The following is a 144,179-nucleotide window of genomic DNA, read 5'->3' as shown; positions in this document are numbered from 1 at the left end:
ACTAATAAACAGTCTCTTCATTTTTATAACATTTTGAAGCTTACAAAGTGCTATCACATCCAAGATAATCTTTAAAACAATGTTGTGAGTTAGAGCATCACATGTCTACCTTTAAGGCTCAAGAGATAAAATGATATACACAAAGATATCGTAAATCTGCCAAAAGGCAATCTCAAATATTAAGTGCTTATGTTTAATTCAGGTGCTCATTTCACTTAATCAGTTATTAGAGAAACCCAAGTAACAGATACATCCAACATCCTGATTCCCAGACAACAACAATATCAGTAACAACTTATTTGGTTTAAAATGTATATGCTATTCAGAAGGTTTCACATCCTTTCATTTGCTTTATACAACAGCCCTTCATGTAGATTGGACAAATACCCTTCTGCCTGTTTAGTTGCTAACAAGTCTTTGCTCCACTGGGACTAGGTGACTTTCCCCGGGTGTCTTCAAAGTTAGTCAGTAACAGACCTAATTCTTTATTCTTTGCTCTATCTATTGCCCTTGTTAACCAATACGTAGATATAATTGAAAGATTCCACAGCTATTAGAGAGTTCATCTTCTCTTGAGAAATCAAGAAAGATAACTAGAAATAATTAGTTCATGTCTAGACAGCTCTAGACTTGTCTCAAGAGCAGTAAAGCCCTATGACGCTGTCCCTTTTGTACTAATTGCACAGGGGAGTGTCCAAAAACAGATCTGTCTTATCCCTGGTCATGGTTTATTCACAGTAGCTTCATGTCCAGTATGAGGTGCATTTCTCCAAGAATGCAAAGTCCTGCATCATTCATCTGGGTAAATTTAAATGGTATGTGTTTTAGGGGATGTATTTAGAGCTAAGTGAATTTATTAAAGTTTGAGCCTGGAATTTGGATATTTCTTTCCTTACTCCTGAGCATATACAGTTCCCCCAGTTTCCATGCTCACTTCAGTGCTTGCATATATAGAACACAAACAAATATACATATGACTTAGCATAACCATCCCTTGTGTACGAAGATTGTATTTGGACATACATACATTTCAGCTGAATTCCTCATTGCAACATTTAAAAAATTAAGAGGGAAAAATCAAAATTTGGAGTTTTGATACAAATTAGTCAAGGATTTAGGCATTCTTTGCATGAGGCTTATATATATAAAGATAGTAACATTCAAATGGCAAACTTGAGAGTGGGAATAGATTGTAAATGTGACTATAACATCAGAATGCATGTCCTCAATAGTTTCAATTGATAACTTGAATGACATGCACATCAAATCACCAGGCAATGAGGTCTCTGTGAGTGAGAAATAGATTGGACTTGGAGTCAAATGCTTAGGAAATGTATGTAAGCCTTAGTTTTCCCATCTCTAAAATGGGCTTCATATTAGTACTCATCTAGTATCTTATAAGGATTAAATGAAATATTACTTATATATAAAACCCCTAGTAATGCTAGCTGCTATTATTTATTACCCACTTCATAGGTTTATTATAAATGTAAAATAAATACACTATAAAATATTTTTAGTTTTACAAAGCATACTTAATACCAACTAGATGTATTTTGAGTGAGGGAGGGATTCTAACTCAAATGTTCACTTTTATCCAAAGCAGACCTCCATAACATTTTTAATTTCAATTTATTTTTGCATAAGAAATTAGAATATTGGGCATACTCCTTCTTCTGCTATTTACTCCCTTCCCTTCATAATCACTGGGCTCTACTGGGCTTCATTAGGGAGAACCATGTTCACCCCGCCTCCACAAAATGTTCAAATCAAACATGATTTTAAGCAGAAACTGTTCACCAGAGATATTTACAAAATATTTGTGCTCATCTGCCAGGCTTCTTGGCCAAATATGGCTATCCAACAAAGCTCTAATAAAACATGAAATAAACCTTTTCATAAAATGTTAAAGAAAGCTGTAAAAGTTCAATAGCTCATAATAGCAACCTTATAAAACCATGCAGCCCAGCTCTCCATCATTAACTTTCATTAGGGCTTGGAGGGAAACCTTGGCCATTCTTTTAAACTGCCCAACCTACAGTATGGAAATGAATCAAGGGTATTGTTTTCAGGATTCTCTCCACCTTGAAACAAAAGGATCCATCAATATTTCAATGAAATTGAATTAAGATGGTCAGAGGTAAAATGAATTTGCAAAGAGACATTAAATCTCTTGGAATTCCTACATTAAGTTCTAGAAGAAAATGGAATTGTTTTGCTTATTTCTCTAGGTGTGATGTTAATTGAGAAATGGATATTGTTTTTAGCTCCCCACTGGCCAGTTCTCATTCCCAATAATGCCCTGTCTTCTTTCATGGAGATTCCACTACATGGATTGTTGGAGTCATGAGGGGTCTCTAAAACCAGGCCTCACCTTTCCCCAGCTAAGGATGGATCATGTGACCAAGCTATGCTTATCAGATCTTGCCTCCCAGGACTACTATGAGTCTCATCAGAGTGATAGCAACAGGAGGGGACAGGAAGTAAATAGTGGTGCCCACAGGTCATCTCATTCCACAGTGGCATCCTGATGGGCCTGTTCAGTAGTTCCAAACCCCAAAGATGTGCTCAGATCCCTCTACTCACTAGACTAACTATTAAGCCCTCTCTTTGATTTTGTAAGTGACCTATATTATCCTAATAAATTCCTTTTCTACTCAAGAGTTTTAGAGTTGTTTACTATTGTTTACACCAAAGGGTCCTAATTGCTAAGATGATCAAGTAATAATTGTCATTGATTCCTATTTATTTTCAAGAAAAGCAACATATATGGTACAGGAAAATACCACCAACAATAAGAATGACACAATTATAATTTGTCAAACTCTCTATTTTCCCCATCAAAAAATAAAATAAAATCTAAGATCTACCTATTATAAACTCCACCCAAAAGAAATGAAATTAAGTAGCAGTCAAAATTACAGAAAGTATTCAACAAAACGAAAAGCAGAAAACTTACATCAAAAATTTTAGCTGAGAAGGTGTAGACAAGAAGTTTCTGTTCCACACAAATAATTTTAAATCCACTAGTAGCTGAGAACTTCATATAAATATTTGCCTAATGGCCTGAAAGGCACTGAGAAGAAATGGAATCCCAGTGAGTTGTAACCTTATAGATTACAGTTAGTGGCTCCAAACTGTTTGAGGTTAAGAGGATTTATGATTTATAAAAGACTATTATTGTTAGCCCTTGCATAAAACAGTTACATCTCACAGGCTCATTTTTACCCAGAGCAGCTCCCTGGAGCCAAAATTATATACACAATGGAATGCCAGCTTCTATACTTTGTTCAAATCCCTTCGCCTTTCAGGCCAAGTTATCTTAAGTGAAAAAAGAATCAGAAACTTGGGGAGTAAATTGGTATTGAATACAATTCCATCAGATTCTTTTCTGTCCCCTGAAGTCTTAATCACTGAACAGGTCTTAATTAAGAAGGCAAGGAATTGGTCTAAATGCATATGCGATATATTAAATATCTGATGGGCCATTTGCACACCGACCTCACCAATGAGCTAGGATGGAGCACAAGCCTGTAACTGGGCTCAGGGGCAGCTTGAAGCCATCACTGCTGAATAACAGCTGCTGTCTTTTTAAAACTCTCCAAGGTTCACATTGTAGGTTTCCTTCCAGTTTCCAGTGGGATGAGAGACACCGCCAGTATAAATCTTGTTGTCACAAAAGAGCAAGTTATAGTATATATTCAACCACACACACACACAAAACTTTCAAATAACGTTAACTTAAACCCACAAAACCAAGGAGAGTCAGAAGCAAAACTAAAACCCTGTCCTTAAGTCACCCCCATTGTGTTTAGATCTTGCAGAATACTAAACTCATCACAAGTATCGCCAGGGCTGTGTCTTCAGAGTATTGAGACAATAAGTCAAATAGGTTTATAAAAAGAAAGAAAAAATCTCATAGTTTATAAGAAAATACAAACCAGCTTCCTTTTGTGAATCTTCATATCCATGTGTGAACCTATACTCCCATTCCAACACCCAGAAAGTATCAAATGCTGAGAGAAAGGGAAGTGAAGCTTGGAGCAACTTGGAGATTTCTTCCCAAGCATTATGGGTTCTAAGCAAAGATTTTTATCAAACAAGTTTGGCTGTTATTTGGCTTAGCAATGTACATACTCCCTTGGCTGATTCATCAGTAAATTTTTGAATTATTGTATTTTTCCATGGTCACTTGATCTAAATCATTACAACGCCCAGCTATCCTTGGGAATCCAAAGAAATACAAGCACTATCAAATATGAGATGGAAATGCTCTTTGTAAGGCAGTAAACCTTAGTGGTAATGACCTGAGCTTATAGTCAGACAGACCTGAGTTTCAAACCCAACTCAGCAGTCAATTACCAACTATGTGGCCTGGGCAGGAAACTCACTGCCTTGAGTGATGGATAGTTTACCTATAAACACTCACTTTACAGGGTTGCCATAAAGCCGTGGTTGACAAACTGCAGCTCGTGAGCCACATGCAGCGCTTTGTCCCCTTGAGTGTGGTTATTCCACAAAATACCATGCCAGGGAGAGTCTATTTTGAAGAAGTAGCATTAGAAGAAGTTTAAGTTTAAAAAATTTGGCTCTCAAAAGAAATTTCAATCATTGTACTGTTGATATTTGGATCTGTTGACTAATGAGTTTGTAGACCACTGCCTAGAGGATTAAGTAAGATGTTTGTGAAGCAAACCATGTTCATGGAGCATGGTAAACCTTCCATAAATGGTATCTATATATGCAAGCATCAAACATTTCCAAAGAGGCAAAACAAGGGCTCTTTAAGTTCAAGATTGGAGGATGTTGAAGATTTCTAGAGGCAAAAAGAATTTGCTTTCATCACATGGAGAGTAAATTTCACAGAGGGAAAGGCTGTGAAACTGAATCATTCATTCCACAAAAATGTCAATTATGTGCCAGGCGCTGGGGAATTTGAAGATGTACAAGATAGAAATGGTCTCTGCCCTCCATAAAATAAGTCTAGAAGGCATGCAGACACAGAAATGGGCAATTACAACAAGGGTTCTCTTCCACATAGGGCCCTGGTACCGCCCCCCCCCCCAGCCTCACCAGAAACCACACCAGGTCCCTCCCTGTGCTGACATCCCAATCTCTGCCAACCCAGGAACAGCACTTGAAATCTGTAAAACAGGCCTTTCTGAGCTATAAGAACTTCATAGAATGAGCTAACCATTTCCAGCCAATGACTGAGACCTAGTACTTGAACTGTCCCTAGGCTACTGCTATGAACTGAATGTCATGGGCTGAACTGTGTCTTCTCAAAATTCAAATGTTGAAGACCTAACCTCAGAATCTGCCTGTATTTGATGGTAGAAGCTTCTATAGAGATGATTACATTAAAATAAAGTCATTCAGGCGAAACCAGTTTGGCTCAGTGGTAGAGCGTCGGTCTGCAGACTGAAAGGTCCCGGGTTCGATTCCTATCAAGGGCATGTACCTTGGTTGCGGGCACATCCCCGGTGGGGGGTGTGCAGGGGGCAACTGATCGATGTTTCTCTCTCATCGACATTTCTGGCTCTCTGTCCCTCTCCCTTCCTCTCTGTAAGAAATCAATAAAATAGATTTTAAAAATAAATAAATAGATAGATAGATAGATAGATAGATAGATAGATAGATAGATAAATAAATAAATAAGGTCATTCATGTGGGGCCCCTAATTCAATCTAGATGGTAGCCTTTTAAGAAGAGGAGTTGGGGACATACAAACAACAGGGATGCACATGCATAAAAGGCCATGTGAGGACACAGAGAGAAGGCAGCTGCCTCCAAGCCAAAAAGAGAGGTCTCCAAAGACACCAAACTTGCCAACACCTTGATCTTGTACTTCCAGCCTCCAGAACCGTGAGAAATAAATTTCTGCTTGGTAAGCCCCCAGTCTGTGCTATTTTGTTATGACAGTCTGAGTGGATCAGTATAGCTACTTTCCTTAGTGCAACAGGGAAGGCAGCAGAGAAATAGAGCCTCTGGGCCCATGAGAAGACAGCAGAGTATTGGTGAATGACAGAGGGAGTTGATGCTGATTTCAAAGGCACATGATGCCCAGTGAAGCGGACCATCTCTCTGAAAAAGTTTGCTTGATAAAAAGGTATTGTCCAACACTATTTTTATTCACCCAAGCACCTATTCACACATAACTATCAACAATTGGTTAGAATATTTCCCTACTCAAGTGATCCCAGCAGTAACTTCACAGAATAGTGCCAGGCATGTAAGAATACGGGCTTATGTTGAGCACATATTGCATGGCAATCACTGATCTAATCATGTTACCTCTATTAACAAATGCAATCATTGTACAAACTATGTCTTAGTTTCTCAGGGCTGCCATAACAAGTTGCTACAAAGGGGGTGGCTTAACGCAACAGAAATGCATTGTCACAGTTCTGAAGTCCACAGGGTAAAGGCTAGAAGTACAAGATCAAGGTGTCAGCAGAGCCATGTCCTTTCTGAAATCTGTAGGGGATCATCCTTCCTTACCTCATCCAGCCTCTGGTGGTTGCTGACAATCATCGGAGTACTTGATTCATAATTGCATTGCTCCTATTTCTGCTTCATTGCCACTTGATGATCCCCCACCCTCATGTTTCTGTTTTCTTTTAAGGACACCAATCATTGGGTTAAGATCCACCTTAGTCCAGTATGACCTAATTTTAATTTAACCAATACAATCTGCAAAGACATGATTTCCAAATAAGGGTATATTCTCAGGTTCTATGAATTTTGGGGGACACTATTCAGGCCAGTGGATAGATATTGTTATTATATTAGTTTTAGAGATGGAAAAACCTGGACACAGAGGTGAAATAACTTTCCAAGTTTGTCCAGATGATCAATGACAGAGCCAAGGTATATCTCCAAAGCCCATGCTTTAACTGCTACACTAAGCTGCCTTTCAAAACTTAATTCCTAAGTGAATGAATAAAATAGTCACAAATGGTTGAATGCCAGCATGCTTATGTTGCCCTATCTTCATTCCCCACAATAACTTCCCTGCTTTTTGCTTCTATGTTTTCCCTTTTCAAGTCCATCCTCCACATGACCATCAGATGTATCATTTCAAAACACAGATCTGATCATTTTACAACAGTTCTTAAAATTCAAATTCGTAACTTAGCAGGGCAGCCAATAATCTTCAGTCATTGGACTAAAGCTCCATGTAGGCAGGGTTTATAACCATTTTTGCTCACCACTGTACCCTTAACAACAAACACATGTCCCTAGTGCACAAAAAGGCCTTCAAAATTCATTAAGTTAGTGGAGGGATGAATCAATGAATGATCTGGGCCATCTCCAGTCTCAGCTTCTCCTGCTTCACTTAAAACTGTCCCACACCTATCATCTCTCACCTCTCACCATCCATTTGCATTTTCAATGTTGTACTCCTACGTGGCAACTCACATGTGAATTAAACTGATGCACCTCCATGCCTTTGCTTATGCTGTGCCCTATGCCAGGTATATCCTAATCACCCTTAAAGGACCACCTCAAACTTCCCCTCCACAATGGACACATTTAGATCACACACACACACACACACACACACACACACACACACATCTCACATTCATATATTGCTTCTACTCACAAGGGTACCACAGAACTTCATGCTGTCACCAATATTGCATTTACTTTGCTCTATGACATCTAGTTGTAAGAGATTTCTTCTTAGTGCCACTTTTGAGAGATCTTTGGGGACAGAGGCTCTATCTTTTCCATTTGACATCATCAGCATCTAGCACAGTGCTTATCAGAGGGTGGACACTCGATAAATGTTTGCTGGATAAATGACTGAATATGTAGTCCAGTGTCAATGTGCACATAAATACAGCTTTTATTTTTATTTTGACTAAGATTTGACTATGCATATACAGAGTCCAATTCCTAAATGATGAGGCAATTTCTTGGCTTTCAAAACTACCCAAGCACAGATGTCACACGGTTAAGAGAAGGTTGAAGCCAAGTCTTGGTTCAAAACAGACATCCTAGGGGCAAACTCTGAAATGCAGTGCGGGCCCCTGCCACTCCCCAAATTCCTATTTGTCTATGTGATGGGCAAGTGAGATGAAGAAATGAAGAAACTGATGACATGATCCCAGGATTAAGGATTGTTTTTACATAATTGACACAGTTTTATAGCTTTGTTGTTTTGAAATCACATCTGGAGTCCATTTTAAAAATCAATAAGTCTATTTACTCACTTCCCATTAATATTATTATGGGAGATAGTATGACATAGAGGTTAAGAGCATGGGCTTTGGAATCAGAAGAACAAAACACTCTAGTGTTCCCCATCTTTAAAATATAGGGATACATACACATGCCCATTATTTCTTTCTCCTATCATTTCCTCATTCATTCTTTGGTCTCCTGCTATGTGTTTAATGCTATTTTTAATGTAAATAAATCAATTAAAAGATAGTCCAAACTGTCAAGTTCTGTGCACCGACTAGTGGGAAAGACATATATTTACATTGGTTATTCAACAATTCAGTTGGTTACTCAGGAAACATATGTTGAGCAAAAAATATATTTGCTAGGTTCCAGAAGTGCTGTGGTGACATCTGGTGAGGCACGGCTATTTAACAGTGAGCCCCCAAATAATTCAGTGGTTTGAAGAAGAGTGAAGTGGATTTCCTACTCATGTAGCAATTGGAGGAAAGGCTCAGGTTGGTGGGTAGCTCTACTCCACTTGATCATGCGGAAACCCAGGTTCCTTCCCTCATCTTCTGCCATCCAATGAGAGGCTTTGCCATCCACTCTATGTATGGTGGACACTGGGTCACAATTAGTCCAACTGGCAAAAAGAGGAAGGAGAAATGAAAGTGCCATCCATCTAGCGGGGGTATTCATCTGGATCAATTGGGGATCTTTCCTCATACCTGGCACCTACTAGGTTCCAAGGTCCTGGGGAGCACCCTGAATCAGAGAGGCCCTTTAATTCACCAGTCACTATAAAGATGTATTAGGTCTGAATTGTTTTATTCTCTGCTCAATGGTCCTCTCAGGTTGTGGGATTGTGAAGTGACTCTGAGGAGTCTTGTGTTTATTCTTGGCTTCCTCTGCCACTGTCCCCTCTGGGATCCAGCAATCTCCTTGAAGCACTGCTCACAGAAACCACAAACCTCTGACTCCTTCCTACTGTCTGAGAACTATTTTTTTTAGTCTGGGAAGAATCTCACTCTTTACAGTTTCCTCAAGGTCATTTCCTCTCTCCTCATACCCTCCAGACTATAGCCCTAGAAGAAGTCCTAAATTCCAGGGAATTTTGAACCCAAAAGCCAGGAAAGGTCATTGGTTGTGTCTTGTGTTCTCTGCCACATACCTGATGGACAGGGAGGCAAGATCCCATGGACTGCTTAACTGGGGGACAGGAAGAAAGAAGGTGAAAAAAATGATCTTACTACAATTAGCACTGTGTTTCTATGCCACCAAGGAGTCAAAATTGTTTCACTCAGAGATAAGTCTTTTCCTTTCTACCCCAAGACACCAGGCCAAAGTACCGGACTCCTCTAGCAGCAAATGATAACCAAACAAACGAGTAGCTGAAGTGCATAGGCCCCTATTTAGAGAGGGTGTGTATGTGCGTGTTAGTTTACATTCATTTGTGTCCATTAGATGAATTAGTTATAAGTTATTGAAATTCTGCAGTTTTCACATTAAGTCAGGATAGCTGGTACTTCTTTTTAAAACAAAAATGGACTCTGAAAATACTGAACTTATATTCCCAAATGGTAACCCTGGAGCTGAGTGGTGGCGCCCCCTTCAGTTGTCCTCTGGTTTCCCACAGAACCCAAAGCCTCTAACTCCCTAAAATCCAGTTATGGCTCTGATGTCAGGTATCACTGAAATTCTGATGTCATTTCCTTACTATAGAGTTAGAGGAAAATAATACTTTATAGACTCATGTTTCCTGTAGGGAAATGAAATATAGACAAAAGGGCATTTTTTGCTTTAAGAAAAGTGGAAGTGAGGACATTTCCTTATGGGAATAAAAAATATTCCTACATATCTAATATGCAAATGACATATGCCTGGGTCTAAGAGTACAACTTAAGAGTAGGGTTGTCAGATAAAATATAGGACATGAGTTAATTTTTAATCTCAGATAAATAATGAGTTTTATTTTAGTGTATGTCCCAAATATTGCATGGGACATCCCTATGCTAAATCAATTAATCAATCAATCATGGTTTTTTTAAAATTTAAATGTAATTGGGCATCCTGAGTTTGGAGAATTTTTGTTTGCTTATGTGTTTGTTAAATTTAGCCACCCTACTTTGGAAGCTATTAGAAAACAAATCTCTGTTCTCATTCATTTAAAAATATATAAATAAGTTCATATTTTCTAAGAACATAACAATAGAGGAGAGTCTCCTGGTTACAGGTAAAAATCTCTCCAATAAATCACAGGAGTAGAAAAAGAAATGGAGAAAAGAAAAAAGTGGAGAATCTGTAACTTAAAAAAAATTGAATCTCTCTTCTTAATCAATAACATATCAATCATTTGTAAACTTATGCAAACTTTGTTTGGTCCTATTTCTTGAATTCATTCATTCAACAAACATGAATAAACTTGGCATGGGGACTCAAGTTTCCTCTGAGGAGTGACAAATGATGAATACATACTATTCAATATATAACACGGTTCTGTCTTTTTTTTTCTCTCCCTCAAATGTTTCTTCCAACTTTGAAGAGTGCCTCAGTGCTCAAAGGGTCTAGAATTCTCTGCTGACCTTTTCCTAGACTTTTCCTCCCCACCACAAAACAAATACAAACATAGTTCTCTGCGAAGACTCGTGTTGGCTCTTGGACGGGAGTGGGTTTGGATGGGTTGTGTGGCGTGAGCTGCAAAAGATGAGAAATGAGCATACTGGCGTGATCCCCTATTAGTGAGGAAAATTCTAAGAAACTGTTTCCAAAGCAAGGCAGTAAGAGGATTTTTCCCCCTCTATTAGACTTATATAACTCATAAACTAACAGGCTGCCATTTTAGAATAGCTGGTATTGGCATGCTGTTATTGTGAAAATTACACGAAACTATTCTTTTTAGAAAAATATTACCTCAGGTTTTAGGTTAAAGCTTGATGCCAATGGGTTTACACAATTATCGCCTTTTTTCTTAGAAATAAGGGCAAAAACCTCAAAACATGCCACAGCAGAAAAGCTATTTCTGTCATTGGCTAACAATTGAAGGACATCCATAAACCTTTGGAAATTAATACCATGATTATCTATATTTTACAAGTAAAGAAACTAAGACTCAAAAAGGATAAGTAACTTGGCCAAAGCCAGACTTCTGTAGATGAGGATTGGGATAGAATTCCAAGGTCTTCACTCTTTCCTCTACTTAACCTTTCTGTGGACTGTGATATCCACCATGTCTTTTGTTGTCCCCAACTAATAACCTACTGAGTACTGGATAGAAAGTGGTGCCCTTTATTGAGGCATCTGGTGGCAAAGAGTGCAGAATTCTCTGGTTACCCACTTCAATGCTTTTCTTAAGGCATCCTCCCATTCTCTCACTCATTTCTCACCTCTTTCCGGCTTCATTTTCAGATGGCCATTCTTCATGTGGCAGCAAAATGGTTGCTGTCGGCCCTAAACCTACTGTGTCCTTACAGTGTCTGTCTCCAAGAGAAAGAGAAAACATCTTTATTGATAATGCCAATAAAAAAATCCAGTGGAGATTTCTGACTGGTTTGGCTTAGGTCAGCATCTCTGAATGGAATCAATTTCAGTCCCACATTGTCCAGTGGCAGTCACAAATAAGAAGCCTCAAACAACCATCATTTCGTAATAGATATTCTCAAAGATATTCTTATTTCTCAATTAACTAGAATCTAAGAACAAGAAATTGTTCAATGTCACCTTTGTAAATTAAAGGAGAGATAGTGTATTCTTAAAACAAGACTAGGTTTAAGGACCCATCCCATGAAGAATAGCCTCACTGACTCAGCTCCAATGTCACCTTCTCAATTTTTCAAGGTCTCCTCAGTTTATCTTGATATGTCTTCTTCATCTTTGCCACTCCTAAAGAGCACAGCATAGTAATTTGGGTACATCAGGTACTCCAAAAAGATTGGTTGGATTGCCCTTGTGAATGCAGGAGACAGTTGGGGGAAAGTGAAGAAGAGAGGACAGAATAATAGAATAGGAGAGGAGAGAGGCACTAGGAAGATATAGGGAAAGGAGAAAGAGAAAAGGAAGGAGAAAGGGAGTACAATACAGTGTTCAGAGACTGTACCCAATAGTCAAATATCCTGATGTTCAAATCCCACACTGCCATTATCTTGAGAAAATGGACAAGATTTTTAAAGATTCTGTGCCTCAGTTTCATCATAGAATATAACAATACTTTTCTTACTGAAGTCTTAAAAAAATTCTAAGCAATTATAGTTGTAAAAATCTTTAGTTCAGTCAGTTCCTGGTACACGATATTCATTTAATGATAACTTCTCATGTTATTCTTACTTTATGCCCAATGTTACTGTACGGAGGTTGGAATATAGGGAAGGACAAAATGGGGCCTCCCAGAGCCTCAGATGGCTCTCAGAGGCCATGAACAGTTCTCTGAAGAGGTTCAAAATACGTTCTGGAAAAAAAAGTCTGCAACCAAAAAACTCAGACCATTTCTAGAACCCAATCCAAACCAAACCTTCTTGAAGGTCAAAACGTGTTCTGAGGTTTCATTCCACTATTTTTCACTTATACAGTCTTCGGCCCTGCCAGAGCTGAGCTAGGATTTGAGCTCAATGTGGCCAAATACCACAAGGGGGGTGGGTACCAAAGTCCTTTGCCCTGAATATATTTCCAATTCAACAGAGAACTAAGAGTCCTGGAAAGCTCCAGTCCTGAGACCCCAGAAGTCACCTCTTCAAGTATTTTCAGAGCATCATGCTGTGGGCATTGGGTATGACCACAGCCCCCAACTTGCTCTGTTGCCTTCATGACCACAGATGCAGAAAGGGGTGCTGGCAGTTTTTGAGTTCTGGCGACCCATCCACAAGCTTTGATGAGAAAGGAAGGCTGCCAGAGACGGATAAACTGACTGATTTTTCCAGAAAGTATCTTCCCTCCAATAAGGCTAATGTGAATGCAGTCACAGAGCTAAATCATGCCTGCTTTCTTTGTGGAAAAGAATTCCCCAGTATTCAGTACACTGCATGTCTACTAAGTTGCTTCTTGCAAAAATATAGAAAGAAGTATGGAAGATAAGATGCGATGTGTTCATTTAAGAAACCAAGTAAGACAATTGATTATAGAGAGGGAGGGGACAGAAGAGGAATAGTAAGGGAGGGAGGGAAAGAAAAGAATGACAGAGAACAGAACACTAACATCTGTTGAGTTGAAATGAAATACAGTGTGTTGTCTTTTAACACTTTGTACTTTCTTTCTTTTTTTAAAATATATTTTATTGATTTTACACAGAAAGGAATTGAGAGGGATAGAGAGTTAGAAACGTCAATGAGAGAGAAACATCGACCAGCTGCCTCTTGCACACGCCCCACTGGGGATATGCCCGCAACCAAGGTACGTGCCCTTCACCGAAATCGAACCTGGGACCTTTCAGTCCGCAGGCTGACGCTCTATCCACTGAGCCAAACCGGTTTAGGCAATACTTTGTACTTTCCAATGACTACCCCACAGATTTTGCTGTAAATGTGGAGAGTTTTATAGAAAGAATGGGTTCTAGAAAACAGCCTTTCTACACTTAAGATTAAAGAAAGAAAAGATTACCTGAAATACAGGAATCTCTTACAAAGGTGTGTAATAGCCATTGATTCTGCCAAAACTTATATCACTGATAAAACTATGTGTATGAGTGTGAGAGTGTGTGTACGTGTGTGTGTGTGTGTGTGTGTGTGTGTGTGTGTGTGAGAGAGAGAGAGAGAGAGAGAGAGAGAGAGAGAGAGAGAGAGAGAGAGAGAACATTTTTTTGAATTCTACTATTTATTGACAGTGATTTTGGGAAAGCTATTTAACCTCACTTTGCTCATCTGAAAATGGACATAAACTAGAATCAACTAATAAAGATAAAAGGTGACCAGATACGTAATGAACATGGTGCCAGGGACATCATATCATTTAATAAATAACCGTAAGAGTAAAATTATTAACAATCTTGGTATATTAGGATAACACTCTACCATTTGAACTACCTGGCCAGGGCCCAATTCCAGCTCCAAACAATATGTGTACCTTCCTACTCCAACTTCTCTACTTGCTCTGAGCCAAATGTCTTTCCCACTAACAGAGAAGAAGGAGAAGACAAAAACTGCACACACACTCTTACCCTTTCCCATTTTCCTCTTTCTTCAACACCTATATACATATATGCACACCCCTGACCAAGTGCAGTGATTGCAAGAAACATTTATTCCATGTCTGTGCTAAGTACTAGAATCAAAAGCATGAGGTCTCTAGTGATGCAGGATTAGGACAAGAGCATGCCAGTCATGGTCCATAGATGTGATCTGCAGAGTCACCTGAAAGGCTTGGATAAACACACATCACAGGTATATGCTTCCCAAAATTAAAAGCAGGGTCTATAACAGAATAAGTTGTCCCCAAAGAAAGTATACACACACTTTGAATAAGTGTGTTGATTAAAACATATTTCATTTCCAAAATGAGCTATCAGCTATTAAAGTGTGTATTCATTTTAGGGGGGGGACACCCTATATTTGTACATTCATGTTTCTAGAAGCATTATGCACAATACCCAAGAGGGAGAAACGACTTAAGTGTACATTGATAGATGATGAATGAATAAACACAATGTAATACATACATGCACATATGTGTGTGTGTGTGTGTGTGTGTGTGTGTGTGTGTAATATTATTCAACCTTAAAAAGGAGGGAACTTCTGACAGATGCTACAACATGGTTGAACTTGAAGACATTATGCTAAGTGAAATAAGCCAGTCACAAAAAGAAAATATTGCATGATTCTAATTATATGAGGTACTTAGAGCCATCAAATGTATAGAGCTAGAGAATAGAATGGTTGGCTGTCAGGGGCTCAGAGTAGAAGGGATAGGTTTTTTAATGTGTACAGTGTCAATTTTCTAAGATGAAAATAGTTCTGGAGATTGGTTGTACAACAATATGAACATACTTATCATTCCTGGGCTGTACACCAAGAATGGTTGAGTGGTAATAATTTATGTTATGTGTACATTTTACCACTATTATGTTCCATAGAGACCTAGAGTAGTGCTTAGCAGATAATGAATTCTCCATGAATGTAATTTTCCTCCCATCATCCTATTTACCAAAGTGCTATTCCAATCTTCACTAATTCCAGATTCCTAGCCCTCTTCTCCTCTTTAGGCTAAATGACTTTTGCTAATACTTTTTAAGGATTTTTATAAAATTTCTCAATCTCCTATCCAACTCCCACAACTACAAATAGAGTCATTTCTCTAAATATTCTTGTCTTCTTCCCTTCTGTTTTAAAAGGAAAAATGTCTTTTAAGGCTAATCCTTCCACCTGTCCTTTGTTTTTCCTGCTTTTGTTCTAATGGGACACTTATAGCCATCAACCATGCCCCTCTTCTTCCTACCCCTTAAGCCTCTCTCCTCTGATTCCCTCACCTCAAAAAAGAAACACATTCGTTAAAAACAAAACAAAACAAAACACAAAAAACAATGGAGCCAACAAAATGCTTCCTCTCCACTCTCTATCTCTGTGAGGTTCCTGCTCTAACTCTCTCCTTCTCTTCCCAGGCAAGTTCTTGGAAATCTAGGCCACCCCTTGCTGATTTCCTCTTTTCCTCACCCACAGAAACCTGGCTTCCAGCCTCCTCTCTCCTCGCTCTGTTGTTGTCAAGGTCATGTTGACCTCTGCAGCTACAGATCCAATGGAATCTCCACATGCCTAGCCCTATTTGACAGTGGTAATGAATGCACTTGGCACTCCTCCTTGAAACTTCCTCTTCCATTGAATCCCTCCCTATTTCCAACCATCTCCCACATATATCTGCTCAGTTGTCCCATGATAATTTCAAAATCTCTGTCCAAACAGAACTCTTTGTCATTTCCTCCAAACTGAACTATCCTCTTTTATTTCTTATCCTTGATAAAGGCTCCTCCATTCATCTGCCTACCAATACCAAAAACTTAAAAGTCATCCTCAGTTTTTCTTTCTTTCTTCTCCATATTCAATTGATATATGAATTGATATATAGATATTCCTTTTAACAGTTTTGGGATTCATCTGTGTCACTTTTTTTTTTACTATTGCTGCTTTTTTTTTTTTTTCTTCAGGAAATTACAACACTCATCTAGCTTATTTCAATGGTCTCCTGAGTGGTGGAAACATCTTCAGTCACTCTTAATAATAATCTGCCTTGGAGTAGAAGGCAATATAGCACAGTGATTAATCAACAGACAGCCTCTGTTGAAATTTAGGCTGAGCCCTTTCCCACCTGTATAATACTGAGCAAGTTGTCTTCTCTGTGCCTCAGTTTCCTCAATTGTAAAGTTGGGATGCTAACAATGGTAAACTTCCTTTTAGAATTCTTGTGATAGAAAATGACTTTAAAGTATTTAGAATAGAGCCTGGCAAAGAGTAAATGTTCATTAGCTATTAGTCATTAGTTATTGTTTTATTATTATTTACTACTAAAGGCCTGGTATATGAATTTGTGCATGGATGGGGTCTGGCTGCCTGCCCGGATGAGGGCTGATCAGCATTGGGCTAGTGGGTGGGAGGGGCTGTGGGAGGTTGGGGGCCAATCAGTGGCCCAATCGGGCCAGTTGGCCATTACAGTATGTGTTATAGTGACAGGTTTTTCCGGTCATTTCAGTCATTCCAGTCATTCCATTGTTGTGGTTGCTTGGCTTTTATATATATAGATTATTACACTTTAAGTATTAATTAAGTCACTACCTCATTTTTAAGTGAATTGATTCTACAACATGGCAGACAAGGTGATTAGATTCCCTACATGCTCCTTCATTTCCATCTTTTATGGCTCACACTCCACACAAATTTTCACTCCAGTCTTATAGTCCAAACCATGTACTCTTAAATTCCTGGGACACTGTACATTATTTCCCCATGCCTGGCATGCTCTAATGCTTCTTAAGCACCATAAAACTCCTATTTACCCTTCAAATCCCCTATGCTGTCTGTGAAATCAGGTTATTTTATACTACCTCCAATTAAAAAATTCACAGATTCCTATATATTACTTTTATAACTTGCAGATACTTACATGTAAATATACATACATTATGCTATATTGAATTTGTATACCTGCATGTCTATCACTCCTTCTAGAATGTAAGTTCTCAAAGATAGAAACTATTTTAGTTACCTCCAAGTAGACAGACCTGGCATATAATATGCCCTTATAATATTGACATTTTAATTCCTGTGTGTTTTGTAATTTAAAAAATTACATTTGTAGCAGATTGTCTCCAGAGATGTTCATAATAAATTTCTTCCCTCACTGCATGTGTATGCTGCTTTGTCTGGAGAATTTTTCCTCTCCTCTTAAATTTAAGCTGTCTTTGTTTCTGCTTTAACCAAAGGATGTGGTTCAAGTCACATTTTGAAACTTTCAAGCCTAGATCTTAAGAAAGCTAGCAGCTTCTGCTTTCCCCTTTTAAAAACCAGCCCAACCACTCTGAGACCATAATGCTAAAGGGAACAAGGGACACCATCCAGGGAAAAACCCAACCATGCTTCAGAGCCAGTCTGCTCCCTCCTGTAGGTAAGTTAACCGACTGGCCTGGTTTCCCTGGACATTTCTTGATGTTAGCACTAAAAAGGCTCATATCCCAGGAATGCCCTCAGTCCTAGGAAAGCCAGGACAGTTCATGCCCCTGGCCCTGCATGCTACCACTCTAAATCTACTCTCTGTTGCCCCCAGAGTTCTCTAGGTTGGAAAAAGACATTTATTACCTCCAAGATCAGTTTCCTCGTAGTTCAAAGAATCATTCTCTCTTTTATTTCCCATCTCCAATAATCATGCCTAGCCACATGGTTCAGTAGAGCTTGCCAAAGGTTATACAATGAACCCAACTAATACAATGAAGACTATTCCAAAGTTATGTAACAGAAACTCCCTCTAATTATTCAATTCCCAGTGAAATGAAAGCCTGGAAGTTAAACCCCAAACGAAGTCCCTTTTTAAAGCTCAAAGTACAAAAAGTTAAATACATAAAATCAAAAATCCTCTCCTCTCCAGTTTTTGTCTCTGCTCAGTCTCAGCCAGATGGCATTTGGGTTCCTTCCACATCTCCTGCACCATCTTCCTCAAAATGAACAAAGCTGCCGAAACCGGTTTGGCTCAGTGGATAGAGCATCGGCCTGCGGACTGAAAGGTCCCTGGTTCAATTCCGGTCAAGGGCATGTACCTTGGTTGTGGGCACATCCCAAGTGGGGGGTGTGCAAGAGGCAGCTGATCGATGATTCTCTCTCATCGATGTTTCTAGCTCTCTATCCCTCTCTCTTCTTCTCTGTAAAAAAATCAATAAAATATATTAACAACAACAAAAAAGATGAACAAAACTCCTCTGCCTCCTAAGATGCACAACTTCAGCTCCACAAGCAAATCTCAGATTTGCAGCTCCTCTTGCCTAGCACATGGTCTTCTCAGCATAGGTAACTTGGACCTACAGTGTTGTTGCAAACCATGAACCATCACAGAAACATGGTGCAACATAGGGGTGGAGAGAAAAAAGAAATGGCTGAAGAAAGAACTTAAAAGGTAGTTTTTTCATCCAACTCAAGGAGAGATGGAAGGAATTCTAGCGGGGGACTTATCTTAGTTTGTGATTTCCAATTCCAATGTCCAGGTAAGAAGATTTCATTAATTTCCTGTTCTGGGGGTCCATCAAATACTTTCTTATATTAGAACTCATTTCTGTGAAATTCTGTTGTCTGTAGTAAGAGGATTTTGACTAACACACCATTGCTAAGAAATTACTTATTAGGGAAAGGACTTTTTCTCCACCAAAGAGCTCATCCATTGGTTCCCTGAATTATCATCTTACACAGGTCAAAGAAGCTATAAATACAGCACTCATTAAGTACAAAGTGAAAATGAGCTCTGAGAATGTAACTGACTAGATAAGAAGCATGAACAGAATTTTTTAAAATTTTAATGATTAAATTGCATTTTTAATCATTTGTCAACTTTTTAAAATATTAACACTGTGGGATCTATAACAGCATTTCTATTTTAGGGGGATGTTATATATATATATATATATATATATATATATATATATATATATATATAATGGCATGATTTAAGATTTATGGAATTCCAGAATGCTCAGAAATATTATCTGCTCAGAAATATAGCCCTTATTATGGTTCCCCAACTGTACACATGTGAATTAGATGAATACACAACAAATGGATCGAAGGACATTAGATGTCTTTTCAAAATAAAATAAAGCCCTGGATGCTTTGAGGTTGACACAGAAGAGAGATTCTCCATCTTTATGTGGGAGTAGGAGAGTTGGATCTTATAACCTGGATGCTTGTCCCCCAAATTTCCCATCCTCATGAACATCTCTCACTAAGAACAATTAGCACTAGTGTGCAAGCCTAAGGAAGTGGACAGGGGTGCTTCTCTCCTGTTTCCCCTTTCTGTTCCAAGTGTGGACACATGAGCCTTTTCTTAGTATGTACTACAGCTTGAGACCAAGCTGGAATGTTTAAACAAGACTTAGGAATGATGAAAGGAAAAAAATGCAGATGTAAGATGAAATCATCCCTATCCCTTTGTTTTAGGAGAAATTGTTTTAAACCATCTCCTATACCACCGCCATCACCAATTACCATGGCCTAGGAGAGCCAGGAAACTTGCCAGGACTCTACAGCCTCAGGTCATTTCTTCCTTGAGTGTCTTCCAGACAATACATAGAAATCAGCATCTATTTCATTCCTAAAAGAGCACTGTGCACACATGTACACTCACACATACACACAAAACAGCACCACACAATCTAGGTTACCAAAGATTCTACATAGAAGCCCAGAAGAAACAATGATTTATATCACCTACCAAGAAAGTGGAAAATCCCTTCTTGAACATTTGTTATCCCAAAGTCCCCTACCATATGGGGCCAGTAGGCATTTCTCTCTCTCTCTCTCTCTCTCTCTCTCTCTCTCTCTCTCTCTCTCTCTCTCTCTCTCTCTCTCTCTCTCTCTCTCTCATCATTCTGCATTGCTATGCCTAGTCTTCTCCACTAATCTCCCATCTTTCCTCTTGTGGTTTGTCAACCCTTTGTTCCTTCACTTGCCTTATGCATAACAGTTTGCCAACTATCCTCTGCTATTGAAACATACCCTTGGGATCTAAACCTCCATCCTTAGAAATGTGTCAAAGAAATTTTTCCGCATAGGTACAGTGCATTTCTAAGAAAAAATCTGCTTAATAATACTTTCTTTGTCTTTGTACAGAAATTAAACCCAGAGAATAATATAAAATTAGAGAATCCACTTTACTCATATTACTTGCCTTCAATGCCCCTAGATCTGATCCTGTCCAAACTTTAGACCTGCCTTAATGTGGTGGATGTCACTGCCATCCAGTTCTTTGAAATATAGACCCAAAAGACCACACCCAGGACAATTTTTTAGTATCTGGTTTTCTATCTGATGATTCATCTATTATTCACTTGATTGACTCGGGAAAATTCTCCTTTTTGAGCAATCCATGCCTTTTCAAGTGGGCATAATTTTATCAGTAGACTTCACATGGTCACTTGGTACTGACAGCATTAGGGCCAGCTTCACGGGCATGTGAACTGTGCAGTCACACAAGGCCTCATGCTTGATTTAATGGTCTGCAGTTACCATCTTAAAATTCTTGATTGTCATTGAACAGAGCCTCTTCCTCACATTTTCATTTTTCACTGGGTCCCACATATTGTTTAGAAGGTTTTCCCCCAATATTTTTATGAGGTACACACAGAAAGAACAGAGGTGGGTCTTTTCTTTCTAATGGCCTTAGTAACAAAGGCAGAAATGATGGAAGAAATCATTACATACAAAGCTTCTTGATCAAAGGAGAAAATGGAATCCCAGAGATTCTACTTGGGAAGTTAGTTATCCCAAGATTCACAGCTCATTGGTGGGATCCCTATTTCTATACACAACTCCATGGGGCATCAACTCTATATCTTAGAGCTGCAGAAGTCACAATCTACCCTAGTTGCTATGGAAATAGTGGGCCCTACAGATGTGTTACACAGCGACTCAGAACTCCATCTCCAAACCAGCACTATCTCCCTCTCCTATCATCCTAGCTCCAGGGCACATCCCACCTTTCAAAGTTTTTGTTCTCTTTTCTGTGTCCACTTAGCAACATGCACTTGAGCAAGGAAAAGGCAGCATTATTAGAGGGCAGATAGAGGAACAGGTGCCCAGAGAACCGAGAATGATTCTAAAGGAAGGAAGAAACCAGAAGTTCATCAAGAAAAGGAGGCCCAGAGAACAACTTTTGTTATAAATTAAATTTCATAATGCTGGCAGGGAGATGAAAACATTAGAAAGGCAAAGCTGGAGTGGGTGGCTGACAGCTGTAGGCAGCTGGAGTGGAGAGAAAGAAAAGGGAGACCATGAATGCACAGCAGTGGGAAAAGGACTTGGAAATAATGAATATGAAACCCGACTGAGGAGCGAGGTGACACAATTAGGGACACACAATGGACCAATAACACAGTTACTTAGTGCTTTTATTCTCTGATAAAGGAGTTTTAATTTGCTACTAATAATCTTGATGTACTAACGTGTGCTGCCTGAGGAATGGAACACACTGTTCAAAACTCAAGGGCATTTGAGCCAAGTTTTGAGGATTCTCCAAATAGGGCATAACTGAGTCTACCTCTGGCAGGAGGTCTGATTGCCCCACCTCAGAGAATAATCCTCCTGTATCCATGTGTAGTCATTATTTGGCTCCTGTAGATGCCTCTGGTGTTTGGGAATTCTCTTTCTGTTGGGAGATTAAAAGAAAATTGTTTAGATTTACAAACTACAACCCAGATTAAAGCTCAGCCCCAGGGGGTAGTAGCAGATGGGAAATATGAATTTAGTGAAAAAGCATCTGAACATTTGGAGTAAATTTGAAAACAGAACCATCTGTTAAATAATCGGATCCAGTAGATTCCACACTTTGTACCACCAGCTGCTGTCAAGTAGGAGATTATGAAACCCTGTAATAAATGCTCCACTAAGCCTGTTTTCTTGTTTCAGGGTTAAATTGGGGCAGAGCCCAAGGCTGTGGGGATGAAATGCTCGAGTCCTTTTATATAAGCATGTTTTCCAGGTGTATGTCTTTATTTCAATCTGGTCATCCACTGTGGATGTAGAGGTTCCCTCAAGCTCGATGTGTGAGGCTGGAATAGAGGAATAAGAAGCAAGCTCTGCAGCAGCTCTGTCCCTTATTTAGTGTAAATTCTGACTTCCGCTCTCATCTCCCCTGGTGTTTCTCCAGTCATCTTCCCTTCTCTGCTCTTCCATGGCCCAACATGGTGGGTTAATCTCTGAAATGACCTGGCAAGAGAAATAAGGGCCAGGATTGAAATGGATGTTAAGGGTCAACATTTGGGGGCTCTTTTCTTCACTTCTGGCTTTTCCCACAGAAATGAAGGGGGATTGTCAGGCAGAAGGGTAGTCAATAATAATGCCTATGAAAAGACAAGAGGGAACATCCTTCCCATTTCTACCACAACTTTTCTTTCTTTGGTCCATGTCCAGCTCCCAAAACTCTTGTTCTGAGCAGGTATTGCTCACTGTGATGACTGAACTATTCTGGGTGTGGCAAAATAAAAGGTTTCTGTTTACTGCCACCTCACAAGAGAACTCAGACCTGTGAGAATCTGGAGCCAAGAGTTTGAGTCAAGACTGTCCTTATATCTGGCCAGCACCTGAGAGTCTTTTTCACCTGCTCTCTTTCTTCCATTACCTACATCTAACCTAGCAATAAGTTCTTTTGCTTCTGTCCTCCAAACTTTTCCCAAACTTCTTTCCATCCCTCTCCTTACCTCTGTCCTGGAAGCCTGCCTCCTACTGGTCTTAGCCTGCCAACTCTTGCCCTACCTCAATCCTACCTCCAGCCAGCAAGCTTAACTCAAATGATGTTGTCCTCCTGCTTCCAATTCTCCAGTGGCTTCTATTGTACCTAAAATAAAGTTAAACTCCACGATGCCCTATATGATCCTGTGTACATGATATGATCACTTCAGCTTTACTTAACATCATTCTTCCCCCCCACTCACAACACTGCAGCAATTCCAGTCTTCTCGTTTCTTAGACAGGGTAAATTGGGTCCCAACTAAGGGTCTTTGCACTGATCATCTCTATGCTCAGAATCTTTTCCTTCTGGGTGTTCCCATAGCTTTCTCCCTCTTGCTCCCCTATGTAAAGTAACTGCCACTTCCTAGTCCCCAAGTTAACTCTCTCCTCAGCACTTGGATTGCTTCCTTCACAATACTTAATACAATCTAAAAATAGGTAGCTTGTTTTATTGTTTGTTTACTTATTTATCACCTGTCTTTTCTCACCAGAATACAACCTCATTAAAGCCTGGGAATGTTTCTGAACTGTTCACTCCTGTGCCCTGGCCAGTGCTTGAACATGCTTGTGAAATGAATGAATAAAAACACTTAATACATTCTCTCTTTTAAAGGCTCTCATATTCAGTGATTTCAGAGTGTCATTTGAAAATTCAAGCCTATAATTGCATTTGTTTATCAATGGTAATGATATGCATGGGTGATATACTTATTATGTAGAATGATACACATACTATGCAGAGCCCATTTCTCCCATAGCATGTAAGTTTAATCACAGCAAACCCCTATGTTTGTGAAATGCCAAACGATTCCAAAGTACATCCTCACAACAACTTCCTTCACCTTTTTCACAGCAGCACTCTGAAGTCATACCATTTCACCAGTGGGGAAATTGAAGCCTAGTGACACTAGATGACCTCCCACAATGGTTCAGAGATAGGTAGGGAGCTTCTGCACATGTGTTCTGATTTCCCACTCAGGCAGGCTGCCTTTCATGATCTCATCTGATGCTCAAAAACTTCCTGAGAGGACCGAAGGACAAGACAGTAATCCCTGTGACATTCCAGTGAAGCATTCACATGACACATGTGATGTCAACCCTGGCTGAAGAACCCGTTATGCACGGATCAAAATTGGAATCAGGATTACACAAGTAGCAGGGCAAGCTCTTCCAAGTTATTATGTGTGTGAAGCCCAGGCAGAATATGAATCCATGCTTTCTCCAGCACCACCTACCCCATGCCGAAGTCACAACCTTCAGATCTATCTCATTCCTCTCTGCGTTACCACCACCCACCCACCTATCCACTAAGTCACCACGCAGGATGGATTCTCCAACCAACCCATCCTCGTCTCCTCTTGCACCACTATTCATTCCTTAGTTGTGAGTCAGTCTGACCATATTAAAATCCTGCTCTACACTTATTAAGTGGTATGTGGCCTTGGTAAGTTATCTCAGTTGTCTATGCTTCAGTTTCCTAATCTGTAAATAGAGGTAATAAGAACTGATATCACAGGAATATTATGAGAATAAAATTTTCTGGTATCTCTAAAGCAATACTTGAAGTAACCAGCTTTGAGAAGTTAATTATTCCTTGATGCTAAACACACACACACACACACACACACACACACACACACATTTAAAAAAATAAATTTTATTGATTCTTTACAGAGGAAAGGAGAGGGATAGAGAGTTAGAAACACTGATGAGAGAGAAACATCAATTTAGCTGCCTCTTGCACACTCCCTACTGGGATGTGCCGGCAACCAAGGTACATGCCCTTGACTGGAATCGAACCTGGGATCCTTCAGTCCATAGGCCAATGCTCTATCCACTTAGCCAAATTTATTAGGGCCACACACACACTTTTTAATGAATAAAAAGTAAAGCTTCTCAGGGAAAGAAACAAAAATAGAGGAGAGTTATAGACATATAAAGGGACCATAACAATTAAAAGGTCACTCATTAATTTCAAAAAAGAGAACTTAAAGGGGATTTCATTACATTTTGAAGGGAAGGGAAATGAGGAAAATTGATTGGTCTGTGACATTGTGTGTGTGTTTGTGTGTGTCTTGAGAGGAAGGAAGGTGGATAAACTGTCAAGCCCAGCAAAACCTCATCCGACAATGGTGTAGCCCTGCTGACTAGCACTTTGAAGATTTCCTGTAAGTTTATAACTACAGGAAAGTGGCAATAAGTTGAAGTCCTTCCTTCTTTTCTTCCTTCCTTCCACAAATATTGATTGAGTTTCGCTATACAGCTAGTACTATACTAGACACTGTTAAAACAAAGATGATAAAATCTAGTCTTTGCACGCAGGAGATCCACATATCTGCTGAGAAGACAGATGTGTTAATAAGCAACCAGTCCCAAACATCGCAGCTACAAAAGGAAGTACAAACTACAGTGCATGGTGATGAATTTTATTTAGGGATAGCTAGAGCACAGGATTTCAGTAAGGAAGGCTTCTCAGTGGGAGTGACAACTACCTTGGGCTTTGAAGGTTCCATGGGAGCATGCCATCAAATGAGGACAGGCATGAAGAACAAAGTAGGTGGGATCACAATACCAGATATCAAGCTATATTACAAAGCCACTGTTCTCAAAACTGCCTGGTACAAGCACAAAAACAGACATATAGACCAATGGAACAGAACAGGGAACCCAGAAATCCACCAAAGCTATTATGCTTAATTAATATTTGACAAAAGAGGTAAGAGCATACAATGGAGTTAAGCCAGTCTCCTCAATAAATGGTGCTGGGAAATTAGACAAATACATGCAAAAAAATGAAACTAGACCATCAACTTATGTCATCTTTTAAACAATAAAGAATTTAAATTAAAAAAATATGTGGACAGGCATGTCCAACAGCTCTACCATGTTTGTTTACAGACTCATGAGGTCAGCCCTGACCAGATCTGGTGCTGGGAGGGAGACAAATGCCCTTTGACAGTTAAAACATGCAAAGAAAGCACACAAACGAAATGGCAGTGCATTGGATATTAAGCAAGCAAAAAAATAAAAAAAATCAATTAATCAATCAATTAGAGTAGCAGAAAGTTAAGAGGATTCTCCAAACCCTTTGTTTTCCAAATGAGAAGGGGATTGATTAAGAGAAGGCATTAGAACCAATTCAGGGATTCTCCCTAAATCACGCTGCCCCTTTCGGACCACCTTATCTCTCCAGGCTCTGCAGACAGCCCACATCTCTGCAGTAGAAGACAACTGTACAGTCTCCAACAGCAGGGAGTTCAAGTTCAAGGCTTCCCTGCTTCCTTGCTGGGTGACTCTAGCCAAACTGCCTTTATTCTATGAATCCCAGTTTCCTCCTTGATAAAATGCGAGTGAGGACGTTACTGACCCACCTTGCAAGATTTCTGTGAGCAAAGCAGGTAGCAGTGTGACTGAGGCCGCGCTTGCACTTCATAGGTGTTGTTAAAAAAAAAAAAAGAGAGAGAGAGAGAGAGAGAGAAATAAAATCTGTATTCACACTGCAAAGCAGCAAGCAGGAGTGAAGGCCCCTGCTGCCACAGGAAGCTAACAAGCCCAGGCTATTCCACTGAAAGATTTATCACCCAGAATGCCCCGCGGGAGGCGCTTGCCCAGTCCCTCAGCTCACGCATGCGCCTCACGCCCACGTGGACTGCCGTGGCCAGGTGGTCAAGCTGCCCTGCCCTGAACGCATCTGCCCAGGATCACAGAGATGTCAGGGGAAGCCGCTCTGACTAGGTCGCAGGCGCAACCTGACACTGGAGTTTTCTCTCCCAGGCCAGGGAGGACACATGTGGAATGAATTAACATGGTCACCTCAGGAAAGCAACTGCAGATGAACTACAGTGGGCTGGCTCCCAGAAGGAGTGGGGAGAGCCTCGGCACTTCCAGGCTGCTCACGCCCCCAAAGAGTGGCCCCTCAGCCAGCCCTCAGGCCTAGAGAGGTGGGGTTTGAACCCAGGCAGTCTGGCTCATGACTGAGGAACTAATGGTGCCACGAGAGATGGATAATAGTGAGCAAGACAGACACAGGACCTCATGGGGAGAGCAGCTTCATGCTTGCAGGTGAGGAATAGTGGGGAGCCAGGCCAGAGGGGAAATCAAAGCCCTACAGTTAGTTCATCCTTATAGTCCTGACAAAGTTAAGCTGGGAGACTGTGTACCTGTGTTCTGTGGCTTTAAGTGCTCCGCTACACCTGGGAAGGATTCTTTTCCTCCCACCCTTGACTTCAGTTAAGTCTTTGTCCCCACAAGTGAAGCAGTTTGCTTCCTTGCAGCCACACATTCCCCAGGGGTAATAGAACTGAGTCCTGGATTTGCTGTTGCTTCTTCCCTGTCCCATCAGCCAAAGTGTCCCTTCTTCCATTGGCTGTCCTGACCTGGGGTCATTCTCCATGATGGCATCTCATGCCTGGACAGGTGACGCCCAGTTTGAAAAGTTCGGTCTACACGGACAGGTGTCACTGGGTGCTCACACCTGCCTGATGCAGGGTATCCTCTCCTCTCAAGGGACATGGCAAAGGAGCTGGTTAAGGATAGAGGAGCATGCAAAGCAGGATGCCATGTACCTAAGAAGGTCCTTGAAATGGAAACAAGGAGGATTGCTGGTGAAGATTTCTCCTAACTGGAGACTGCTGTTTTAAATCAGATTGGCTGACAGCCATGGCTAAGGCTTTGGTGACATCCTGCTGCTCTGGGCCAAGTGAAAGGAACTTATCTCCTCCTTGGGAGAAATGTTTGTCTAAGACAGGCTTCAGGGGGGAGGCGGGGAAGTTAAAAGGAAGGTTAAATACAACCAGCACTGAAGTGGAGTCTTGGATAACCATTGTACATTCCAGTGTGGTTATTACCTCTACTCCCATCTGAGTTCCACAACCCTCTTCCCTGCCATAGCATGTTATAGCATCTTCCTGGCTCCAGCCAGAGCCCTCTGAAGGTGATGCTTTGAAGCGAGGCTGTCTTCGTGAGCTTGTCTCTGTGATGGATAGCTGCCATCATTCATCCTCCCCCAGGAGCCTGCACATCTGGGCACACCGAATCTGGTTGTGAGATCAGAATGGGAAAAGAAGCTGCCAACTAAGAGACATTGTGATAACTGGAACACGAAAGCACCCGTTCTAAGGGACAGCCATAGGACAGCCATTGTTCTCCCAGATACAATCTTCATAGGACCCCAGCGACTGTCAATGGTGTATTTTCAGTCACATGGGGCTGTCTTTCTTCCTTTTTTCCCCCTTTTAATTGTTGAAAATACACATAACATGGCGTTTACTACTTGAACCTTTTTAAGTGTATAGTTCATTGGCATTAAGTACATTCACATTATTGTGAATCCCCCACCACCATCCATCTCCAGAACTTCATCTTCTCAAACTGAAATTTCATACCCATTAAATACTAACTCTCTATTGCCCCTCCCCTCAGCCCCTGGAAATCACCATTCTAACTTCTGTCTCTATGAATTTGACTACTCTAGAATCATACAATATTTGTTCTGTTGTGAGTGTGGCTTATTTAATTTAACATGATGTCTTTAAGGTTTATCTATGATGTAATGTGTATCAGAATTTCCTTCCTTTGCAAGACTGGGTAACGTTTCATTTTGTTTATCCACATTTTGTTTATCCATTCATCTGATGACAGACACGTAGGTTGCTTCCACCTTTTGATTATGAATATGAGTGTACAAATATCTCTTCAAGACCTTGATTTTAATTATTTTGGTTATATACCTAGAAGTGGGGTTATTGGATTATATGGTGTTTCCCTTCCTCTCTCCCCAACCTTTACCCTCTACATATGTAGTCCCTGAGAACTATCCAGTATGTAGCTTTCCACAATATTCTCCATGCTTATGTGATCATATCAATAAATACACGTTCATATTGCATATGGAAAAGTAAAAGCCTTTATAAAAATGGGAAGTTATAGATGCTTTTCTGAATTTTGGCTTTGTCACTCAACTTTCCTCGTGGAATTGCCTCCAAATCAATTGGCAAACTCTAAGTCAATCTCTGTAATGGCTTACTCCATGGTTTGCCTGTGCTGTAATTTATTCAACTGCCCCCACTTGGTGAGCATTTGGTTTTTCTGTGCTCATGTGGACTGAGTACCGATCATGTACTGTGACTCAGCTACTCAACACCTCCAGAGGTGCCCTTCTCACTCAAAATGAGATCGAGGGGCCTTACCATGGCCTGAGCCACGAGGCCCTTTGATGATCCCTTCCCCCTTCCTTCCCCACCATCCTGTGCCTCACTCTGCTCCAGCCACACTGACCTTCTTGTTGCTCCTCAAACCTGCCCCTTCCCAGGCCTGACACACTTCACACAGGCAGTTCTATGCTTTCCCCAGCAAACTTGTACCTGATATGTACCCTAAACCACTACCCCTCCTTTTGCTCTTCATCAATCACGTTAGTCAGTTCTGTGTTCCCTGGGCACCTTGCCTTTGTCCTTAATTCGCCTTTCCTGCAGGTGTCCCCACCTCTGAGGTTCCCAAAATTGTAACCATCTCTCACCAGAAGCAATAAGGAGACTGAGACCAGTCTAAGTGGAAATCAAAATGTGTCCCACACAAGGACCAGAAGTAGAGGAAAGAGCCAGAAACTGAAAAGCTAGTTGTTAGCCTCTCCACCTCTTTCTCTGTAAAATGGAGCTCTGGTCCTGGTTAGTCTAATGGCACCCATAAGGACCCTATCACCAATGTTTGAAACATTCTCTTAGCCACTCTGGTTCTTATGAGTAAAATAAAGATTATTGGACCAGATGCTCTGGAAGGTGTTTTTCAGCTGTAACACTTCGGATTTTACATTTCAATTCAGCCAAACTAACTGCTCCCACCCCCAAAGTCCTTTTCTCCATTTTTTTTGCACATATAAAATGCTATCTTATGTTATCTAATGTAAACCCCTCCACCTCCTCCCTCTTCCTCACCTTCCCCCGTCGATGGCAGAATTTGCCACCTTTGATGCATTCATATTTCCCATGATCAGGAGAACCTCTCTTTTCCAAGTCTCATACTGCCATGTGGAGAGACCTCCTAAATGATCACTCCTGGTCTCTCTAGGTGCCTCCAGTCATTTCTCCTTGGGGATAGATGACTAGCCTGATTGGTGTTTGGGAGAAGAAATACCGTATTGGTGCTCGGCCCTTTCTGAGTGGTTCTTTCTTGTGACCCTTCTGCAAAGGACACATTTGACCTTTCCTCTGCCATGATCTGCCCCTGTGGGAGAGGCTTGCCACTGCCAGTATCACTTAAGATTCAGTTTGGCTGAAAATGGCAGAAAACCCAAAATAACTAAAGTTTAAGTCAAATAGAAGTTTATCCTTTAAAAAATATATTTTATTGATTTTTAACAGAGAGAAAGGTAGAGAGATAGAGAGCTAGAAATGTCAATGAGAGAGAAACATCGAGCAGCTGCCTCTTGCACACCCCCTACCGGGGATGTGCCCGCAACCAAGGTACATGCCCTTGACGGGAATCGAACCTGGGACCTTTCAGTCCGCAGACCGACGCTCTACCACTGAGCCAAACCGGCTTCGGTGAAGTTTATCCTTTATAATATATAAATGTAATCAGCATTAAGCAGTTCAGACCAAGTTACTACTGAATTACCATGTTTGTTTGTTTTTTTTACAAAAATTGCAACTATTTTACATGTGTTATTTTACACATTAGATATATATGCATTAGACACCTATTTTATGTGAGATATTAGCAAAGCTGCCTCTCACTTTTGTTTAAGGGCACATGTTTGGGAGAGACAAAAAGCATTTAAATAAGTAAAAGTTCTTCTCTTATTCACAGAATGATTAATTTCATGTCACACACAGACACTTCCTTTTTGACTCATACAGGCTTTGTAAGACATAATTATTGATGCTATTTTGGCACCGCTATTCACTGCCTTTTCCTTACCTCTCCGCATTACTAACCAGTTTTTCCTCTTTATTATTTAGTATCCAACCAAAGATAACTGCTCATGTATATTCCAAAGCTTAAAAATATTGGATTCTTATCAACAGAAATTAAGCCTGCTGCTACACACTAGGCACTGAGCTAGATCAGGGGAGAGAATGGAATATAAGAGTGGGTCCTGCTGAAACCGGTTTGGCTCAGTCATAGAGCATCGGTCTGCGGACTGAAAGGTCCCGGGTTCGATTCCGGTCAAGGGCATGTACCTTGGTTGCGGGCACATCATCCCCGGTAGGGGGGTGCAAGAGGCAACTGGTTGATGTTTCTCTCTCATCGACGTTTCTAGCTCTCTATCTCTCTCCCTTCCTCTCTATAAAAAATCAATAAAATATATATATATATTTTTTAAAAGGGTGGGTCCTGCCCCAGTTCTCTCCTGCTGAAAATGTAAACATTTTATTCCATTGCTAGTGAGATCCCTTCCGGGAGAAGTTTGTATTTTAACACAAAATAATTACTATCACTGACTTTACAGATAACAAACTGCCTTGGGCTACACTGAGCTCACTGAAGTTGCAGCCTCAACAGAGGTCTCCATCTTTAACCACACTTAACAGACCAGGAAACTGAGGCTTGAGTCAAAAAGCTAGCTCCCACATTACTTTAAATGTCAACATCAAAATTGTCTTTAAAAGTCCCACTCCATACATTTCTTAATTCTCGAAATCTTCCCTGAAGGTGAGAATAAAAATGTAAGGGGTGTTTTCAAAGAGAGGTGCCTGAATTTCCAGCCTCAGAATCATCTTGGGTGCCTGTCTAACAGGCACACTCCTGGGTCCCATCTCAGGCCCACTGAGTCAGAATGCCAGGAGGGTCCAGTCAAGTGGCAGGTGAACAACTCCTCCCCATTCCCCAGTTCTTCCTTAGCCCACTGTAGTTTTTGGTCTTACTGGCAGAGAAGATCCTCCACCAGGCATTAAAGGAAGGGTAGAACATTCCAGGCTGGGAGAAGTATACAGACCAAATATTGGAGTTGTGGACATTCATGACAAACTCAGAATCCACAGCAGACCAAAGTGACCCATTGCATCAGTGTCTGGATGATGTCATAGACTAAGCACTGAGTCGAAATTCTTGAAGGGAGCGGCTGAAATGCTTTCAGAGTCCTCCGTGCCACCTGAGACTCTGCACCACCTTTAGCCTCTTTAATCAGCAACAGCTGGAGGATCAAAAGTCTGCCTCTTGAAACCAGGAACACTTCATTTAAATCCAGACACATTCTGCTGCTGGCTGCAAAGATCCGCTTTCTTCTGGGAGTCCCCTCCCCTCCCCCCCCCCCCCCCCCCCCGCCCACTGCTAAATTACAGTGAGGTCCTAGACAAACTGTGTATAACATTAAACAGAATACTGAACTAGAAGCCAGGGGACTTGGGTTCAAATCCTGTCTCAGCCATTGTACCCATCATATCTCTTTGCAGGTTACTGAGCTATCATAAGCTAACAGAGGGTTTTATTGTAAAGACACAGAGTTTCTCATAGATTCCTAAAGACATATATTCTTCTTCTTTAACTCTCTTGACACATCTGTTTTCTTTCCTTTGCCAGAGTAGTTTTTTCTGCTGCCCTGTTTATGGGATAGAACATAGTTCCTGCTCTTCTCCCAATAATAGCTATAACACCAACTGTTCACTTACTGAGGTCAGGCATTATTTTAAGCTACCTGTAAATATTACTTTATTTAATCATCACAAAAATTCCTTTGAATAGGTATGTCATGATTACCCCTGTATACAGATAAAATAACTAAGACATCCAGAAGTTAAGTAACTTGCAAGGACACACAGCTTCTTTTGTCCTTAACTCCAGCCAAGCTGAACTCAGAGCCAGTAGATTTATGTCCTGCCTTGCATTCTTTCATGCCACATACAAAGGGTTATTGGCTGTCTCTCCATCTGTTTTCATATTTCCAAGTAGAACCAGATTGCCTCAGCATGACTGAGGCCTGTGCTCACAGCAGTGGTGGCCTTGAGAAGCCCCCGTGCTTCCTACACAGGTTCCCTCCACGCCTGTTAACCCAACCAAGTTATTTTCCCCAAGTCCCTTATAATCGTTGGGTCTTAGGTTCTTCTACCATACAATGAAGGCAGTGATCCTGCTCAGAACATGTGCTATGAAACATGGGTTCCATGAGATGTTATGCACATAAAGAGTTGTGTGGGCCAATGGGAAATGCTCTTTACTTGATCCCCCTTCTCAGACACTCACAATGAATGCTCGTGTACTAAAGACTCTGAAAAGCCCGTTGGTGGAGATAACGGCTAACCATTAACATAGCATTTCCCAATTATATTTGACAATAGAAACTCTTTCCCATCTTCATTGTAAACATGGATCCTCCTGCTCTACAGTATCCATGGAAAAGTTCAAATTAAATCCAAAGTACACCATACTGGTCCTCACCTTCTGTCTCCTCTCAATAGCATATGACACTGCTGAGTAAGCCCTCCCTCTCAGCATGGCCCACCTCCCCCGCCATGGTTTAAAGAACACACCCCTCCCCCTGAGTCCTTCCTACTCCTCTGCTCCTCCCAAGACCTGTGGGTTTCTATCCTGTGTCAGCGTCCCTCCCTCACAGTGAGCGCTCTGATTATTACTACCCACAGGTCCAATTACTATCTCCTTTGAACATCCTACGTGTAGCTCTTTCTGCTCGCTTGACATTTCTACTTGTATAACTCATACTTTACTCTAAGAGGAGGGAAGGAAGACTACATTTTCACCAAATTAAAGAATAATTTGTGGGCCACTCCACATTTTCTGTTCCTCTTAGATATACCTCAGATATATTCAGAACATGACAAATGGCAGACAATTTATCTTACTAAGATGATGACAGATGCATTTGTGACCCCATCAACCTGGCCTTCTGTTTGTCTTTATTGCTTCAGTCTTGAACAGCTGCTCCTTTCCCTGCTCTTGACATGCTGGCCTTTCAGAACCATCTACCCACCACCACCACCATCATCATCACCCATCACAGCCCCAGCCGCTAGAGTAATGTGCCATGACCATTAAGCACCATCTTTAGGACAAACTAGCCTAAATTGCTAGGTTTTGTCTTAAGGCAGCATTTGAATGATGTCAGCAATAGCTAGGATGACTGAGTGCTTGTGACAACCAACTCTTAGCACTTGACATTCCTCTCATTGAATCTTCACAGCCACTCCTAGATGCTGGCACTGTTATTAACCCTATTTTCCATATGAGGTAACAAGCCACAGAAAGGTTAACTAATTTGCCAAGTCCACATAGCTGGTAGATGAAGCCAGCCCTTTTTTCTGGATCATAGAAAATGGCAGATGAAGTCCTCATGAGTTCGTTTGTTTTCATTAAATTGGTCTTTTCTAAAACTTCCCATTAAAAATAAGAGATACACAAGAAAATTTAACCAAACAGTGTGGAGAGTACCAAATAAAAACAGAAGTCTCCTTTGCCTGCCTGTCCCTTTCTGCAGCTCTCTGCCAGGGTAAAAGCTGCTGAAAGTTTCTGGAAGGTTTTTCTGCAGACATTTGCAGACATATGCAATAAAGCAGTTCTTCCTTTTAAATAATCATTTCCTACCCATTTCAGAACAGCACTCTAGACACACACCATCCTTTGCCTTTTCCCTGTCTTGTTTGCCTCCCCTTGCCCCATGCCCACAGGTCTTTTTGCCCCTTGGGGGTGGGAGGCAGAGGCAGAAACTACCCTCTGCCAAGATCAGCACAGTGAAGTCATCTGAGCACAATGACCATCAGGATCACGGGATAAGAGGATGACAGCTCAGTCACCAGCATCTCGTGATGAAAGAAAAAAAAATTTTTAAAAAATCCTAAAAAGCAGAAGTTTCCTAAACAGTCTTCCTCAGCCCTGTTGGGCTTCTCTCCCTCACATCTGAGTTGTCACCCTAAGTCTGCAGACTCTGCCTAGTTGCTGAAATGTCAGGGTGAGCCCTAGCAGGACAGTTAAACTAACACCTGAGGTCACTGGGATGGAAAGATATTCCCAAGGGTCTGTGCTCAACTGGAGATCCCAAAGTGACAAGTGGCAGCAGTCCCAAATGTGAGCTTGAGGTTCCACCCTTTGTTCTGCTTTCACTACCGTCTGCTTGTGTTGTTATTGTTGTTGAAGTTGAAGAGCTGCTCTCACAGAAAGGCTCTATGAAATAACCCTTCAAACAGGGCTTTCCTATGCATTCTCTTCTGAATGCTTGCTCTGTCTGAAAGGGGCACAGATTTCCCAGCCTCCAACCCAGGCTCACTCTCCGTCTCCTTGCATTTCTCAATAGCTTTGGCCTAAGTATTATTGAGTAACAAACATGTACTCCTTAGAAAATTAAATGGAAATTGGGCAATAGAAAGTGGACCTCTGTAAGGCCCAATCAATGCTGTTCACGTCTGAGAAAGATATGCGGCTGAAGCTCAGGTCCATGGGGCAAGAGCTCCAAGCCCACACCTGGAGGATTCCATGACGTTGGTGACTTGTGGTGACTTGACAGTGACTTTGAGAGGTGCCCTATTTCCTCAGGAAGTCTTGACCAGCTGATGCAAAACAAAAATAAATCAAGCTGCTTCATTATTTTTACATGCCACGAACCTGTAACCCACCCTTTAGACTCTGTGACTCAGGACACTCCTTCCAGATAAGGTGTAAAATATAATGATTGAATTGTGTTTTAAACAAGCACTCTTTCTCTTTCGATGTTCATCACCTCCACCTTGAGGCAATTTGCCTCTATGGCCATAGTTCACCATCATACTGGGATGCCCAGTTTCATTTGCATTTCAAACAAAAACAGAATATTTTTAGTATAAGTCTATTCTAAGCAACATTTGTCCATATTTACCTGAAATTCAAACTGAACTGGGCACCTTGCATTTTTATTTGCTCAATCTGGCATCCCTGCTCCTCTCTGCCACTTACTCTGCTTGGCTTTCAAAAAAGAAAAAGACGGGCACTCTCAGCAGATGAGTGGATTAAAAAACTTTGGAATACTGCGCTGCTGTAAAAAGGAAGGAATTCCTACCATTTGCAACAGCATGTATGGAGCCGGAGAACATTTTGCTAAGTGAAATAAGTCAGTCAGAGAAAGATAAATATCACATGCTCTCACTCATTTGTGGATTATAATGAACAACATAAACCAATGGACAAAAATAGAGACAGAAGTATCAATCAGATGCTCAAACCTCAGATGGAAGGCAAGGGAGGACAGGGCTAAGGGGGAGAGATCAACCAAAGGATTTGTATGCATGCATATAAGCTTAACCAGTGGATACAGACACCAGGGGGTGAGGGAATGAGTCAGGGGAATAGGGGGATAATGACACATTTGTAATACCTTAATCAATAAAGGGGGGGAAATAAATGTTGACCTTACTCTCAAAATAAAAAATAAAAAATAAAAAAGATGGGCACTCCCACCACCTCCACTTAAAGCTTAGGATCGTGTACGTATTCTATTTCTCCATAGAAGAGTTACCTGCAATGAAAGCTTAGAGCATTTGTTTTTGTCAGTCTATTTGAAGTGACTGCCTGGTGAATATTCTCTCCAAATTCCAGGGGACAGGGGTAAGGGAAGAAAAATATGTGGAGTTGTTTACCCTCCACAGTTAACTAATTCAGAATAAGGACCCCATTTCTTTCTTGAATTGCTATGCAAGTCTCAACATATCAGAGTGAAACAGATGGTTAAAAAATACCAACAGCCACATACGGAGATTGCAATTGGCTGCTTATTATTTCTTGTTCATAGAAGAACCATATCTTATATTGTCAATTTGATTGAAAGCTTCAGCTTCAAAATAAGAATTGTGTCCAAGGGGCTTTCATTTTCCCTTTGATAAATAGGCATAATCCACTTTTCTTTAATGTTATTCCAATGAGTGCTGTGTTACAATGGAGTTTTTGTCATGCCCCCAACACATTTTTGAAACTGTTCTTATCTTTCTAGGCTCTTGCTAACAGCCACCATGATATTCTCTTGGGCATAACTGTGCCCACTCTAGCACAGGCTCAAGAATCAAATTTATAGCCTTTGAAAGTTTCATCTGGAGGGAGAAAAGATAGCATATAAATTATTTCCAATAAAAGGCTTTATCAAATAATTGAAACCCAACATACTAGGCAACTAGTTCCAGAGTCATTTTCAGTCCATATTTTGTGAGCACCAGCTAGGTACTGGGTGGCTTACAGACCAGTGGTTCTTAACCTTGACTTAACCTTGACTGTGTAACCAAGGTTCTTAACCTTGATTAGAATCACATAGGGAGCTTTATAAAAGCACTGCTCTCTGGGGCCCACCTTCAGATTCAGGCTCAATTGGTTTGGGGAAGGGGCTGAGCATTCATGTCTTTGAAAGCTCCCCAATGGTTCTAAGCTGGAGGCAGCAGTGAGGAACAGTGATAGATACAATTTTATTTATTCTTCCAGCAGGAGGATGGTATATAACTAATGAGGAACTCTGCTCTATGTAAAGCAGCCTTCATGACCTCCTCCTAAATGTGAGGCCTGTTTCATGCTCAGTTTCATACCCTGACAGCTCAAGATACCAGAGGGCTGCTGGGATGTCTTTCTTTTTAAATTGAGTCCTTTAAAAAAGAGTATAAATGCTCAGAGCATCTCAAAAAATGAAATTCTACATATAAAAAATGATAGATGTATTCAACTTAATATTATCAAGTATTCAATGTATCCCGAAGTGAAGGAACAGTATAATAAACCCCCAAAGCCTATCATTCAACTTCAACAATTATATGCATTTTCCAAGCCCTGTTTCCTCTCTATCCTCCTGGGGTTTGGTTTAGTTTTACTTGGTCATTTTCTAGCAAACCTGGTCATCATATTATTCATGCTCCAACATGTATTTCTAGCACCTAAGGATCTCTTTTTATTTTATAAAATAAAAATAACAGAAAATCTACTATTTTAACCTTTTATAAGTGTGCAATTTAGTGGCATTAAGTACTTTTACATCGTTGTGTGACCATCATCATCATTGGTCTCTAGTCCTTTTTTCATCTTCCCAAGTGGAAATTCTGTCCTCATTAAATAATAACCCCTCAGTCCCCTCCTCCCAACCCCTGACCACCACCATTCTACTTAATGTCTCTAGCTGTATATGTGGGATCCTACAGTTCTTGTTTTTGTGTGCTGCCTTAATTCATGTAGCATCTCTTCTCCCACACAGGCTTCCTTTTCATCCATGTTGTAGCATGAAATATTTGAAGGTGTTTTTCTATAAAATCCAATGGAATTTTATTGATATCACAGGATATTATTGTCTTTCCTTTTAGATGAGTGTCTCATCATCTAAACCCTTGCATTGATTTTGTTAAAGAAAGCAGGTTATTGTCCTAGAGTATTGCCCACATTGTATCTGGCTGGTTGAATTCTCGCTCCCTGGAAAGCTTTCCATCCCATTATTTCCTGAAAGCTGATGTGTAGATCTAGAGGCTCAGCCAGACCATTATCCAATTTTTCTGGAAAGATGACTTTATGGGACTGTTACATAGAGCACATTGTGCCATTCAGGAAGCCAGTCCTGTCTGATTATCCCGATGTTGAGATTGCTCGGGTGATGTCACCCTGTCCTTCTATCCAACTTCTGCATCATGAAATTTCAACATTGAAAAAAGGCACTCTGAGTGTGTGACCCCCCTGCTCAGCTTCTGTAATCTGTTCAAAGGAATAAATAGGACCAAAGAAGTTTAATGGTTTGTTCAACATCAATTGTTTGTCAATATTTGTTCCTGCACAGAGCAGGTGGCTGATAAGTACTTGAGGAGGAGGAGGAGGAGGAGGAGGAGGAGGAGGAGGAGGAGGAGGAGGAGAAGAAGAAGAAGAAGAAGAAGAAGAAGAAGAAGAAGAAGAAGAAGAAGAAGAAGAAGAAGAAAAGGAAGGAGAGAGGAAGGGAGGGAGGGAGGAAGAAAAGGAAAGAAAAGAAAAAGAAAAAAAGGAAAGAAGGAAGGAAGGAAGGAAGGAAGGAAGGAAGGAAGGAAGGAAGGAAGGAAGGAAGGAAGGAAGGAAGGAAGGGAGAAAAGATGCGTAAATATGTGGAGCACTTTTTCCAAACATATGTTTCTCCATCTTCTTTACAGGCATATATCTTCATAAAAGAATGCCCAATAGTTATTGTTAGAGTATGACTATGATTCCATCTCAATATGAGTTTTATTTGTAAAGAGCAGTGTGATCCTTTGCCAAATGTCTTTTCTGGGAGATCTCACAAGGAGTCAAGGACTGTCTTTGATTTCTCCCAAAGGGCTTTGAAGTCTCTTACCTGGATACTCTGTTGTCCCTCTACAAATTCCAAAGAGTGAAATTTTTCAAGTTCAATTCTGATCATGTCATTCACCACTGAAAACCCTCCAATGTACTTCCACTGTGTTTAGAATAAAACCCAGACTTCCAGCTGGAACCCCAAGTTCCTGTCCATTCTACATCATGTCTATCTCTCCAGCCTCATCTCATAGCATTTCTTCTCCAATATTGGCTTCCTTTTATTTCCATGATTCCAGATCTTGCATCCATTCCCACTAAAGGCCTTTGTACCTGCTTTTTCTTTTGCCTGGCCTGTTCTTCTTCCATCAGGCCTTCCTGATCAACTGCCCTGGGACAACCTTGTTTACAATGGGCCTCCTCTGGATATTCTCTAATCCATCACCCTGGGATTTACTTAACACTACCACAGAATGTAACTATCTTATTTGTTTTTTTTTGTTTGTTTGTTTCTTTGCTTATCACTCCTCTTCTCCACTAACATATAAGCCCCATGAAGATAGGTAATTTATTTATCTTATCCACTGCTCTATTTTCAACAACTAGCAGTGTCTAGTACAGAAAATGAGATCAATAACTGTTTACTAGAGAAATGAACCAAGGCAAACTTTTAAAAGCCTGTGAATGCAGATTGTCTGAATCCTTACACCAGTCCTCCTGCCTCCACCCCATCCCATCTTAGTCCTTACACAGGTTAGCTCAGCATGGGCCAGACTTTGGGCAAGGTTGAAAGAGCAATGATTTGCTTAGCTCTCATATCTAAGTCCCTTTATGTTAGACCTTAAGCTTCCATGGGCCTAAGATCTAACTCAAGGTTGTGGGTTATTCCTGGGTCTGAATTTCCACATTATTTTTCAGGTCATACATAGACTCTCTGCTTCTCTTTCTGCCACATTTTTATCCACTCTCCTCCCAGCCTAGGAATTAGTGTCCTGGTCCTATCTCAGTCCTCATGTCAGGGCTGTGCTGCTGCTGCTGACCTGGTGGGACATCAACCCTCACATCTTCCCATCAAAGTTTTCCCCATTCCTCCTCTCCATACCATTGCTCAAACCAGTCAACACCTGGATGGCGAGCCACATTACTAAGTGCTGTTATAGCAAGAGCAAGCAAAATTTGACTTGTCCCTCCTCAATGGAAGGAGGAAAGGCTGTCCCCAAGATCTTGAAAGAAAGAGGAAGTAGGCATCTTTCTGTCAGGAATTCTTAGAATAAAAATAAACACCAGTATTTTATATTTAAACAATTACAGTGAACCACATGAAATAGCTGGTATGCTGCCTATTCAAACAGAAAGTTCTTATCAACCTGCCTCTCCCACACACACATGGTACCCAAAACTATTGTCAGACATTTAGACAAACTAGGTGGGAAGGAAATATGGATCTTATTTAAGGATGAAACCTGGGACTCAACAACTCTATGGAGAAGAAAGCTTACCAATCCCTTTGCCATTGCTTAGTTCACCTGAAGCCAAAGATAGGAAGGAAATATCGGTTCTCTATTTATTCCCTCAGCACAGATACATTCAAGTCCTACTGTGTGCTAGGCATCATGCTGTTAGCTTGACATCATTTTTACACTTTATGTTTAATTCCAGCATTACTCTTCCTTTCTAGGAAGACCTTTGTGTTATAACAGAAATAGCAATAGGTTAGCATCAGAAAAACCATGGTTCAGTTCCCAGGTCTGTTCTTTATTAGCTGCATAATCATGGGGGCAGTTTTAGGCTCTCTTTTTGTGTTGTCAGTTTCCTCATTGGGTACAACAAATCCCTACACTATACTCTCAGGATGAATAAGTTGATCCATATGTCAAGTACACTTTCTATTGGCAAATTCCCTTCACTCCTTTTATCATAAACATTTTACTTATTTTCAAGTTTCCTCATGGCAGTTATGGCCTCTGGTTTGATCAGATTGGAGCAAGTGCTTCTATTGAGTGGAATAGATGTCTGGGGCAAGGTACACAGACAAAACACCAGATGAAGAATCCCTGATGTATGTCTAGTTGCTTCAGTACTTAATGGGTGACTCTGACTCTAAATGGTCAATGTCTGTTTGTTTTCTGTTCTATTTTTGGATATTTTGTAAACACACCAATGTCAAAGAGCAACATCAGAATTCAGCTTTCACATTGGACTTTGTCACTACCCAAGGCCCCTTGGCCAATGTGAGTTCTGGACATGACTTCATTGTTGGCAAAGCTGCAAGGAAGAACCACACTCATGTCCTGTTAGAGGAAGTATAAATTGAGGACACCTTTTGGAAGGCAATTTGACAGTCCATATTAAAAAACCAAAAATGTATACAATTTGTCCTCTAGAAATTCACCACTAAGACTATCTCGTGAGAAAGAAATTCATTATATGTTTGTTTATAAAGACTTTAGGGGGGAAACCCTTGTGTATCCATCATGAGAGACTTGATTAAATCAAATATGGTTACCCACAAAATGGAATACAATTGAGAATGGAATACAATATATCATATATCATGATGAAATGAGAAAGTATAATCTATTGTTAAGAGAAAAAAAGCTGATTATAAAATAACACAGTACAATGTTTTGTGTTTTGTCTTATTTTTCACAAAAGATGCCAATGCTTATATATAAACCTCATACATATGGAGGGATTATTGGTTTTGTCATTCTCTATATTACATTTTCCAAATTTGCTAAAATATGCATAAAGTATTTAGTAATACTTTCAAAATTAGTATATGTGTTGTGGGTGGAGAAAAGGATTCATCTTTTTGTTTCTTTTCTTTTTTTTAATATATTTTATTGATTTTTTACAGAGAGGAAGGGAGAGAGATAGAGAGCTAGAAACGTCAATGAGAGAGAAACATCGACCAGCTGCCTCTTGCACACCCCCTACTGGGGATGTGCCCACAACCAAGGTAAATGCCCTTGACCGGAATCGAACCCGGGACCTTTCAGTCTGCAGACCGACACTCTACCACTGAGCCAAACCGGTTTCGGCCATCTTTTTGTTTCTAAGTAGTTAACTCACTAACAACTCTTTAAATAGTATTCCACTACAGGAATACTATTTAAACAGAGGAGAGACTTCTGAAAATGGGTCTCATGGTGAGGACACAAATGGCCACTGTTACCCCATAGTTAGGAAAGATTTAAGATTTAATCTTTTTGCTATTTCCCTTAACTGTATTTGAAGAGTGTTATTGTGAGTTTTCCAGGCTACATGTAAAAAATTGCCTTGATTCTTAGCCGGTTTTGCTTAGTGGATAGAATGTTGGCCTGCAGACTAAAGGGTCCTGGGTTGGATTCTGGTCAAGAGCATGTATTTGGTTGCAGGCTCCTCCCTGGACTGGGCCCTGGCCGGGGATCATGCAGGAGGCAACCAATCAATGTGTTTCTCTCACATCAATTTTTCTCTCTGTCTTTCCTCTCTCTAAAAATCAATGGGAAAATATTCTTGGGTGAGGATTTTTTTTTAAATTGCTTTGATCAGCTACATTCTGCTCAGTCAATGAAACAATGAATTATGAATGCATAATAATCTGGTCACTCGGTATGTGTGTGTGTGCATGAGTGTATGTGAGTGTGTGTGTGTGTGTGTATATATATATATATATATATATATATATATATATATATATATATATATATATATTAGAGGCCCGGTGCATGAATTAGTGCATGGGTGGGATCCGGTCAGCCTGGCCAGGGGGAGGGGACATGGGCAGTTGGCCAGCCTGCCTGCTGGTCAAACTCCTGGTTGAGTGGACAATTTGCATATTAGTCTTTTGTTATATAGGATATATTTATGCATTCAGAGATCATAATAATCTGGCCACTCAGTGTATATGGCACTGTATAGCAAGCACATTGGGGTTCACAAGATGAATGGGAAAAGATTAGCACAGGTTAGGAGGGCCCTTCACAAAACTGTCCATTTGGAACAAGGTGCAGTTTAATAAACAGTAATGAGACAAGACAGAAGCTGCCAGCATTCCTCTTGAGGAGAGCACAGTATTTATTCCAGGAATGTTGTTGTGATAAGCTTACGTGGACTGGAAACCAAGGCCACTGGGCCATGAAAGGGCTGATTCCCAGGCTTCAGGAAGGGGCGCAGAACCCCTCTGCACAAGAGCAGATAGTTGTATCTGTTCCTAAAAACCTGAGAGATGTGGAACGAGGAGAGACATGAGAAATGTCCATCATGAAATGTTGGTGAGTACAACATTTTTGGGGGAGGACTGTGAAATAATTGTTTTCTGTATCTACGTTGGGGCAACCAATAGTCTGATTTGTCCCAGCTCATCCTAATTTGTCTGATTCTTTCCCAGTACTAGCAGTGACAATCCCTGTCCCATGAACCCCTCAGTTTTAGGCAAACCAGGGCATTTGATCACTTGAGGGAAGTGTGCAGTTATGGGTGGTAGAGACTTCATCTGACATGAGTTAAAAAATATCAATAAATATTTTAGAATCCAAAAGACTGTCAAATTTTTCAAAACATTCTCAAGTTTTGCAACAGATTAAATGAGCAAAATAATAAAGAAAATGACTTTTCCTTCATTCAAAGAATCCATAGTTCTTCAAAAACCATATCCTAAACCATAAAAATGTTTTAAAATATTTATTAATATGAGAACCTTACTTAGAAAGTTCCTTTTTTGTCATTCTTGTTCCTGAAGACCAGGTATTACATTCCTGCCCTGACAATTGTGCAACTCACCAGACTTCTGTGATATATGTAGAAATCACATTTCCTATAAATAAAACCCAACTTCCATATGTAAAGTGAAATATAATTGTTGCACTGCTTCAAAGTACTGAGGTTTAAATAAGCTCAAGTGTACAATAATGACCTTAAAATTGTTAGTTCTCTTGCTTGGACTGGTAAGATCTGCTATTTGAATTTCTATTTCATTTTAGGTTCCATGCAAATATGATAATATTCAAGGCAGAAGAAAGGTGACTATAAAAATTCCACAATCATAGTGCTGGGCCAGAAGATACTCTCTAGTCCATAGAAGCTGCCACATTTTCCTCACCTAGGTTTTCTCACTTTTTCCTTCCTGGTCTCTCATTCACTACAGCTCCAGAATGAAGATTTTGGTTGCCACTACCTGTGCCCCTCCTGCTTCAGAAAAGAGCCTGTACTTGGGAGGAAGAATCAGGCCAGGTGGGAATAAATGTGCCTTCCTCCTGTGCTTTCGTCAGAGCTCCTAGCAGCCTTTTTTATGGTATTAATATCTTCATGGCCACAATGGTAAGATGGAGTAAGAGGGAGGTGATGGAAAGATATGAGTCAAACTATAATACCACCCATTGAACTTCTAAGTAGAAGTTAGGAGTACCTGAACATGCATTAGCATCATCAAGGACATTTGTTTAAAAATAAACAAACAGAAAAACAGAGATGCCTGGGGATCTATTACAGACTTCCTCAATCTGTAGGTCAGCTATGATCTGAATGCTTGTGTCCCCTCCAAAATTCACACATTGAAATCCTAACCTATTAGGTGATGGGATAAGGAAGTGGGGCATGGGAGGTGATCTTGTCATAAAGGAGGCACCTCATGAGTGGGATTAGTACCTTTGTAAAAGATGCCCCTGAGCCAGGATGGAATGAGAAGTCTGATCCCTTGCCCCTCAGCCAGGATGGAATGAGAAGTCTGCAACCCAGAAGAGGTTCTTCACCCAACTGTGTTGGCACCCTGATCATGCACTTCTAACTTCCAGAACAATGAGTAATGAATTTCTATCACTTATAAGATACCAAATTTGTGGCATTTTCTTTTAGCAGCCCAAACAGACTAAGGTAAGATTTATATTTTTAGCAGACACCTGTATATTTAATTACTTACTCAGATAATTCCAGTGTATAGCCAAGGTCAAGAACCTTGAATATAGCATACTAGAGGCCCAATGCATGAAGATTCATGCAAGAACGACCTTCCTTCCCTTGCCTGACAGCACTGCTTTCGACCAACTGGAGCCATCTTTTTGCTCCAGCCTAGAGCCACCTTTCTGCCTTCCCACACTGCCCAGAAGTCCGGAGCAGCTGGGGCAGTGTGGAACATCTGTGCCATTGCCTTGACGATCATACAAGCATCCCACCCTGCCCCCAGTCTGTGTATGCAAATTAACCCGCTATTTGTTGGTTAATTTGCATAGTCACTCCTGATTGGCTGGTGGGTGTCATGAAGGTATGGTCAATTTGCATCTTAGTCTTTTATTAGTGTAGATGTTTGGTGCAGTGGGTCTGAGTCAGGTGGCATGCAGACTGCACTTTGAGAAAGGCTCTTATCCACTGAAACTGGGTCAGAAATGGTAATACAGCTTCTGTTTAGTTATTTAAGGATGCTCATCCTTAGAATCCAGCCACTTCTGTGTGGAAAGGCCCACGTGGAAATTGCCAGCCATGTATATGGGTCCTCTTAGAAGTGGATCTTCTAACCTCAAATTAGCTGCTACAGGTTACCCTAGGTAGAGCAAATATGAGCTTTCCCTGCTGAATCTTACCCAAATTACAGATTTGAGTTATAAATAAACTAGAGACCTGGTGCATGGATTTGTGCAACGGTGGGGTCCCTCAGCCTGGCCTGCGGAGATCACGTGGAAACCAACTCTGACATCTCCTGAGGAGTCCCAGATTGTGAAAGGGTGTTTCTCGGGTGATGCACCCTAAAACTGGGCTTCCTCTGGCTCTGGGTGCATCACCTGAGAACTGCTGCTGCCAAGTGACCACAGCTCAGCAACTCCTGCATTGAGGGTCTGTCCCCTGGTGGTCAGTGTGTGTCATAGCTAGCTACTGGTTGGTTGGCCAGTTTCATATATATATAATTGTTGTTTTTAAGTTTGGGGGTGTATTGTCATATAGCAATAGATTACTGGAACACTTAGCAAATATGATGCTCACATTTGAACACAAGCTTTCAATCTCCAGGGGCTATATATGGAGTTGCTATGGAACACTGCACTGCCCAGATTTTCCCCTTAGGGACTAGAAGACATACTCATTCAAATGCTGAAAATATTGCCCACCAACAGCTCTAAGCTCTCAGGCCTCTACAGCAACTGCCTGTGGCTGAAAAGAACCACTTTGCCAAAGGTCATAACTCCCTTCAGGGCAACCTGCATCCAATATCTGGTTGATGCAAGGATATAAAAGCTCAGCCTTCTTACCCCAACTGGGGCCAATTCTGAAGGGCTATCCTAGCTTCAGAAGGCTTATAGGGTCAGCTAAGGTCTTGTTGCTACTATATTAACTTCTCTTTTTCCCCAATCCATTCTTTCACTTCCTCCATGGGTGCTGATCCTGAGAGACTATCCCCAAAGCCTTCTACATGGGAATCTCCATTTCAGAATAATTTGTTGGGGGGAACCCAACCTATAATAACCCAACTTAAGTTAAAATGAGATGACTACACAGGTGGTAAGCCAGAGGCATGCAAGCAGAGGCACTTGGTGGGAATAGGATAGAGGGAAGTTGATCTATATAAACAACTTCTATTGAATGCCTACTGCATGGGTTATAAAGATAAGAGACTATCTTTACCTAAGGAAGTTTACCATCTAATAAAGGACATAGGTAAGGAAACATGAATTTCAATACAATGTAATAAGTACTACAATAGAGAGGGATTCTAACAGGGCCATGAGAACCCACAGAATCAGAAAAGGTATCCCTGAGCTTGGAAATATTGGAGAACATGAGCAGCATTTAGGGATTCACAGGCACGCCTCAAAAATACAAAGAATGAGAAATGGTAAGTGATGTAGCTAGAAAAGATGGCATGGGCTGGACCATGAAAGGCTCTGAGTACTCTGATTAGTGATTGTATTTTACTTTATAGGAAAATATGGTTCCATTGAAGGAGTTCAGACTATCAGAGTTATACCCACATTTTGGAAAGATCACTATGGCCACACTTTGGAAAATGATTTTAAAAGTGACAAGACTGGAGAGAGGGAGACCCTTTAGGGTTCATTGTTGCAATGATCCCAATGATAATTTATGATCTATTATTATTATTATTATTATTATTATTATTATTATTATTATTCAATGGTGCCAACTAAGAGAAATGGGAGTTCTGTACCTTCCCCTTCTCTCCAACTCCCTGGCAAAGACTGCACCATCTAGTCTGGGCATTCTATGCTAAATGTGGCTGCCTGTGCTGATAAAATTGAGCAATTAGCTGATTAATCCTCTCCATGGGGAGGCTGAGAAAGCAGAAGGAACAGCAGTAGTTTACCAGTTTCATAAAGACAAATGAGTTCCTCTCTCCCCCAGCACTATAGAAAAAGCACCAGTTCCTCAAAATGAAGAGCTATGTTAATTAGACCCTTCTGTGACATGCCACTGCCCAGCCAAGTGTTGAGACATTCTGACACCTGCTCGAGAGTGTCTTGACTACTTGAGAAACTTTCCTCAAGGAAGAGAACATTTCTGTTGGTGATGTTGTATCAAGAGCATTTAGGCCAACTGCTGCCAGAACTTGTTGCTTATGTTTGTCTTAAAAGTATTCATCAGGTACCATTTCTCTGGTACCAGGAAAGCAGGGACCTGTGAAAAATGCAACAGGGTATGAAGCTTGGAGGAGGTGATTTTCCTGATTGGTTTGGAATAGAATAATCTCAAATTAGCACATCTAAGAGCTCCAGAGGATGGCTGGAATCATTTGCGATTAAATTCCCTTGGGATTAGAAGGTGGGAATGGAGGTAGGGGAAGGAATTTCTATTTTGTTTTATTAACTACAATTCACACACACACACACACACACACACACACACACATGCAATTACTCATTAAAAATAGGATTTACATAAACATATTTTAAAATTAGGCAGGTCAACTGATTATGGCAACAAAAATATGTTTCCTCTTCACCTTGTCTGCCTTTTTTTTTCCCATTCCCAATTTCATATATAGTAGCAAACTACTCAGAGCTTTATGTCTTTCTTTTTTAAACAATAACATATGTTAGACATCTTTCTGTATCAGTACAAATAGAATCTTACTTATTTAGCAGCCGCATAAGATTTTGATATATGATTGTGCCATAATTTACTTAACAAGCATCCTGATAGATTTTGAGATTGTGTTCAAAATTATGCTACTATAAATAATTCTGCATAAATATCCTTGTGTGTATATGTGTGTTTGTACAAATATATGCATTTATCAAGTGTGTAAATTTGTACAAGGATAATTTCTGCACAGAAGATATATACATTAGACTTTTTGAAAGATACTAACAAGTAGGCCCTGGAGCTTTGCTCTTGACACTCCACCATATCCCTTCCTCAGTCATTCATGGCTTCCTAGAGCAAGCACCTGGCCCTCTTCACCTGAGGGATTCCTCTGGCTCTAAGAGCATGTTTTGTTCACTCACAGGGTAGGCGGAAAATGGTGGGAAGTGAACATATACAAGTACAGTACTCAGTCAATAATAAATAAGAGTTGATTTAAAAATGGCCCACTTTCTTCATCTTTCGGCAGGTGACAACTCTGACCAACAACAGTGGAATTCCACATCAATAGAATTGAGCCTCAGCTGTCCCCAATGGCAACCATCTCATTAATGTACCCTTTTATTGTTTTCCTTCCCTTCCTTCCCTCACTTCCACATCCCTTACCAATGCCCCAGGGATCACCTCCCAAATGAACTAGTTGCCCTCAAATCTTTGTCTCAGGGTTGACTTATGAGGAAGATCAATTAAAAGGTACCCTCCATCACAGCTGTAATTTTTTGCTCTTCCATCAGCAATGTCTGTTCCCATCCCAAACTCATGGTCAATTTTATGGTCTATTTATTCATTTATTCATTTGTTCATTTGTTCACTAGATACTTGTTGAGAATTTTCTCTGTGTCACACTACTTGCTGGCCCCTGGATTCAATACTGAACACAGGAGATCAAACAAACTAGCTCCATTACCTGCCCCAATCCTCCTCCTTTAAGTTGATACCTACACTTCTAAAAAATCTAAATCCAATATTATTCCACAGTTGGACCAAAGCAATGAAATTGCATACCTTTGACTATAGCAATACATGAGTGGGAGATTACAATAATCTAATCGGCAGCAACTACATGGGTTATCAAACCCCTCCCAGGTTTGCTAAGGGATGGGGTTGAAGAGATCAGAGATGTCAGGCCTTTGAAGTAGGTCAGGGGGACCCAGGACAGGAGATATTCTTCAGAGATTTGACATGTTGATCTAGACTAAGGTCTGGTTCAGGACAAAAAGAAACTGTACTCAGAAATATTTTCATAAGACTACAAATGGTCTACTTTCATGATTTATGGACATGTTTTTTGTTTTTCAGGCTGCCTGTTTTCATAGTAAAGACCTTTATTCCCGGAGCACTAATTAATGGAGGTATTATTGTTTTTAAAAGAACAAGAAGGAAATTCACTCCTATCCTGGATAAATTCCACAGTCTGCTTTCTCTGCTCCTCAACCAGGACTGCCAAGCTTTGCTGGGAAGAAGTCCCTCCATTCTATAATCATGAACTCCAACTATGGCAGGGCTCTTGATGTTTTGTACAAAACTTGTGATTGTCATAGTCAACTTTCTCCCATTCTTCTCAGCAGCTTTTTCAAACTTTCTTCTTTCTCTTTAAATGTCTTGTTCTCTTACTTTTTCCCTTGCTATGAGCATATGAAACTCTTTAAATATGCCCAAATCTCTCCTATCATTAAATAAAAAAGCTTTCTCCATCATTCTCTCTAACTGGCTCCCTCATTCATTTCTTTTGATAATTTAGCTCCTTGATAGAAGCATCTATTTGCACTGCCTCCACTTGTTCTCCCAATCATTCATACTTCCCTGCATTTTCTACTCACCACAACACAAATACTGGTTTTCTTTCCCACATTTTCAAATTAAAAAAAAATTAAATCTCACCTATTTTTTTTGTAAAAATTAAATCTCACCTTATTCAAAATCTCTATAGCAGTTATTCTCAGAGGTGGTCCCTAAATTAGCAAAATATTTTCAAAATGCCTGCTTCCCACTTCACCTCAACTAATTGTCTAGAGTTAATGTGGAGGAACAAAGATTGCAATTGTAACTTTTCCTCATCAAATCATCAAAATCAGATAAATACTAACATTTGAGGTCTTTTTAAATTACAGCTAGTAAGTATGGCAGGAAGATCAATGTGATTATTTATGATTTAAATAAAATTTCAGAATCTGAAATCTGGGGGGGTAGTTACTTTTTTAGATTTGGTGCCCACGGTATATTAATAACAGGGATGGTAAATTTTACTGTAAGTGATACTTTCTAGGCTCTGCAGTCATTCATGTTAGCTGGATTATTTCTTAAGGCTTAGATAAATTTGGGAATACCCAGGTCAGTTTGAAACAGGTCACCTTGACCTTGGCGCAGTTTTCCAATCAAAGAGAGGCCATCAGAAAATGCTGTATGTTGATAATACAAAGTAGCTTTCAAACTGAAGAACTTTATAGGTTACTGATTTATGGTAAATACATACAAACATCTTTATACTAATAACATCTGCTCTATTAGCACATTTTGTTTGCTCAATTTCTGATGTAGGTATTGAAATCCCAATTTTATAAGTAGTTTCTCAGAGAATGAATAACTTGTCCAAGGTCATTAAAGCAGTCAGTGATATAGCTGGGATTAAAATTTTAGTCTGTCTCAATTTGGGGTTGTAGCTAGGAAAGTTCAGAGAGAATGAATAACTTGCTTAAGGCCATAAAAGTATTCAGAGATACTTCTGGGATTTAAACCCAGGTCTTGCCTCAACTTCTGTAACTCATTTTGGGAGACAGTTATTTACTCTTTCCCTCGTGATGCTTCTATCCCCTACTTGGACCATTTTTAAGCTTAGCCCACCCACGCCAAAATCTGTTTCTAAACTTTCTTTGTTTTTAAGTGTTGTCTCTCTTTTCAGAGGCACACAAATCTAGCAGAAATCTTTTTCACATACAGTGTGTTCAAGAAGCCAGTGTGTTCAAGAAGCCACGCTATTTATCATTTTTTTCTTACACAAAACATCACATTTGTGAACATATGTAACAAAAAAAAATGCATTTCTTCCTTCTTGTCTCTTGCCCAGTTGGGATCATTGTACCTCATCCATCATCAGTTCTTCCTTTCTCCATTTCAATGAGGTATTAAATGGGATGGCTTCTAAGGTCCCTTCTGATCTGAATATCCCATGCTTCTACCAATGCTGTTGTCTTGAAACATGGTATATCAAGTACTGGTAGCAGTTATATGTTTTTGTTGCCCCTCCATGCTTACCCTCAGCAAAAATATACAATAGTAACTCTTTTAAACGTTGGATTTGTATTTCTGTAGTTTCTTCTATGATATCAAGTAATAAAGTTTGATCATGAGGAGAGAAGATAGTAATGGTTTTCTGTATTTGCCATCCCAGATTCCAAGTACTCAGTGGTAAGATGAATAGATGACACTGATTGGCTTCTGAAGATAGGTACGTATTTATCAATTGTTCATGTTCTTCATCTAGATGTCTACAGATTGACTGTTTTAGAAACCATCTTTGCAATTTATCAGTTGAGCTTTGTCTACTTCACTTGCTGATTTACCACGATTTTTCTCAAATCAGTATCTACCTACATCTAACATAATTTTGGTATGGTTCTATGAGATAGATTAAATTATTCCTTGCCAATAGACCAAAATTATTATAGTTATAATTCAACTATGTAAGTAGCAGTATCTTATTTGCCAATGATTTGTGTCACAAAGGATCTACTTCAAGAAATCAGAGTTGCACAAAGAAATTGAGGCCTTGGGATACTAACACACTTGCTAGACTGTTGGATAGGAAGTCACACTACAGTACACCAGTCCTTACTTTTACCCCCCCCCCATTTTTTTTTTTTTTTTACAAATTTTTTAAGAGGCCCTTTTTCCCCCTGTTAGAATCAGACATTTAGAAATATTTAGCAGTGATTTCCCTTGCTCCCCGTTTAATTTAATATTTTTAAATTAAAACAAAACAATGCTTATAACAAAAGGAAGAAGTGAGATAGCAGCTCCATAGTGAAATAGAATGAAGATGAAAAGAGGGCCAGTTTACTTATGCGCTAATAAGACTGATGCAGGAGAAAGACCTAACTGAGAACACAGGAAAAATGAAAGAATTTCTGGAGTGAGATCCTTGAAAAGGCAAGGGGGTACAATTGGCCTAACTAGATTGGTCTCAACTATTAGCACAGACCTTTATGTCTGCTAATAATAAAGAAAAACGTGTATGTGGTGATAAAAAACATGGTAGGAGGAGCTTGCAGAGTCTCTTACTAGATAATCTTTGATGACATAAAAAGTAAGGTCTTCAACTATGGATGGAGATGGTGGTATAGGTGGCAGAGAACTTGACAACAGAGAAGAGAAAATCTGAAGCATCCATCTATAAGAAAAGGTGAATGAATAGACAAGGGAAATGAAGTATGATTGCCAGGCAAGGTCAAGGACCCATTCTTCCCTCTCTGCCCACATAGCAATGAACACATAATAATAATCAAACAATTTAAAAATTGATCATGTGTTCAATTTTTTACTTGATAGTTATAGCTTCTCTCTATTTTTGTGTGTTTACTGTCTCTTAAACAAGATAGCAAGCACCTTAAGGTAGCAGATCATGTCTTGTATTTCTTTGTGTCACTACGGTGCCTACCAAAGGAACTGGGAAGACAGCAGAGCTTTATGGATACTCACTACATTCAATTAGAACCATGAGGCTACCTATCCAGAATCAGAAACCGACCTGGTATGTATGGCAGAGCTCACAAGCTTGACACACAAAGAGGATGTGGGTCAGGGTGGTTGACTTAGAGCTTCTTGGACTTTTTAGCTTGGAGATTTTGGCTTGGAAGTTGTGGTTAGAAGGGCACCAATGGAGATACAAATATCTACACTGGAGAGTTGTCTGTTCTGTGCAGACTTTACACTATCGAGGTTACTTTAGAAGACTTTGTTGTGCTCATTATAATGTCTCCAGGCAGGTGTGATGAAACCTTATCTGGTCCATGGCAAGTAGAGTAAAATTTTTATCTGTAGCATTTAGATGAGTCAACTGAGATTTATTCTTAATCCATTTGCTTGCTCATTTTTCAAGAACATTTGGATATTTGTTTCCTACCTCTATGTTTTCAATTTATAGAAACTTCAATTTCAAATGAGAACATTTGATTCAGCTTTTAGTACTAAGATTTTCTTTTTTTTGCCAGCTGAGAGGTTGGAGGCAACTTGAGATTTTAGTGTTTTATTATTGCTTCTTTAAACCATGATGACTATAACAGGTCATTTTTACAAGTTCAATTTTTAAGAACTACTTCTAGATTTTTATATGTCTAATCTTATTTCAACTTTAAAGTATCTACCATCCTTCAAGTCTAGCCTATTCTCTTCCTACATTAAACATGTTGTTGTTTTTTTTTTTACTTTTCGTCCATGTTGCTTAGTCCATAGTGAGTGTCCACAGCACATTTTCTCTTTGTGTTTCTAGGCCTCTTTTCAAAGTGGGTCAGTGCCACAATCAAGTCATCCCAATGCTGGGTATAAGGATACACGTAGAAAAATACAGATTGTATTTCCAGTTCTTAGCATGTTGTATATTATGTTCAATGACTTCAATGACTATTTTATGGATGAAGGAATCAATAAATATATGAATACATGTCTACATATGCACATAAGTGCAGGCACACAAGGGAAGAAAGCACGAACAAAGCAATAGGAGAGATCACAAGGAAAAGTCATCTCTTCTAGCTGGTGCATGGAGAGGGGCTCAGAAGAGATGGCAGGAGGTTTGAGGGATTGGAAAATGTGCTGAAATCTTCAGCCAAAAGGGCTGGGGTTGAGGTGGAGGTGAAACTACATTAGCAGAAGCTAAAGGTACATACAGGGGAAAGCGTGTCTAGAGTATAGTCGGTAGTCCACTTTGACCAGAAGGGCAGATGAATTTATGTAAGATGAGGTACATTTGTTTGCAAAGATCAGTTTAGGCTGAATTGTAAGGGGCTTGGGTTTGATTGATTCCATAATAACATCAACGCAATGTTGGAATGATTCAATACAGTACACTCCAGGATAAAGAACATTGTGAAGCAGTTGTCTACAGTCTAAATGTTAAGTACTTTTTAAAAAGTCTAATACATTCCAATGAGAAGACTCTAGAGGTTGCTTTGAACTAAGTCCTTTTGGAGGATATTTTAAAATGTAAGCAACATACAAATAAAAGCATTTTTTCTGATTATGGAGGACATTGAACCATCTGAGTTTCCAAAGGTCAGTTACTCAGAGATACAGTTGATCTGATCTATATTTGCATTTACTTTTCATGCCCCTGAACCTTCCCAGTGAAGGCTCAGTTTGACAGTAGAAATGAGGCTGAACTGGGAGAGACCTCAGTTCAATGTCCTAAAGGATTGCCTTTGCTTGCTCTTTCTTTCTTCCCCATGTTTTTTACATATTTGTTTTGTTTTGCACACATATACTTCCTTCATTGGAAATATGGGATTTAGCATTATAATTTCAAATGTATCGGATTCCCAGTGTGTCTGCCTTCAAGGACTAAAATCAGACTTCCTGGGCAAGGAGAAAGCCTGCCCTCTGCTTCCAGTGTGCGATTTGGACATAATGAACATCTGGAATGTATACTCGGCTTCTTCACATCGTGACTGATAGACTTAATCCCATTGCATTTTTCCAAGACTATAAAAACGTGTTAACACGGTTACATCACACATTTTATCTGGTTTGCATAAGGCATGATTTTTGCCACATGATATTTATTTAAGAAAGTAAATAGCAGTCCCATTCAAAGTGATGCTGTACCTCAGGGCACTCACGTCAGTCCAGCCCTGGCACTTCTTGCCCATTTTCTGGACTTAACCTAATTGCTAGACACTGAGCTGTGTAAACGTATTTTCCAGGCAGCATAGTTCAGTCCTCCCAAGAGAAGAATGTTTCCTCTAGTTTTGGATGACCCCAGCTTCATTGTGTGTGGTTGCACTGCCCCAGTGGATGAGATGCACCTTCCAGTCACGTGTCTCAGAAGTGGTTTTCTGTTTACAAAGGATATCCCTCTTGTGTAGAATCAGACAGCCCTGAGTTTGGTGTACTTGGGACATGGTTGCCAATGGAATTTTTCAAAGGACTCAATGAAAATCCTATGGAACTGTTATTTATAAACTGCAGAAATGCAAATTTATCCCCACCGGTGCTAAATGCTAACAATTGCTACTGCCTGGTTATTCCTGACTACACGTAGCATCTGTTCTTGGTTCCTCTCTCCCACTGAAAAGATATTATTCCCCAGGAGTTTTGGGTTTTATGTTTTGTCTGTTTCATGTTTGGGTCTTAAGAGTTGGTTGGGTTTGGATCACAAGAGTCCTTTGCCCCACTGAGACTGTCCACAGAGGCAACACATGGCAAATTGTCTGTGGTTTGATGACACTTGCTTTATCTGCAAAAGCCACAAAAATGAGTGGGTTGGAAAAGTCCAGATGTTGGAAGGCATGACCTAGATAGCCTCCTGGGAAAAACAGATGCCCTCACTCAGAAGCCCCAGCCTCTCTCCAAATTTTGCAAATGCTACAATTGCCTCTGGAAGTCTCTTGCTTTCCAAAGCAATGGAGTCAGTTTAACAACCTTGGCACCTGGCAGAGCCGCTAGCCAGTCCAGGATGTGGGATTGCTACCTTGATGGGAACCCAACTGGGAAGGAGCCTGCCAGTTGGATTGGCAGGGCTCTAGCCCCAGCAGGATCCAAATCTTAAGTCACCATTTTCCTTGGGAAGAATCAGGGATGTAAAGCCAGAGAGCAGTTGATTAAAGGGAATGAGTTCAGCTAGTATTCATTAGCCAGAGAAAGAGGGGAAAGAAAGGGGGGTAAAAAAGAACATAAAGGCTAACTGGGAACAAAAGCCAGAATTCTAGCCACTGAGCCCATAACCTGGGCAAACCATCCTACCTTAAATTGCAGAAAATTCAGCAAGCCTTTAGGAACTGTCTCTAATCCATCATGAGCCATTTGGAAATGGCCAGATAAGAAAAGCAATAGCTTTTTGAGAAGCCACAAGTGTCCTGTTGACAGGGATTTCCTAAGTTATACATCTCACAACAACCTATAGATGCTTCCCTAACCTTCGGAAGTACAGATGTCAGAGATTGAGTTTGCCCCAGCCTCTAGGACTCCAAGAAGTAGAGCATAAATTGTCATTAAGTGGGACATGTTTAGGCCCTTGTCTCACCAGAACAAAATTTGTTCAAATCAGAGTGGGATTCAGTAGATTGATGTTTGGCAGTGTAACTTGCTCTACTTCAGAGACTCATATCTACAGCTCCAGAAAGACTACACCCCAAGTAACCTAACCTCTGATTGTACTATAACTAGATGAGTCCAAGTAGCTTCCTGTTTGAGGCAGGCTTTGCCTGAGCTTCTGGTTGGGACTCCAACTTCTGGAGAGTAATTGTCTATTGCTACAACTTTGGTGGTTTGTTTTGTCTTATTAGAGGCAATCTAGTACAGTGAAAAATCTGTAGGCACTTGTTTTCTTCTCTATGTATTCTGAGAGTAGCTCAGGCTGGAAGTGGTAGGGATGAAGACCAGTAAGCATAATCTTTCATTGCTAGTTTTCCCTAAGATGCTCCAACATGGCTATAACCAGACTATATACTAAGAGTTTATCTCTAAACTTTTTAGACTGCCTATTTTGGAAATGACTATTACAATTATTCTAAACTCGTATTTAGAATTAATTACTTCTTGATTGAGCACCAATGAAAGTATAGCATCATATTGTGCAGCATGGAGGGGGAACTTATACCACAAAATAATGTAAGAGAGCATCCATCTAATAAGAATTTGTAAACCTTAGAGTGTTATGTATCAAGATTAACCTGAATTTGAAACCTGGCTCTGTCATTTACTACCTGTGGGACATTATGCAAATCACTTAACTTTTTAGCTCAATTTTCTCTTTGTTCATTTTGAAAATATTTTTGAGAATCTGGTATATTCTATGAACTGAATGGAGCATTTTGAAATGAAAGTGGGAGAAGAATATTTCATTGAGGCAGGTGAGAATTAAGCAGGATAATGAACATAAAATGAAATAAAAGATTAAATATAATTGATACTCAAGAATGCTATTGGTTATGTCATTATTAATTAGCAAATATTAATTGAAAACATATTAGAAATGTAGCACTATGCTGGGACTAAGGATATACTGAACAATAACAATAACAAGAAACCAGGATGACCATCAGAAAGAGAGGAGGCCGCTGAGGAAGGCAATGTTTTGAATGGCAAGAGAAACTAAGCACAGATGTTTATGTGTATGATTGTGTGCATGTGTTTGAGTCATATGAATTATGAATGTGAGTGTGTGTGTGTGTGTGTGTGTGTGATGCACACTTATTCCCCTTGGTGGTAGGAAAATATAAAACACTTGATTTTCTTGTCATCAGTGAGCAGCATCTTGTAAACTATTAATGGTATAATTAAGGCAAGTGTCCTGTGACTTTTTTTTTTTTTTTTTTTTTTTGCAAAGATCAGAGAACAGTAAGTAGAAGAGCCAAAAGTTTAAGAAAAATGTATGGAAGGAAAACATTGGAAATATAACCTATTAACTTGACTTTTCTTTTCTGCAACTGGGTAAAAACGATTATTATTGTTCAGTTTTAGTGAGTGTCCTTTATGAGAGCCACTGGTGTGATAGTTAATTAATTGTGTCAACCTGGTTAGGCCATACTACCCAGATATTTGATAAAACATTCTAGATGTTTCTGTGAGAGTATTTTTTAGAAAAACATTAACATTCAAATCAGTAGACCTTGAGTAAAGCAGATTACTCTCTCCATAAAGTGGGTTGGCTTCATCCAATCAGTTGAAGACTTTAATAGAAAAAGACTGGCCTCCCCAGAAGAAAAGGAAATTTTGTCAGCAGTTGATTTTGGACTCAAATTGTAACTTTTTCCTGAGACTTCAGCCTGCCCTTCAGATTTTGAACTTGCCAAGTCTCCTTAATAACATAAGTCAGTTTCTTAAAATAAATAGATAAATGATAGATCAGATAGATGATAGATAGATAGATAGATAGATAGATAGATAGATAGATAGATAGAGTATTGACCCAGTTGGTTCTGTTTCTCTGGGTAACCCTGATGGGTTTAAATACTTGTTTTGAGCCTTGAAAGAAGTTGAGGCCTCCACCAATGTGTGAAAAGGAGAAAAGTGTGTTCTAGGTTCACCTGAATGCCTGCAAAGTATGCATGGCACACCTTTAGTCCATGCTCAAGGGTCTATGCTGGGTGGAGGATGAGGTACAGTCTCCATGGGTGTATGCTTACCAGATGGATCATTAACAAGGGCGCCCCTAGATTCTGTATCTTCTCTTCGATTGATCACTCAAACTTCTGTTTGTGCAGGAAACACTACCAAGAAGTATGAAATGTTCCCAGCAGCTACTCTTAAGAATCAAAGCTGCCTGGCCTGCATGGCTCAGTGGTTGAGTGTTGACTTATGAACTGGGAGGTCACAGTTTAATTCCCGGTCAGGAAATATGCCCGGGTAGGCTGAATCTCCAGAATGGGACATGCAGGAAGCAGCTGATCAATGATTCTCTTTCATCATTGAAGTTTCTATCTCATGTTCTCTCTCTCCCTTTCTCTCTGAAATCAATAAAAATAAAAGCATCATCCAGATGTTCAGCTTGATTGAAGCTGACAGTGAATAAATCCAGTATCTACTGGTTACCCATAAAAAAAAAAGAAGAAGAATTGAAGCCAGAGTTTCTGTGCCCTGCTTTCAGAAAGCACAGGGAAAGCTCCTTAAGTGACCCACACGAAGAGTAAAGTGTCTAATGAAACAGGTTTTCTAGGAAGTTCAGAGTCCACCAGAAACAAGACCTTTTTGCCTGAACCCTTACATCGGAAAAATCCTTATCAAGAGTTACCTTTATTCCCCCATTAAAAACTACTTACCAAGGCATAAAGACTATAATTAAATCTTTCAAAATGGAACCTCTGGCATGAGAATTGGGTGATCAATCTACACCGCAGTTCTTCTTACCCAGGACTGTAAGATGACCAGAGTCTCTTGTTGCGTATTTACCACAAGGCACTAGAACATTCCCAGAGTTAATCACAGATTCAGTTACATACGAAGCTTTGTACACAGGGGAATCATGAGGGAGTTAAGACTGGCTTCCAGCCTTGCAGCTATGTAAACTCTACTGATGGGAAGAGGAGAATACAGGGCTTCCACAGTGCAGGGGTCTGAGAGCGTGGCTACGGCTACGGCGTCAGCTCCTAGATTACCAAACACTGGAAACCTCATACCTAAGTAACTTTGTCCATGCTGTTCCCTCTGCCTGGAATAGCCTTTACTATTCCTGTCCATCTTGGAAGTAAACTCATGCCTCTATACTTAACTCAAATGTTATTCACTTTACCAAGCCCTTTTCAACATCTCCCAACTCTGAAAGGCTGGTGTGAAAAATGTGAGCCTACAGGATCTCTGAATTATCAAGAAATATAATTAATTTGTTTATGTGGTGGCATTTTTTATGGCCTGGATCTTTGTTCCCTGCTTTTTCATTGTGGTATTTCCCCCTTAATGTATGACATATTATGCTGCAGTAATCACAAACACCTGACATTCAAACGCCAATCGTACACTTTTCATCATAACTGTCAGCCACTTGTAATAGTACTTATTTACTTTAAACTATTTTTCTTACATTTTTAAGACTTGGATACATATATTTTCAAAACTTTAAAGTGTCTATTTCAAAACAGCATTACATGCCCTAAGTAGAATGTATTCTTAAAAACAAAAAACAGTACTGTTGAGTTCTGCATAAAACTATTGCCTGTTAAGCCTTTGGGCTTAAGGTGTCTTTGGTTGGTTGGTAATTGGTTTGCTGTTGTCTAACAAGGAAGATTAGCAAGTGTTAGGCATGGAACCTAGGCTAGTACCTAACTGAGAATATCTTCTTGGTAAATTCAGGACAGAAAGTTCATTAAAAATGGAACCACTTCCACACGTATGTGGTTCTTAGATGGCTAGATGGCGTGTCTTTGACTACTTGAGTTTTAGCACACATAAATACTGATGTGGTGGAACATGTTGAACAGACAAGGAAAATGGGTTTAGGATCCATCCCTGGGCACCTACATTTGTTTCATTTTAAATAAGTCCCTTTTCTGTCTACCCTTCCTGGCCACTCCCTCACTTTTCTTATTTTTCCTTTTTAGGAATTGGTCATTTCACTCTCAGAGAGTTTCTTTTTTATGTTAAATATTTTACTTTTATCATCATCAATTTTCCAGACTCTGGTTCAATCAACACTGTGCTTTGAGCCCATACCAGGAGTTAAATGGGGGGAATCCTGCTGTGAAGAATACATCTGTGTCCTCCGAAGTTGATGATCTGTCTTTCTCCCCTTAGCACTTTCCCTCTCTTTAAAACATAGCTTATTTATTTTAAAATGATTCGTAAAACTAAAGATCAGTGCAATTTAAAACATATTTTAATCCAGAGCTTTTCAAAAAGCCCACTCTCCTAGAAAGGCCACATCAATGGTTAAGATTACAGTAGCAGTTTCCCCTCAGCCCACTAGAGGGCGCTCACATTTTTATTTTTATTTTTATTTTTTTTATTCCGAAAGAAATCACTTGGTGGGTAACAGCCTGTAAAGTTCAAAGGTTGTGTCTCCTTTTCCCATTTTCTACTCAACTTGGGACAATTGTGGTGAATCCTCGGATCCTCTCACTCCACCAAGCCATCCTCGCCCCATGCAGTGACTCCTCATCTGCCTTTTCGACAAATTCTTTTGCTGCTCCCAAACCATAGCAGTTCTGCTTCTGCCTGCTTTCAGCATCTGCCCTTTTGACATTTTAGAAGAAATAAGATCCACGTTTGATGTTGAAAAGGACACATTGATTTCCTTAGTGAGAGGATTTTCCCTAGTTGTGGGGAAATGCTCCTGTAAGGATTTAAAGCAACTCATTTGAGCTACATATGATCTTTCTGAGGAATAACAGAGCCCCTTCTGAGCAGGTCTTTGGAGCTGACATTAGTCTTGTTTGTTTGTCGGCACGGTGTGTTTTCTGAGGTCCAGCCTTTTCCTTTGAGTTTTACATTCTGAATTGACAAGCTCATGATCCTAAACTTTGGAGAATATTCTTCCAGACCAACCCTCCCCACAAACCATGATCCAGGACACACATCCAATAGTTTCCCCAAGTTCTTTGCCTGGTGGGTGGCCCTAGAACCTTAGACCTCACCCTTTATTTGCTTCCAAAGTCCTCCTGCCTCCAAATATCCATTCTGAGCTTTTCTTGGGAGTCAGCAAAAACATTAATAAAATAACTTGGAGATATGCCCTATTACACATGGATATAAAATTACCTTTTGGGATCAGCTCCTCTGCAGTTGGCATGGAGAAGGCTGGCAAGATGGTTCGAATGGAGTGGGGACTGGGCCTTGCTTACCCCTTTTCTGTGACTCTCACACTCAGCCTGTGCTTTAAGAAGATGAACAGCTTTGTGTTTTTAAAGGAAGGCATCAGAAATCTTCTGAGGCAGCAGCTTACTGCAAATACGCTACTCAAGAGGTAGGCTTTAGGGTAGAGTGTGTATACCCCCTCAGCATTATACACCTAAAAGGTGAAACTTGAATCTGAATTTCTAGGAGTGTGTGTTCTCATGATGAGCACATTTGTGCACTTAGCTATTTTGTTGGCATACAACTCCCATAGCTGCCAGCTTGTCCCAGGCAGGAGACTACACAGCCCTTCAGTCATTGTAGTGCGAGCCCATATGTTCTCTCCAGTGAAGCTCCAGGACTTGAACTCATCCTAGAGATTAGATTTACTCTCACCTCGGACTCTCCAGTAAGAGGTGCCTCCATTTGCTCAGCCATTAAAAAGAAGTCATGTGGCGTATTTATTACCCTTTCCCTTTCATGGTGGCTCTGGAATTAGCAGAGAATATGGCCATTTCTCTCGGAAATCGCTGCCCGGTTCTTTGGTTGGCTCATCCTACCCAGACATGTAGACCATTCCCCACATTGAAATATACAACCATCACTTTGGGAAATTGCTTTCCCTGTTGGAAACTGGGAGCTCACAGTGGAGTGTTTCCACAGCACAGCTGATGATAATTACGACTGATTAAAATTTCAGTTTTATTTGTGACATAAAAACTGGGACATAAATTAAAACTCAATTATCCTTTAAGGATAATTGGGGTTACGAAACCAAGAGACTGGGAGTCAGTAGGTGGATATCACAGGAGCGCAGAGTCTGGTGGAATGGTATGTGTCCGGTCTCCCGAAGCAGCCTTTCACAGGCCATGGTTGCCCAGGGCACACCAGAGGGTATACCAGACCAGGTACCAGCCTTGGAGAGATGCAGTGAGCCTGTAGGACAGTGGTTGGCAAACTGCAGCTCGCGAGCCACATGCGGCTCTTTGGCTCCTTGAGTGTGGCTCTTCCACAAAATACCATGGCCTGGGTGAGTCTATTTTGAAGAAGTGGCATTAGAAGTTTAACTTTAAAAAAAATTGGCTCTCAAAAGAAATCTGTCATTGTACTTGGTGATATTTGGCTTTGTTGACCAATGAGTTTGCCGACCACTGCCCTGGGACATCCTGGGACAATTCAAATATGCTAGCCGAAACTGGTTTGGCTCGGTGGATAGAGCATCGGCCTGCAGACTGAAAGGTCCCAGGTTCAATTCCGGTCAAGGGCATGTACCTTGGTTGTGGGCACATCCCCGGTGGAGGGTGTGCAGGAGGCAGCTGATCAATGTTTCTAACTCTCTATCTCTCTAACTCTCCCTTTTTCTCTGTAAAAAAATCAATAAAATATATTTTTTAAAAATAAATAAAATATGCTAAAGCTGCAATAAAATATGAAAGCCCTGGCCTTCACCTGCAAATGTGCCTGGTGATGGAGCAAGGAGCTCAGAGACAAGACTCTAGCCAGTACCTGACGCCGCACAGGTGGAATGGCAATTCTTTCCTCCTGGAAGAGAGATACCGCTCTTTGGTTATATGAATTCATCCTCAAAGTCAGAGAGGAGGACAGACTTTGTTTTCCCCAAAGGGGGTGATCTGCAAAAGCTGCAGAGAAAGACAGACTTTGGGTACATTGAGTCATAAATGCATGAAGAGGATATCATTAAAGGAAGCCTTGCCTTTTCTTTAAGGTACAGGAATTGCCCGCACACCTGCAGATGCCTATCTGGCCATCTCTTGATGATGCATAGTTGTATTCTCTTCAGATCAAATCATATCCACTAAAACTTCCCAACCTTGGACCCAAAGCCTCCCATGATCCATCCTTCTCTCCTTTCTGGACTTTCAGCCAGGTTTCAGTTCCCTGTCTTCCTAGAGAATATGCACCTCCCCCACAGTGTGCATGTTTATATTTTTAAAAGAGAGGATACCCACCACATGACTGTGATGATCAAATTTCCTCTTTGTCTGTGCCACTCAGCCGAGAGCCCTGTGTGCCTCGACCATGGTGCGTGTAGTTGGGCACATAGTAGGCACTCACTATATGAGGCTGACTTTGTGCACCATTAAAACGGCATTAAATTCAAATAATTTCTAACTTTTCTTCCTGGAAGGTGGACCTCGCTGCAAATTTTTAACTACACAGAAGAAGGATCAAACCGAACCCTCTTCTGAAACCAGCCAGGTTTGCACTGACACCTGCAAACAACTTTCTGTCCACAGGGCAGCATAGCGTTCCAGACCACAGTTTCCAGCAGACCTCTGCTGTCAGCGGACAATCACAAGAGCGAAACACAGGGTCCAGGTTATTCCCACCATCCCGGAAAGCCATGCCTGGCTGGCCATGCAGGGAAACTGGTATATCTTATCTGGACTTTCACAACTTTATTTCATAATCCACTTTCTTATCTACAACCACACAAAACCAGAGAGAAATTGGTACAGATTCTATTGACAAGCGATCAGAACTTTATTCTTAATGGCAAAGGCAATCGTTCATTATAAATAGCAAAACAGCTGGCTTAGGCCATATTACCAGCCATCCAGTGGAGGGATTTGAACGACATCATAACCCTTGAGAGGGCATTGCTAGCCAGCTGGTGTTATTTAGAACACACAAACACTGGAGAAAGAAAACACACGCGCGCGCACACACACACACCCCCCCCACACACACGCACATACACACAGAGTTTAGAGTTATGCAGAAAAATATGAACAATGGGAAAATAGCTTGCCCTTTCCCCTTGGGGGTGGGCAGGGGAGAGGGGGGGAATGATAGGTAGCCTAGTAGAAGAAGGAAGAAAAAAAGATTTTATTTTTTCAATTGGCTTTACAGCTCAGCAAAGTTTTTGCCCTGTCGCGGGCAAAAAGCATGAGCCAGTGTGTCGTCTAAAGGGAGCCAATTGCACTGCTGCCTGCCCCTTTTCTAGGTTCTGGGAAATGAGATCATTTCTCTGGCTTGGCAAGTAGGACAAGGGGTCACCCCAGTGCCGTCTTCCAACTGAGTCCACCTTAGTCATTTCAGGGTTAAAATCGTAGGTTTGCTTGGGGTATCTTGGCTTTGCTTTTTTATTTTGCGTTTGCTCTAGAATGTAAAATTGCTTGCCCACCTGCCACATACCCTCTTTTAATACTGATAAGGTGTATGAACAGATGTGTATCTTCATGCCCAAGAGAAAGTTAATCAGAGAACAGATTCTCATCTCCTATAGTAGTATCAATATTTTTAATATCTGCTTACCCTGTCACCAACACACCTTCTTTTAAGAGAAGAAAAAAAAAATGCTTCTGTGCTCTAGTTTTAAAATGCAAAGGTATGATGTTATTTGTCACCCTGCCCAAAAAAGTCCTTACTCGATAACTTTGCCAGAAGAGGGAGAGAGAGAGAAGGCAAATGTTCCCCCAGCTGTTTCCTGTCTACAGTGTCTGTATTTTGTAGATAAATGTGAGGATTTTCTCTAAATCCCTCTTCTGTTTGCTAAATCTCACTGTCACTGCTAAATTCAGAGCAGATAGAGCCTGCGCAATGGAATAAAGTCCTCAAAATTGAAATGTGACATTGCTCTCAACATCTCCCATCTCTCTGGATTTCTTCTTGCCTCATTATTCCTGCTAACCAATTCATTTCCAGACTTTGCACTTCACAAGCAATGGGAAAAGTCAGCAGTCTTCCAAGCAAATTATTTAAGTGCTGCTTTTGTGATTCCTTGAAGGTAAATATTTCTTACTCTTTGAAGCCATTGGGGGATTTGCTTTCATGTGTGTGCTGTTTTGCTTCTGCCTAGAAATGTTATTCACTTTAGAATTTTCATTGTTTCGGAACTGGGAGTTATTTATAAATTGCTGAATGTGCAATTCTGTGGAATTTGAAAAGATAGCTCCGGGAGATAGATGTCTTTACACAGAGATATGTATGAGTAGAAACTATTGCCAGGTGTTTATACTAAATCCTCCACTTTGCAGGGGGTCCGTGGTGTCTTTAGAGAAGATTCCTTTAAATCCTGTCTATGATTAAGGGCTATCGAGAGGGGATATGAACTTGGGATTTTTTTTTTTTTTTTGCAGGTGCAGATGTTTAATTTTAAAAATTTTTTCTCGTGTGTGTGTGTGTGTGTGTGTGTGTGTGTGTGTGCACGCGCACGCGTAACCTGTCAGGATTTTTATTACATTGCATACCACATACAGAGGATTATATTTTAGATGATATTAAAGCTTTTAAATATGATCTTTGGAGCTAAGGTCCCGAAACTCTCTGCACTTCTGCCCAGAAGGTCCAAATTAGAGAGGAGTTTCATTTGCTCTTGAAAAAGAACTTGACAACTCTTGCTGACCTTGTGTACTCGCATAATTTAAACAAATGCATACTGTATATGGGAAGCAAAAACTTTCTAGTAACTGTTGGTCCAAGTTTTCTAGTTTAAAGAGGACTTTCTCGGGTGAAGTTTGGGCTTGGGGGGTGTGTGTGCTGTAAAACTCTGATTTTATACTCGGTGCTACAAAGTCTCTTTAGGTCAATTTGGCTGCCACCGTCCGAGCAGCGACTTCTCATTTCCAATCACTGGCCCCAGTTCAAATTTCCCTTCTCAGCAAAATGATATCCTTCAAGACTTGTGTTTTTCCAATTTGCAAGCACTTTTAAGCTGCTGTCACTGGTTCCCTGATGAAATTGCCCGAGGTCTCAATTCATAAAATGTCCCTGCCCCTGAGTACAGCATTCATTTGCTGCTTTCAAATACTCCACTGCTGGGATTTTTCTGAGTAAGTGGCTTAGGAGTTAAGGATCCATCCTTGTCCGGGCACCTGCTTCTGCTACCCTTGAGATGCCAAGACCCAGGCTGGCTACTTTGCTTTTAAAGAGAAATCAAGTCAACATGCATATATGCTATGTGGTCTGACAGCTGGGGGATTTGTCTCCCTCAAAGAGGCCGTTGAGTGTTATGTCTGCCTTAATTACAAGTTTGGAAAGCTGTCTCCAAATGAACTTTCCATGCTGTGTATGCTGAACTTTTCCAAAGCAGAGCTAGCAATAAGTTGTCCCTTTTTCCTGCGTTGGGGGCAGGAAGTGGTTTGAGGGAGGTGAGTGGTCTTTCAGATGTAATTCAGGGAGTAAAGATGTCTTATCTGGAGGCAGAATTCACAAGGTGATGGATTGTACTCTGAGTCTCAGACATTTTCCAAGTGTTTGAGTCAGAGGGAAGAGGGTAAGGGAGAGGGCTGGAGCCTGGGTCACTGGGTGGGATACAGTGGAAATGGGTATCTTGATTGAAGGGAAAAGATTGACTCAAATTCAAGTTGTATAATTTTCTCATTGTTTGAATGGACAAAAGGCAGTTTACCCAGACTCATAGCATACCTGCTTGGGTGTCCAAATGTAACTAGATGCTTTCACAAACCCCACCCACCAAGCAGCACATGCTTTTAAGTCCTCAGTTTTCTATTCACATCAGCCTCATAATAACCACCCTGACCTGCTGTAAAAGATCTGGAACACACAAAAATGGTTACACCTACAGTGAGTATTTTCTTATGACTATTGCCCTCAACTTCTGCTGGGCATTTTCATTGTAGCCCAGGCATCTGGAATCAATTGATATTCCATTGATTTAAGATAAAAAGAAAAGTCTTTTAAATTTTGGATTTGTGGGGGATTTTTTAGAGTGTTCTGAAATTTTTTTTCTTCCTCTTCTTTTTCTGGTTCTTCCTTTTCTTTCTCTCTATCATATTTTTCCTTTCTCTCTCTTCATTTCTTTTGTGTTTGGAAGGAATTGATGAACATATAGGGCCACTTGTTTCAAACTTTTAACTCCTAAACAAGTTAATTATTGTTTCCTGTTTTGGGGCACATAATGTGATAAATTCTTTGGTTCTTTGTGGGTGTACTGAACTGTTTGGTGAGCTAAAGGAGCATGCATTAAAGGTTCTGTCTTATCCTAGAACTGTACATGCTGACATTTATCTGACAATATAATTAAGCAAAAGAGAAAAAGCTGTAGAAAAATATTAAATTCTTAAATGCTAGAGATTTATATGTATTGCTGGGCTTAAATGTGTTATACCAGAAATAACTATTTAAAATATAGTTTTGAATTCTAACTGATGTTATCAATTCACTAAGTCTGTATGTTGATTACCTTTCCCCCCTGGATTGCATGACAACTGAAGAACTCAAAGACATCTACATTTGCTACTGCTTGGCTTTGAGCATTATTGTGGAGAAATAAGGTTGATAGTAAAAGGGTACATCTTAGAACTGACCCATTGTCAGAGTATGGGTCTATTCTGTAAGATCAATTACAAATAGCTCTTTTGAAAGGGCACTGAAGTGCAGTTGGGTTGGTTTTGTTGAGGTTTCCACTGGAAATATTGAAAGGGAAGAGCCCCACCAATTATTTTATAACTAAGGAAAAGGAGGATTGGTTGATGATTGATTCTAGCCGTCTCAGTGGTTTGGGCTTCGTAGGGGTAAGGGGTTTCCATAAGACTCCAATAGGGTCCTATGGAGAAAATGGAAGAGATGTTCAATTGTGTTGGGCTTTTACCTCCTCTTCTATTTATGATGGTTTGCAAATAGAAGGTGTTTTTTTGTATTCAACTGTTTAACAAGAGTCCAGGGTTTAAGCCTCCTCTCCCCCAATTTCTGAGCTGAAGGTTTGGCTACCAACATGGAAATCTTAATTGAAAGGATGGGGCACACTTTGCCACTGATGTAGAAGCATTAAGTGGAGAGTGCATGGAGAGCAAGGAGTGGGGCAGAGAATCAATGACTTGACTCTGTTTCTCCAAAAGTTATGGGGTTGAATGGACCTTCCCCTACCAGGAGGTTCCAAAGAGGCTCCTATAATCCTGATAACATCCAGGCTATCTCCGTGACCTTTAACAGGGTCATTCACTTAACCTCTTCTGATGACTCTTCCAATGCTGTTGGAAGTAGAATGCATCTAGGAACAGGGAAGCTGCTCGAGCAGGGAGCCTTCCTGGAAGAAACCACAGCTCTGTGCCACCAGTAGCAATGTGGAAACACTTAGTGATCACCTTAGCCTTGTTTCTTCTACTGAGAGTGAGGATGGAGCTGCGAGCCACAGGAATTACACCTCTGGCAGGGCTGCCATCTGTCTGTCTGTCATTGTGAAGTGAAGCCAACCAAGGGTCCTTCAATATATTTTGCTATAAAATGGATCCAGTGTCACCTAAGTCCCTCCAAGAGATGAAGTCAGAATTCTTGGGTCTTAAAAAAAAAGGTTTTTGTAGGTTTTGAGCCTAGTGCCCTGTTCATGAATGGCATTCTCTACACACATGTTGATGTGATATTGAGCTTGACACAAAGGGATTTAGAATGCAGAAAGAGTAGGGTCTACTTAGCAAGAGTCAATTTCATTACTAAATTCTCACATTTTTTCTTGTTTCTGTTTTTTTATATTTCCACTGTGGTTGTGTTAACCTCTGTAGTTTATCCCCTAGGTAAGAAATAAGAAATCTCCCAGGTAAGAAATCTCTCTCTCTCTCCCTCTCTCCCTCCCTCCCTCAATCTTAAGTGAAAAAAAAAATCTCTATAATGCTATAGAGTATTTTTAAAAGTCCTTTTTTTAGCCACAGTAAGTTCTTTTTAATCAGTAGCTACAGAAGGATGTTCTGGTTAATTTAATATTTTGGTCAATAATGAATGCATATGCCATCTATGGATGGCCTGCCTTTAGAGGATGTAAATTAATAAAAGATATTTGGCACCAAATCTGGACTGAGCACAATTTAACTTTTGATCATTCAAAAGGTTGAGGAACCCATAAAGAAGTGGTCCAGGGAGGACTTCTCCAAAGTTTCCTAGTAGCAAGGGGATTACACACAGGTCATTTGGTGTCCAGATGTGCTCACCCCAGGCCACCCTGTGGTCTGTCATGCACGCTTCTGTGCAGAGTGGTTCTGATTCATGACAGTAATGGAATGTAGGGGGGGTAGTCAGTGCACCAGTGTCCCCCGCCCCAGTCCTCTTGCAAAAACCCAGGAGGAAACATGACCCTCCTTCTGTTTCCTCGGCAGGTAAAAGTGCCCATCATGTCGTCCTCCCATCTCTTCTACCTGGCCCTGTGCTTGCTCACCTTCACCAGCTCTGCCACAGCTGCACCGGAGACACTCTGCGGGGCTGAGCTGGTGGACGCTCTTCAGTTCGTGTGTGGAGACAGGGGCTTTTATTTCAGTAAGTAGCTCTCCCTCTCTCAGCTCTGTGGATTTACAACCGCAGAGTGTGTGTGAATAACTGAATGACTGCCGGTGGCTGGCGGCCACCCTCTCAGCCTGCGATTCCTCACCTTAAAGTAAGCCTAGTGTTTCAGTGGGGCCGTGGCAGGTTTTGTAGATTTCAGATGGAATTTTCCTCCTTAGCAGTTTGCCTTTTAACTATTTCCTGATGGGCACTCGGGCAACTATTATGCTCTTCCTCACCATTCCCACTCCCTTCAGTGAAGGGAGGGGACAGAATGACCCTTGGGGATTGAGGTTTTTGTTCTCCACACCCTTGTGTGCACATGGAAACATATAGAAACATGTGGACCTGTTTGAAGTGCCAAGTAATTTGGAGTAAAATAATAAGGTGGACTTGGCGGGGGGGGAATTAAGAGGGCACATCCCATATGTCTCTATGCTATATGAAATCGCCAGGAACAGACAGAAGCTGAACTTCCCTCAAAGGCACGTTTGCAAACGCACAGGCTCTCTTAAATGCGAACGGAAATGCCAGGTTCATTTGCCCTCTACACAAATTGACCTTGAGCTTTTATTTACTGCCTTCCTTTGGCGCAGTCTTTTTCTGAGGCTCTCCAGTGAGATCACCATCTGGAAGGGGGTTCCTGACAAGTGTGGGGTTACTTATTCCACACGGAGGTCTCAGGTGATTAAAAAGTCGACCGTCAATAAAAAGTAGATGGCCAAGTCAACGGTTGCAAACAATAAGCATAAACAAAAGTTGGTGCTGCCTGAGGAAACTCATCACTTAGAGAATCAATGCCAGAAGCTTGTACATTACAGAACAGTGAAATCTGATGCCAGATGTTCATTCTGTATAATTTTTTTTGGAATTTCGGAGCGTTCCAGAAAACTGATGCTCAGGTCCTCAGTGAGCATGAATCATTCTTAGAGCTTCATATCACTCAAGTGTAGACAGCTTACCTCAGTCACACACTAAGTTTTGAATAGCACCCGGGTTGACTCACACATTTCAAGTCTTTCTCATCTTCTTCCCAGGGAAGCTGGTGGGTGTGGGGAAGGTGTATAGGAGGAGCACTGGGATAGGAGTCCATGTACAGGGTTCTGGGGTGGGGGGAGGGATGGAAAGGAAGAGGCTAAAAGGAGGACTGATGATCTGTACACATTGTGGATTTGGCAAGAAATAGAATTTAAACAACCAATGACAGAGAACAAGATGTGCTTTCTACTATTTGAAAGGGCAAAATCCCACTCTGTTTCCAGCCAATAATTTAATTGAGCTAATTTATCTATTTTTCTGACAATAAAGTGATTTTTGTCCAGCTCCTGATTGTAGTGCAGATGAATGAGTTCACCAGGTGGGTTCTTATCAAGCAGCAGACTTGTTTTACAAAAGGCAAATGTGTCGCATCAACTTCCCTCAGCAATGAGTTGTCATTAATCTTTTCTGTGCTGCTACTGGTCTACATGAAAAACCAATAAGTAGTCCTCACTTACTATGTCCAAGAGGATTTCTCTCACCTTGATAATCCATTTGTGTAGTTTCCTTTGATCCAGTTCACCAGGTGATTACCAAGCCCACAAGTGTCTTCTGTTATGTACCAGGTTGAAGTGTCCTGTCAACGTGATATGCTCCAGGATTTCCATGCATAGTACATGGAAACTGGATCCTCCAATGATGATGATAATGGTAAAAGTGAGAATGGAAAGAATGATTTCATCCCAAGTAACCCCATGGTACATATATATGTTCACATTGACACTTAAGAGTATTGAACAACTATGATTGTAACCAATTTCAATGCACTGAAAGGATTCTTTTATTATTACTACAATAATCAAGTTTAAGCAAATGCTTTGAAATTGAAAGGGGCACATTTATCTATGGCAACTCTTGATGTTTAAGAGTATGACTTTGAAAAGGAAGGTGTTTTATAAATTGTGTATTATTATGGTCAGTATTGTCATTGAGAGTCTATGTTTCATAAGTTCTGTTTTATACAATTCTGTGGCTTATGTAAATTCTTTACCTGATGTAGACCCTCATGCACAAAAGTATTCTTATTAAATTTCTACTCAACTGGATAATCCTGTTTACCCAAGAGAAGTTAGCCCATTTAAATCCTTTAACTCAAAATATTGATGGCACATCTGCTCTGTGTAAGACCCTATTCCAGTCATCAATGAGACCTAGAAACAAATGAGAGAGAGTGACTTTGCCTTCAAAAAATTTACAGTCTAGTATCTAGTTGGGAGGTTTAAAAAATGCACATAAGTATTATCAAGTGTCATAAGAGAAAAACAACCATGAGAGATTAGATTATAGTCATTTATTCTTTTCCTGAATATTTTGTCCCATTTTTGAAATCATCTAACCAGGATATACCCTCTCAATGGGCTCTTTGATGTGAAATGCTATATCTATTTACCATTAATCCCAGTACCTCAGTCAATGCTTGGCTACTATAGTAGTGGTTCATATTTGTTGCATTGACAGGATTGAACTGAATTGAATCCAGTTGAATAAAATGGAATTACTTGTTTGAGATCTTAGTCTTCAACACCATCAAGAATAAGGTTTATCAAGTACTTTGGACATTTCTCACCACCCCTATTTATGCAGCTATTTGATAAAACTGTGTTACTTTTTTTAAGTGAATGCAATATATACTAACAAACATATGGCTGCATTCTAGTTATCTTTCAAGCTACAATGATGGTCTATTTTGTGTCTGAGCCAATTATTCTTACAGGCATTAACTGTCGTCAACAAATTTTATTTAGTTTCCTGTTTGTCCCCTGAGATTTACTGTGTCTGGAGAAGTCAGCTCTAAGCATTTACAATCTTTGAAATCTTATTAGAACAAATTTGTCATTTCCACCTCCATCCCCTGTCAATTGACTCTTACTATATTTTTACCCTTATTTTCAAAGTTTTATTGTGGCTGTGTCTTGTCTTGTACTTTAGGCTGCTTGCAGACCCATTTTGAAAGTATGGATTTTTTGAAAACTGCCTCCGTATCTATCTTTTTGTTGGGCCAGAATGCTTAACAAGGAAAGAATTTTTTTCAACCTTATTAAAAACACAATTGAATACAATTTTCTGTCATGCTAATTTTGTATAGATTGACCCAGTGTTGTGAATGAGCTCATATTTTTCTACAAGCCCCAGTCCCACTAGAGCAATGTGATAAACAACTGTCTAGATTATCTTTTTTTGTAAGCAACTTCCCAGCTAAATGAAACACTTCCTATATAATTAATGCAGCTTCCCCAGACATTTTCTGAAATGAACATTCCAATAAAGAGCTAATTGCTGATTCTTCCCTATGCATCACAGTAAGAGAGTGTATCCGCCAGTCTTGTGTGCTCATAATCCTATGAGAAAAATGGTGGCTTAATAGAGGTGGCACGTTGAAAAACAACTAGTTGTTATCTTACCAGATGGATGGAGCTTTCACAGAGGGTGGTTTGTTATAACGTCGTTTTGTGTGGAACTGCAAGAGGAAAAGAGCTTCCAGTGAAATAGGAAACATTAAGTTTACTATAGATATAAGTTTTGGGGAGCCATTAACCATTTTAACATGTGCTTCAAGGGCTTGTGGAATTTCTCTCCTTGGAGAGACTTAGAAAAATATTGATGGACAACCAACCATCTTGGATGGTTTCAATTAAGAGCAGCTAAAAGAAAGTGAGTTTCTGGGGTCCTTTTTAGTTTTAAGAGTCTATAAACAACCCCTTAAATAAATCGTATATGCTTTACCTCAGCAGTCTGGAAAAAAACAGAGAAGTAAATCAATTAGAAAAGTAAGTTGGTTACCCTTTCAGATCTTTCAGATTTATAGCTTTTATAAAAATGTACTTCCAATGCATAGTTATTAAGAACAGATCTGAATAAACAAATGGCATTCTTTGTGTGTTGAAATATACTGTTTGTATAGAATTCAAGTGAAACTTTGCCATGAATTTCATTGTTATTGATTGAAAGAACCTTCCTCCATCTAGGTTATTATGATTAACTCAAGCTTCTTTCATTTGAAATGTGCTCAGAAAACTGCTCCCAGACCTGCCACTCATAAGCTGTAAGACTTTGGCAAACACTTAAACTTCTTGGGCTGAAATGTCCTTGCCTATAAAACAAGGAGATTTTGTTAAAGTAAATGACCTCTTCTAACTTTAACAGACTCATTGTCTAGGTTGTAATTAAGAAAGATTTGGCACTACTCAAGAAAGGTGGACCTTGGGTTTCAGTAGTGACCAGAGAATCTTTCATCTCCTTTATATTCTTTAGATTCTGTTTGTTCCCTAAAATAGAAGATGATACCCACTTAAAGAAAGAGGGACCACTTCCTTTGTTTTGTTTTGTTTAAGTTGGTTTTCAACCTCTCAGAGAATATACACAGATCATCTGGTCAAAGGAACACATACCTCATGAAAGTAGATTGCCACTTTCTTTTGCTAGGAAGGACCAACAGACAGGTCTCATGTACATGTTCTCAGTCTCTTGGACATGATGGGGTCAAGTGAGGTCAGATTTTAGCTGCACTTTATTAAATTAGAGGGGGGAAATAAGAATCTGGAGCTTTCTAAACCTTGACCAAAAGTTTTTCCCCAGCCTATTGATGCTGCCTTTCCAATTAAAGAAGAGGTGGTAAATTTGGATCATTCAAAGATATAGTCATCCAATTTACTTAACATTGCTTGAGTGGGACTGAGTTTATGCTGTGCCTTGGCATTTTTGGGCTTGGTACCTCTCAGACCACCAGCCATGCATTTGTATGACAGCTGATCAAAGTTAGGAGGACAGTCATTGGCTATGGAAAAACTCTTTTCTTTGAAACTGACTGGCATATGTAGGGTTTGATCTTAATTCCCTGGCCTCATCATTAGTGCCACTAAGCTAATAAGCCACAGATATTCTAAAAGAAAAACAATGTTTTTATATTGACCCTAAGTAGTTGCTACTACTCTTTAAATATTAATATATCTAGCAACATATTTAAGGACCAAAGAACCACTATGAAAGTGATGGTTTCTATGCAAAATTAGAAAATAATTTCCATTTTTATTCAATGCTTTCAAGACCATCTCATCTCTGATGGAAAATTATAAGAAGCAAAAGAGTTAAGGGTCCAACACCAGGAATATGGTCTCTTTTTCCAAGAATCCAGGGTTTGAACACCACCTCTGTAGCTTACTTGGGAATGACCCTGAACAAATTACTTAACCTCTTTGTTCCTCAATTTCCTCATCTATGAAATGGGACCTGCCTCATAGAACTGGTGTAAGGTTTTAAAAATTAATACATTAGAATATATTAACTTGGAATGTTTCCTGGCACATGTTAAACACCATACACATGATACTTATTTATTCTGTTCTGGGATTAGTTGCAGAGTCTGTTGCAAAGGCTGGGGTGTCCGAACAGCCAATTTATTATTTTTCCGGCGTATAAGACGACCCCCTAATTTTATAGTTAAAACATAGGTTTAGGCCTATATTTGCCGTATAGGACTACCCCCCACTTCCGAGGCAATACCAGTTCTTTTTTTAATAGACCGCCTCTCTGACTCTGGCCAATTTGGCTAGTAAAAAGCCTGCTAGTAAAAAGCCTGCTCAGATTGGCCAGAGTCAGAGAGGTGATCTATTAAAGAAAGAACTGGTGTTGCCTCGGAAGTGGGGGGTAGTCCTATACGGCGAATATAGGCCTAAACCTATGTTTTAACTGTAAAATTAGGAGGTCGTCTTATACACAGGAAAATATGGTATGCACTTATTTTCTCTCCATAGGCACAGCTTCTAAATACTGTTATTAGCAGAAACAGTTATATAGTAGGGTCACTAACAGAAAGAGTGTCTTATGCTTCACTACTATAGTTACTTTTTCAAAATTCAGTAATATCTCTCATCTTATCTATACCTCAGTCTTGGAAGGCAAGAATTGTTGCTTCATTGGACAAATGAGAAGTGCAAGACACTGAGATTTTATCATTTACCTCACTGGAACCAAAGCTAAGGTCTCTTGTCTCCAAAAGTCATGTTCATCTGGCCATTCACATTGTATAGAGGCCCAAAGAGTTGTAGCAAAGGGAGATGCTTCCAAAAGCCCATTCCTCTTTTGACAAATAAGGAACAGGAACCCCTGGGTGACTAGTTGACTTGGAACACTTTTTTGAAAGGAGGCATGAGGGAGATACCCATGTAATTTCACCTTCTAGACAATTTTAGGAGATGACAGAATTTTCTCAAGGTGCACAAGAAAAGTCTTCTTTGATGAAAGGCTGCCATTGTTCAAGAACCTTCCCAGATGGGATTCTTGGACTCCACTCAGACCGAACACTATACTTCACGTATAGGTACCAGATTATGCAATATGATCTGGGGGAGTCCCTCCTCAGGCCAATTTCAAGTTTTCCTCTTCCTCTGCCAGCAACCTCAACTTTTCATTTCCTGCAATTATTAATTCTTTTGATTCTTCTCAAAGACCTATTGGAGAAGAGCTGGTTATTTGGACCAAGGACCTTTCTCAGGGTGCCATGAGAGAGGGGGTAAGGGAGAGGTGGTCTTGATAGTGTTCCTGGCAGAAAGAGACTTCCCCAATTTAACTATGACATGAGTAGCGGGAGCAGCCAAGTTGGATACAGGTATCACCCAACCAGTTGTTTGGGGACCATGATATTGGAATGTCTCGTATCTTCAGTGGCTGGTAGGTTAGACATTTTGGATCCAAAGGAGAGTTTGGGTGTTCTTAAAATCCTCTGTGTCTTTGTAGACCTTGTCCAGACATCATACACCATTCCAGCATTCCTCGAGGTCTCAGTGGAGAGCTGACTTCCTCCTGCTACCAGCCTTTTTCTGATTTCACAGCCCATACAAAGAATCAGACACACTAAAAACAGGCACAAGATCTTCCAGGGAGATTTCTCATTGTTCTTGACAATGGATTTCAAAGCTTTTGTTCTTTTATGCAGCCAGGCGTCTTTAACAACCGTGGTGGCAAAAAAAAAAAAAAAAATTGGTTTGCACTGAGCTGCTGCCCTGGCCAAGTTCCATCCTACACCTCTGGGTGAGACATCAGCAGGCTCTGACATCATAAAGCATTACTTTCGGTTGCCTGGAAAGTTCAAATCCTCAGGCCTTATTAGCTGTTAGATGAAGGAGATGACAACCCAGCATTTTGTTTGTCTTAATCTATCTGCGAGATCATGTTTAAAACATAGCAAAGAGCTGTTATTTGACGTGCAATTCCTTAACTGCAGTAAGCTGTATGCCTATTTAATGCATTGTTTAGTCTCACATTGGCTAAAGCCACTTAAAGAAGCACTTGGCAAGCTCTGGCTTTTCATTCTTGGCATAGCTGCCCCTCTTACTTTTTCACTGAACCCTGAATACCGAGAAATACCCTTCACTTACTTTGCATCTGGCATATTGCTTTATGTAATGGGCCAGAACTTTTGCACATGGCCCTATGCATCTGTCCTAGGGTAATTGATGGCTTTGCAATATTTGATTAGCAGCCGCATGGACACAAAGAGAAATTGTGCAACCAGAGGAAACCACACAGTCTTTTAAATTAAAATATTTTACATTAAACACTCAGCCATTCTGCAGGGATAAGAGTTTATATGCTCCCCCCCCCAAAAAAAGTGCATGGTAAAGATCCTGGGAAGACACCCAAGAACTTGATCATTGATTAAGTATCTATCTCCGTAATATCTCGCTCTTAAAACTACCTCATTCTTCAAAGGAAGTAACCTGGAAAACTGCTACAAGCTTGAAAGCCCTTGAAAAATAATCTAGTCAAACACCAAGAATGAAACACAGAGAGAACTGACATATCCAAGGCACTGCTAACTAGTGGCAGAGGCAGAAGGAGATATTGGCATTTCTATTTTCTGATTCCAATGCAGTGTTCTGCCTTTAGTAGCAACGAACCCTGCCTATGTCAAAGTCATCTGATACAGTAAAATGATCAGAAGAGACCTCCACTCAAGTTCATCCAAATGAATATAAGTCTTGGTGGATCTCCCATTCCAATAAACTCACCTAAGACTTCTGTTATCATTTTTGTTCTGTGCTATAGAAATTCGCACAACCTGAAGTGACTCCCTACCTGTTTCCTACACTGTGCTCAAAGCCCTCAACTGTGCTTCCGGCCTTCCAAGTCCACTTCGGGTCATAACTTGGAGTGTTACTATATATTATACTACTCTGGCTCTGATTATTCTCTCCAGTGTCAACTTGGGTAAAACTGCTTTGGAATGACTTAGCAAAGCTGTGCTCCCGGAAAATCTGAAACAATCTGACCAGTTGTTGGATCAGCTTTTTTTTTTCTGGAGATTTCTCTGATGGCCCCAAGCCAAAAAAAAAAAAAAATTACACCTGATTTTTTATTTTTTATTTTTTTGCAGTCTTCAAAGCAAAAAAATAAATTAATAAAAAAATAAAGAATCTCTTTGGACTTTCTTCTTTCATCCATGATCTTTGTGAGGCAGTAGAAAGGCTGTTGGAGGGGTCTTTTTAAACTTTGCAAATGTGTTAGTCACAGAGTCCAATCTGTGAGTATTGCTGGGAAGATGGTACCACCTCTGTGCCATTTACCCTGATGAAATGGGTCTTTCATCAGAGGGAAGTGATTAAGAAAGTCTGCCCTGAGCCAATTCACATGCAGCCAATTCCTGATTATCTTTGAAACTGGGGAAAGGAGCACCGAGAGTTAGAACTCTGGATTTAAAAGATTTGGGGACACTATTGATTTCATCCCCCTCACTTCTTCTTCCCTGTCCCCAGCCTCAGCCTCTTTGTGAGACCAAATAGCAGGCTTTTAAATCCTACTTCATTTCCAACTGCCCCATTCACCTCCCCCAGCAGTGTTGTGGGCAACAGAATTTCTCAACCTCAATATTATTGACATTTGAAGGCAGATCATTTCTGTTGGGGGAGGGAGTTGTCCTGTGCTTTTTGGAAATTTAGCACCATACTTGGCTTCTACCCTCTAAATGCCAGTCGTCCTCTCCTCCCAGTCAAGACAATTAAAAAAATAAAAAAGCCTTCAGGCTTCAGACATTGCCGCATGTCCCTGGGTCCACTGAGAACTACTGGACTAGAGAAGTCTCTGGAAATGAAGTAACTAGGGATATGAAAAGCCATGAGTGACTCAAACAACAGAAAGGAATGATCCATCTCTGGTTCATCAGGAGATTGTGGGCCATTGCCCAGAGTAAGCAATGATAAGAGTGATTGTAGTTTTGAAAGCTCTCCTCTGAAAAAACAGAAAGCTCTTCCTATAGGCTAAGTAAAAGGTGCTTGAAGGCCCTCCCTTTCGCCTTACAACCATGAAACTCATTTAAGTTGGTAACGGGAGTAAAGGGAGACAGAAAGGGTACAGAGCAGAGCTATGTGCTTAGAAGTTTGTGACCATCTGGAACAAATTAAAGAGAAGCTGGTATCTTTGTGACCTAAGTTTTTGTGGCAATTCTCTTCTTGGTCATAAAATCAACTCTCATTTCCTCACAAGTGAAGAAGCCTGGTTGAGAGACAGTGGCCACAATTTTTCTCTTCTCTTCTTGTGTTTTTCCTATCTCAGTATTGCCACAGTCATTTTATTGCCCATAAGCAGTCCCATCAGAAAGCAGAAAGAGAAGATCAAAATAAGATCATAAGTTCCATGTTGGGCCTCACCCAGCTCCCGTACTTAACAGCTTTATGACCTTGGGAAGGTCACTTAATATCCTTGGACCTTATATACCTCAATACTAAAATAGGTGTAAAAATATTGCACCTTGGGCTGAACTATAGAAGGTTTTGGGAAACTAAAAGGGCCATCCATATGTGTCACTACTGATGGACTGAATCAAATATTTTGCCGTGTCCCTCTAATCACCATCCATAAATTAATTCGGTGGTTTGGCTTCAACCATTAATAACATTGACCCAGTAGCTCAATGGCTCTGCAATAATTGCAATCTAGAAACGTTAATTTGGCAGTGTATCTTCTCAACTTTATTAATGAAAAAGAAAAGCATGTTGGTATTCTCCTATTCATGTATCACTTTGCATTTAGATGACCCAAGCGTTAATTAGTGGATCTTCAGAATGCTCACTCAGTATCACTGCTTATGTCCTCTTTGAAGGAGAAAAAGAGATGGGGCCTATCAGTTTTCCACACTGAGTGGGCTTGCTTAAGAAGTTTGTCTCCATGAGGTGGTTAGCTAGTCACTGAAGCATCATACACGTAGGCAAAAGATTTCTATTCTCCCATGTAAGCGCTCCGTGATTTCTGCTTAACCACAGAAAGCAGTGTTCAGCAGGAAAATGTACTCACTAATCAGAAAAGTATCTTTGCACTCTCAGGTTGCCCATCTAAACTGCTTCCTTATCACAGCCTGACTTAGGGAAATTGAATTTTTTTTGTTTAAGCATGGTTTTGATAAAATCAACATTGTGAGTTTTATCAGCACGTGAAACAATAACTTTATCCCAGAGGCTTCACATCTAATGGTTTCCAGAGACACACATCTGGCATAGCTAAGACACTTCCGAGCCACACAATCAAATACCAGTTACCACTGGTGGGAATTCTCATCTTTTCTATTTTGAGCTCTTTCAGAAAAAGAAAGTAAGTTTTAAAAATTGTTTCTGACTTCCCTAGCATCCAGTGGTGGGCACTTAATAAAATTTCTTGACTTGATGTTGGAAAAGTTATTCCAAAAACTATTTTCATCTACCAGTCTCCAGAATATACCCCATGACTTTCCATTTGCTACTGCCACCACTGTGGATCTGAGACTGAAGGTATAGATTTTAAGTCTATTTGATTTGAGTGTCAGCTCTTGAAACCCCTTCATGGTTGCCCCAGTGAAACTTCTAGATCAACAATAAGCTAATTCTAGTCAACAGGGAGTTTTCAAGGGCTACCATAGGAGGCAATAGGTTCTCAAATAGGTTCCACCAATGAAAATGGTTATGAAATCAGAGCCTCCACTCAATTCCTTTATCTTATTTCAACTGAGGCATTCATATGAAAAGAAATTGGGGTAGTGAATGGAAGATACTCAACAAATGGTACTACATCGCAGGCAAATAAGTCCCAAGGAAGGTATAACAGGTAGAGCACCAGCCCTCAGAGAACACTATGAGAATTGCTCTATTTGCCAAAGCATAATTGAAGAATTGAGAGCTAGAAAGAACCATATAGAGTAAATTGGTCCAGTGTTCTCACTTCCCAGATGAAGGAAGCAACGTCCAGAAAAAAGATGATGTGCAATGAAGTCGCAAAACATGCTGCTGGAAAAGCAGGACCACAATTCAGTCACCTCATTCTCAGTGAGATGGAATGCACAGTGGGTCACTTTCAACTTAACCTTGAAACTTACATAAAGGTAGTACTAGCAACCACAGAGTGAACTGCTATATCACAGTCTCTGGTGTAATCCATCAAGGTAGTTTTTGAAAGCTCAAGCCCTTAACCATTTCTAAAAACTTTTTTCCCCCCAATTTCTACCAATGGAATAACATCATCAAATCCAAATCTGAGCAATCTGACTATAGGACTATGGATTTTCATAGACCTTAGTAGTTTGATGGATTGGAAGTTTTATAAAAAAGTAATGAGCTAATATTTTTAGAGGTAATTTTAATTTGAAGTTATGTTAGCTTGGTTGACATGTTTATGCATTTTGTATTGCATGTTAAGTCAGATGCTGCACAAAACAAAAGAAACTGTTGAAACGTTACTTCTGTCTCCACATATTCCTGACTTGCTAATCTTCCATGAAGGTCTTCCATGAAGAAGCTTAAATTTTCCTACGTATTTTGAGTTTTATGTTTCTTTCCATTAAAGTTTCCAGCCATTCATAGACATATTTAGCTTGGCAGAAGGTAGTGGTGACTCATAGAAAGAAGACATTTGAAAGCAAAGCTACTGAAAATGGATATAATTTCTTTTTGGGGGGTAATTTGGGAGCAAGAGATTGATAATTTGTCTAATTTTCCCTGGTTTCATCAGCTGCCATACTGCCAAATATTGTTCTGTATGGATGCCTTATTATTCCTGAAACATAACACATTTCAGCTAAAACTCCATATAATATAGTCAAAGGGTGAGACTAGTGTTGGCTCATTTTCTCATTGTTTTTGGCTGGACACCCTTCATCAATGGGTATGAGTGAAAATACAGGATCATACTGAAGCCATTTTCAGCATGTTCCTTTCTATAGATCCAGTTTTTTCACTGTGAGTTTGTCAAGCACAGCAAATGTTCCCCATTACAGGGAAGGTTATGTTTTTGGCAGAGTCTTGACTGCCAGTTAATTGCATTCATCTTATAACTCCATTTTCAGTTTGATGTAGTGATGTTTTTTGCTTTCCATAGATATTTGAGGAGCTCTGGTCTAGGGAATCTCGGGAAATAATAGGTACCTGTTGATTGGTGACTCCACCCATTAAGAGAGAGAACACAAAATAGTCAGGGTTGAATTTTCATTGAAGACTTGGGAAATGTTGTTGGGGTCAAACGTGCTTGTGGTCATTAACAATATGTAAGCTGACTCAACTACATCAAGTCCCAATTCTCTCAAGTTGGTGGAGCCTGTCATCAGAAGAAATATAGAATTGCTCCAAGGATATCCCCATGGCCTGACCTTCTGTGAACTGAAAAATCTGAACTCCTAATTGCTGTGGCTGCAATTTCCAAACCCATCTCTGGGGCCAGAAACTATGATCCAGTCTTAAGATCTTGCCAGTTTCTTTTTCTATCGTTACTTTTTTTATTTTTTTAAGAATAGCCTAGCAGGAGTTCTTAAAATTATTTTTTCTAATTGTACCAAGAGAACAAATGTGTGTTTTACTCATGTCAAATTGCTTCCTTTGTCATGCCCAGTCAGGTTCTAATATTATTTCTTATGACTCTGAGTTGGTATAGTTTCATTAGGGTTGCTATTGGGATTTAAAAGAAATGGTTTTAAGCTAAGCCAAGGAGATTTCTGTCACCAAGTGGAAGTGGAAGGTTAAATTTGAAACTGTTTTTCAAAGAGACAGCTGACTCCTTAGGTGACAGCTTTCACTAGGCCTGTTCTGGAACTCAGCACGCTCCCCAGCCTGAGCCTGTTAATGAAGGTCAAGTTACCTACAGGAGATGGCTTCAGAAAAACATTCTCCCACAGCAGGACAGGTAAGAGGGATAGAGGTCCAGTTGTAATTCTATTCTTAGAATGACTTTAAAAAAAAAAGGAAGGATTTTGAACTTGTGAATTAAGGAATCCTGAGTTTTCTCTGTGCTTTACTACTAAATAACTTGATAAATTTGGTGAGTGGTCCCATAGGTCTCAAAACCTGTGTCCATTGGAACAATTATATTCAGGTAAAGTAAGACATTCCACTTCTTTTTATAATTTTCCGGGGGGAAATAAATACATCACAGGTATACTTTTTACTCTTTTCCACATATGTTTTCTTAAACTTAAGTACCTGCCACTTCTTGATGGTATTCAACTTTAGGATAAGGTGATATTGGACTTAGCATGCAATTATATATTTAATTTGTTTGAATTTAATCTATAGCATTTTAATACAATAATATCCCTGACTCCTTAGCACTCTACCCATTGAAAGAATGTTAAGATAAGACCATTTTAGAACTAATGTTTATGTTTGTTGCATAGAAATCTCTAAAATCCTTTAAGAAATACAGATGGATATGTAGCTTATTGTATGTTCTTTTATTAGCATTCTTCTTTCATTACCTTTGCTTAGTGCTTTAGTACCATGTATGGAAGTAAAATTATAGCACTAACCAATTTAATTATAGCACCACCAGCTAGGTACCTGCTCTGTGTTAAGCAATGCAAGGGAGGATGAAGACATGTCTTCACAGAGGTTTCATGACAGCAGGTGAGGACACAGTAAACATCAATCATACAGCCCAAGCTTGAGTCAGACAGGCATACTTACCCCTATATTATTCCAGTCCATGCCATTCACTGAGTGCCTCCAGTGAAAAAAATAAGTAAAGCATAACCCTATCTTCCTGGAGTTAATAATCCAGAACAGATGTCACAAAGTGAGGCCAGCCCTTACTCCCAACCCACCTGAATCTAGACCACAAACATGTTTTGTTTGGTCCACTCATTATATTTTTTAAATGTTGGAATATAAAAAAAATCAAGAGATTTTAAATAAAAACAATATTAATAACTTCTCTTAAAAATTGGGTGATCTAGCATTACTGGCCAGAATTTCTGAGTGGCAGGAGTATGTGCTCCTCAAGCTCACCACAGTGCCTTCTAGGTTTGCTTTATTCATCTGTATACCCATCTGGTCTAAGCATAGATGAACTCATGCTAACCCTGTCCCAGATATGCACGATCTTGCTGGATATTAACAATATACCTTTCTCTATTATTCAGTTCAACACTTATGAATTGCTTTTGTATATCACGCAGGCACTAGACTAGCCACTACTCTACTGTGTCATATGAACAAGACACAAAACTTATCTTTAAGGAATTTCATAGCTCTCCTCAAACAAGTGTACAGCTCAGATAGAATTTCAAAGACAAGTCGTCATAGGGAGCGAAGAACCCAACTCTGGAAAACCAAAGATTCAATAATTTAGAGATGATCAATAGCTTATTTCTTTAAGATCAAGTGGAGTTTCTGTCCAATGACCTTGCAAAGCAGGAAAGGTCATGTTCCCAGCCAATGCAATGGACAAGTTACACAATCACTCAGGGTGGTTAGGATACTGGAGACCATCAAACCTCACTTTTCAAACACAGCGAGTTGTAGCATTGTGGTTTGTCTTGCACCAAAATCCAGAACAGCTGTAACAAGTTCACTAAATTACACGTGTTCCTCCTTCCATTCTCATCACTACTAAGTCCTCCTCATTACTCACTAAAACTATTGCAACAGCCTCCTCAGTAATTGCTCTGTGTCCAATACTGCTTGACACCAGCCATCCCTCCCATGAGATTAATCTTTCTAAAGCACAGTTCTAATCACTTTATCCCTTTTCTAAACAATTTCCAGTGACCATCCACAGCTAAGTAAATTGAATCCAAACTCCCCAATTTGATGTTAAGGCATTTATATAAGTCCTCTATCTAACTTTCCAATTGTATTTCTTCATGTTTCCCTTCAGCAAAATTCACCAAATGGCAGTATGTAACTTGTATCCAATCTTCAGAAGTATTTTGCTTGGCAAATATAGTGTTTTTCTAAAACTTTGAATTATCTATAAATATTTACTAAAGTATCCTCCCCTCTAGATTGACACATGCTTTCTGCTTTACTGAAATCCCCTCCACTCTCTATTAACTTACTCTGGCCCACGTGACTTCTTTATATAATTTGCTAGGTTCTGACAGGCATTTGAGTTTGTAAATGCCCCTTACATGGTCCAACAGCCAGCCTAGATGACTTACCACCATATGTTTTATTTTCCTGAACTTTCCTTCTGTTCTTCTTTCAAATGTCACCTTCTCTGTAAAATCTCCTACGAGGTGTCAACTTTCTTTCCTCTGAGTAGCAATTGTATTATTTTCACAACACTTACCTCCTATTCTATATTGATTTTTTGGTGAGTGTTCATACTCTCTACCATCTGGTTGACTCTCAGCTCCTTGACGATGAGGACTGCTTTATTCATCTCTGTACTATCCCACAAATTCCCCGTACACAGTACCATCAGTGTGTACATGGAATTAATTGCTGCCCATTTTTCTTGGGCTGTCCAGGCCTAGATTAGTTCTGTGTATCCACAAGAAGGCAAGACCTCATTTGAAATGCAGACATGACTGAGTCTGAAGGCCCCCCAGGGACTTTTAGGCATCTCAAGTAGGGAGTGAGAAATGCCCTTTCTCAAGGAAACTTCTGAGGGAATTTAGGCAAACAGAACATGATCCTTCTCCTTGGGAGCTGGCTGTGATCTTCTGATTAATTTACTATTGCATGTCTCACGAGGAACATCAGCAAACCCTTCCATATGTCAACAAGTATCAGAATAACAGGAGTCAGTTCATTCCTGGGGGCCCTGCTGAAATAGTGAGCTGAGCCAGGTGGAGCTCCAGTGCCCTGGAAAGAGTGAAACAGGAAGAGCTCTGCACACTGCATTCAAAAGTGTCCATTTCTCAAGGTACCAAATGCCCGGAAAAGAGCTCTCACTCCTGTGTGTTCTGGCAGAAGCACTACCAACAACTTACAAGGCTATGGAGTTAAAACTCAGTGGTTCCAGAATTTGGATGCAACTAAATGGATTTTGATTTAAAAAAAAAAACAAAAAACAGTTGTTAAATATGGGCTAAAATGAATAAAGTCACTCTTCTAAAATGTAATTAAATTCGGGAGCATTTTATGGACTCCTTTGTACGCAGGATATGAAGTGAGGAGACCTGAACACCCTAAGGCTTTGTGCGTTATATTCCGGGTGACTTTGAGCAATTTTCTTGCTTATAAAATGGGTACAACAGCCCTTCCCTGCACCCTTCATAGGTGTTAGCTATTCTATTACCTTGGGACTTCCTGGTTGGAAGGTCTTAAAGAGAACCTGCCAGGGAAGGTCTTAGAGATAAAGGATCCCATGAGTATCAAGTGAGATAATACCTATGGAGTCATCACAAAATTCTCAGGGAATCAACGTCAGCTACAGGTTTCTAGAGATAACTTGAGGATGTTCAAATTGAAGGGCACTAGGGCAGGGTGCATTCTGAAGTTGCAAGTAGGTTAGCCAAGATGGCATTCATACATCTTCCTGCAGAGATCAGGGGACTGCCTTTCCTTTTGGGGTCAGGTATGTTTCCTGTGAAAGCAAAATTAAAGTTGCTATACATTGAGCAATGCTTCCCTAGTCCACCATCCTCAAGGAAGGATAAGAGGTTAATTAAATGCATCTCTCGGGCAACAGAAATAATCAAGTCTGTCCCTAGAATACAGTTGCTTCAAAAGTAGGCGTTTGTTTCAGGGAAAGTCTCCCACAGAGAAACATGGAACACCAAAGAGAACTAAAAATAAAACTATCATTTATGTCAATTATAAATAGATGTGTTCCCTCTTGATCAGATTAATGCTAGCTGAAAGTCTGTAGTTGAATAGAAAGAAATGAGCAAAAAAAAAATTCCTGACAAAATATTGTTACGGGTTAACCGCTAGAATTGACACCTTTTCCTCCATGAGGTGTTTTCTCTGATTTTGAGTTTAGAATTCAGTTTTTAGTCTTTGAAGTACATTTGTTCATACTTCATCAGGATTTGGAAAGCCTAGGTCCCAACACATAAAGAAATATATTGAACCATTTTAGAGATACAAAATTCTTAGAACTGTTGGACAGGTTTCTGTGCATTACCTCTCTCTTCCAAATGCCATTGCTCAACAGCCAGCTCCCATCTGAAGGCTGACCTCATGCTGTTGTGCAACTCACAGCCATCAAATGTCACTTTGCCATGGCACTGGCTGTGCATTCGACTACCAAGAAGCTGAGCAGCTTTAGGTTTTGAGTCAAAAGTTCTGAGCAGGATCGTTCCAGTGAAACCTGAGCCCTTGGTACTTCTAAAAAGTCAAGATACATTTGGATCTTGCAAATAGAGAATGTCAGAGCCAATATTTTCCCCTTTAATTAAAACTCAGGAATGGCACTGTGGGTGGCTGGCTAGGGCCAGGTTCTCCCTTCTTTTCCTACCCTTCCCCCATGCTCCCAGCTCAGATTCTCCAGGCTTAAGAGCTGAGTGGGGAAGAAGTCTGTTTAGTCCCAAACTTTCCTGCCAAGTACTGCATCAAGGTGGACCCTGACACAGTGAGATGTGGAAACATGGGTCTGAGATCCCCAATTTGTTCCCAGACTGATAGATAAACACAAACTAGGAAAGGCTTCTTCCCACTCATCCTCCAGTTCCCAATCAAATATTTGAGGTTCTAGCCAACAGTCCAACTCTACATCCAATGTTGCTACTGATTCAGTTGACCCCTTGGTGGGAAATCTCCCATCCACATTGGATCACACCTCTGGCTCAATTTATAAAAAGATTTTCAAAGCAGCTTGTCCCAGATATTCTTGAAACCTTCATGAAGAGGTCTGAGTCCTGGCATATCACAAAGATGGCAATAGCCATTAAATCTGGTTAAGTGAAACACTAGCACACACAGGTTATCTTGTTCCTTCTGTGTTGCTGTCATCTTTCAGTGAAATCTAGAAATAACAGAAGATATGACTCTTCCCCTTCCCCCCAGTGCATGCACTCCCCTCCAGGGAGAAGGAAGGGAAACTGTGACATTCTTCAGACCTTATGAATCACTCCAGAGGTTGGTAGTAGCCTGGGTTAATGGCAAGGTTCAGGAAGGCAGCTTCCAAAAATTTGCCATGATGCCTATTAAGTGTAATAAGGTTACTCACTTTTGTCGGGAAGTCATCTGGTGTTTAAGATAAGCTTTGAATAGATAGGATTTTGATTGATGGAGAGATTTTGGGTGGAGGGGAAAAAATGGAAAAGCAGAGAATAGAACACGTGGACATGTGCATGATCCAGCCAGCCAGGTGTTTGGGTGCAAGGCTAGTGGAGTGTAGTACATGATAAACCCAGAGCAAAGGTTAGAACAACATTTGTATTAAAGAATAATAATAGCAGGCACTTTCTGAGCTCTGATTACAGGCATGGTACTGTCTGTATTAAGATTGATATGTATTAACTCTTTTTTTTAATATATATTTTTATTGATTTTTTACAGAGAGGAAGAGAGAGGGATAGAGAGTTAGAAACATAGATGAGAGAGAGTCATCGATCAGCCGCGTCCTGCACACCCCCAACCGGGGATGTGCCCGCAACCAACGTACATGCCCCTGACCAGAATTGAACCTAGGACTTTCAGTCCGCAGACCGACGCTCTACCACTGAGCCAAACCGGTTTCGGCAATATGTATTAACTCTTAATCCTCATGACAAACCTATAAAGTGGGTGCAATAATTATCCTCACTTTACAAGTGAGGCCACATGGAAGTACATGATATGCATAAAGGCACAAAGCTTCTAAGTGAGACAAACCAGGGTTTTAACTCAAGCAGCTGAGTCCAGTGCCCATGGTCCCTGACCACCTACCTATTCAGCACAATGCCCAGAGCAAGCCTTTATTTTGCCATCTCCTCTTCTCTAGCTACTGGGTAATATCTAATACCAAGCTTATATATTCTTTCTTTAGTGAAATTTCATCCATCTCCATCAGTAAGAATTTACAGACTTTTCTTTATTTGTATGTATAGCAGTGTTTCCAACCTTGTATGAGAGTTAAGTATGTGCTTATCTGCAAACTTCTTCGGACCAAATGGATATCACATTCTCTTTTACATCCTCAGATATTGGAACTGTACTTTGCACGTAGTAAGTGTTCAATGAGCATTGCCTGAATTGTATTAACAAAATCCACAGGTGGAAGCCTGAGGAAATGTCCCCTAAACCCACCACACCCCTTTAAGACCTTCATTCCTGATTTTTAAAAGAAATTAAGAAATCTTGGACCCCACAGGAAATTCTCCCACTCTCAAAAACCTGAAACCCATAAAAAAAAAAAAAGTTTATAAAAGCCCAGTGTATATCATCCCAGGCCACAAACCAAGAACACCATTTCAGGTTTAGCCCTGCATGCCTGCGAAAGGATGCTAATGGTATGCTTCTAAAGGCAAAGACACAGGGGTGAAGTGTAGCACCAGGCACAGTGGGGTTCCAGGATTTCTAAAAAGCCTCCCTTTATTCTGATAAAATTCTCAGCTTCTTGACCCTCAAATACTACCTTCCTGCGGGAGACACAGAAACACCCAATTTATTTAAAGCCTCTTCCTTTCACATTGAAGTCACAAGTTTTCACAGCGTGCAACATGTTGCTAACCCAGCAGTTTCCAGACTGGGCTGCTCAGCAAGGCAGGTGCTGTTCGCTCTTTGGGGCCCATGCCCTCAAATTGCTTTGCTGTCTAAATATCTCTTAGAAAATCCCTAAGAAAGATATGCTTTTAGAAAATCATCCCAAGCTCTCTTTATTTTAACCAACTCCTTTCTGGCCTGGAAGATTCCTTTTGTCACAGAGGTGAGGTTAGCCAGCAGGAAGAGAATGCCTTATCTTTTTTTTTTTTTTTTTAAGTATACTTTTAATGTTTGACATTACCTATCTCCAAGCTCAGAAAGTCAATAACAATAATAAGCACAGGACTATCCCTTATAGAAGGATGTCAAATACTAAAAAAAAAAAAAAAAATTGAAGGCCTATAATTATCTAATTAGCAAGACCAGTATTAGACAGATTGACCATTATAGAACCACAAAGTTGAGTTCTAAAATGTGATGAATGAATGCATAGATATTTACTGAGCATTTATTACATGACAGGCTCTGTACCTTGTGCTGGCAATATTGAGTTGAACCAAACTGACAGGGCTTCTGACTGAGGTGCTTAGATTTGGCCAGAAAGGTACAGATGGCTAAGAGAAAACAAGGAATGGTGAGACCTCATGCCCTGGGGGGATCTGGGAGAACTAAATAGTACATCCCCCAAGCTTTCTTTCCTTCCCAACCATTGGTATATCTTTCTCTTCTATCTCCCATCTTCTTATTTTCTTCTTCTTATTTTCCTCTAGCATGCATTGCTGCATACCACCATTATAGCCGCTGGTTTTAGACTCTGTGGCAAGAAAGCCTCGCTCTTAGGTTCATTTGGAGCTCTCCATCTTTCCTCTTCTATCACAATCAACCAAGGGAGGCAACTTAAAGTGTGTGACATGTTGGTTTCCATCTGAAGTCAGACTCATTGTACCTCTCTGTTTTCCTATACATATTAAGACTTCCCAGGTAAATTGGAGTCTTGGTTAAGACCCACAATTCCTGAGGTGTTAAGAAAAAGAAACTATTCAATGTCTATGAGCCTATATCTTGGCTCCTTGATCTCAAGGTGCCAGCTTCCTGAAAATGTATTACCCACTTTGTGTACAAAAACAAAATAGAGAATGGTAGAACACATTAGATAGTTCTCAAATTACTTGTTTTCAAGTGTTCTTTGGAATGGAGAGCAATTCTTCTCTAATCCTTGAAGACGAAGTCCATAAGGAAATCACATATATTTATACAACTCCATGGACTAACTCAATTCCTTTCAAGGAGTCAGTTGGTCTACATAGAAGAATTCTGGAAATGTATAAGCTACATTAGGTATGGGAACAGAACTATTGATCTAGTTCCAGAGACTGAGACTCATTGATATGACATTAGAAAGTATATTTTGACATTTGCCAAAATCCTTTTCCTTGCTCTCCTCTGAAGCTATCAGACTACCCCAAAAAAATAAGACAGTGTCTATATTAATTTTTTCTCCCAAAGTTGCGCTAGGTCTCATTTTCAGGGGACGTCTTCTCTTTCCATGCACTAGGTCTTATTTTTGGAGGATGTCTTATTTTCAGGGAAACACGGTAATTTTCTATGAGAAGATCATCTGAAGCCTCTTTCAAGGCTGAACTTCTGTGATTCTATATTCCTAGAGACCAAACCTTGCAAATAACACAAATTTAGAAAAATGACCCAAGATTCTTCTGAAAATCTACCCAAGGAATTATGAGAGTCTTATTGGAATTGGAAAGAATCAATCAAAGCTATATGCATAGATAGAAGAATAGAATATTGACAAACAGCATGTAGGACTTGAAAACAACAAAATTAAAAATAGCAGAAAATTTGTTTAAGTACACCAAATTAGTTTGAAAGAAAAAAAAACAACACAACTGTGTTCTTTATCTACATTTGCCAACATAGAGTAATAACCATAATCTCCGAAATAGATGGTGCAGAGCCTTGGCTTCCAAAGCCGGGATGAAAGAAATTGAGAAATCCAGAAAAGCAGTGTTTTATCAGGTCTAATTTAGTCCTAGAGCTATCAGGAGTCCATTTGTCTCCAAGTGGAGCATTGCCTGGTGGCTGTGTTTCCATTCATGGCAGAAAACTGCTAGGGCCATCAGAGCAGGAGAGAGTTCACAAAGAAAGTCAGAAAGCAGTGCCAAAAGGCAAATACAGTTCCTGTCACAGCCAAAATAGTTCACTTAGCTCTTTGTGTTACTCCCTTATTCTTTGTAATGGAGCAATTTCTATGCAAGTTGTGTAAAAATAAGATTTTTAGCTTTGAGCAGTAAATGAGTGAACTGGGCAAGAATAGCATAAAATTTAGTAAGAAAAAGAAAGAGTGATAAAGGAACAATATAAAAGCCCTGGAAAAGAGTGCTTCTCCTTTAAAGAAACTATTATGTAAAAATCCACACCTGAAAGTCAGATTTACTCTGTATGGATTTGCTCAGAAGCTTCCATCACTTTACTTAAATACTTGCAAGTATTTATCAGGGGACTTCACATTCAATATGGTTGAGCGCTTCCTTTTGGACACTCTCTCTGTCTCATCTTCATGGTAGAGATTAAAAGGAGAACCCATGAGGTAGGAGGATATTGGAGGTCTCTGTGCCTACCCATGTTTGTGCTTCATTTCTGCCAGGTGATTATAATATGACAAGATTTAGGAAGTCCTGAGGGTAAGAGTTTCTGTCAAGAATAAAAGTAGAACTATGGAATTACAGTGTTGGAAAAGACCAAACTCACCAAACCTCTCTAATGAGAAGTAATTCCTACTTCAACATCCCGATCAAAGGCCTATGCTAAAATTCCCCCAGTGGTAGAACAACTCTACTGCCTCCCTTGTCCTGCAAACAGAAAACCATAGCAATGGTGTTGGAGTAATCCATGTAATGGTCACCTTGCTCATGAGTGGAGAAAGCCCCTCAGTGATTCAGCAGGGTTCCTTCTCTAAACCTTCACTGTAGCTTGTACTTGCTAAGGTACTTAAATTCATTCTGCTTTGCATTATGGGTATTCATATGTTATCTCGCACTCCTGCTGGGTGTAAACCCCTTTAAAGCCAGGGCTTTGCCAATTCAACAATTTTAACATCCTCCACTACACTTAGGATAGTGCCTTAAATATTCCAGGTAAACAATAGTGTGTTAGTTTTGCTTTTTAAAATAACTTGTTTTTAAATTGATTTGCATTTAACTCTGCAGGAAGAATAGATTAAAAATGAATTTGTCACCATAGATTTAAATGTCCTTAGGTTTAATCCATAGAAAGTATGCCTGACAACAGTAGATAGTCAGTGGAGATGATTGATTGAATTTATGAGTGAATAAGTCAGTGAATGGCTGCTCAGAGAGAGTACTCCCTTTTCCCCTATAAAGCTGAGGCAGTGTTGAGAGAATTTTGTATTCATATGACCCTAACTCTCCTGTTTCAGTCTAGTACTGCTGATTCAAAGGTATCTCCATCACCATTAATTCAATACTGATGTAACCTGAACTTTTGCTCTGTGTAATCACAGATCTGGGTGAATTTCCTAGAAAAGAACAGCCCATGAACTGAACTGTTAAGTAGACAAAATAGAAATTGGGCCTCTTCCATATTGTTAAGAGTAAGGATGGCATTAACTTTGCTCTAGCCCTTCGATTTTGGCCCCTATTCCCTGTAGCAGAACCTACAGAGACCAGACACAGAATTATAGACACCTCAAACTTGCCTATTTTATGCCTCTTCCTACTCCATTCATGAACCCTGGGAGATCAGTCTGTTGTTACCTTCCTTCCTAGCAGTTCTGTATAAATATATCTTAAACCAATGGAACAAAACTGTAATGAAGACATTTGAGGTACTAATGTTCAATTAACTTTGTTCATTCAGTAAGTGGTTATAATTAAGATATTTTGCAAGTAACAGAGTTCCAGGATTATTTTGGCTTAACTAACATAGAAGTTTATTTATTTCATGTAGAAGTCTCAAGATACATAGTTTAGGGTGGCTGAACTATCTGGTGAACAGCAGCTCTGTTCTACAAAATCTTCAGGAATCCAGGTTCCTTCTAGCTTTCTACTTTACTATTCTAATATCATGGCCATCATCTATATGGCCCGAGATAACTGGTGGAGCATCTTAGCATGACCATTACAGCCAGCAGGAAGATTTAAAACAACAAAGAATGCATGACAATCGTCTTTTAAGGAAGAATCCCAGAAGCTGTCATATGGCGCCTTCACTTATATTCTATTAGCTAGAATTTGAGTAAATGGCCACATGTAGCTGCAAGGGATGCTAGGAAATAAAGTAAACTGAAAATTAGTGTTTCCATTATTATGGAAAGAGAAAGAATGGATTTTGGGTCAATGAGTAGGAATCCCTGCCAGCAAGACCATGCCAGAGCTCTTTAAGTCACATTACCTAGGAGTTCACCTATGCACTACAAAATCAAAAGTTGATCCAGTGTCAGCCAGATCCCAATGCCAATCCTAGCAGCATCACTCGATGAGATGCATGATTTCCAAACTATTTCCCATGATATTAAAATATGGAATAAAACCTCCTCCTTAGGTTCCTGGAGGATGATGCATAGTGCTTGGTGCATAGATGTTCAGACAATGTTTACTGTTATTATTATCATTCTGCCTGCATAGAAGGCTAGCCCTGCTCTAGGCTTTAGACCAACTTGGCCATAACAATATGAACAATGCTCCTGGTGGCTGTGTTTCTTGAGCAATTTTATACCCTATCCATTAGCCAGATGTGTTAGCATAATGAGAAGCTGCTCAAGAGAATGGCTTTATCCTTAGTTGCCCTTTCCTTTCTGTTTTTTTTTTTTTTTTTTTGGATGGTGTTGAACAAGACAAAAGCAATTAATAATCTTCTCATCACTGTAAGAAATGACAAATAGTATCAGCAAAGCTCAAAGAAGAGCCTAAAACAATGGAGGGGGGCATAGTGGGCTTTTTAGAATGCAAGTAGCATTCATTTTCATGTCGTTGTTTATGAGGCCAAGTATACTAATATGGAAAGTTACTCTGGAAAAGGGTAAAGAAAAATATACCTTTTTGGAATTAACTGTTATGTCATATCAGTAAATAAGTTAAGAAATGTACTGGGCTTTATTTTTTATTGTCTCATACTAAATTTCTCTGAGAAGATGCTCTAAGATACACTAAATTCAGCCCATTGGTTTTTGTGTAGGCAGGGATTTTCTTCTCAAATTGAGAAGCACTGAAGTAGAATGATTTAGTGCTTGGACAGAGTTGAGTTTGAAATTTGGGCTTGGCCACTTAGGTGGATGATTTGGAGAGAAATTAATAAACTTTTCTAAAACTTAGTATTTTCAAGTTTAAGATTAGAATAATAATGATACCCATCTCATAGGGTTATTGTGAGAATTGTGTATATATAAATATAGTGTATATATAAGATAGTGTATATATAAGATAGTGTATATATAAACCAAATGTCCCCTGGTTTTCCAATCTCCTTGCATCACACTTTTATCAATATCTATATAAAATGGCTTGTGAACCCTTTTCATATTCATTGGGAAGACCATGCCTTCCCCCAAAGCTCTGAAAATCTGGAGCACCACAATTCTCCCAGTCTGTTCACTCCAAAATTTGCTTGCCAACTATTTCCTACTCCTAGTTTATTACTCTAAATCCCTGAACCTAACATCCTCTACCACCTGTTCCCTTCCCTGTAGCCACTCTAAAAGATGAATCAAGGGTAGGAGGCAGGAGAGTCATGAGTACCTGGGATTTTGCAGGAGCAGTAGGAGACCAGAGAAGTCTTAAAGGGACTGAGCATCAACCAGTTACATCATGAATGATCTCCACAAGAACTCATTCCTTTAGCCCTGCAACTGAGTTTTTTAGTCATTAGTTTTGTAGCCAAAATTTTAAATCACAGAATCCTAACCTATTACAGTTGGAATGAGCCTTAAATAATGTTCCTGGTTCAAAGGGCTCACTTACATATGGGGAAATTGACCTTTTCAAAAGTATGGGTGTCCCAAACTTGCTCACTCAGACTGAATAATGCTGCCAGGTATCCATAATCTACTAATAGAATTTCTATTATTATTTACTCATTTTTTCACCTGCTGTTCAGCAAATGAAGATATGTTTTTAGATATTCTGCCTGCATTAAAAATGTTCCTTCCAACTGAAATACAAACACAGGTAGAGAGGACATAGTATAGAAGGCCTGGATTTCAGTCCCAGGTGGAAAGAACTGGTTGCATGACCTGGAAAGACTCATTCAATCCTTCAAGATCTCAGGTTCCTCATTTAGCAGCAGGGAGATCCGTCTGAATAAGCTCTGAAGTGCCTCATAGCTCAGATGTTCCTTGCTTCTTGGCGGTAACAATGGTCTCCAACTGGATCCACATCTTCTAATCCCACACAAGATGGAGAGGAGGCCATCCCAGTGTTTGGAGAGGCCCATCAGGACAAGAGTTGGCCTCTCTCTGTGGGGGTTGGAGAAGGGAAGCAGCTGAAGCAACACTATCCATTTCCTTCCCATTCAGAAGAGAACAATCCAGCTCCTCCCAGGGGATGCTATCAGAATTTTGACAGTGTGGGGTCTGTCTTATGATGGGAATGGAGGATTACTGTAGAATAGGGGTGCTTAGCAGCCGTGAATCTGAACACAGAATTAAAGATGGAAGGAAAGCCAAGAGGCTCGTAGGTCCAGTCCCCTGCCTCTATCTAAGCCTTCCAAGGCAGATGGTTGTCATCCTCCATTTAAGAATCTCCAGGCCAGCTTCCCACAGTGCCCTGGGGTCTACACGTTTCCCCCTAATAATCAAGAAATTCTTCCTGATGTTTTAGTAGAAACACATTCAATGTAGCAGGAGTCTGTTTACCCTTGTAGAGTCCTGGAGATGAGGTGGATACTCTGTGTAATAATAACCCTGCTTATACCTGGCAATGGTGATTAAGTCACCTCCTAGCCTTTTCTTGTGGGGGCTAAATCTTCATTTTCCATCCAGTTCAGCTTTTTTTTTTGTTGTTGTTTTTTTACTCTTATATGGATCCCTTCCAGCTTCCCCAAATGAGTCTTAAAATAGGAGGGTGAAATCTGAGTTCCCACTCTAATTAAACCTCAGTGATGCCAAGACTTGTGGAAGGATTACACCAGGCTTTCATTTCATAATTCCCAGCATTCACCTGCCTCATGTTACAATTTTGCTGTAGTACTTTCTTGCTCACTCAGGGCCCACAGCTATTTAGCTATAGAGCTTGTCTCTGCCAGTGGGAGCCCATTTTTGTCCATTTTAAACATCGTCCTGTTTTTAACGGCCTCCCCAAATCTAAATTGTACAATGTCATTTTAGATTCTAATCCTATCTCCTAATGTTTGAAGATCTTTTTCTGCCTTAGTGCAATCTGAAAAATATTCTAGTCTGTTATTTCAGTTCCTGAGGAAGAAGCCTCAATGCATATCAATCATAGAAGGGCCTGAATATCACTCATTTTTCCAAAGACCCAAAGCACAGTTGGAGCATGAAAAGCAATGCAGACCGCCCCCCTCTCCATTCATTTATTCAACGAACATCTTTTCCAGCACAAATGATATAGGCACTGGGTATATATCCATTCAGTGTAATGTGCACATAATGTATGCAAAATGTCTTCATTAAGCATTTACTCTCTGCAGAGCTGTGGTGGGAGTTGGATTTAGAGCAGTGAGGAGGACTTCCTATCATGGATCTCACATTTGATACATGTTTTAAAGAAACGATGGAATTATAGACCTCAGGATGGTGGAAGAAACACAGGAAACAGGAGAGACCTCTCCAAAGAGGAGGTTCTAAAGACCTTACAGCTTAGCAGGCAGGGTTCCGTTTTTCCGAACCAATCCCCTTTAGCAAACCAACTTTCCTCTTGTCTCTCCTCTCAGACTCAACTTTTGCTGGGATGCTAATGGCTGATAATGTGCTGCTCCTTAGTTAAATTGTTTACACTTACAAAGGACTCTATCAATTCTTTAATCAAAAGATGTGATAAACAGAAGGAATTTCAGGATACGGTTTCTTTAGTTCCCCCAGAAAGTAAACAGACATTCCTGGAAAACAGGGACCCAAAGGGCCATTAACTGGGGAGAGTGGACTCACTGACATCAAGCAGCTTTCTTCACTTAAATAGGCTGGTGAACTTTAAGACTTGCCAGCGAGAAAAGGTTTGCAGGTGATTCCTAAGCTTTTCAGATGGAACCTCTTAAAGAACACGCTTGATGAATGCTGGGCCACAGAGATGCCTTGGGTCCTTTGAAGTCTTTTGATATTGGACTTGGCATTTGGAATATGATTCTAATCACAGCAGCCAGTGTGCAGGCCAGCCTGTGTGTTTCTGAAAGGGACAGACTAGCTTCTCTGGGAGTCTGGACCTGTACTTCACTGGTTTCCTCAAATCATGGACCCTTTTGAGAATCTTTTTTATTTCTTCAATTAAATTTATTGAAGTGACAGTGGTAAGATGACATAGGTTTCACCTATGCAATTAATTCCATGATAAGTCATCTGTATATTGCATTGTATGCCCAGCACCCAAAGTCAAATCTTTCATCACCATTTATTTACCCCCCTTTACCCTTAACTACCCCCCCCCCCCAAACCCTTTCCCTCTGGTAAGCATCATACTGTGGTATGTGTCTATGAGTTTTTGTTTATTGCTTGTTCACTTATTTCTTTCAGTTTTATATCCCACGGATGAGTGAAATCATATGGGTCTTTTTTATTGAATTCATTGGAGTGATATTGATTAATACAATTACATAGGTTAACTTTTTCCGACTGATTCGTTTAGCATGATGTTCTCAAGGTCCATCCATGTTGTCAGAAATGGCAGTATTTCCTCTTAAGAATCTTTTGAGTGTCCAAATTTCCTCTTTCCAGGAAAATCCACAAACATCTATAATTGCACATTATGCAGAAGGTTCATGGGCCTCCTACCCAAACTCATCCATGGACTGGGGGGTTCCTAAGGACCCATTGGTGCTAAAGTCTAAGAAGTTTCTGTTCTCAGATCACATTAACCTCTTGGTCCACATTTCTTATTAGCCTATGGGTCCTACCTCCTCCCAAACTTCCCGGAGCCTTGGTAGAGTGCCCCATACATAAGGTAGGGGGGCTGATAAGTGCCCCTGTGCCTGTTGCCACCTCATGCTGATTGCTGCCTGAGAAGAAGCCAGGGAGGATGAGGAGACCCTTTAAACAGAGAAGTATCCACCACACTGGGGATACCCAGTTGGCTTCCCAATTAGCAAATGAGGTCATTGTCCCTCTGCTCTTTTCCAGAAATAGGTCTGAAAAGAAGGCGTGTGCTGAAATGACCTAGCAAAGCAACTGGAAGGAAGTGACTAGAAATCATTAAAAACCCAACTCCTTCTTTCAAGGGAAATGGAAACAGGGACCTAGAGGAAAGCTATAATTGCCAAGCCAGCAGCAGCCCTGCTTCCCTTCCCAAGCTCCCCATGTGGATTTCCTACCTGCAGGGCACCATTTGATTCAAAGCAATGGGAGCCTCTCACAGTCTCAGGAGAAGGGCTCAGAAAAGAAACAAAGAAGTGGGGCAGCCTTTGCCCTCTTCCTGCCACTCCTGCGTGGAAGCAGTTGGCTTTATTAACTCTGCTTCCTCTGCAGCATTGACTCTGCCACGCGCTGAAGAAATTTTGGTGATTATGGGTAGTCTGGGACAAATTATGATTTTTTTTTTCGTTTTTGCAAAATTGAGTGTCCTCGGTTTATGTAAACACCTCAGTTCTATAGGCAATTGTCAGTGCTGTATTTCCTTTCTGTCTCCTTTGCCATGAGTTTTGAAGGATTCTTGAAAGGGTGTTTTGATGATGTGTTCCTGAAGGTGGGTCAAAAACCCACCTGACCTGTTCCACTCCACCTGGGAGGTTACATAAAAGGTGAAGGCACAGAAAAGGTCGAGTTGGGTTCTCAAAGAGTCTATCTTCTGAACGAAGTTTGACAATTGTGTAGACTGGCTTAAATAACCCACCTGACAATTTTGAAAGCCTTAAAAATAGAGTGAACCTGGTACTTAGCAAAGGCAGCTTTCAATATCTTAGGACATCCCTGTGTTCCTAGCTCTGCTTTGGGCCAGAGAATTTGCTAAAGCTCTGATTCCCTTCCCTGTGACCTCGCTTGTTGTCCTCAGGTACTAGCTGGCAGTCAGGGTGACACAGACTTATGCCAATAAAAAATGCAGGAAAGGGAAAAAAGTCAACATGTGTTTTTAATTTCAGTTTAGTTTCTTTGGAGGATTCTGGCTTTTATTTTCCTTCTTGCAGTGAAACTGATTCTGCTACTAGACACACATATGGATACCTTTATCAGGCAACTATCAAAAGAGATTTGAAGCCTTTTATGGAGATTTTTTAAGTGTAAGAGGTCTTTCCCAGGACTGCAGTCCCCACTGGCCTGTTCCTAATGCTCTGCTGCTTAATCATATATTATACACACATGTCAGACATCCACATCACAGAGTCATTGGCACCATCTGAGAACTTGAAAATGCAGTCTTAGGCACCGCTCAGACCCATTGATACAGATACTCCGAGGGCGGGGCCCAGTAATGATGTTTTAACCAGCCCTATAGAGGGTACTAAGGCAGGCTCATGAGGAGCACTGTCTGCTTCAAGAGCCCCCTAAGATCAATGAACCTGAAATTCATCCTTGCTTGGAGGTCAGGAGGCAAGTACTAGTATGTGGGTGGAGAACTTTTGCTATTTGTAATCAAAAGAACCTCCAGATTTGTAGGTCACTTAAATCCTGTTTTCCCATCTATAAAATGGGAATAATCCCATCTACCTCCAAGATGGGTTGTTGAAATGACTGAAGGGCAGAATATGTATGAAAATAATTTGTGAACTGCTTGGCACTCTCTGAAGTTAGCTCTGGGGAGGTGGGGGAGAAGCACTTTGTCCTCATCTGTAGTCTGAACCCTGAGTTCAGGCACATAATGGCTATTTCACTCACTGACTCTTCGATGAGTAACTGTAACTAATATTTGGTGTTTACTCATGCATTCATCACAAGTACTCTGCGAGGTGGATTTGCATTCCCCTTTTCACATCAGAACTCTTAGGTTAAGTAACTTACCAACAGCCAAACAATTAGAAATGGTAGAGCCTGCACTCTAACCACTTAATCACACAGCTTCATGATTAATCTATTAATGGTCTGAGTGGTTGCTCTGTGACCCTAGTGGTTCCCAGTTCTTGTGTACCTTAACACAGCACAATCTGGTAGATATATTATATGATAGTGTTACCATACCATTTAATGAGAAAGGAAATTCTTTCCACTGTAAACATTTCTTTACATTGTATTTCTCTGTGTACTGTTTGTGTTTTTGACTTTTCAATCCACTAGCCAGTGAGCATTAATGAAGTGCTGTGCTTCTAGATACAGAAATATGAGACACAGTTTCTACCCCAAAGATGCTTCAAGTCAAATTGAGGAATTGGGCCAGTCATCATGAAACAGAAAATAAAGGCTAATAGATAGTTTAGTGCTAGTTTATGATGCACAAAGAAATCATTTTACACCTCCAGAGAAGTTAGTGGGAATGAGGTCCTTAGAAAAGAATTCCCATGGGGACCTAAAGTCAACTTCTCTTGATAAACTTGGACTTAATTGCTCTGGGCAGTTGTCATTGAACGGTTGAGTTCAGCAACTCCACACTACAGTTTCCTTTAGGTTATCACGGACATCAGGGTTATAAAGGGGACAATGACCTGTTATCTCAATTTTTGTCGGTTTTGTTCACTTTAGATCCTCAGTATTAAGTAATTAAGAGCAGTTTCTAGAACATAGTAGGCGCTCAATAAACAGTAGGAATTGCATGACTTCTCAGCAGGGAAGAAATATGGCTGAAGGGGGACAGATGTATGTAGTGAGGCCTATTTTGAGTTGGGTGAGGAGGCAGATTGACAGGGTATTACTCTTTGAAATAAGATTGAGAGACAGTAAATTGGGTAGAAGCCTGGTGATCCAGAGAGGGTTCAGTAGATGCACAGATACAGAGCGTTTGATATTTTAACAGATTCCCCACTCCATACATGGTCTTGGCTCCCCCTCTTCCCACTCTAGAGAAGAAAATCCACAGGTACTTTGTGATTTTGAAAGTTGAGAATCAGGGTCTCTTGTCATCAATTTAATTTTCCTTGGTTTTTCTTCTACTTGGCAAACCTTTGGGTGCCAAGCCCAAGTTCTGGTTACACCCATGTTTCTTCCAGAGGAAACTTCACTAGTAATTGAAAACAGAGATTGGTTCTTTTATTTTCATTCATGGGATGCAGGTGAGATTCCTGTTTGTGCTCCACCTTGGCTGTCTCTTTTCTAGTCCTGGAGGAAAATCTGGATATAATTCTGGGCTTCGATCCTTTGGTCTTCTCTTCTGGTCCTTCTGCAAAACTGTGAGCTTTCATCAAAAATACTAAATGTACTAACTTTCTGAAAAAGAAATAGGATTGTCTGATGATATCCTTTGACTCAGTAACTCCACTCCTGGGATTTAATTCTTACAAATGATCTCAAAGAAGTAGAAAGTTATGTGCACAGAGACAATACAATGTCAGTTGGAATCCTGATAAAACTGGAAATAACCTAAATGTCTAACCATGGGAAAGCAGTTAAAGAAATAAATGATGGCAGATCTACTCAATAAAATATTCTGTAGCTTTTAAATTATAATTATGAAGATTATGTAGCAATATGAAAAATGCTTGCAATACACTGTTAAGTGACAGAAACAATACTACGTTAAATTTAGGCTAGGACTATAGCTATGTCAAAATGTGTGTATCTGAATGAGAACACACACAAAAAAAATAGAAAAATCAAGATAATCTGATTTGTTGGGATGCCAAGATTATGGGTCAAATGTCTATATTTCAATTTCTGATAAGGTTTTTATAACTTAGTGCAATTCAAGGAGATCAGAAACAAGCTCTTCTGGCTGCATGATGGAGTCAATTGCTCTTTCTGAAACTGCAAAGAGTCACAGTGTACTGGGTGAAAAGTGAGAATCCAACACCCAGCTTTGCCCTCAATGGCAGGATTACACAGACTTCTCTCTCTGACAAAAGCCATGCATGACATTCTTTCTGGCACTCTCTGGAGCACTCTTGCCTACTGCACATGCTCAGACCCTGGGCTTTGTGGGCTGACTCAGATGACCTCACTGTTATCTTCAGGGATATTAGCATTGCGTACCTTTGAGAATCCCAGTAACAGTATCAACTTCAGACTTTTCCTTACCTGGGAAGTTCCCCACTTTCAAGATGTCCCCAACTTAAGATGAACTGGCTCTGCAACTTACTAGATATATGGTTTGGGTTAAGTTATTAACCTTGCTAAACCTCAGTTTCCTCATATGTAAGATGACTATAATAATAATACCTACTCCAGGTAGTTGCTGTAGGATGGAAATCAGATAAGACGTGAAAAGTAATATTTGCTATAATATCTGAATAGAAAATACTCAACAAAGGGAAGCTATTGGTAGTGTATTATTGCAAGGCCCCCTGTTGTTCTAAATGTCAAATAAATAAGTTTAAATATAAGATGAACAGAAGAATGAAATGCCCCATTTCAATCTCAGAAGAAACTTGTGTTTAATGGAAAAGTTTCCAATCTCATTTGATTATATCTTTGGGTCTTTCTGGTACTCTCTGGAGCACCTGCGATAAAACTCTGTCTTATAGTTTTATAGTTTCTTCTCTCTCATTAGCTAATCAGTATCCTCTAGGTTTGTATCTTCTCAAGTGTTCTTACTGCAAGGAGTGTCACCTTACTATGTTAAAATCCTGTTAGGGAGCTTAATTATGCTCAAACCAGGTAGCACGGTCTGCATAGAAACTGATATTTGAAGAAATGCATAATTTCAGATAGAAGGCTAGGAGAAAGAGACACTCTTGGCGAGCCCACAGATGACCAACCCAGACACGGGGGGAGAAGGCTGGAAAGCCAAAAGCTACAGACAAGGATGAGAGGAGAATTTTTTTTATTGAAAGGAGAGTGTTGAGACATCAACAGCTTGAAAAGATAAGTTCAGGGTGATTTGTGGCCTGTTGAGTGCCAGAAAGGGGGAAAAAAAAAAAAAAAAAAAAAAAAAAAAAAGATGTGGCGAAAGAAGGCACAGATGTTCTGAAAAAATTTGAGGAATTTATAATGGTTCATAATCTGACTACAGAAAATGCCTACTGAGGGCAGATGTCAGGGGACGGTGGGAGCACTGGTTTGATGAGAAGATACTAGAAGGCTAAGATTTCACAAGTGACCATTACCAAAGTCTCATCTTTGACCAGAAGCAAAGGAAGAGGTAGAGAGGAGGACTAGACATTTCTTGAAAAGAAAAAAATCAATAAATTATCAAATCTTAGAAGTAGATTAAAATGTCTCTAAATCAATGGCCCCCTTTTTCTTATTATTCTTTTCTTTAAAAGTCCTTGCCAATTATTCCAATGCACAGTTCAGGAATGAGGATGTGTGTAGCTCTCTCTACACTCTCTTATCAGAACCTACTACACAGTCAAAATCTTCACTTCTCTCTGCCCATCCCTATTATGAAGCTGCTATAAGACCTTGATGGGTCATTTTTTTCTCATCAACATAATGGTTTACCTATGTAGTTTCTATTCAAATTCGCATCTAATTGGTATCGTGGTGGAGACCATACCCATCTGGAGGCCCATGGATTTGATATTTTCCTTTCTCACAGGTGTGAGAGACTTGCATTGGGGTTACAAGGAAGCAGGCACAGAAGGTCCTCAACTTACTATGGCTCGACTTAATGGTTTCTCAAATTTATGATGGTAAACTATACTTTGAATTATGAATTTGGGTTTTTCCCCCTGTGTTAGTGATATGCAGTAAGATTCTCTCTCATAATGCTGGACAGCAGAGCCAGCCACAGCTCCTAACCAGCCACATGACTACAAAGGTAAACAATTGATACTATTCAGTGCAGTATTAAATGCATTTTCATCTTAAGATATTTTCAACTTATGATGGATTTACTGAAATGTAACACCATCGTCAGTCAAGGAGCATCTGTACTTACTGGGAGTCTGGGAGGAGAGGAGGCTGCCCTGATAAAAGACTGTCCATTAGAAGAGAGCACTTCGCCCGTGAACTTGGACTTTCACTTCCAGCTGGTTAGGACAGAGCTAATGATGCCTAAATATTAGCATAAGCAGTCCCTCCATACAGACCTCCCAACACAGATCTGAGCCAAAGAGAGCAAACAGGAGGCAAGTGTTGAGGGAAATAAGATGCCCCACAAGTAGTATTCCTGGCCCACAGGACCCTCTCAGATCTGTGGCACATTAGGCCTTGCATTGCTTGTTCCTAATGAAGCTAACTCATTCTGCAACCATGCATATGTTTTGTGATAAATTGAAAGTGACAGCTGGGGCAAGTGTCCCCAGTTCTCAGAAAGGAAATTCACAGAAGTGAGTGATTAGCTAGAAGGCAAGTGACCATTGCCTCAGAGTGGGGCCCCGGAGCAATGCGATCATTCATAGCATGTTTGGGTAGTAAGAAAACAATAAAATAGAATTTGATTTTTTTCAGACAATATCACAAATTAAAAATATTTTTATTTGTTTAATTTAGTGAAATAAATAAGAGAATCGGAGAATTTTATTGATTAATAATAATAATATTTGCTGGAAAGCACTTGATGAGGCTTGGAGATATAAGCACTATATTGGTCCCAGATTACTAAGAAGCCTCTTAAATAGACTTTGAGTTTGATATCATGTTCAAAGCACTTAAAGTCTCTTGGTCATGTTAAGAAATCAAATATTAAGGGAAAAATTATATCCTGAAATAATATAGTCACTTTCTAAATAAACCATTCAGCCTTAGTCTGCATGCTTGCTTGATATTTTGATGAATAATACTAAAACTTGTTTGAGAACTCCCTGTACAGACTTTAAAATTTTGATAACCTTCAGTTCCTTCCAGTTTATTTAAAAAAAAGGGGGGGGGAGTAGCATTTGAAAAACCATGTTTATAATGGCCATCTTCTAATTTTGTCCTCTGGGCAGGAGTTGGGTACCAATGGCAGAGATGATGACCTGCCTGGAAGCCCATTCACTTCATTGGAGATAACATGTAGTCATAGCTGAAATTTTCCAGGGAAAATAAGCATCTGTCCCCCTGGAAGGAACTGAATGTTGTACAGAAGATTCAGATACCATTGACAGGCACCAAGGAAACCAGTGAGATAAAGTGCTGGCCTCACTGAGTGCTAGGAAGTTCAACATTCTGGTCAACAATAGTAATGCCCCTCCTAGAGCTTGTCACTTACTCATCTTTGAAGGTGCAGCTTTGGGGAGTGTGATGGTCAAAGGCCTGGCCCAGGGATTTCCAGAAAGAGTCTTCTCACACGCATTCTCATTTCAAAATACCCAAGCAAGGGAGGGCCATCACTTTTCCTTATTCCTCAAAGCCTTTAGGACCCTGGCTTTCAAAATGTAGTTTGATTCTTTCCACTATTTTAAGTGCTTCAGCCAATGAATTTCATCCTTCTTATCCTCTTCCTAATTGCACGTGTATCCTGTCCTGAGTGAGTTTGTACTATTCCCATTGATAGTCTTATCCCTTCCCCTTACTCCATTTTACCTCCCATATTGGACATTTTCCCCCACCAAATTCAACACTGATCCTCGATTTCTTTAAATTCAGCCCATGAATCTTGTTTTTTACCTAAAATTAAACCGACAAAGAGAAAACTCCTGGTTCTTTTATGGAACCTCTGTTCTCTTTGTATCACCCTCATTTTAGGGACAAATACTGAGATACCTTATATACTTTATTGATTAAAAAGTGGGTAGCATAGCCCAGCTGGTGTTGCTCAGTGGTTGAGCATCAACCCATGAACCAAGAGGTCCCAGGTTCAATTCCTGATTAGGGCACATGACCAGGTTTTGGTCTCAAACCCTGATGGAGGGCATGCAAGTGGCAACCGATCAATGTGTCTCTCTCATTGATATTTCTATCTCTCTACCCCTCTCCCTTCCTCTCTCTCTAAAATCAATATATATATATATATATATTTTTTTTAAAGTAGGTAGCACAACCATCCAGATAATCCTTGATGTCAGATTGTTGGAAGAAGTTCTTGATCTTATTATCTAGTACTTTTTTTTCTACATGAGAAGACAGCATCTCAGAGAGTTTGGGTGACTAGTGAGTTCACATGAAGGATCTGGGGTTGGAACCCGCTGTTGCTGTCAATACAGCATATTGCCTTCTTGTCATTTTCTCTCTGCATATTGCTCTGTGCTAGGTGCTCTAGAAACAGTCCCCATGCTGAAAAACCGGCATGAAAGGGCATCACACAAAACCCAGTTGGCACTGAAGTGCACAGCATGCAGTTATTTATATCATGCAATGCCTTCCCTACCCTCTCCTCCCTCCCTCTGCCTTCTCTCAAAGTGTCACTGACCCGTGCTGTTTCTGCTCTGTGGTAGTGCCAAGGACTGTTTTTGCCACTGTGGAGGCTGCCTTCAGACAGCTCACCCCCAGACACAGACAGGCCCAGATGCCTCTCCTCAGGGGCCTCCATCTCCTGAATCTCTCCCTTCAGACACATCAGACGTTACCCATAAACCTGCCATCCTGAATGTGTCACACCCACCCCTGGGAAAATCTCCAAATGCACCCTAAGCAAAACACAGAGGCCTGAGTGAGGAGACTGACAGGGAGCAGGGCCCTGGAGAACACAGGCCAGGTGCCAAGGTGCAAAGAAAAGAGAAATGATAGACTTTAGAGTGAAACTACAAATAAAGAGAATGTGGCTTAATACCCCTTTGGCTAATTCATCCTTTTGTGGCACCAGAAAGAGGGGTGTTCCCCTCTATTCATGAGGGCCTTCTGTTTTGCCTACAAGGCATCTCTTCCCATATCTGAAAGAGTAAACTAACAATAACAGTGTAAGTAGAGGAGATAATGCTGGTGGCATGGCTATAATCTCCAGCTTGGAGCCAGACTCATCTTACAATTTCCGTCATAGTCTCAAAAAAAAAAATTGAAAAATGAGATAACCAAGGTCCATGTATGTGATTCCTCAACATCTCTTCTTATTCTTTCTCTTATGGTCTGTTTTCATCCCATTCTGGCATGGGTCCATGGGTCCAAGTTGGAGTAGTGATTATGAGGGCCTGGTGATATTGTATACTCAGGAGCTGCTTATCTCCAAAGCACGATTGGCAGGAGACAGAGCCTTAGCTCTTAGTCACTCCAGGAAGGAAACTAGACTCCAATTCCTAGTCTACCATGAGCTGCCTGGTCACATAGCATAAGCTTTTGCCCAAGAGTTTATCAGTGAATAAAAAGAATGGTCAATGGCTGCCAATAGCAGGAGACTGAAGATACAGATGAAGGAAAGAAAAGAAATTTTTTCAGCATGAAATGGAGAGAGCAGAGAAAGACATAGGCTGGTTGAAAGTGACTGGGAATCTCTCTGAACCTGTATTTTGTCCATCCCATGGGTCGCAGCATTTTTTTTAATAAACAAATCGATGCTAATCCTGAAAAACCCAATTATTTTAGACAGTGGATTATTTGGAAGAAATAGAGGTAACAATAGGTCAAGAGAAGCCTATGCAAACTTTGCCTTATTTGACTTGTTTGGAGGATCCATTCTCATAAATTGTCTATTTCAGATTAAACTATTCAGGGCAGTCTATAGGGGGTGGGGAAAAGGTTTCCAGTTATGAGTACCTGAAACACAGAGGTCATTTATTCTTGTATTATTAATTATTGATTATTGTATTATTTATTTGTATTACAACTGCAAACCTACTTTTGCCCATCCTTATATACAACATAAAAGAAGTTATTCATGCATTTAAAAAGAAATAATTCATTCATTTTTATGGAGAACAAAACTCCTCTACCTAGAAAAGCCATCTTTTTGAACCAAATTTTGGAAAGGGTGCATTTTTAGGAGAAAGAGAGGAAGAGGATGCCTGCTTAGCTAGCTGTGTTAGCCAATTCAACTCAATAATAATAATAATAATAATAATAATAATAATAACTACATATATTTAGAGTTACTACATACCAGACATTGTGAAAAATACTTCATACACATTCTCATATAATCTTCACAATAGCCCTGGGAGTTAGTCTTGCTATGTCGATTTTACATAAAAGGACCTGTGTCTTAGAAGATTAGGTGCCTTGTCCAAGGTGAACAGTGAATATGTGACAGAATGCAGGTCTGTCTGAGTCCCAAACCTGTGCTTTTAGTCATTCCACATATTGCCCCCTGCACTGGTATGACAGATGTCATAGGCAGGTCATACTCAAATCTTATCATATGTTCTAAATAATTAAAGACATCTAACCAGAAAGTGGTAGCTATCTTACAGACCAGACCCAATTGAAATAATTCAAACATAATAATGACCTTTTGGCACTTGATTATCTTTTACCTTAGATGCTGATAAACCAAACCATTCCCTTTAAGACAACATTTCTGTCCAGCAAAGCATTTTTCTTGCCCAAGTATAATTTTTTGTTGGCTATATCTATCTCCTCCAAGCCCTGGAAACAGACCTAAGTTAGGAAATTGTGCTGTCCTGGCAAGAGGCTCATCCTCCAGGGCATTATATCAGGCTAACATAATACATCATGTTACTTCCCACTCTGTCGGCCCATTTCTCAAAGAGTCCTAAAATGGTCATGTTTCTCCTCTGAATCTCTAGTTCTATTGTCCCTAGGCCTCGTGCTGAAGCACCTCGCCTTGGAGACAGAGGCAGACTGAATAGCACTATTTTCACACCTGCCTTGAGTTGGAGCTTCCAAAAGAAAGGAGGGTTTAAAGAAAGGGGCAATGTCCTGAAGCTCTGCTTTGTTCCTTTTAGACCCAAACATATACAAACATTGATTGATTGAGCAATGGGAAGACTTTGGTCTTTTGGGGGTTATGAGCATTTAGTAGCTGTGAAACAGCTGCTGGGGGTAGTGGCAGGTTGAACAGGGTCATGGTTCCTAGAAAAGATGTCCTCCTCCGAATTGAGAAGTAGTGGGGCCAGCAAACACTGGCAATTAAAAATTAACAAAGGCCAAAGTGAAATCGATGCCTACATTTGATAGACTTTCAAGAAAAGCTTATGACATGCAGTTCATAGAAGAGAGAACATTTTCTGTGCTCACTTTTACAAATGTCAAAGGTCAGTCTTACTTGGAAAAATCTTTCTGCAGAAAAGCAGAAATGTACAGAGTTTGCTAGCACTGTATAAGGCAGGAAATAAGTATAAACTTTAGAAAAACTTCTCCAAAACCAATTCTGATATCACAGTGTTTGGCAATAGCTTTGATACTAGTGGTAAGTTGCTTGACTCCCGATATATGTTTGAATATGTGTGTGTACATATTCATGTTAATCTAAGTACATAATGAGCGGCTAGTTCTGGCAGCAAAAGCTTCTTTTCTTATATTTACTAAGCACATATTTTAATTCGAGTGTGATTTCTATAGAATTTTTTAAAAGGTGAAGTATTGACTTATCAAGGGGCTTTAAGTAAAAATGTGAATCCTATTTATCCAGAAAAAAATAACCATTCAAGTTAGTATTACATTTTGGGTCTGGATAATAGTCATATCACAATTTTCTTTCTATTAGGAATTCATGAAAGGAGTCCTGTTTTCCATAGGAAAGCCACAACATGTGTAAGAAATATTGAGAAGTGATTCTTATTTTACCAGAAATGAAAATAGCAATTGAAATGCTAAGATGGAGACAATTTTAATATTACTCACATTTTACCCAACTTTTCCATGCAAAATTATGTCAACTGAGCAAATTTTTATTAGATAAGATAGTGAATAGAGCAATGCTGAGCTAAGAAACTAACCATATACAGTTATTCTAAGTTATCGTTTCTGGAAGTTATGAATACAGAGTTGGTGCAGGACACCTAACTTTCTGCCTTCTAAAGATTTAACAGTAATATTTGGTCATGTAATCAAGCCTCCATTAATCAAAATTAAATGCAAATTATTTTTTAGAATAATCCCATTGTGTTTCCTGTTTTCATAACTGTGAATTTTCTAAAAATAGCCCTTGAAATCCAACCTGAATTGTCTTACTTCTTTTTTTCTGCTTTCAAAATAGGACCGAATTTAGAACCTCCTTTTGTTAGCAATTTCTAGAGAATAGTTTAGTTCCTCAGAATACTAAGATTAAGTATATGTCTTCAGAATTGTATATATCTCTATTTGGAAAATGTTCCCATTTCCATTTTGTGAATACTGATTCTTCAATTAGAGGCAAAATTAAATTAATTAAAGCATTCTCAATAAACAAGGGGGTAGTTTCCAACTGCCTTCCCAGAAACCTGGAAGAAGCACAAACACATGTAGCACCAGTAGAGGTAGCACCATTTTTACCAGCGATGGGTAACTAGAGCTCTCTGCTCAAGAAGCGATGACCCCAGTGAACTCTCAGCACTAACCTTCTCCTTCAGGGATGGAGGGAAGTGAGGAGCTTGCAACCCAAACAAAATGTGAGACTCAGCTCATTGGTGTGGTTTTGATGATGCCACAATTCTGCCCCAAATCCTTGTAACTAGCAAGTTTGCCCTGACAATTATTGAATTACTCCACTGATCATGCATTATTTAAAGGGAAATGCTGTTATTACAGAAGCCATCTGTTTAACCATTGGAATTCTGTCTGTTGGCCAACTTTCAAGATATAGTAGTGCACTGTGTCTACACACATGATAAGACAAGTCAAGGCCTATGCTAAATGGCCAAATTTTATAAATGCCTATTCACTCCAATGACCAAGTGAGTGTGTAGACACTTCATGATACCAGTAGGACAGAACTCTGGGGTTGTACCTACCTACAACAGGAATTATCCCAGTTACCTGTCTTTTGTTTTAGCATCAAGGGAAGGAGTTGGTAACCTTTTTTTCTGCCAAGGGCAGAAATATATGATGATATATATAGCATCATATGCAGGCCTTACAAAATTATCAACTTAAAAATGAGCCTGCTATATTTGGTCAAAAATTAAATGTACTCACCCCTAATGCTGTGGCAGGGCCAGACCAGATGATTTTGAGGGCCTCCTGTGGCCCCCAGGCAAGACCTTCTCCACCCCTGAAGTAAAGAAAAAATGTTTTGAGCATCTTGGGGAAGCTCAAATGATTAATAGCAAATAAATTTTCATCTTCTGAGTTAGAAAGTATTCTGACCTCTTTCTTGAAGACAATATAAATGGCTTCCAACCATATTGAACATTTGGCCTGGATGGGTTTTCTTCTGCATTTCTTCACTTGTTACAGATTCTTTGGAATAGAAAGAAAAATAGCACCATGTACTGTGTTCAAACAGGAATACAGTCCTTGCATCTCTCGACAGGTGTTCATACCACCTTTACTGAACTACTTCCAGCAATAGGAAATTCATTACCTTTAAAAGAAGTTTGTCCCATCTTTGAACCTTTGAGTCCAAATTGTTAGAAAAATTTTCTCTTCTATTAAGCCAATATATATTAAGCCCACTCACCTATCAAGTTGTGATTCCACCCACTGTAGCCAAATTGCATAGTGTCTGATGCTGAGTTTTTAAAGGAAAGGATAAAACAATTCACTCTATCACATTTAAAAATTAGTCATAATGACCAGAGCTACAATTTAGAGGTCATTAAAAAAAAAATTCCCCCAAATTGATACTGGAGCAAATTATGTTACTGCCTTTCTAGTAAACCACACTGTATCGGGTTTCTAATGTTAGCCCATAGCAATAAGTGCCTTTATTTTGTTTCTGGAAAAAGAAGTAATATGAGGCATTTGAAGATAAAGGGCAAAACTTGGACCTCAACTATGGCCTCTCAGTTGGCAAGAAATTATTTTTTATTAAATATCTTGATATAGAACCAGAAACCAAGCCTATAGGACACTTCAAAGGACTAATTAAACTTTAAAAGGCAATATGTAAACACTGTTATATTCATATATCACCCAATGAAGGACAATCAGTCCATTGTAGACATTATGAATAGACAAAGAAAAACATCTTTCTAGGATTATGGTAGGATAACTGATAGCTGCATTTATAGCCAAATCCAAGTCTTTATACCACTATTTCAACATTTTTAAAAATATGGACATAAAGTACCTTCTTTATGAAACATTAAAGAAAAAGTCCTGCCAAAACCGGTTTGGCTCAGTGGATAGAGCGTCGGCCTGCGGACTGAAGGGTCCTGGGTTCGATTCTGGTCAAGGGCATGTACCTTGGTTATGGGCACATCCCCAGTGCGGGGTGTACAGGAGGCAGATGATTGATGTTTCTAACTCCCTATCCCTTTCTCTTCCTCTCTGTGAAAAATCAATAAAATATATATATTTTTTTAAAGTCCTAAATTTTTCTTTCCCTAAATTCATTGATCTGTGGACTAAAAAAAAGCACAGCTATTTTATAGACTGAGTCTTCTACACCAGCTTATCTCCTATGGTATGTGGAAACCCTGCTGAGGCTCCACAAGGAGCCCATAGAGTTTGGCCCATCTAAAGCAGCAAACCCACCTAGAGAGGCCACAAACTAAACCCTCATTGAGTTACTACCCTCTGCTGCCCTAAGAATGATAATACTCTTGCCTTCTATAAAGAAGCATCTCCAGGCTCCTGTGCTAAACCCCAGGAAAACATCTGAGTTCTCAGAGAATGCCATCAACAGTTGGCCCTTCAAGCCACAAGGCTGCCAGACTAATCTGGTGGTGGGCCATGACCCTGGGAGTTCATAATATACATTGTGGACTTTGACTTTCAAAACTCCATCCTAAAGAACATTGTCATTATTATATAAAATTTTAATATGTAAAATATAATGCTGTCTCCTGTGTTAGGAGTTAAGATCAAATATATGTCAGATTGATTAATTGGATTCTTCTAGATCAATGGTTTATAAATTTTCCTCCATGAAATCTGAATATCAGTGGAGAAAACCAGCCCTCCCCGCGACCTCCCAAGGGAATTAAGGGACAGGAGAGAAAGCTGTGACAGGGTCCCCTGCCCTTGCCTGAGTCAGGGCACTTTTACTTTTGTCTGTTTTATATATTGGTGTATAAGCAAGATTCTATTTTAACAAAAGTTCTACTAGGACAAAAAGCTTACAAAGAATTCAGGTACATTTTAAGGTTCGTGTAAGCTTGTTTTGCCATTTCCTTTCATTCTAGAGCCAGGAAAAGTGTATTTAAATCAAAACAAAATGAAACCACACCAAAATCTACTTGCCAAGTAAAGAGGTCTAATTGATTTGCAAATATCAAGAGAAATTTGACTCATGGTGTTCCCTTTGGGCAATCCAGGTCATAGGAAAGGTGGATGTTTAGTTCATTCTGTCTCTGTCTAATAACTATTCTTTAAGAAGACAGAATTGATTGTTCTGGTCTCTCTGGGGTGATTAGGAGAGGGAGCTCTATCACATCGGTATTGTCATCAGTTCCAAGTTCCAAGGTTTCTGGCTGCAGTCAACAGTAACCCTACTTCTTCACAAACCATGTAAGATCCTGGGAAGGGGTGCTCAGAGGAAGCAACCCAATATTTATTTAGGACCTACTATGTGTCTAGTGATACTCTAAATACTTTCCATGTATTAGCTCATGTAATCCTCAAACAACCCTCACAAGGAAGATATCATTAACTCCACTTTACAAATGAGTAAACTGAGGCTCAGGAAGCTTCAATGACTTTTCCAGAGTTGATCTGGGTTAAACTCTTAATTCTACCATTTACTGAAGAATGGCCTATAGCAAGTCCTTCCCAACTCCCACTTTCAGCCTCTGCACCAGGAAAGTAGGAGTCTTTTCTAGATTTAAAGTCTCACTGATGCTTATACAGTGGAAGCAATTAAGCAAAAGAGCAAATATTTGAGCCACCCTGAATATAAAAACGATGCAAATTTTCTAAAAAGGTTAAGGAAACTGAATACATTATCCTCTTTTAATTAATATCCCTAGTAGCCTCAGCCATTATATAAGGAAAGATTAGGATTGGGTCATACAGTTTTTTTTTGGTTAAAGTTTGCTGAGAACATAAGGAGAACTAACACAAAGAATGTTGTGAATGAGTTAGTGTAAACGAGTGTGATACAGGTTCCTGGAGACATACTAGAATCCAGAAGGATCTATAGGGACAGGAATTGTTAGAGAAGCTTCAAAGAGAGGTTCACATACAAATGTGTGGGAAGACTAGGTGTGGGGAGAGGAGCGTCTTCAGAGTCTAGAGATGGAACCATGAATCTGGAAGATTCCACTCTAAAGCCAGGCCACTCTGCATTTTATTTGTACAGACAAGCCCTCAGGGTATGGCGCCAATAGTCGGAGGGCAATTCAGACAGGAATTGTGGATGAGTGCTGCTTCCGAAGCTGTGATCTGAGGAGACTGGAGATGTACTGCGCCCCGCTCAAGCCTGCCAAGGCAGCCCGCTCCGTCCGTGCCCAGCGCCACACTGATGTCCCCAAGGCTCAGAAGGTAAGCCAGCTGGAATGGGATCCCTCCATCCTCAAGAGATCTGGGTCATATATGAGTGGGTGGGCCAAACAGTAATTATGTCCCCTTAGTGAACAAGAAACCAAGCCTATGGGACACTTTAAAGGACTAATTAAACTTTAAAAGGCAATAGGTAAACACTGTTATATTCATATATCGCCCAATGAAGAACAGTCAGTGCTAAGGCTTAGTCTCTTGTTCTAGAGGTCAAAATAGCTCCATTCTCACCCTAGATATCCAGCCCTTTGGTCACTCTGCATTGCAAATTCTCTTTTGCACTACTCTGGGCAATCAGATAACAGAAAGTGGTGAAGAATGGTAATAGTTACCTCATCAGGTCACTGTGAGAATTAACTTACTGCACATACAGTGCTTTCCATGTGTCTGCACAAAAACAGCTGTTAACATCTGTCACAATTGTAATTAAGAATAAAACCTGGAAACTTTTAGGTCCTGGTATTCTGCAAAGGTATAAAATAAAGCACAACTCTAAAATGGGAACTATTTGAAATTCACAACCATTGGCAAACACAATTAAAGAAAAACATTAAAAATAGAAATTTGTTTAACTTGAAGAATACCTAGAAATTTCTAATGACCAAAATTTGCAGGTGTCTTTCTTAAAAGCTAGATTTTAAGCAAACCTTAGAGGTACTATCTCTGCCATCAAAAGCATGTAAATCACCTGATGCACGTTTGTCACCTGATAAACTTTTGTTGCATGAATGAATGAATGAATGAATGAGTCAACAAGTTAATGTAAGTGATTCACATTTTAGTCATGAGGTAAAAAGAATGAGAACTAAAGAGAAGGTGAAGAATGAAGAAGAAAGAGAGGAAGGTTGAGTAAGGAAAGTGTTTCCTTGGGGAACTCTGTTGACAAAAGGAAAAATCAAACAAAACAAAATAAAAAAAATACCACCTGTGGTTTTAATCTTTGGAGCCAAGACTAGCATAGTGCAGAATGCCCAAGATGAGAAACCAAGATGTTTACAATGACACCTTTGCTGCTTCCTGGTCATAAACTGCAGCCAAGTCTGGAGGACCATGGGGGCTGAGCAAAGATGTGACTCCAGGGAGCTACCTTGAGGGGTGGAAAGAGACCCGGCACCACTTGGTGTCCAGAGAACACAGCAGCCAATGGTCAGGGAGCAACCACCACAGAAGTTACTTTTAGGTGAATGAGACGGGAAAGTTGTGCTGGGGATGGTGAAAGCAGGTTAATTCTCTTTCTTCCCAGGTGACCCAGTGCCTCTCAATTTCTAGTTGGGTAGAGTGTGGGGATATAAGATGAGTCCCAAAGTTCTGGAATGTTGGGGCTGGTGACTGAGGTTAGACACCTGTCCAACACCAGTGCTGTCTCCCGCATCCTATGGAGCCTAGGCATTCTGGGCTGACTCTAAGGCTGTCTTCGGGGACACCAAGGAGACCACCTGTTCTCAATGACATTATTTTTGTGATGTTTACAGTATCAGCCCCCATCTACCAACAAGAAAAAGAAGTCTCAGAGGAGAAAGAAAGGTGGGCCAAAGAAACACCCAGGAGGGAAACAGAAGGAGGGGATGGAAGCAAGTCAGCAGATGAAAGGAAAGAAGAAAGAGCAGAGGAAGGAGACTGGAGCTAGAATCTGAACACAGAAGCAAAAAGAAAAATGGAGGAGAAGAGCAGAGAGGGACAAAGACAATGAGAGATAAGCAGACAGCAATACAGAAAAGTGGGAAATGCTATAGAGGAAATGAAGAACAGTAGCTTAGTGGAGCTAGCTAATACCTGTGATTGAAGGATTGAAGGATTCTGTTATAGAATGTGGCTATTAAATATGGAGAAAATGGAAACAAAGCAAGTGATTCCTAAGAAAGCCCAAAGAAAGAAAGACAGTGGCAAGAATGAAAAAAAGAAAAAATATAAAAGTCAAATAAGTCCCAGTTCCTTCCCCCCCCCCAAAAAATAAATAAATAAATAAATAAAAGAATTAAGATTACAAAATCAAAGCTTTTATATGCGTTTAAAAATTTTGTGTTACTCTATTATAGAAGAGTTACTCATGTCAAAATATATGTCCAGAGTTAAACATTAGCCTCAAATTCTCCACAAGTCTGGATTGTGTCATACAAGTTCCCAGATTTCCTTTCCTGCAATAAACTTGGAGGCTGCATGTCTTAGTCAAGTCCAGGTTTGGGCCGAAGGGCATGCAATATTTGCCTAAATGCGTGTGAGGCCTGTGAGGTAACCTATGAGAGAAGGTCACTGAACCTCTTTTTGTTTTTCACTTGGGAATCAGACATAAAAGATGTATTAGTTTGCTGCATTAGGGCTGCCATAACAAATACCACAGACTAGGTGGCTTAAACAACAGAAAGTTTTGTCATGTACTTCTGGAGCCTGGAAGTCTAAGATCAAGATGTTGGCCAGGTTGGTTCCTTCTGAGAAATATTAGGGAAGGATCTGTTCCAGGATTTGTTCCATGGCTTGTGATTGGCCTTCTCCCTGTGCCTTCACATCATCTTCCCTCTATGCATATCTTTGTGCCCAAATTTCTCCCTCTTATAAAAACAATAGTCATATTGGATTAGGGCCCACTGTAATGACCTAATTTTAATTTAATTACCTGTATGTTGACTCCTCATCTCCAAATACAGTCACATTTTGAGGTACTGGAGGTTGGGATTTCAACATGTAAATTTTGGGTTAAGTGACACTATCCAGCCCATATCAGGAGACTTCTGATATGTGACTACTGCCTTCTGATTCTATCTCCTAGAGTACTCTCTGTTCCTCTGTTTCTCTCTCTTACTTTCTCTCCCAAACACACACATATACCCCTACATTTTTACATCTGAAATCTTAGGTATTTCAGCTCTATGGAAATTCTATAACCATGTTATGAGCTGCAAAAGGCCTCAGAAATTATTTAGTTCAATCACTCCATTGTAAATATAAGGATACTGAGATCCAGAAATGGGTAAAGATGTGCTTGGGTTCTAAGATGCCCTCCTTCTGGCCAGCAGAGAATAGCACATAGTCAACATGGACTAATAAGAATTCCAAAGGGAAAAGATGGGACAAAAGTGGCCACATGAAGTCTCCCACTAATTTAATATTTTCCCACCAGAAGGAAGGAAGTAAATAAGAGCAGGGTTTCTGTATTTCCCTGAGGGTAAATAAAAGCTCAGTAGGATCATAGAATGTAGGTCTTAGAGATCTTCTCCTTCACCTTTATTGATTTAAACAGTAGGTTAGAATCTTCACAGATAATAAAGCAAAAAGTCTCAAGATCATCCAAATGACTGATTATAAAAGTTGAGAGAGGGTAAGTGTACAGCCAAGCAAATAATGACCCTTGGGATAAGAAGATGACTAAACCAAGAACCAAGAAGCAAAGATTTCAGCAAGTAGGTTACTTTGAAGATGTCATGGTATAAAGAAACCTCCTTTCTGCCTGGTCCTTCCTTTACCTTCCAGGCCTTCTACTTCAGGGCCATTCTTTCTCCATGGTTCATTGAAAAGCCAGGCTATATAATATATAGATATGTCCAAGGATCAATCTAGGAGGAAAAGGACCCACCAGAAGCATAGCGAAGCCAGAGATGGAAGCCAAGCCACTGGTGTTGTGGTTGCAAAGTGAATCCTGGGTTATCAGCACAGATGAAAGCCAGCCAAGTGCCTGAGCTCATGTGGCAAGCCACCTTATCCAGGAGATGCCGAGTACTCCTGCTAAGACATCATGCTCTGGGACCAGGCTCAGATACATCTACTGTGACTATCATCTGAAAGTAGCCAGCAAACACAGATGGCTCTTCAAGGGACCACAGTTGAGCAAAATAATTAACAGTTAATGTCCTATGAAAAGGTTCCTTAGAGAATTATTTGTTCCTTCTTTCATTGATGAGTGCATAAATGTCAACTATAAATCAAGACTTTGGATAAAGTATAATTACACCCAATGATGAACTTCATCCAAAAAGAACACCAAGGACATCAAAAGAAAAAAAAACAATAGAATTTTCTAGTAAGAATGTATAACTTCCAGATTATGGAAGAAAAAAAAAAGCAATAGAATTTTCTAGTTAAAGAATATTTAACTCCCAGATTATGGGTTAAAACCCACTTCTTTTTGGAATGGGTTTTATCAACTCTAAAGCAATTATCTTGAATGCCTAGATGTGACTTCAGAATAATATGAACGAAGTAAATAGGAAGAATCTGCTATTGTCTTTCCATCTCCCCCTTCTTAGTATCAATACTAAGCACCTAGTGATACATGGTATATAATGTATGGATGGATGGATTGGATGGATTGGATGGATTGGATGGATTAGATGGATGGACGGATGAAATGGGTGATCTAGGTAGATGAATAGAGGTGGAAAGGCAGCTATAAAAATACATAGCACTGCTGAGGTAACATGATTCTTCTTGTCCTTGTGCAGGATAGTGAGGCAAGTTCAGAATAAAGAAAGAAAGAGCAAAGGAGTTGTGCTCACATAAGTGTTGCATGTTTATAATTTCCTTGTCTAGCCACAACTGAAATCATTCAAGGATCTATTGCCAAAAGTGGCATCTGCCGCCTTTAAAATCAAATGTACTTTATAGCAAATGTTATGTAACTATTAGTCACCGCAGTGTTTTCTTACAGTAGGCAGAGTAGTAGCTATCATTAAAAATTCTACTATTTCAACTGTTTCTCTTAGAGAAAATTGATAATTATCTGTAAAACTTATGGGAATATATAGAGAATCAGGATCCTGAAAAAAATTGTTGAAAAAAAATTTTATTGAGCACCTACAATGGGCAAACCTTTGTACTAGGCATGAAGGAGAATTATAGAGCTTGTAGAAGCAGTAAAATGTAGAGGGTTACGAGTAGAGAATGTGGAATCAGACTGCCTAACTTCAAATGCTGATTAGTTTACTAATGGTATGACCTTGGACAAATGATGTAACTTTATTTGTGCTTCAGTTTCTTTATCTGTCAGTTGGAATCTACTTGATTGAATTTATCTAATTGAATCTACAGTTGTGATGATTTGAGATTGTGTGATTGTGTCTGTGTGTCTGTGTGTACAAATATATATATATATATATATATATATATATATATATATATATATATATATAGTAGTGAACAAGTTGGTGCCTGGTACATAGTAAGCACTATTAAATGTTTGTTAATGTTATTTTACTTTATTCTAAAAAATAGAGCCATATTGCCAAAACCAGTTTGGCTCAGTGGATAGAGCGTCAGCCTGCGGACTGGAAGGTCCCAGGTTCGATTCCAGTCAAGGGCATGTACCTTGGTTGCGGGCTCATCCCCAAGGGGGATGTGCAAGAGGTAGCTGATGGATGTTTCTCTCTCATCGATGTTTCTAACTCTCTGTCCCTCTCTCTTTCTTTCTGTAAAAAAATCAATAAAATAGATTTTAAAAAAATAAATTAAAAAATAAAAATAAAAAATAGAGCCATCTGAAAAAGAAATAGATATCCTCAAGTGGAAGTAGGTTTCATATCCCCCAAACTTCAAGCTTAAGCAGCCAACACTCTTCAGTGATGTGGGAGTTGGTTTCAAGCACATGATGGGAAAAGAGAACTGAATGACCTAAGACCCCTTCCAACCAAAGAACCCAGTTCTACAAACAATTATATCTTCAAAAGAATCCTGGCTGTCCCATGTGAGACTTGCTTAACTTTTATTTTTAGGTCATAGGATGAACTTTCAGAAACCACCATTTTTCTCAACCAGATGAAATCAAATGCAATGTGTGTTTTCATTTCATGGTGTCTGAGGAAAATTTAATTGTAGCATGAACTCCAACTCTTACTAGTTTTAGGTCAAATTGCCAAAATAAATAGAAATGTGGGATATTTCCGAGCTCACATCGCTTCCGGGACATTTCAGTTTCTAGGGTTGCCGATTCAGTGCCTTTTACAAGTATTTGATCTTCTTTCAAATATCTCTTGAAAACAAACAAAACCTCATACAACTTCTGATGTGAGTGCTGTTAGGATGTAAGGGTGGAGAGCGAGGCAGAGAAATGAGTTCCAGAGAGCCTTTCCCCTTCTCTCCCCCAACCCCCTAACCACCTCCCTCCCACCAACCACCAACAGGAAACAGTGTTTTCCTAAGTAATACATTTTGCAATTTCTCAAGTTCATTAGCATACATGGAGTAGATGAGATTTATTCTCTTTACTTGCCTATAAGAAGGGAATAGGACTTTTTGTAATATTTAATAGATAACAGGGAGCTGACTTCTTTTTTAATTTTCATTGAATTTATTGGGGTGATATTGGTTAATAAGATTATATGGGTTTCAGGGGTACAATTCTATCATACCTCATCTGTGTGTTGTGTTGTGTGTTCACCACACAAGTCCATTTTCTTCCATCACCATTTATTATTCCTTTACTCTCTTTTACCTCTCTCACTCCCTTTTCCCTCTGATAATCCCCATACTGTTGTCTGTTTCTATGGAGTTGACTTCTAATCTAAGGGCAAAGTTAATAGTCTGAAGTTCAAGTGGAAGGCTTTGGTAGAAATTATTTTTAGATGAAGTAGGATGTTTTTTTATGAGGTTTTTAATACTCACTACAGAATTCCTCAGCTTGTATGCTCACCAGCTACTGATTCCTTTGAAAATCAGTGACAATATTTATCTATATCTATTTAAATATATTTACCATAAACATTCATTTACTTGAGTAGGCACAGGTCATTGTCACTGTGGAGAAAAGGTGGCAATGGTTTATACTATCCTCCTTGCTTCCTCTAATTGGCTGTGCCAAAATTTCCATAGGAAGGTGGGATGTTATGAGCAAAATCTATGAAAAGCTGAGCATGATGGCAACTATTCTCTTGGGTAAAATAGTCCCAAGGTTCCCAATGAGAGGCTAAGAGATTTTTATATCAAACCCAAACTGGCCAAGAGGCCCAGGCTTTCAGGCTGGGATTCATATGCCAAAAGTTTTTATAAAATTCTGTACAGTATATTATTATCATTTTATCACTATTGGATGCTCTGGTTTGTCTCTCAGGTAGATGTTTGTTTCTTCTTCGAAAGAACACTAGGATGAAAGTAGCTTTTGAAGTGCCTTTGGCACAATGCAACCATTCTGATTTTTTAAAACTCTGCATACACATGAATTGTTCTTGTGCCATTTTCTGTCTTGGAAAAGCACTGGTTGGCAGCAGGCGTGTTTACTTTTATATGCTGAAGGCTCCCATCAACCTCAAATAGATGCAAATCACTTCCACTTGTCAGAGTGCTATTTTGTTCATCCTCAGAGTTCAGGAGAGCCTTCCAAACTTCCAAATTTTCTCTCAATTCAGTGAGGAGGAAAATTTAGAACACTCTATTCTTTTTGCGTTGTTATTTTTTCTTGAATTTCTTGGGGTGATATTGGTTAAAAAATCAGATAGATTTCAGGTGTTCAAGTCTATAATACATCATCTGTATATTGTATTGTATGTTCACCACCTCAATTCAAACCTCTTTCCATCACTATCCCTTCTAGACCCTATTCTACCACCCCCGACTCCCTATGTCCTCTGGTAATCACCATGCTGTTGTCTGTGTCTATGTGTTTCATTTGTTTTGGGCTTGATCCCTTCACCTTTTCTACCCATCTCCACAGCTGCCCTCCCCTCTGACAGCTGTCAGTCTGTAAAACACAGTTATGAATGTGCTGCCCAGGTTTGGCACACACACCCAGCATGAGTAGAAGAGGGCAACACCCTTTCCTGCTGATCCTGTGAGCTCATTGCTATTGCATTGAAATGACAGCAAAGGTAACAAACTCTGGGCTTCCTCTCTCTCCAGCACATTGTAATAGAAGCATGCTAATTTAAACATTCTAGTATAAATCATTTGTCAGATAAAATAATGGCATTTTGGAGGCTTATTAGAAAAAAGGGAATCAAATTGTTTTTAGGAAAAAATGTGCTGAATCTTTGCACGAATCAGTAAAGTTGTTACAATGTGGCGTTTCTTTTTTAAAAATAAGACAACATTTGAACCTTTCTGCAATTCCAAAGTCAGCTCCCTCTGGGAAAGATAGTATGCTTCAACTTTTTTTTTTTAAATTTTAAAATGTAACACAAACAAACAGCTAATTAAACAAGCTGCCCATAAAAATCAACAGTCTAGCAGCCCTGGACCCCCATGTATTTTACATCTTTCAAGACTATTAAAGGCAGCAGAAATACCTCTGGTCAGTGAGTGAAAATGCTTGTTGGCATTTCTTTTCATTTTTTCCAGGCTTTTAGATCATTTTGTTATTGATTTCTTACATTATAGGCAGAGATATTTGAAATAGTTAGCCAGTATCCTTTGAAGAGTAAGACAGTGGCTAGGTTGGGATATTGTGGAATAATTATGGGACAAATATGGGACAAATAAATATGGGACAAATACTTTCTGGGGATTCCTAGGAATGTACCAGTTCCTAGAAAAAAAATAGCTATGCACCTGATATCCCAGCACTCAGGGGGGTGCTACACAACCAGTAGGTAGCTACTGTTTCTCCAGCTAGAGAAAGAGCAGCACCCTAGCAAGGGATGTACTTTAACAACTGAAACTACCAAAAAAGAGAAAAATAAGGTAATGCCCGTAACAATAGCTGGTATGTATTAGGCATATGCCTTGTGCTAAGGGCTATAGCAAACCACCCTATGAAGGTTTCACCATTAAGCCTGTAGGGTAAATACTATAATTATTCCCACTGTACAGATTAGAACACTTGGGCTGAGTAAGGTTACATATCTTGCGAAGGTCTTGCTCTTACAAGTGGCCAGACCAGAATCCAAAGTCAAGATGGATTCCAATGTGTTCACCATGCACTGCGCTCTCTCTCCTGCATCTCTTTGTTGGTATTTCCCTTAGCACAGGAGGGGGCTGTGTGCTCTTTATCCTTGTGCAGAGCACAGCAGGAAGTAGGCAATCTTGCTGCTGACTTAAATGAAGTCTCTTCCACCAGTTGTTAAGTCAATTTAAGAAGCATTTTCTAGTTTGTCACTTTGTTCAAAGCACCATGCAGGGGCAGATACAGAAGTGAAGGACCCATGTGATGGCCCTCGAGGAGCTTACTTTTTAGTGGAGAAGCAAACACAAACATAATTTACTCTTCAGTAAATCAATGACCTAACAAAGGTAGACCAGAGTGGACTGTTAACAGCACAGAAGCCAGAGCAGACTGATGTTCCTAACAAGTTCTCAGAATGGATCTAAACGGGCAGTCGGACATGATAGGATCTCTTGCATACAACTATAGATATCTCTCTCTATGCCAGGTCAATGTGTGAGGGATATCACATGCCATCATAACAACATTATGAGGTGGTCACTCCTACTCTGCACTTTCATTTTACGGAAGAGAAAACTGAGAAAGAGAAAACAGTGATTGTCAATCAATGGTCACACAACTCCTGTGTGGGGCCTGGGATCCAAGCCACATGTGTAAGCCTATGTCCTCTAAGAAACAGAGATGAGACTGGTTTAAATGAGCAAAGGTGTTATTAGGGAAATGCTTGTGTGAAAGGACATGGGAGAGACTCAGGGAAACCTAAGCAAGCCATCAGAAGAAGGAAATGCAAGTCTGATCCCAAGTGAAGGAGAGAGAGGGAGTAGGTTAGGTGGAAGCATCCTAGGTGGCTGTAATAGTCTAAGGAAAATCCTTGAGCCAAAGCTAGCCAATAAAGGAATGGATCTACCTTGATATATAGTTACCATACTCAGTCATGGAGGTTGAGGAAGGGGCTTACTCTAGGGGCCAATCCACTGTGACTAGAGAAGAGGGTAATAGTGGGAAAAAAAAAAAGTAGCCATAACCACATAGGAGATACGATGCAGTGGTTTCCAGGAAAAAAAAACAAACAAACAAAAAAATAAAACACAAGAGGCTGGGCTGACCAACACTATATCCAGTCTTCATACTTCTCAATTTTTGTTAAAGAAGCAGCCACTACATCAGGAACCTGAGTCTCTCAAAATGTGCACCTTGACCTCTGATTGTAAAAGTCACGTTTCAAAGTGCTGAGTAAATCACATGACGCTCATTTCGCTTGGCTCCCAGGGAGGAAAGGCTGATCTCTCTCTCTCTCCTGAATTTGAACGTGTGATTTCCTGAAGTAAAGAGATACCAGACTTGATACTGAGACATCTAACTTGTCCTCCACAATTTCACGTGTCTCCAGGTCAAGCCAGCAAAGTAGCTTGAGCTCATCCTTCTTAACAGGGGAAGAGCTGATGCCTTGATCATCTTTTCAATCATCCACTCCTCATTTTGTTATTATTGTTATTGCTTTTCCTATTTTTTCCCTTCTTAGGAGAAGGTCAATGCTGAGTTAAGACCTTATGCTACGTAACAGACAAATATTCCATGCTGGACAGAATTTTCCCAGCACTTTCACAGGGTGTGAGGCTTTTCTTGGACTTTACATCACGCAATGCTCAATTTGTTTGGAAAGGGTAGAGGTGGAAACATAGTCTATTGAAAATATCACTGCTTCTTCCCTGAAATTTAAAAGAGCCTATTAATTATCCTTCATTTAGATTCTCTCTCTCTCGGGCAAAAGTCTCATAAAGATAGGCAGGGAGAAAAGAAGGGTTTATAATACCTATGGGTTAGCTTTTGCTCACAGAATGCTGTGCTACTATCCTCTATCAACAACCATACAAATGGAGCTCAGCTCACACTTGTAGTTGGAAGGGCATCCACCCCCTAAACCAGCATCTTCTACACCATCTGGGATCCTGGACAGCTCATGACTTGATCAAGGACAGTTATCTGAGAGGGATTTGGGCCTTGAGGCACCAGATATTGTTTGACCTCTGGGAAGGCAGTATGGCAAAACAGCTAAATGGTGAGCTCCAGAATCAGAAGGAACTGGTACAAATGCCAGCAACAGGCACATCTTTACAGCAAGAAATCGCTTTTAGAAGCTTCATACTCCTTCAAGGTAAAATGGGCAAGACACTAGTACCCACTTCCAAAAGAACTAACAGAAATAAAACATATTCAATTAACATATGTAATACATATGGATTCAACTGATAGAATTATTATTCTTTTGTTAAACAAATAAACTGTTTTATTATTAGTCCTGGGTCTATCCATTTGTTCCTATGTAACCTCAAGCAATTTACTAAATCTTAGTGAGCCTCAAATTCTATATGAGACTGCTGTAAATGAAATTGTCTCAGGTGGTAGCATGAGATTATTGTATAAACTGTAAATGTTAATGAAGATTATTATTATTATTGCCACTGTTACTAGCTCTCAGTGACCGTCTTAATCAAAAATTTTATGCATAGATTTCCTATGAAGTCCTAGAAGCTAGGATGGGAGCAGAGATATAATGGGAGAATATGAATGAGCCCTTCAAAGAATTTTCCCGGTTCATAAATATCTGTGCATGATCCCCAAAGTGTAATAATGTATATCGCAAATTAAGCCCTTCTTAAACGGATTCCCCAATGAGCAGGTCAATCTTTTCTTCAGAGAAATAAATTTCCTCAACCAACCCTTGTGAGCTAGAGAACCAACATTTTTTTTTTTTAAATAATCTTACCTTCCCTAGTGTCAATAGGAAACAGTATTTACTTACTACTGTTTTCCTTTCAAAAATCTGTCTAGTTGCATACTAGGAACAGCTTCGGCTGGTTTGTTTGTCTTGGACAAGCTGTTGAAGTGAAAAGTTTTTGCTTGGCTGAATGTGGGACAGTTTCATAACCCTTCAAGAAGTGCACTGAAGGTGGGTGCCAGTTTCAAAGGCTGCCTCAGACAGGCCTCCACTTGCTGCCCATTGTCAAGGGTGGCCAGCGTAATTAAATTAAGACAATGAACAAAGCAATAGATGTAACTGAGACCAAGTCCATGAGTGCTTTTCTTTGGTCCTTGTCATTGTCTACAACAAAGAAGTCCCATGTGAGAGCCTGGGAAGAGAGCCAAATGCAAACCAGACGACATCCCAGCTGGTTTTGAGTGGCCTCCACTGAACATGTGTGTGCATGGGAACCACGCTCCTTGGAGCGGGGGAGGCTTCTCTCAAGTGAGTGTGTGCCTATGGCTTTGCTGTGATGCCAACACAGACCCAGAAGAAATAGAAAGGATCCCTCTGTACAGACTTTACACCTCAGCTTTGAGACAAAAGGAAAAGAATCTCCCTGTCGGGAAAAGAACAACATCTTATGTGGTTGGCCAATTTAACCTCTGTTCTTTTTGCCACAGCCCTTATGAATTTGTGACACATGGAAGATACCTGACTTCCTCCTTCTGCAAATCTGGGATTTAATTTGGCTCGAGAGGAAGATTAAAGATTAAACATTGCATGTGGCTTTCTTTAATTTGTTATTATTTCATTCTCTAGTATTCTCCTAGTTTGGGTGTTTCCCACAGTCATAAAATATTTTTTTCTAAGATGGTAGAAAAAAAAGGTAAAACTCAAATCAGCATATTTTTAGACCTCTTGGTTAATTTGGTCAGTAGTTTGATAGAGAAGTAGTAGCTATATAGAAAGCTATCTAGAAAGCCACATAGCTGATCAGCTGGGAATTGAACAAAAATGCAACAAGGAGTTTAGGATGACAGTGATCCTACACTGTGGCCCCATATGTCTTTCTGCCACTTTTCTAAAGAACTCCTTTAAGAAGGCAAAATGAGATGTATGATCAGAAATACAAATTTACTGGTAGTTCAACAGTAGATGCTTTTATTCAGCAAGAAATACATGTTAAGTGGACTGGATAAAAGGTCAATGATATTTGGGAGAAAGTGCCAGGATTTTAAACAGATGGCATTTCACACTGCCCTATATAAATGCCCAATTTTGTTCCACAGCTTTTTTTCCCCCCAGTGACCCCTGAGCTAGATATTTAAACAAACATTTTTTACACAATGATGCCATCCTCCTTCTATTCAGTCCCTACAGGGATATTGACCATCAACTTACAAAGTGCTAATTGGCTTTTATGAAAGACTTGGTGCTAACTCCAGTGTCAGGTAGAGCTGAAAAGCATGTGTAAGAACAATTACCAAATCCCTCAGGGCTTTAGCTCAGGGATTGGTAGTGGATTCTGCCCCAGTGTCTCATCCTTTCCAGGTATCTAGTCTGGGTGAACACAAATGTCCCTTACATGATCTCTAAGCTCCTAACAATGATTGGGTGATCGGTCATTACCTTAGTCAGAAAAATGAATTTGGAGATTCCAGCCACCATGGAAAGAAAGAACTCTTGTTTTTTGTCCTTATGGAAACATGTTCTTAAAAAAAAAGTCTCTGTAGATCTTTAAACCCTATTTTATACCAATAATTATCCATTACATTCTCCTATAAGGGCTTCCTGGCTAGAGATGAAACCAAGATAAAAAAGCATCTTATGTTTATGCATGCAAAGGCCACTTCCTCCTAGATTTCATTTCACATCTTATTTGTCTAACTAAACTTTGCTATTTAAATACATTCAAAGATAAAATAATAACTATAGGAAAAGTATAATAACCTGATACTCATTCACTCATTCATTTAATTCATCCTTCAGCAATGTAGTGAGCACCTGCAAAATCCTGGGTACTGTTCTAAACATGGGGCTGTAACAGTGAACTGACAAGTCCCTGCTATCATAGGGCTTCTGCCCTAAGCAAAACATAGAGGAAAACATTGCTTGTTGATGAGTGAATGATAGCACCAAAGCCAGGAACCCTGGAATTTTAGTCTAGGAATGGCTACATCCTAGTAAAGATAAAATCATGATAATAAAAGTAAGATAAAATAATAATAATACTTATATAGCGCTTGCCATGCAACAGAGATATTATAAGTGCTTTTATGTACTAATTCTTTAATCTTTAATCCTAAAAGGTAAAAACTATTATCCCAGTTTATGGATACAATTGAGACACAAGAAATTTTCACTCCAAGAAGCTCACAGGGCTAGAAAATGGAAGAGCTAAGATTTGAGCCAAGTTCAGTATGTCTGTGATTTTACAGAGTCTAAAACAATTACAAATTTTCCCACCCTTCTCATTCTAAATCTCTTTCTTCAAAGAGAAAAAGAAATGAAAAAGAAATAACTTTTCACAGAAATTAAAACAGAACAAAAACGCAATAAAACAATACAAAATAACCCCCAAATATAATTTTTTTTTCTCACTGAAAATAAGATGCTACAGGCCAGAAGATGAACTTTCAGAACCTCCCTTCAATCAATGAATATGTGATAGCAGCAGATGAATAGAAACACAATTTTGTGTGGTTATAAGGGGCACAGAGAAGTAGCTCGAATGAGTTACTAAAAACTAAAGCCTACTTACTCAAATACGTCTTTCTCAGAAAAATCTAGCCCCAGGTCTCTCTTAGACTGGCTGGTGAGTCTTAAGCTAGAAAAGATTGAGACCCAGCGTTAGAAGTAGATGTGTAGGATATATAAAACTTCACCAAGTTAATGTCAGTTTTTCCTCCTTTGCTTTCAGGAAGTACATTTGAAGAACGCAAGTAGAGGGAATGCGGGCAATAGGAACTACAGAATGTAGGAAGACCTTCCTGAGGAATGAAGAATGAGATGCCATCAGCAGGATCCTTTGCTCTGCATGAATTACCAGTTCAACACCAGAAGACCCACCAAAATATAAGTTTGATAACATTTCAAAAGATGGGCATTCCCCCAATGAAATACACAAGTAAACATTTCAAACATTGTCTTTAGAAGTGATTGTTAAAAGCTTTGCACCTTGCAGAATAAGGTCTTGGCGTTGGTAGATTGCTGTTGATCCTTTATTACTGATGTTCTACAGAGAAAAAAAAATCTATCTATCTATCTATCTATCTATCTATCTATCTATCTATCTATCTATCTACATATGTCTTAGTCCGTGCCTCTCAAGAGCCACAAATGCATGGGTGTTGTCTAGATCCAGTTGCACTAAATTTGTCTCTGAATCTTGGCTGCTGGAGCCATTCATTCAGTAGTCTTGTCTAAGTGATTTATTTTTTTTTAATTTGCACTTCTTTGTATGCAACACAGGCTGATTTTTTATTTTATTTTACAGTGTCTAATTACCTTGCTTATCTTTCTCTGCCCACCCTCCTCCATCTCCGTTATATTTTCCAAATTTGGCCTCCTCCCTAACAGCAGCAAGCAGTCAAGTAGCACACCAATATTTAACCCACAAGATTCTATCTGCAGCAGTGGTACCAAATATAAGTTGGATGCATTTGCTGTAGACACAAGGCTTTATTTTTCCATATCTTGCTAAAAAGAAAATGCAAACAGTTGCAACTTTGAGGCCAAATGTTCTTAGATGTACGTGTTAAGTCCAGAAAGTCTCAAGCTCTCAACAGTTCCTTCAAATGATGAGTTAGTGTGTGACCTAATTAGTAACTTCTCTTTGATTTTCTCCATATAGAGCACTATGTAAATTTCACATATCAACATTACAGGATATATCAAACAGTATGTAAAACTCTCTCTCTCTTTTTTTAGTACAATGGTGCTATTTTGTAGTTTGTGATATGAAAGAGTCTGGCCAAAATGGTAAAAGGTGAAAGCAAAACAAACAAATAAAAAAGGATGCCTGGAGCCAAAGAAGACACAGAGGGGAAGGGTCCTAGAAATCCAGTACCTCCGATTATGCCTTCCAAGAGAAAATGAAGACACAAAGGCCACTGATGCAAATTTGTTTGGCAAGTCCAGAGAGGAGTGGAAAAAGCAGAAGGCTAGAAATGTAATAATCCTGGTTTCTTCTCACTGATTAAACAAACATTTGCCAACTCGGCCATGGACTCACCACTTTGTGACCTTGGGCAAGTCAATTCACCTCTCTGTGCCTCAGTTTCCTCATCTGCAAAATGGGGCAATATGCCATCTACCTACCTCACAGGGGTGGTATGAGGATTAAAAAGATAAAGCTCCAGAGTTTTATCCTAAATTGCTACGAGGGTGCAAGGTCAGAGCCCTTGAGTTACTGGGATGCAAGGAATTCTATAAACAGCTCATTCAGAGCATAGCTAGAAAACTGATTAGTCAAATGCTCCTGACATGCCAATTTTTGTCAGTGAAGCTATCTAATTAAGAATCCAACTAGCTAGTTGTTAAAAGCTAGCAAGCAGCTTGATCTCTTTTAAAACACTTTTCAAAATTAGAAACATTTGATTAACAACTTGATTTTAAATTCTGCACTTGGGTCCATAAATACAAAGTGAAGAAAGGGAAATAAAAAGAAAATAAAGAGAAAAACAAAAAGATTTCTACCAGCAAAAGGGTGATTACTTGATTTGTTAGCACTCACTGACTGTTCCATGCAGTTTCTAGAAATCTAGTAATACTTCTTTTAATATTATGATACTCTACTCATTTTGAAAAGTTATTCCATTTTTAGGCAATCTAAAAAAAATGGCCCAAGATTTCAACTATTGAAATAATATCTTATAAAAAGTCACAGTTACTTTCTTTAATCAATTTTGCTTTTATTGTTGTTGCTGTTGTTAAAATGCATTTGACTAGAGTTGCTCATTTATAGGCAAAAGTTTTCTTCAGAACTAGAAACTTTCCCTCATGTCTGTTTAGAAGAATGGCCCCCATGAATGTGTGTTATCCATTCAACTAAATAATTGGTATCAAGAAAATCCAATGTTGAGGACAGGCCCATGGTGACCTAAAAAATGTTTCCAGCCTACATATCAACAATGAATCATCCACCATTTGGATCTTTTATCAGCCTTAAACCTTTTTGGTGAGAAGCAACCAGGTTTATTATTTCATGCACATTGTATCCTTCTTAGTTTTTGGAAAATATATATATGGAAAACAAAATGACATGTGTAGTTTTCATCCCACTGGTTCACCTCAAGATCCAGTGGACAGAAATAAAAAATAATAATAATTAATTAATTAAAGAAGACTTCCTGGATCTCGGAACATATGCAAAAAGAAGGCCTATTTAGTGGGTGCTCCTGCTCAGCCAACAAGCATTTTAACCCTCAGTGCCCAGTGCTATTTGAATTGAGCATCTCTGGTGTACTGAGTGGTATTCTAATCACTGTGGACAGATGTCAAAGGAACTACAAGTAATTTTTGTCCTTCATCTGTTTCCACACATATGGGTTTTGTGGAGTGACGTGCTGGACTCCTCTTCCCAAAATGGCACTTCTAATTTTATTTCTTGTTCGTAGAATGCACCTTTTAAAATCACTGACTCCAGAAACATTTTACATGTATGCTCCTGTAGACCTAGCAAGATAGGGTAATTCTATGAGTGTCTATGTCTTAACTTGATTCACTTAGCAATTCTATTCACAGCCCAGATGCCCCAGTAAGGAAAGCTTAAATAGACAAAAAGACACCATCTTTCTTAACTTTTTCCAACACATGGTCCTCTCCAACTACATCATAAATCAACAAATTAAAAAGTAACTAGTTGTTATACTAACCCAGTATCTTATTTGCAAATGAATTAAAACTAGAAGACAACTTGATGTAAACTTCAAAAAGTTAGTTGACCCACATACACTACAGCAGAATGTCCCAGGGTTGACAGAGAGGGAGCACCTAACATTTCACAACTCAAAACTTCATAAGCTTTGCTTTAAATTTTAAAATGAGAAATTTCAGGATGTTTATGAAAGAGCCATGCCTACTGGTAGGAATTACCATTCAATGTATATTCTTATTTCCAATTTAAATGACAATACAGAATACCTAAGTCAAATTTCTACTCCAGCTCCCTCACATAGGAGAGTAGCACTATTTGAACATTTTAAGATGAGGAGGCTCCTCTGAAAAAGCTAATGAATCTTTCCATCAGAATCCACTCTTCTAGACCTAAAAAAAAAACACCTCTCCCAACACCTCTCCCCCCGAGAGCCCAATGAAATACTTTTAAAAAAATAGTAATAATAACTTCCTGGAAAAATAAAAAATAAAAAATCCTGGCCACCTTGAGAATCCTTCCCCTCCTGGGAATGTCAATGTTCGTGTAGATGGAAACATCTTGTGCACTGTGGCTCCAGGATTTCCATTACTAGCTCATGCACTAGTGGGATCCAATTAGAGGATGTAGCACAATTTTGCTTTCCCATTTATTGTTTGGCCAGCTATGCCAACATGGTGCTATTGTTTCTTTAAGAAAGTACTTGACAAAAAAAAAAGGAAAAAAAAAAAAGAAAAAAGCATGGACATATTTTTTTAAAGTGTAAAAACAACAATTCTATAGCTAGGTGGCTTCATAAGGCAGCACTAGGTCTAGTCACCACCACCTTTCAACTTCTTATCACTCACAAGTAGCAGACTGTTCACCGAATTGTGAGTGTGGTGGTGTGGGGCAGAGGATGGAAAATGTTTAGAATCCCAAGGTTCCATTATTTTGTTGGCTCTCAGCAAAACTAGCACTATGTTACCCAATCTGAACACCTGGATCAAGAGCATGAAATATAAATGGGGCAAAAAAAACCAAACCCCAAACACACACACACACACACACACACACACACACACACACACAAAATCAACTTTACAGGAAAATGGCAGAACTAAAAAGATGGTTAAGTTACTTATTGATTTTTTTTTTGGGGGGGGGGAGTGCTCTCTGCTCTTAAAACAGATATTCAGCAAGTAGAGAAAAATACAAAGAGAAAAAAATGCATACATTCACCTTCTAAAAATAACGTCTGCCCCATTTCCCTTGAGTAAATTTTTAGCATTGGCTGGTTTATAGAAAACATTCTCCCTTCATCTAAACATCTCAGAGAGCAATAGCTCCCATGAGAAGCAATCACTAATCTCATTGGGAAGTGTTGGAAAGTATTTCTTTATGAGTTGGGGTTATCTATTGATAACGATAGAGGAGAAATTGGGAGAAATCATTGAAAGAGATGGCTAACAATCTGTGAAGACTTTTTTTTTAAACTTTATATAGGCTTTATGAATATCTTAATGTTCAAAATGACTTGGTTCTTTCTTCTTCTTTTATGTTGGCCAGGGGTCTTCAAACTACGGCCCGCGGGCCACATGCGGCTCGCAGAGGAGTCTGATCCTGCCCGCCAGTTTTTTTGGGCAGTGAGCGCAGCCGAGGTGTTACAGTAGGAATTAGTAGTTCATATAGTCCGGCCCTCCAGCTCTCTGACGGACCGTGATCTGGCCCCCACTTTAAAAAGTTTGAGGACCCCTGAAAACCCACATAGACTTTAAAGTTATAGGCTGGAAATGTACATTTGACTTGTCAAAACTCTAATCAGACTATCTAAAATGTTTTTTGCTATTTTTAACCTTAAAAGATTGTGCTAATATTCGAGACACATTCTGTTAGCTCTCTTCATTGGAAAGAGCATTCCCGCTCAAATCACCTGGGTTTTCCCAGCAATGTTTTCAAAAGGTATATCTGACTTACACATGATTGTGCATCATTTATTTTAAATTTTTAAATAGAAGAATTGTGATTCTTTATGCCCCTCTCCCGCAATCATCAGAAAGTCCAGAAATGGAGGAGGCAAAAACAAGAAGAAACATTTTGTTGGTTTTTTGTTATTGGTTTGTTTGTTTTCAATGCTAGTGCTTAATCCTATAATACATATTTGCTTATCAATATTTTAATACTCTAAAAAAACTTTCCTGTTAGGTATTAGAAACTGATGCATAGATATCTTTTTTTTTTTTGTATGATTTCTATTTAAAAAAAAAAAAAAAGGAGATGAGAAGACTGTCTGAAGCTTTGAGTGCATATGGTACAAGATAAAGATATCAATTTAAAGAACTAAGTCCTATCTGTAACAATGCTTTGCTTTAAGAAACCTCTTCCTAGATAAGACAGAGGCCCAGGGAATTTTGGAAACTGTCTTTATTCCTCCCAGTCCTTATTCATTTAGTATCTGTCTCAAAAATATAGAGAGGGCCTAGAATTAAAAGGACCGCTTTAAAAAACATAAGTTTTACATCTTACCTCTTAATTTGACCTTCAACATGGTCCCTCTTTTCCCCCATTCTTCAGCTGTCATTGATAAGGTCTTTTGAGGGGGAGAAAAAAAGAACATTTTTTAAATTTAAAAAACTAGAACACAAAAGCCCAAATATCACTTCCCTGTTGAAATATGAGTTAATATGGAGGACACAGAATTCCTCCTACTTAACCCACAGAATCCTTTTCAAAATGACCTTTCACAATCCTTAGAATCTGCCCTCTTTTTTTAATTGCCCAGGCCAACAGAATCTGAAAAATAAATATTACTTATTTTATTTTGCCCAAAATACGCTGATGTAAAAGTAGGAAAACTGAAAACAGAACTCTAAAATCCCTTTCAAGCCCCCCACTGGCCCTACTCACTCACCCTCACTCACTGATAATAATCCCTTACTCTGATTTCTTTTGGATATTTATCTTGTACCTGCTGCTATACACACTGCAGGAGGGACTCTAAACCTCAAGCATCTCCTCACATCTCTCCTCTGTGTCTGTGTATCATTAACATGTCTATTCAGTACTTTCAAAAACTTTCAAACATCATGCAGCTCAGATTCAGTTTACATAAGGGCCCCAAATACCATGTCTATCTCTTTTTGCTAAGAGGGTTAATAAACTCTGAGAAATGGGATTACATCATGGGTTTTGCTTCATATGTTTTTATCACACTCACAGGCCAAGTGTGATAAATAAACTTACAGACACTGAATTAATTTTTCCGGCTACTTTGAAAGCAGAAAATGGGGTTCAATGACTTGGTCATTCATTTCATCTGTCTTTGTGCACAAGCATAGTTTTCATTAAGTGAACTCTGATTGTATTTGAAATTATTATTCATTTATGGCAGAGGAATATCAATCCTAATGACTTCTAAAATGTAACTAACTAAGTCATTATCTTACATTTACTGTTTAATAAGCATATTTTGAAAATGTATGGCTAGAGCATCATAATAAAGTGATATATCTTTCTTTAGTAATCACATTCAAATTGGTCTTGTTTGATTAATTTGTTCTTTTTTTGGACAATGTTGATGTAATGTGTCATTCCTGAAGAATTCTATTGTTGCCAAGCATTTTTATTAATCAAGTTCATTGCAACAAATAAACATGAAAACTTACCCAGGAAACTCATCATATACCACAATGGAGATATCACATAGAATTTACAGTTTATATTTAAAAACAAATATGTTTCCAAAAACTTGTATAAACCATGTGAGATGAATACATTGTAAAATATCCTTATGGATAATAAAGCAGGTTTAAGTAACTGATCTTATTCACATAACCCAACAGAGAGTTAAAATCGATGACATAAAGCATTTGGGAAAAGATTTTCTATCACATATGGTACATGTAATATACAAGTAGCATTTAATGTGCTCCCATATCAAGAGATTTTATAAGAATGTGATCTCTCAGCATTGAGTTTTTGTTTTAATAAATCTAATTCTTTACTGAATAGGTACTGTGAATATCAAACTCATAGCAGCATTTGTGGAAGACAATGTGGAAAGATTAGCCATTTCTCTATTGTTTAAACACATCTCATTTCATTTTTTTAAAATATATATATATATATTTATTGATTTAAGAGAGGAAGGAAGAGGGAAATAGAAACATCAGTGATGAGAGAGAATCACCTATCAGCTGCCTCCTGCAAGCGTCCCACTGGGGATTGAGCCCACAATCCAAGCATGTGCCCTACCTTGGAATCGAACTTTGACCTGGTGGTTCATAGGTCAACGTTCACCATGAGTCACACCTACTGGGTTACTTTTCCTTTTCTTTAACTCTCTGTGAGCTGTTTGGAAAGTTAGCTAAATATAAAATAAAGGCTCAGGAGCTTTAAGCTTGATTTTAGGAAATTAACAATAATATTGAAGTTTCCTTTCTTATTTTCCCTTGCGTTGCTCACTGTCACTTCCCAACTTCAGTCCATCAAAGTTTCCAGGGCTTTCCCTTGGTCTAACATTCTCAGCATCTCCTCATCTCCTCATCCTCTCTGTGCTCAGCATCTTGAGTCCCATGGCCACGAGCTTCCAACTTCATTGCTGCTAAGAGAAATTTCAAAAATTTCTACAAGGTTCTACATGCCATGTAATATAATTCCTCCTTTAGTCCCCACAAATTTTCAGTAAAGTTCACAAAAATAGTTTTTTAAACATTCCATTAAAGAATTCTGGCTGCTCATTTGCCTCCTGTCATTTAGTAAGACCTCTTCCTCTCTTCCCAGGAATTCTTTCCTATACAGTCCTTCATCCTCTCTACTAGAAAGAACTTTCAAAATTGTATCACCTTCTTAGTCAGAGCAACCTATCCCCATCACAGCTTTGCCTGGGGTAGAGGTGGGGGCAGGGCCCTGATCATCTTTTATTACTGAATTTGGTGGAAAGGTGTCTTTTCCTAAACAAAAGAGAAATTCTGTCCCTAAGAGGAATTCTGTCTTCCTTCAATGTCATCTAGGTGAAAACATGGCCTCTTTTTAAAATAATCTCCTTCCACTAAGACCTGGATGAGTTATAATTGCCACTATACCTCAATAATAATGATGGTTAATTGTTGCCAAGCATGTACTGTGGGTTAGTCACTATGCCATGTGGTTTACCTACATTATCTCTTTAGTCCTTATAGAAATTCTATGAGTCAGGCACTATAATTTTATAGACAAGGAAATGGGGGCTTGAAGACATAACTTACTGAAGGTCACAAACAGGCAAGGCAGGCTGGAATCCAGGTCTGGGGACCTTACAACCTGCATTTTTACTCTGTCATCACCCACTCATGCTCCAATCTAGACATAAGGACTATTTTCTATATCAATGTCATACATTTTTATTTAATTTGTTTCACACACTACAGGCAGATTTATAGCCAATTGCACCTTTGAGTGATGTTATTTTTGAATATGACATTCTTAAGATAAGTAAGCATTTCTGCTCAATATTCATGCTTCTACCTGGGTTTTTAATCTTATCCACTGCCCATCTGGCACCCTGTTCACATTGCAATGTTGGTCACTGTCCCTCACGCCATGTACGGTATATGACATCCAATGGTAAACCAACCTCAGATACCACAGTGAGAAAGGATATGCCTTAGGCCATCATACAGCCCAGAAATAAACCATTTCCACAGAAAACTAAAAGCTAATCATAAAGAATCTTGCCAAAAGCTCTGACAACTATCCACCCAGCTTATCAAAGGCAGTGTGGTCTCAAGGAACGTGGCTGAATCAGAGCTCTCAGAGACAAAACTATGGACTCACAGAGTGAAGTTCATGACACCCACATTCCTACATCCCTGCCCTTCAATAAGGCCTCAGGCATCCCACTCCAGGGTTCCCAATGGGTCCGGGGCTAGTCCTAAATAGCATTTGGGAAAGGTGCGGGTACATTTGGGGTTGTCACTCATAGGGATTGAGGAGGGCATTCTTGGGATTTTAAACATTTCATGTAGATGAGAAACCTATTTATAATAATCTAAGCTAAAATATATTTCCAATTTATTTATTAACTCAAAGTATTTTTGCATGATTTTAATGTAAGCTGGATTTTCCGGAAATGGAATGCCCATGTTAAATCAAGGGGGGGCGGGGTGCTTTATTTCATTTGGAACTTTACCAAGTGTTGTCCACTGTCTTTAAAAAAACATCATGGATACCACTCCACCTGGGTACCTGTGTCAGTCTGCTGGTAGCTGTCACAGCCAGGATTCACCACATAAGTGGAAACATCTGGCCACTTCATTTCACTCTCAAATATAGTTATGCCTGAGAGGATCTGTCTTGTAATGCATGTTACTTTATTATAAATAGTTTTGTTTTGTTTTTTAGTTCTTCCTGATATTACAACATAGGCATCATTTTGATTTTTGTTTGAATTGTATAGGTCAACATTACCTATGAATTTCACTTTGGAACATTAAAGGGTATATCATAAAATAATTGTTATAAAAAAGAGTTTTGGGTCTGATAGGCCTGAACCACTGGGCTATCCAGACATACCAACTATGATCCTCTCTGGGTAATAATGGCAGGCAGCTGGCAGAGTTTTTGCCCTCTACACTTATCTGAAAGTGTAAAGTTGAGCTAAATGCTGATGTTTTTCTCGCCTTGTTTATGAATAGAGAATAAACCTCTATGGGATCCAATAAAGGATAACGGTTATGGTTAATGCAACATCTGGTTTCTAAATGTTCTTTCCTTCACCCTGTGATGGGACGAGAGGATTTTTGAAAAGAATAAAGCAATCGCTAAAAACAAAAACAGATGTAAATTGGCGTGGAGACAATTGTAGCAGTACATTAGCAGTAAAATTCAACCTTGGATTTCAAGGGAGGTAGGAAATGGGGCCTGGAAGAGAGGTTTCTCTTTTTAATAGTTGCTACCAAGAAAGCAGGAGATTAAGTAATTGTCCTATACTTTCCTAACGCTACTTGGTTTCTTCAATTCAGAGGCTCCTGCTTAGCCTCCAACCTCCTCCAGAAGGAATAGTGGGGTGAATCTCTCTCCAAATGGAAAGGGGGAAGAAGGAAGGCGGTCACAGTCTCCATTCATGGTGACATCGCTATATGAGTGCTCTGTCTGACTCCAACATTTCACCTCGCAAACATGGAGCTCTCCTTCCCAGTCCTAAATCTCTCAAACATGAGAGAGGGAGAGAGAAAGTGATTGTTCCTCTAGAGAGAGAGGGAGAAAACAGTGATGGGATGGATACCCAGGATGGTTGTGTCCCCTTATTTGGCCTAGAGCTTCTAATTCAGCCACCCTCCTAAAACCTAAATACTCAAAGATAGAGTTACCCAAAGACCAAATTTCTCCCCGTATTTCTTTTGACTCTCCACTTTAAAAGTCATTTGGAGCCCTGGCCAGTGTAGCCCAGGAGTTAGAGTATGGCCCTGTGCTCGGAAGGGTCTCAGGGTTCTAGTCAGGTCAAGGGCACATATCTGGGTTGCAGGTTCCCAACCCTGTTGGGGCATTTGTGGGAGGCAACCAATTAATGTGGGTCTCTCACATTGATGTTTCTCTCTCCTTTCTCCCCTTCACTTCTTCCTTCCACTCTCTCTAAAATCAATGGGGGAAAACTATCCTCCAGTGAGAATTAACAAAAATAAATATAATTTAGAAATGGAAATATTCCCATCCCACCACACAGCCTAATAAATTATCTCAGACTGTTAATATTGTTTCTAGACCCCACTGCTATACAGTAAAAGGCATGGTGAGATCATTCCATCCATAATTTGCTGGAATGTACCAGTTGTTTATCTATTTGCTCTCATATCTATTTACAAATATTTCCCTCATTGCTCTGTTTCATAAGGGACTACATTCCCCAGCCCCTGTGTTTTTTGTCTCCTGGGGAGGTGTGGCTAATAGAAGGCACTAATGAAGATGAGGGCAGGTGGAAGGAGGTGGCTAGGGTATTTCCATCCTGTTCTCTCTCTGCCCCAAGCAGCATCTTTGGCAATAACTGCAATTCCTCCCTCCATGATCCCTGCCTGCCCCCATAAGCACCCGGTCCCCCCATCCATCCAGAAGGTTTTTCTCAAAACACCACCTCTTTTCTTGTATCTCTCTATGTCCTAGGGATGGTAGTGACTTTCGTATGTTGTTCATCACTGGGTTGGCTCCCCTCTCTTGTCTACTCATCCTTTCCTTCACCTGTATTAAATACCCTGTTTAAAATACCTAGAATGGTCTCTGCTCCCTGCCTGGACCCTAACTAATAGCCACAGGAATGACATAATGGCAAGCAGCATGAGTACTGGAGTCAAGCGGATGTGGCTCTGACACTTCTGGCTGCGTGCTCTGAACAAATCAATCAACCTCCGTGAGGCTCAGTGTCCCCTTTTGTAAAATGGTACTAATAACATCATCCACCTCATATTGGTATTTGAAGATTAAACATTATCATGCAATAGTTCTTAAGTTCTACATTTCTCAAAATAGTGACATATCCAACAAATAAAAAGTAGAAATTGCAAGAAAATGATATGAGGTGGCAAAAGCTTTATTTGGCTAAAGTAGGGATGTTAAAAAAAAAAAAAAAAAAAAAAAAATTATCACCATTATGTCATTGGGAGGGAATTCATTTCATAACATAACTGTATCTCAAAATAAATGGCAGTTTCTTAAAATGTAGTAAGTTCACTTTCTGAAAATTGATCCAATTGGTGAATCTATTATTTTCACCTTTTTAGTTTCTCTACCAATAGCTGAAAATCCAGTCCAGCTCCAGTCTGCTCATCAGCTCATGTTCAGTGTGATTACTGACACTTGTATGATTTTTTATTAACACTACTTCTATTGTTACTATTAGGAAAGTGAGCATTAACTAAGGATCCAAGATACACCCACTGTAGCATTTCCTCCCCTGGCTTTGTCACACCCTGATCTATTAGTACACTCTGATTCACAGCCTCCACTTTTCTGACACTGACCAAGCAACCACCTTTTCCTTTAACTGGACCCTGACTTAGCAAAAACAGGTAGGAAGTACTGTTTGAACCTAAAAGACCTTGGTAAAAGTAAGTGTAAAATTTCAAATTTTTACTGTGTCCCTACCAGCCCAGGCCAGCAGGCAGAGCTACAAATTTTCTATATAATAATTTTTAACTACATATATGATACTTTCAGGCTGTCTCCCCTGTAATACCAAAATAATTATTCTTGTCAATATTATCAGTTTGAGGAAACAATGCAAATACTAGTAAATCAGTTGCTTGTCATTATGCACAACCTAAACCACCAGTATTTTTCAAACAGTTATATCAGCATATAACTTTAGTTAATCTGCCTTTTACTTTTAGTCATATTTGTTCCACACCATATTCTTTCCAGTCATCACTGTTATGTGTAACAATCTATTAAATGATATGTGATGGTCCTCAGCCTTTTAAATTTTCCATTATGTCAAATAATAGAAATATCCCTGATGTAGCAAGTACCAAGTTTCTGGAAAAAGTAAACCTATTTTATTTTTTTCTAAAATATATATTTATTGATTTCAGAAAGGAACACGGATAGAAAGAAATATCAATGATGAGAAAGAATCATTTATTGGCGAGCCCACAATCCAGGCAAATGCCCTGACCAGGAATCAAACTGTAACCTGAGCCAGACCCGCTACGCTGAACCTATTTTCAAATCTTTCTTGAGCTGATTTATTTTGAATATTTCTATATGTACATAACATTTTTCCAAATCCTCTCTGGGGGTCCCTCCTGTAGGATAAGAGTATATAGTCAACTGGAAAAGCAATTTGAAAAGTTCTAAGATTAGCCAAAACCGGTTTGGCTCAATGGTAGAGCGTCAGTCTACGGACTGAAGGGTCCCAGGTTCGATTCTGGTCAGGGGCATGTACCTTGGTTGCGGGCACATCCCCAGTGAGGGGTGTGCAAGAGACAGCTGGTTGATGTTTCTCTCTCATTGACGTTTCTAGCTCTCTATCTCTCTCCCTTCCTCTCTGTAAAAAAATCAATAAAATATTTTTTTTTAAAGTTCTAAGATTGGTTTTTGAAAATACAGTATTCTCAGAAACAGACTACAGATGCTATCCCAAAAAATGCTGCTAACTTCGTACTTGTAGGAGATGCCTTCCATGGGTTCGTCCATAGTCTTTTCTATGGACACTGTTATTCTTTTAAACACAATACAGTCCTCTGTATCCCCATATGACCATTTTGCAAGAATTCTGAGTCTAGACTTGTATTTCCCAATAAAGTATGCCGTAAGTTACAGCAGCCTGATAAGGAAAATATCTCAGCAAAAGGCTTGCTGAGAGAGTCTTCTGGGCACATTCATGCTCTCTGAAGTTTATTTGTACAATATTATTAAGTCAGTTCTCAAAGTTAAATTAATACTATTTCAACACTTACCAGAAGACAGTGGCATTGGGAACTACACACTCCAGAGTCACCATATTCCTTTTCACCAGAAAAGCAAATGAATGTGGGAAAACAGATGGTGAGGGCCAGGCACATGATGGTTCCACTTGCATTTGGTCAGGATACTGTCTCTGAAAATGTGACCTCTGCCCTATGAGCTGCTAGAGGAAGGTAGACAGAGCTTCTTTAAGAAACAACCCAGACAAACTCACTTCTTCCAATAGTTCTAATGGATTGCACACAAATACTCACACTTTTTCACCAGACCCCCTTGGGACCAACACAACATTGTTTAGAGACAAGCAGAGAGGATTAAGAGTGAAGTCTGTGAACCGCAGAACACAAGCTTCTTCTCCCTGAAACTAACTCACCCTTCTGGAGCTCAAACCCATGACCTTGGGCTCGTTAGCACTCAATTCCAAACACACTCCAAACAAACACAGATTTGAAGCCAGAGGAGGTTCAAACCACACGTAAGAATGTAATCAATAGAACCACAGGGAAAACACAAAAATAAACACTTTCTATATAGGCTGAAAGAACAGAAGATTTGGAAAGAGCCTACATTCTCTGAATCCCTTAGTCATCTTAAGGCTTACTGGAAATTCCCAATTGTATATCTTCTACCACTTTAACTTTGACCCATTTTCCCCTCTCGGCCCCCACCTCTGAAAGGAATTTACCATTTGATCTTTCAGTCCATGGCACCATCACTCGTCAACGAAGTTCAGAACGTTGGAGTTGCCCTTCACCTCACATTTGGCCACCCAGTAAATATTTATTCCAAAACAAAGTCCTTTGAGGCCTCTTTTCAAACATCTTTCATATCTCTCTTCCTGCCTACCCCCCAAAGTATCGCTATAGCTCAGATCTCATCACCTTCTGGGGAATTGCACGAATGACTTCCCAGCCTTCGTCTCTC

At 39.7% G+C, this 144,179-nt stretch overlaps 1 protein-coding gene across 5 annotated transcripts; it reads left to right on the top strand.

Moving 5' to 3' along the window:
- The first annotated feature begins 65,201 nt into the window (after positions 1 to 65,201).
- Positions 65,202 to 136,349, top strand: IGF1 (insulin like growth factor 1). 5 transcript variants are annotated; one of them, XM_084880095.1, is made up of 5 exons: positions 65,202 to 65,544; positions 69,866 to 70,022; positions 115,225 to 115,406; positions 116,894 to 116,945; positions 129,888 to 136,349. In XM_084880095.1, the coding sequence occupies exons 1-5, from the start codon at positions 65,482 to 65,484 to the stop codon at positions 129,911 to 129,913; spliced, it is 480 nt and encodes a 159-aa protein (XP_084736221.1). In that variant the 5' UTR covers positions 65,202 to 65,481; the 3' UTR covers positions 129,914 to 136,349. The 5 variants fall into 5 exon arrangements, with proteins under 5 accessions (XP_084736221.1, XP_084736222.1, XP_084736223.1 ...); XM_084880097.1 differs by lacking the exon at positions 65,202 to 65,544 and adding an exon at positions 67,203 to 67,343; XM_084880096.1 differs by lacking the exon at positions 116,894 to 116,945 and having other exon boundaries at positions 65,205 to 65,544.
- Positions 136,350 to 144,179: the final 7,830 nt, after the last annotated feature.

The sequence above is a fragment of the Pipistrellus hanaki genome (genome assembly GCF_964339955.1).
Source record: "Pipistrellus hanaki genome assembly, chromosome: 3".
Taxonomy (NCBI): domain Eukaryota; kingdom Metazoa; phylum Chordata; class Mammalia; order Chiroptera; family Vespertilionidae; genus Pipistrellus; species Pipistrellus hanaki.
The sequence above is the reverse complement of the archived record's forward strand: the minus strand, read 5'-3'. Positions and strand labels throughout refer to the sequence as shown.

Coding starts and splice junctions, on each gene's coding strand:
- IGF1 (XM_084880094.1), top strand. Junction 70,023..115,224: donor AGACAGGGGCTTTTATTTCA/GTAAGTAGCTCT, acceptor TTATTTGTACAG/ACAAGCCCTCAGGGTATGGC. Junction 115,407..116,893: donor ATGTCCCCAAGGCTCAGAAG/GTAAGCCAGCTG, acceptor TGATGTTTACAG/TATCAGCCCCCATCTACCAA.